General features: G+C 44.9%; 2 long non-coding RNA genes across 4 annotated transcripts; both read right to left on the bottom strand.

The window, feature by feature from the left end:
• Window positions 1–98,295: 98,295 nt before the first annotated feature.
• LOC148147034 (uncharacterized) lies at window positions 98,296–105,554 on the bottom strand. Its single transcript, XR_015760229.1, has 3 exons — window positions 103,819–105,554; window positions 103,590–103,661; window positions 98,296–99,197 (listed from the first exon to the last, which is right to left on the bottom strand). It is a non-coding gene; the product is annotated as an uncharacterized LOC148147034 (long non-coding RNA).
• Window positions 105,555–109,335: 3,781 nt separating this feature from the next.
• Window positions 109,336–130,027, bottom strand: LOC122552115 (uncharacterized). 3 transcript variants are annotated; one of them, XR_015760213.1, is made up of 5 exons: window positions 129,967–130,027; window positions 125,049–125,215; window positions 115,949–116,039; window positions 113,759–113,917; window positions 109,336–109,449 (listed from the first exon to the last, which is right to left on the bottom strand). It is a non-coding gene; the product is annotated as an uncharacterized LOC122552115 (long non-coding RNA). The 3 variants fall into 3 exon arrangements; XR_015760212.1 differs by lacking the exon at window positions 129,967–130,027 and having other exon boundaries at window positions 125,049–125,304; XR_015760211.1 differs by lacking the exons at window positions 125,049–125,215; window positions 129,967–130,027 and having other exon boundaries at window positions 115,949–116,579.
• Between the last annotated feature and the right edge of the window lie 14,152 nt (window positions 130,028–144,179).

Genomic DNA, 144,179 nt, shown 5'->3' with positions numbered 1-144,179 from the left:
TAGTGACAGGGATTGAATCTCAGTCAGTGACAGGGATTGAGCATCAGTCAGTGAAAGGGATTGAACCTTAGTTAGTGACAGGGATTGATCCTCAGTCAGTGACACGGATTGACCATCAGTCTTTGACAGGGATGAATCTCACTCAGTGACAGGGATTGACTCTCAGTCAGTGACAAGGATTGAATCTAAGTCAGTGACAGGGATTGAATCTCTGTCAGTGACAGGGATTGACCCTCAGTCAGTGACTGGGATTGAACCTGAATCAGTGTCAGGTATTGAGCTTCAGTCAGTGACAGGGATTGAATCTCAGTCAGTGAAAGGGATTGAAACTCAGTCAGTGACAGGGATTGACACTGAGACAGTGACAGGGATTTAATCTCAATCAGTGACAGGGATTGAGCTTCAGTCAGTGACAGGGATTGAATCTCAGTCAGTGACAGGGATTGCGACACAGTCAGAGACAGGGATTGAATCTCAGTCAGTGACAGGGATTGAGCATCAGTCAGTGACAGGGATTGAACCGCAGTCTGTGACAGGGAATGAATCTCAGTCAGTGACAGGGATTGAATTTCTGTCAGCGACAGGGATTGACCCTCAGTCAGTGACAGGGATTGACCCTCAGTCAGTGACAGTGATTGAACCTCAGTCAGTGACAGGGATTGCATCTCAGTCAGTGACAGGGATTGACCCTCAGCCAGTAACAGGGATTGAATCTCAATCAGTGACGGGGATTGACCTTAAGTCAGTGACAGGGATTGAATCTCAGTCAGTGACAGGGATTGAACCGCAGTCAGTGACACGGATTGACCCTCAGTCTGTGACAGGGATGATTCTCAGTCAGTGACAGGGATTGAATCTCAGTCAGTGACAGGGATTGACGTTCAGTCAGTGACAGGGATTGTATCTCAATCAGTGACAGGGATTGAACCTTAGTTAGTGACAGGGATTGAATCTCAGTCAGTGACAGGGATTGAGCATCAGTCAGTGAAAGGGATTGAAACTTAGTTAGTGACAGGGATTGATCCTCAGTCAGTGACACGGATTGACCATCAGTCTTTGACAGGGATGAATCTCACTCAGTGACAGGGATTGACTCTCAGTCAGTGACAAGGATTGAATCTAAGTCAGTGACAGGGATTGAATCTCTGTCAGTGACAGGGATTGACCCTCAGTCAGTGACTGGGATTGAACCTGAATCAGTGTCAGGTATTGAGCTTCAGTCAGTGACAGGGATTGAATCTCAGTCAGTGAAAGGGATTGAAACTCAGTCAGTGACAGGGATTGAGCATCAGTCAGTGACACGGATTGACCCTCAGTCTGTGACAGGGATTGAATCTCAATCAGTGACAGGGATAGAATCTCAGTCAGTGACAGGGATTGAGCATCAGTCAGTGACAGGGATTGAATCTCAATCAGTGACAGGGATTGAGTGTCAGTCAGTGACAGAGATTGAATCTCAGCCAGTGACAGGAATTGAATCTCAGTCAGTGAGAGGGATTGAGCATCAGTCAGTGACAGGGATTGAATCTTAGTTAGTGACAGGGATTGAATCTCAGTTAGTGACAGGGATTGAATCTCAGTCATTGAAAGGGATTGAATCTCAGTCAATGACAGGGATTGAATCTCAGTCAGTGACAGGGATTTAGCGTCAGTCAGTGACAGGGATTGAATCTCATCCAGTGACAGGGATTGAATCTCAGTCAGTGACACGGATTGAATCTCATCCAGTGACAGGGATTGAATCTCAGAAAGTGACAGGGATTGAGCATCAGTCAGTGACAGGGATTGAATCTCAATCAGTGACAGGGATTGAGTGTCAGTCAGTGACAGGGATTGAATCTCAGCCAGTGACAGGGATTGAATCTCAGTCAGTGACAGGGATTGAGCATCAGTCAGTGACAGGGATTGAACCTTAGTTAGTGACAGGGATTGAATCGCAGTTAGTGAAAGGGATTGAAACTCAGTCAGTGACAGGGATTGAGCATCAGTCAGTGACACGGATTGACCCTCAGTCAGTGACAGGGATTGAACCGCAGTCAGTGACACGGATTGACCCTCAGTCTGTGACAGGGATGAATCTCAGTCAGTGACAGGGATTGAATCTCAGTCAGTGACAGGGATTGACGTTCAGTCAGTGACAGGGATTGTATCTCAATCAGTGACAGGGATTGAACCTTAGTTAGTGACAGGGATTGAATCTCAGTCAGTGACAGGGATTGAGCATCAGTCAGTAAAAGGGATTGAACCTTAGTTAGTGACAGGGATTGATCCTCAGTCAGTGACACGGATTGACCATCAGTCTTTGACAGGGATGAATCTCACTCAGTGACAGGGATTGACTCTCAGTCAGTGACAAGGATTGAATCTAAGTCAGTGACAGGGATTGAATCTCTGTCAGTGACAGGGATTGACCCTCAGTCAGTGACTGGGATTGAACCTGAATCAGTGTCAGGTATTGAGCTTCAGTCAGTGACAGGGATTGAATCTCAGTCAGTGAAAGGGATTGAAACTCAGTCAGTGACAGGGATTGAGCATCAGTCAGTGACACGGATTGACCCTCAGTCTGTGACAGGGATTGAATCTCAATCAGTGACAGGGATAGAATCTCAGTCAGTGACAGGGATTGAGCATCAGTCAGTGACAGGGATTGAATCTCAATCAGTGACAGGGATTGAGTGTCAGTCAGTGACAGAGATTGAATCTCAGCCAGTGACAGGGATTGAATCTCAGTCAGTGAGAGGGATTGAGCATCAGTCAGTGACAGGGATTGAATCTTAGTTAGTGACAGGGATTGAATCTCAGTTAGTGACAGGGATTGAATCTCAGTCATTGAAAGGGATTGAATCTCAGTCAATGACAGGGATTGAATCTCAGTCAGTGACAGGGATTTAGCGTCAGTCAGTGACAGGGATTGAATCTCATCCAGTGACAGGGATTGAATCTCAGTCAGTGACACGGATTGAATCTCATCCAGTGACAGGGATTGAATCTCAGAAAGTGACAATGATTGAGCATCAGTCAGTGACAGGGATTGAATCTCAATCAGTGACAGGGATTGAGTGTCAGTCAGTGACAGGGATTGAATCTCAGCCAGTGACAGGGATTGAATCTCAGTCAGTGACAGGGATTGAGCATCAGTCAGTGACAGGGATTGAACCTTAGTTAGTGACAGGGATTGAATCGCAGTTAGTGACAGGGATTGAATCTCAGTCATTGACAGGGATTGAATCTCAGTCAATGACAGGGATTGAATCTCAGTCAGTGACAGGGATTGAGCTTCAGTCAGTGACATGGATTGACCCTCAATTTGTGAGAGGGATTTTTCTCAGTCGGTGACAAGGATTGAATCTCAGTCAGTGACAGGGATTGACACTGAGACAGTGACAGGGATTTAATCTCAATCAGTGACAGGGATTGATCTTAAGTCAGTGACAGGGATTGAATCTCAGTCAGTGACACGGATTGAACCTCACTCAGTGACAGGGATTGAGCATCAGTCAGTGACAGGGTTTGACCCTCTGTCAGTGACAGGGAATGAGCTTCATTCAGTGACAGGAATTGAATCTCAGTCAGTGACAGGGATTGAGCTTCAGTCAGTGACAGGGATTGAACCGCAGTCAGCGACAGGGACTGAACCTCAGTCAGTGACAGGGATTGACCCTCAGTCAGTGACAGGGATTGACCCTCAGTCAGTGACAGAGATTGAACATCAGTCAGTGACAGGGATTGATCCTCAGTCCGTCACAGGGATTGACCCTCAGTCAGTGACAGGGATTGAGCCTCATTCAGTGACAGGGATTGAATCTCAGTCAGTGACAGGGATTGACCCTCAGCCAGTGACAGGGATTGAGTCTCAATCAGTGACAGGGATTGAGTCTCAATCAGTGACAGGGATTGACCTTCAGTCAGTGACAGGGATTGAATCTCAGTCAGTGACAGAGATTGAATCTCAGTCAGTGACAGGGATTGAATCTCAGTCAGTGACAGGGATTGAATCTCCGTCAGTGACAGGGATTGAATCTCAGTATGTGACAGGGATTGAATCTCAGTCAATGACAGGGATTGAATCTCAGTCAGTGACAGGGATTGACCCTCAGTCAGTGACAGGGATTGAACCAAAATCAGTGACAGGGATTGAGTTTAAGACAGTGACAGGGATTGAATCTCAGTCAGTGACACAGATTGAACCTCAGTGTGTGACAGGGATTGAGCATCAGTCAGTGACAGGGATTGAGCTTCATTCAGTGACAGGGATTGAATCTCTGACAGTGACAGGGATTAATACACAGTCAGAGACATGGATTTAATCTCAGTCAGTGACAGGGATTGAGAGTCAGTCAGTGACAGGGATTGACCCTCAGTCAGTGTCAGGAATTGAGCTTCATTCAGTGACAGGGATTGAATCTCAGACAGTGACAGGGATTGAGACACAGTCAGAGACAGGGATTGAATCTCAGTCAGTGACAGGGATTGAGCATCAGTCAGTGACAGGGATTGACCCTCAGTCAGTGACAGGGATTGAGCTTCATTCAGTGACAGGGATTGAATCTCAGTCAGTGACAGGGATTGAGACACAGTCAGAGACAGGGATTGAATCTCAGTCAGTGACACGGATTGAACCTAAGTTAGTGACAGGGATTGAAACTCAGTCAGTGACAGGGATTGAATCTCAGTCAGTGACAGGGATTGACCCTCAATCAGTGACAGGGATTGAATCTCAGTCAGTGACAGGGATTGACCCTCAGTCAGTGACAGGGATTGAATCTCAGTCAGTGACAGGGATTGAGCATCAGTCAGTGACAGGGATTGACCTTCAGTCAGTGACAGGGATTGAGCTTCCTTCAGTGTCATGGATTGAATCTCAGTCAGTGACACGGATTGAACCTCAGTCAGTGACAGGGATTGAGCATCAGTCAGTGACAGGGATTGACCCTCAGTCAGTGACAGGGATTGAGCTTCATTCAGTGACAGGAATTGAGCTTCATTGAGTGACAGGGATTGAATCTCAGACAATGATAGGGATTGAGACATAGTCAGAGACAGGGATTGAATCTCAGTCAGTGACAGGGATTGAGCATCAGTCAGTGACAGGGATTGACCATCAGTCAGTGACAGGGATTGAGCTTCATTCAGTGACAGGGATTGAATCTCAGCCAGTGACAGGGATTGAGACACAGTCAGAGACAGGGATTGAATCTCAGTCAGTGACAGGGATTGAGCTTCAGTCAGTGACAGGGATTGAATCTCAGTCAGTGACACGGATTGAACCTAAATTAGTGACAGGGATTGAAACTCAGTCAGTAACAGGGATTGAATCTCAGTCAGTGACAGGGATTGACCCTCAGTCAGTGACAGGGATTGAATCTCAGTCAGTGACAGGGATTGAATCTCTGTCAGTGACAGGGATTGTCCCTCAGTCAGTGACAGGAATTGAATCTCAGTCAGTGACAGGGATTGACCCACAATCAGTGACAGGGATTGAATCTCAGTCAGTGACAGGGATTGAGACACAGTCAGGGACAGGGATTGAATCTCAGTCAGTGACAGGGATTGAGCTTCAGTCAGTGACAGGGATTGAACCGCAGTCAGTGACAGGGATTGAAACTTAGATAGTGACAGGGATTGAATCTCTGTCAGTGAAAGGGATTGAACCTAAATCAGTGACAGGGCTTGAGCTTCAGTCAGTGACAGGGATTGAATCTCAGTCAGTGACAGGGATTGACACTCAGCCAGTGACAGGGATTTAATCTCAATCAGTGACAGGGATTGAATCTCAATCAGTGACAGGGATTGAACCTCAGTCAGTGACAGGGATTGACCCTCAGTCAGTGACAGGGATTGACCCACAGTCAGTGACAGGGATTGAATCTCAGTCAGTGACAGGGATTGAATCTCAGTCAGTGACAGGGATTGACCCACAGTCAGTGACAGGGATTGAATCTCATTCAGTGACAGGGATTCATTCTCTGTCAGTGACGGGGATTGAGAGTCAGTCAGTGACAGGGATTGAATTTCAGCCATGACAGGGATTGAATCTCATTCAGTGACAGGGATTGACCCTCAGTCAATGGCAGGGATTGAATCTCAGTCAGTGACAGGGATTGAATCTCAGTCAGTGACAGGGATTGACCCTCAGTCAGTGACAGGGATTGAACCTCAGTCAATGATTGGGATTGATCCTCAGTCAGTGACAGGGATTGACCCACTCTCAGTGACAGGGATTGAGCCTCAGTCAGTGACAGGGATTGTTCCTCAGTCAGTGACACGGATTGACCCTCAGTCTGTGACAGGGATTGAATCTCAGTCAGTGACAGGGAGTGACCCTCAGCCAGTGACAGGGATTGAGTCTCAATCAGTGACAGGGATTTACCTTCAATCAGTGACAGTGATTGAATCTCAGTCAGTGACAGGGATAGAATCTCAGTCAATGACAGGATTCAGTCTCAGTCAGTGACAGGGATTGAATCTCCGTCAATGACAGGGATTGAATCTCAGTCAATGACAGGGATTGAATCTCAGTCAGTGACAGGGATTGAATCTCAGTCAGTGACAGGGATTGAATCTCAGTCAATGACAGGGATTGAATCTCAGTCAGTGACAGGGATTGACCCTCAGTCAGTGACAGAGATTGAACCAAAATCAGTGACAGGGATTGAGTTTAAGACAGTGACAGGGATTGAATCTCAGTCAGTGACACGGATTGAACCTCAGTCAATGACAGGGATTGAGCATCAGTCAGTGACAGGGATTGAGCTTCATTGAGTGACAGGGATTGAATCTCAGTCAGTGACAGGGATTGAGTCTCAATCAGTGACAGGGATTGAAACTCAGTCAGTGACAGGGATTGAACATCAGTCAGTGACAGGGATTGACCCTCAGCCAGTGACAGGGATTGAGTCTCAATCAGTGACAGGGATTGAGTCTCAATCAGTGACAGGGATTGAATCTCAGTCAGTGACACGGATTGAACCTCAGTGTGTGACAGGGATTGAGCATCAGTCAGTGACAGGGATTGAGCTTCATTCAGTGACAGGGATTGAATCTCTGACAGTGACAGGGATTAATACACAGTCAGAGACAGGGATTGAATCTCAGTCAGTGACAGGGATTGAGAGTCAGTCAGTGACACGGATTGACCCTCAGTCAGTGTCAGGAATTGAGCTTCATTCAGTGACAGGGATTGAATCTCAGACAGTGACAGGGATTGAGACACAGTCAGAGACAGGGATTGAATCTCAGTCAGTGACACGGATTGAACCTACGTTAGTGACAGGGATTGAAACTCAGTCAGTGACAGGGATTGAATCTCAGTCAGTGACAGGGATTGACCCTCAATCAGTGACAGGGATTGAATCTCAGTCAGTGACAGGGATTGAATCTCAGTCAGTGACAGGGATTGAGCATCAGTCAGTGACAGGGATTGACCCTCAGTCAGTGACAGGGATTGAGCTTCCTTCAGTGTCATGGATTGAATCTCAGTCAGTGACACGGATTGAACCTCAGTCAGTGACAGGGATTGAGCATCAGTCAGTGACAGGGATTGACCCTCAGTCAGTGACAGGAATTGAGCTTCATTGAGTGACATGGATTGAATCTCAGACAATGATAGGGATTGAGACATAGTCAGAGACAGGGATTGAATCTCAGTCAGTGACAGGGATTGAGCATCAGTCAGTGACAGGGATTGACCATCAGTCAGTGACAGGGATTGAGCTTCATTCAGTGACAGGGATTGAATCTCAGCCAGTGACAGGGATTGAGACACAGTCAGAGACAGGTATTGAATCTCAGTCAGTGACAGGGATTGAGCTTCAGTCAGTGACAGGGATTGAATCTCAGTCAGTGACACGGATTGAACCTAAATTAGTGACGGGGATTGAAACTCAGTCAGTAACAGGGATTGAATCTCAGTCAGTGACAGGGATTGACCCTCAGTCAGTGACAGGGATTGAATCTCAGTCAGTGACAGGGATTGAGCTTCAGTCAGTGACAGGGATTGAACCGCAGTCAGTGACAGGGATTGAAACTTAGATAGTGACAGGGATTGAATCTCAGTCAGTGTCAGGGATTGAATCTCTGTCAGTGACAGGGATTGACCCACAGTCAGAGACAGGAATTGAATCTCAGTCAGTGACAGGGATTGACCCACAATCAGTGACAGGGATTGAATCTCAGTCAGTGACAGGGATTGAGACACAGTCAGTGACAGGGATTGAACCGCAGTCAGTGACAGGGATTGAAACTTAGATAGTGACAGGGATTGAATCTCTGTCAGTGACAGGGATTGACCCTCAGTCAGTGAAAGGGATTGAACCTAAATCAGTGACAGGGCTTGAGTTTCAGTCAGTGACAGGGATTGACCCTCTCTCAGTGACAGGGATTGAATCTCAGTCAGTGACAGTGATTGAATCTCAGTCAGTGACAGGGATTGACCCTCAGTCAGTGACAGGGATTGAATCTCAGTCAGTGACAGGGATTGAGCATCAGTCAGTGACAGGGATTGACCTTCAGTCAGTGACAGGGATTGAGCTTCCTTCAGTGTCATGGATTGAATCTCAGTCAGTGACACGGATTGAACCTCAGTCAGTGACAGGGATTGAGCATCAGTCAGTGACAGGGATTGACCCTCAGTCAGTGACAGGGATTGCGCTTCATTCAGTGACAGGAATTGAGCTTCATTGAGTGACAGGGATTGAATCTCAGACAATGATAGGGATTGAGACATAGTCAGAGACAGGGATTGAATCTCTGTCAGTGACAGGGATTGAGCATCAGTCAGTGACAGGGATTGACCCTCAGTCAGTGACAGGGATTGAGCTTCATTCAGTGACAGGGATTGAATCTCAGTCAGTGACAGGGATTGAGTGTCAGTCAGTGACAGAGATTGAATCTCAGCCAGTGACAGGGATTGAATCTCAGTCAGTGAGAGGGATTGAGCATCAGTCAGTGACAGGGATTGAATCTTAGTTAGTGACAGGGATTGAATCTCAGTTAGTGACAGGGATTGAATCTCAGTCATTGAAAGGGATTGAATCTCAGTCAATGACAGGGATTGAATCTCAGTCAGTGACAGGGATTTAGCGTCAGTCAGTGACAGGGATTGAATCTCATCCAGTGACAGGGATTGAATCTCAGTCAGTGACACGGATTGAATCTCATCCAGTGACAGGGATTGAATCTCAGAAAGTGACAATGATTGAGCATCAGTCAGTGACAGGGATTGAATCTCAATCAGTGACAGGGATTGAGTGTCAGTCAGTGACAGGGATTGAATCTCAGCCAGTGACAGGGATTGAATCTCAGTCAGTGACAGGGATTGAGCATCAGTCAGTGACAGGGATTGAACCTTAGTTAGTGACAGGGATTGAATCGCAGTTAGTGACAGGGATTGAATCTCAGTCATTGACAGGGATTGAATCTCAGTCAATGACAGGGATTGAATCTCAGTCAGTGACAGGGATTGAGCTTCAGTCAGTGACATGGATTGACCCTCAATTTGTGAGAGGGATTTTTCTCAGTCGGTGACAAGGATTGAATCTCAGTCAGTGACAGGGATTGACACTGAGACAGTGACAGGGATTTAATCTCAATCAGTGACAGGGATTGATCTTAAGTCAGTGACAGGGATTGAATCTCAGTCAGTGACACGGATTGAACCTCACTCAGTGACAGGGATTGAGCATCAGTCAGTGACAGGGTTTGACCCTCTGTCAGTGACAGGGAATGAGCTTCATTCAGTGACAGGAATTGAATCTCAGTCAGTGACAGGGATTGAGCTTCAGTCAGTGACAGGGATTGAACCGCAGTCAGCGACAGGGACTGAACCTCAGTCAGTGAAAGGGATTGACCCTCAGTCAGTGACAGGGATTGACCCTCAGTCAGTGACAGAGATTGAACATCAGTCAGTGACAGGGATTGATCCTCAGTCCGTCACAGGGATTGACCCTCAGTCAGTGACAGGGATTGAGCCTCATTCAGTGGCAGGGATTGAATCTCAGTCAGTGACAGGGATTGACCCTCAGCCAGTGACAGGGATTGAGTCTCAATCAGTGACAGGGATTGAGTCTCAATCAGTGACAGGGATTGACCTTCAGTCAGTGACAGGGATTGAATCTCAGTCAGTGACAGAGATTGAATCTCAGTCAGTGACAGGGATTGAATCTCAGTCAGTGACAGGGATTGAATCTCCGTCAGTGACAGGGATTGAATCTCAGTATGTGACAGGGATTGAATCTCAGTCAATGACAGGGATTGAATCTCAGTCAGTGACAGGGATTGACCCTCAGTCAGTGACAGGGATTGAACCAAAATCAGTGACAGGGATTGAGTTTAAGACAGTGACAGGGATTGAATCTCAGTCAGTGACACAGATTGAACCTCAGTGTGTGACAGGGATTGAGCATCAGTCAGTGACAGGGATTGAGCTTCATTCAGTGACAGGGATTGAATCTCTGACAGTGACAGGGATTAATACACAGTCAGAGACAGGGATTTAATCTCAGTCAGTGACAGGGATTGAGAGTCAGTCAGTGACAGGGATTGACCCTCAGTCAGTGTCAGGAATTGAGCTTCATTCAGTGACAGGGATTGAATCTCAGACAGTGACAGGGATTGAGACACAGTCAGAGACAGGGATTGAATCTCAGTCAGTGACAGGGATTGAGCATCAGTCAGTGACAGGGATTGACCCTCAGTCAGTGACAGGGATTGAGCTTCATTCAGTGACAGGGATTGAATCTCAGTCAGTGACAGGGATTGAGACACAGTCAGAGACAGGGATTGAATCTCAGTCAGTGACACGGATTGAACCTAAGTTAGTGACAGGGATTGAAACTCAGTCAGTGACAGGGATTGAATCTCAGTCAGTGACAGGGATTGACCCTCAATCAGTGACAGGGATTGAATCTCAGTCAGTGACAGGGATTGACCCTCAGTCAGTGACAGGGATTGAATCTCAGTCAGTGACAGGGATTGAGCATCAGTCAGTGACAGGGATTGACCTTCAGTCAGTGACAGGGATTGAGCTTCCTTCAGTGTCATGGATTGAATCTCAGTCAGTGACACGGATTGAACCTCAGTCAGTGACAGGGATTGAGCATCAGTCAGTGACAGGGATTGACCCTCAGTCAGTGACAGGGATTGAGCTTCATTCAGTGACAGGAATTGAGCTTCATTGAGTGACAGGGATTGAATCTCAGACAATGATAGGGATTGAGACATAGTCAGAGACAGGGATTGAATCTCAGTCAGTGACAGGGATTGAGCATCAGTCAGTGACAGGGATTGACCATCAGTCAGTGACAGGGATTGAGCTTCATTCAGTGACAGGGATTGAATCTCAGCCAGTGACAGGGATTGAGACACAGTCAGAGACAGGGATTGAATCTCAGTCAGTGACAGGGATTGAGCTTCAGTCAGTGACAGGGATTGAATCTCAGTCAGTGACACGGATTGAACCTAAATTAGTGACAGGGATTGAAACTCAGTCAGTAACAGGGATTGAATCTCAGTCAGTGACAGGGATTGACCCTCAGTCAGTGACAGGGATTGAATCTCAGTCAGTGACAGGGATTGAATCTCTGTCAGTGACAGGGATTGTCCCTCAGTCAGTGACAGGAATTGAATCTCAGTCAGTGACAGGGATTGACCCACAATCAGTGACAGGGATTGAATCTCAGTCAGTGACAGGGATTGAGACACAGTCAGGGACAGGGATTGAATCTCAGTCAGTGACAGGGATTGAGCTTCAGTCAGTGACAGGGATTGAACCGCAGTCAGTGACAGGGATTGAAACTTAGATAGTGACAGGGATTGAATCTCTGTCAGTGACAGGGATTGACCCTCAGTCAGTGAAAGGGATTGAACCTAAATCAGTGACAGGGCTTGAGCTTCAGTCAGTGACAGGGATTGAGCATCAGTCAGTGACAGGGATTGAATCTCAGTCAGTGACAGGGATTGACACTCAGCCAGTGACAGGGATTTAATCTCAATCAGTGACAGGGATTGAATCTCAATCAGTGACAGGGATTGAACCTCAGTCAGTGACAGGGATTGACCCTCAGTCAGTGACAGGGATTGACCCACAGTCAGTGACAGGGATTGAATCTCAGTCAGTGACAGGGATTGAATCTCAGTCAGTGACAGGGATTGACCCACAGTCAGTGACAGGGATTGAATCTCATTCAGTGACAGGGATTCATTCTCTGTCAGTGACGGGGATTGAGAGTCAGTCAGTGACAGGGATTGAATTTCAGCCATGACAGGGATTCAATCTCAGTCAGTGACAGGGATTGACCCTCAGTCAATGGCAGGGATTGAATCTCAGTCAGTGACAGGGATTGAATCTCAGTCAGTGACAGGGATTGACCCTCAGTCAGTGACAGGGATTGAACCTCAGTCAATGATTGGGATTGATCCTCAGTCAGTGACAGGGATTGACCCACTCTCAGTGACAGGGATTGAGCCTCAGTCAGTGACAGGGATTGTTCCTCAGTCAGTGACACGGATTGACCCTCAGTCTGTGACAGGGATTGAATCTCAGTCAGTGACAGGGAGTGACCCTCAGCCAGTGACAGGGATTGAGTCTCAATCAGTGACAGGGATTTACCTTCAATCAGTGACAGTGATTGAATCTCAGTCAGTGACAGGGATAGAATCTCAGTCAATGACAGGATTCAGTCTCAGTCAGTGACAGGGATTGAATCTCCGTCAATGACAGGGATTGAATCTCAGTCAATGACAGGGATTGAATCTCAGTCAGTGACAGGGATTGAATCTCAGTCAGTGACAGGGATTGAATCTCAGTCAATGACAGGGATTGAATCTCAGTCAGTGACAGGGATTGACCCTCAGTCAGTGACAGAGATTGAACCAAAATCAGTGACAGGGATTGAGTTTAAGACAGTGACAGGGATTGAATCTCAGTCAGTGACACGGATTGAACCTCAGTCAATGACAGGGATTGAGCATCAGTCAGTGACAGGGATTGAGCTTCATTGAGTGACAGGGATTGAATCTCAGACAGTGACAGGGATTGAGACACAGTCAGAGACAGGGATTGAATCTCAGTCAGTGACACGGATTGAACCTAAGTTAGTGACAGGGATTGAAACTCAGTCAGTGACAGGGATTGAACATCAGTCAGTGACAGGGATTGACCCTCAGCCAGTGACAGGGATTGAGTCTCAATCAGTGACAGGGATTGAGTCTCAATCAGTGACAGGGATTGAATCTCAGTCAGTGACACGGATTGAACCTCAGTGTGTGACAGGGATTGAGCATCAGTCAGTGACAGGGATTGAGCTTCATTCAGTGACAGGGATTGAATCTCTGACAGTGACAGGGATTAATACACAGTCAGAGACAGGGATTGAATCTCAGTCAGTGACAGGGATTGAGAGTCAGTCAGTGACACGGATTGACCCTCAGTCAGTGTCAGGAATTGAGCTTCATTCAGTGACAGGGATTGAATCTCAGACAGTGACAGGGATTGAGACACAGTCAGAGACAGGGATTGAATCTCAGTCAGTGACACGGATTGAACCTACGTTAGTGACAGGGATTGAAACTCAGTCAGTGACAGGGACTGAATCTCAGTCAGTGACAGGGATTGACCCTCAATCAGTGACAGGGATTGAATCTCAGTCAGTGACAGGGATTGAATCTCAGTCAGTGACAGGGATTGAGCATCAGTCAGTGACAGGGATTGACCCTCAGTCAGTGACAGGGATTGAGCTTCCTTCAGTGTCATGGATTGAATCTCAGTCAGTGACACGGATTGAACCTCAGTCAGTGACAGGGATTGAGCATCAGTCAGTGACAGGGATTGACCCTCAGTCAGTGACAGGAATTGAGCTTCATTGAGTGACAGGGATTGAATCTCAGACAATGATAGGGATTGAGACATAGTCAGAGACAGGGATTGAATCTCAGTCAGTGACAGGGATTGAGCATCAGTCAGTGACAGGGATTGACCATCAGTCAGTGACAGGGATTGAGCTTCATTCAGTGACAGGGATTGAATCTCAGCCAGTGACAGGGATTGAGACACAGTCAGAGACAGGTATTGAATCTCAGTCAGTGACAGGGATTGAGCTTCAGTCAGTGACAGGGATTGAATCTCAGTCAGTGACACGGATTGAACCTAAATTAGTGACGGGGATTGAAACTCAGTCAGTAACAGGGATTGAATCTCAGTCAGTGACAGGGATTGACCCTCAGTCAGTGACAGGGATTGAATCTCAGTCAGTGACAGGGATTGAGCTTCAGTCAGTGACAGGGATTGAACCGCAGTCAGTGACAGGGATTGAAACTTAGATAGTGACAGGGATTGAATCTCAGTCAGTGTCAGGGATTGAATCTCTGTCAGTGACAGGGATTGACCCTCAGTCAGAGACAGGAATTGAATCTCAGTCAGTGACAGGGATTGACCCACAATCAGTGACAGGGATTGAATCTCAGTCAGTGACAGGGATTGAGACACAGTCAGTGACAGGGATTGAACCGCAGTCAGTGACAGGGATTGAAACTTAAATAGTGACAGGGATTGAATCTCTGTCAGTGACAGGGATTGACCCTCAGTCAGTGAAAGGGATTGAACCTAAATCAGTGACAGGGCTTGAGCTTCAGTCAGTGACAGGGATTGACCCTCTCTCAGTGACAGGGATTGAATCTCAGTCAGTGACAGGGATTGAATCTCTGTCAGTGACAGGGATTGACCCTCAGTCAGTGACAGGGATTGAATCTCAGTCAGTGACAGGGATTGAGCATCAGTCAGTGACAGGGATTGACCTTCAGTCAGTGACAGGGATTGAGCTTCCTTCAGTGTCATGGATTGAATCTCAGTCAGTGACACGGATTGAACCTCAGTCAGTGACAGGGATTGAGCATCAGTTAGTGACAGGAATTGAGCTTCATTGAGTGACAGGGATTGAATCTCAGACAATGATAGGGATTGAGACATAGTCAGAGACAGGGATTGAATCTCAGTCAGTGACAGGGATTGAGCATCAGTCAGTGACAGGGATTGACCCTCAGTCAGTGACAGGGATTGAGCTTCATTCAGTGACAGGGATTGAATCTCAGTCAGTGACAGGGATTGAGACACAGTCAGAGACAGGGATTGAATCTCAGTCAGTGACACGGATTGAACCGAAGTTAGTGACAGGGATTGAAACTCAGTCAGTGACAGGGATTGAATCTCAGTCAGTGACAGGGATTGACCCTCAATCAGTGACAGGGATTGACCCTCAGTCAGTGACAGGGATTGAATCTCAGTCAGTGACAGGGATTGAGCATCAGTCAGTGACAGGGATTGACCTTCAGTCAGTGACAGGGATTGAGCTTCCTTCAGTGTCATGGATTGAATCTCAGTCAGTGACACGGATTGAACCTCAGTCAGTGACAGGGATTGAGCATCAGTCAGTGACAGGGATTGACCCTCAGTCAGTGACAGGGATTGAGCTTCATTCAGTGACAGGAATTGAGCTTCATTGAGTGACAGGGATTGAATCTCAGACAATGATAGGGATTGAGACATAGTCAGAGACAGGGATTGAATCTCAGTCAGTGACAGGGATTGAGCATCAGTCAGTGACAGGGATTGACCATCAGTCAGTGACAGGGATTGAGCTTCATTCAGTGACAGGGATTGAATCTCAGCCAGTGACAGGGATTGAGACACAGTCAGAGACAGGGATTGAATCTCAGTCAGTGACAGGGATTGAGCTTCAGTCAGTGACAGGGATTGAATCTCAGTCAGTGACACGGATTGAACCTAAATTAGTGACAGGGATTGAATCTCAGTCAGTAACAGGGATTGAATCTCAGTCAGTGACAGGGATTGACCCTCAGTCAGTGACAGGGATTGAATCTCAGTCAGTGACAGGGATTGAATCTCTGTCAGTGACAGGGATTGTCCCTCAGTCAGTGACAGGAATTGAATCTCAGTCAGTGACAGGGATTGACCCACAATCAGTGACAGGGATTGAATCTCAGTCAGTGACAGGGGTTGAGACACAGTCAGGGACAGGGATTGAATCTCAGTCAGTGACAGGGATTGAACCGCAGTCAGTGACAGGGATTGAAACTTAGATAGTGACAGGGATTGAATCTCTGTCAGTGACAGGGATTGACCCTCAGTCAGTGAAAGGGATTGAACCTAAATCAGTGACAGGGCTTTAGCTTCAGTCAGTGACAGGGATTGAGCATCAGTCAGTGACAGGGATTGAATCTCAGTCAGTGACAGGGATTGACACTCAGCCAGTGACAGGGATTTAATCTCAATCAGTGACAGGGATTGAATCTCAATCAGTGACAGGGATTGAACCTCAGTCAGTGACAGGGATTGACCCTCAGTCAGTGACAGGGATTGACCCACAGTCAGTGACAGGGATTGCATCTCAGTCAGTGACACGGATTGACATTCAGCCAGTGACAGGGATTGAATCTCAATCAGTGACAGGGATTGACCTGCAGTCAGTGACAGGGATTGAATCTCAGTCAGTGACAGGGATTGAGCATCAGTCAGTGACAGGGATTGAACCTTAGTTAGTGACAGGGATTGAATCTCAGTTAGTGACAGGGATTGAATCTCAGTCATTGAAAGGGATTGAATCTCAGTCAATGACAGGGATTGAATCTCAGTCAGTGACAGGGATTGAGCGTCAGTCAGTGTCAGGGATTGAATCTCATCCAGTGACAGGGATTGAATCTCAGTCAGTGACAGGGATTGAGCATCAGTCAGTGACAGGGATTGAATCTCAATCAGTGACAGGGATTGAGTGTCAGTCAGTGACAGGGATTGAATCTCAGCCAGTGACAGGGATTGAATCTCAGTCAGTGACAGGGATTGAGCATCAGTCAGTGACAGGGATTGAACCATAGTTAGTGACAGGGATTGAATCTCAGTTAGTGACAGGGATTGAATCTCAGTCAGTGACAGGGATTGAATCTCAGTCAGTGACAGGGATTGAACCTCAGTCAGTGACAGGGATTGAGCATCAGTCAGTGACAGGGATTGAATCTCAGTCAGTGACACGGATTGACACTCAGCCAGTGACAGGGATTTGATCTCCATCAGTGACAGGGATTGAACCTTAGTTAGTGACAGGGATTGAATCTCTGTCAGTGACAAGGATTGAATCTCAGTCGGTGACAGGGATTGAACCTCAGTCAGTGACAGGGATTGAATCTCAGTCAGTGACAGGGATTGAGCTTTATTCAGTGACAGGGATTGAATCTCAGTCAGTGACAGGGTTTGAATCTCAGTCAGCGACAGGGATTCAATCTCTGTCAGTGACAGGGATTGAGAGTCAGTCAGTGACAGGGATTGAATTTCAGTCTGTGACAGGGATTGAATCTCAGCCATGACAGGGATTCAATCTCAGTCAGTGACAGGGATTGACCCTCAGTCAGTGAGAGGGATTGAACCTCAGGCAATGACAGGGATTGAATCTCAGTCAGTGACAGGGATTGAATCTCAGTCAGTGACAGGGATTGACCCTCAGTCAGGGACAGGGATTGAACCTCAGTCAGTGATTGGGATTGATCCTCAGTCAGTGACAGGGATTGACACTCAGTCAGTGACAGGAATTGATCCTCAGTCAGTGACACGGATTGAAGCTCAGTCTGTGACAGGGATGTATCTCAGTCAGTGACAGGGATTGAATCTCAGTCAGTGACAGGGATTGACACTGAGACAGTGACAGGGATTTAATCTCAATCAGTGACAGGGATTGAGCTTCAGTCAGTGACAGGGATTGAATCTCAGTCAGTGACAGGGATTGCGACACAGTCAGAGACAGGGATTGAATCTCAGTCAGTGACAGGGATTGAGCATCAGTCAGTGACAGGGATTGAACCGCAGTCAGTGACTGGGAATGAATCTCAGTCAGTGACAGGGATTGAATTTCTGTCAGTGACAGGGATTGAACCTTAGTTAGTGACAGGGATTGAATCTCTGTCAGTGACAAGGATTGAATCTCAGTCGGTGACAGGGATTGAACCTCAGTCAGTGACAGGGATTGAATCTCAGTCAGTGACAGGGATTGAGCTTTATTCAGTGACAGGGATTGAATCTCAGTCAGTGACAGGGTTTGAATCTCAGTCAGCGACAGGGATTCAATCTCTGTCAGTGACAGGGATTGAGAGTCAGTCAGTGACAGGGATTGAATTTCAGTCTGTGACAGGGATTGAATCTCAGCCATGACAGGGATTCAATCTCAGTCAGTGACAGGGATTGACCCTCAGTCAGTGAGAGGGATTGAACCTCAGGCAATGACAGGGATTGAATCTCAGTCAGTGACAGGGATTGAATCTCAGTCAGTGACAGGGATTGACCCTCAGTCAGGGACAGGGATTGAACCTCAGTCAGTGATTGGGATTGATCCTCAGTCAGTGACAGGGATTGACCCTCAGTCAGTGACACGGATTGAAGCTCAGTCTGTGACAGGGATGTATCTCAGTCAGTGACAGGGATTGAATCTCAGTCAGTGACAGGGATTGACACTGAGACAGTGACAGGGATTTAATCTCAATCAGTGACAGGGATTGAGCTTCAGTCAGTGACAGGGATTGAATCTCAGTCAGTGACAGGGATTGCGACACAGTCAGAGACAGGGATTGAATCTCAGTCAGTGACAGGGATTGAGCATCAGTCAGTGACAGGGATTGAACCGCAGTCAGTGACAGGGAATGAATCTCAGTCAGTGACAGGGATTGAATTTCTGTCAGTGACAGGGATTGACCCTCAGTCAGTGACAGGGATTGACCCTCAGTCAGTGACAGTGATTGAACCTCAGTCAGTGACAGGGATTGCATCTCAGTCAGTGACAGGGATTGACCCTCAGCCAGTAACAGGGATTGAATCTCAATCAGTGACGGGGATTGACCTTAAGTCAGTGACAGGGATTGAATCTCAGTCAGTGACAGGGATTGAACCGCAGTCAGTGACACGGATTGACCCTCAGTCTGTGACAGGGATGCATCTCAGTCAGTGACAGGGATTGAATCTCAGTCAGTGACAGGGATTGACGTTCAGTCAGTGACAGGGATTGTATCTCAATCAGTGACAGGGATTGAACCTTAGTTAGTGACAGGGATTGAATCTCAGTCAGTGACAGGGATTGAGCATCAGTCAGTGAAAGGGATTGAACCTTAGTTAGTGACAGGGATTGATCCTCAGTCAGTGACACGGATTGACCATCAGTCTTTGACAGGGATGAATCTCACTCAGTGACAGGGATTGACTCTCAGTCAGTGACAAGGATTGAATCTAAGTCAGTGACAGGGATTGAATCTCTGTCAGTGACAGGGATTGACCCTCAGTCAGTGACTGGGATTGAACCTGAATCAGTGTCAGGTATTGAGCTTCAGTCAGTGACAGGGATTGAGTGTCAGTCAGTGACAGGGATTGAATCTCAGCCAGTGACAGGGATTGAATCTCAGTCAGTGACAGGGATTGAGCATCAGTCAGTGACAGGGATTGAACCTTAGTTAGTGACAGGGATTGAATCGCAGTTAGTGACAGGGATTGAATCTCAGTCATTGACAGGGATTGAATCTCAGTCAATGACAGGGATTGAATCTCAGTCAGTGACAGGGATTGAGCTTCAGTCAGTGACATGGATTGACCCTCAATTTGTGAGAGGGATTTTTCTCAGTCGGTGACAGGGATTGAATCTCAGTCAGTGACAGGGATTGACACTGAGACAGTGACAGGGATTTAATCTCAATCAGTGACAGGGATTGATCTTAAGTCAGTGACAGGGATTGAATCGCAGTCAGTGACACGGATTGAACCTCACTCAGTGACAGGGATTGAGCATCAGTCAGTGACAGGGTTTGACCCTCTGTCAGTGACAGGGAATGAGCTTCATTCAGTGACAGGAATTGAATCTCAGTCAGTGACAGGGATTGAGCTTCAGTCAGTGACAGGGATTGAACCGCAGTCAGCGACAGGGACTGAACCTCAGTCAGTGACAGGGATTGACCCTCAGTCAGTGACAGGGATTGACCCTCAGTCAGTGACAGAGATTGAACATCAGTCAGTGACAGGGATTGATCCTCAGTCCGTCACAGGGATTGACCCTCAGTCAGTGACAGGGATTGAGCCTCATTCAGTGACAGGGATTGAATCTCAGTCAGTGACAGGGATTGACCCTCAGCCAGTGACAGGGATTGAATCTCAGTCAGTGACAGGGATTGAGCATCAGTCAGTGACAGGGATTGAACCTTAGTTAGTGACAGGGATTGAATCTCAGTTAGTGACAGGGATTGAATCTCAGTCATTGAAAGGGATTGAATCTCAGTCAATGACAGGGATTGAATCTCAGTCAGTGACAGGGATTGAGCGTCAGTCAGTGTCAGGGATTGAATCTCATCCAGTGACAGGGATTGAATCTCAGTCAGTGACAGGGATTGAGCATCAGTCAGTGACAGGGATTGAATCTCAATCAGTGACAGGGATTGAGTGTCAGTCAGTGACAGGGATTGAATCTCAGCCAGTGACAGGGATTGAATCTCAGTCAGTGACAGGGATTGAGCATCAGTCAGTGACAGGGATTGAACCTTAGTTAGTGACAGGGATTGAATCTCAGTTAGTGACAGGGATTGAATCTCAGTCAGTGACAGGGATTGAATCTCAGTCAGTGACAGGGATTGAACCTCAGTCAGTGACAGGGATTGAGCATCAGTCAGTGACAGGGATTGAATCTCAGTCAGTGACACGGATTGACACTCAGCCAGTGACAGGGATTTGATCTCCATCAGTGACAGGGATTGAACCTTAGTTAGTGACAGGGATTGAATCTCTGTCAGTGACAAGGATTGAATCTCAGTCGGTGACAGGGATTGAACCTCAGTCAGTGACAGGGATTGAATCTCAGTCAGTGACAGGGATTGAGCTTTATTCAGTGGCAGGGATTGAATCTCAGTCAGTGACAGGGTTTGAATCTCAGTCAGCGACAGGGATTCAATCTCTGTCAGTGACAGGGATTGAGAGTCAGTCAGTGACAGGGATTGAATTTCAGTCTGTGACAGGGATTGAATCTCAGCCATGACAGGGATTCAATCTCAGTCAGTGACAGGGATTGACCCTCAGTCAGTGAGAGGGATTGAACCTCAGGCAATGACAGGGATTGAATCTAAGTCAGTGACAGGGATTGAATCTCAGTCAGTGACAGGGATTGACCCTCAGTCAGGGACAGGGATTGAACCTCAGTCAGTGATTGGGATTGATCCTCAGTCAGTGACAGGGATTGACCCTCAGTCAGTGACAGGAATTGATCCTCAGTCAGTGACACGGATTGAAGCTCAGTCTGTGACAGGGATGTATCTCAGTCAGTGACAGGGATTGAATCTCAGTCAGTGACAGGGATTGAGCATAAGTCAGTGACAGGGATTGAACCGCAGTCAGTGACAGGGAATGAATCTCAGTCAGTGACAGGGATTGAATTTCTGTCAGTGACAGGGATTGACCCTCAGTCAGTGACAGGGATTGACCCTCAGTCAGTGACAGTGATTGAACCTCAGTCAGTGACAGGGATTGCATCTCAGTCAGTGACAGGGATTGACCCTCAGCCAGTAACAGGGATTGAATCTCAATCAGTGACGGGGATTGACCTTAAGTCAGTGACAGGGATTGAATCTCAGTCAGTGACAGGGATTGAACCACAGTCAGTGACACGGATTGACCCTCAGTCTGTGACAGGGATGAATCTCAGTCAGTGACAGGGATTGAACCGCAGTCAGTGACAGGGATTGACGTTCAGTCAGTGACAGGGATTGTATCTCAATCAGTGACAGGGATTGAACCTTAGTTAGTGACAGGGATTGAATCTCAGTCAGTGACAGGGATTGAGCATCAGTCAGTGAAAGGGATTGAACCTTAGTTAGTGACAGGGATTGATCCTCAGTCAGTGACACGGATTGACCATCAGTCTTTGACAGGGATGAATCTCACTCAGTGACAGGGATTGACTCTTAGTCAGTGACAAGGATTGAATCTAAGTCAGTGACAGGGATTGAATCTCTGTCAGTGACAGGGATTGACCCTCAGTCAGTGACTGGGATTGAACCTGAATCAGTGTCAGGTATTGAGCTTCAGTCAGTGACAGGGATTGAGTGTCAGTCAGTGACAGGGATTGAATCTCAGCCAGTGACAGGGATTGAATCTCAGTCAGTGACAGGGATTGAGCATCAGTCAGTGACAGGGATTGAACCTTAGTTAGTGACAGGGATTGAATCGCAGTTAGTGACAGGGATTGAATCTCAGTCATTGACAGGGATTGAATCTCAGTCAATGACAGGGATTGAATCTCAGTCAGTGACAGGGATTGAGCTTCAGTCAGTGACATGGATTGACCCTCAATTTGTGAGAGGGATTTTTCTCAGTCGGTGACAGGGATTGAATCTCAGTCAGTGACAGGGATTGACACTGAGACAGTGACAGGGATTTAATCTCAATCAGTGACAGGGATTGATCTTAAGTCAGTGACAGGGATTGAATCTCAGTCAGTGACACGGATTGAACCTCACTCAGTGACAGGGATTGAGCATCAGTCAGTGACAGGGTTTGACCCTCTGTCAGTGACAGGGAATGAGCTTCATTCAGTGACAGGAATTGAATCTCAGTCAGTGACAGGGATTGAGCTTCAGTCAGTGACAGGGATTGAACCGCAGTCAGCGACAGGGACTGAACCTCAGTCAGTGACAGGGATTGACCCTCAGTCAGTGACAGGGATTGACCCTCAGTCAGTGACAGAGATTGAACATCAGTCAGTGACAGGGATTGATCCTCAGTCCGTCACAGGGATTGACCCTCAGTCAGTGACAGGGATTGAGCCTCATTCAGTGACAGGGATTGAATCTCAGTCAGTGACAGGGATTGACCCTCAGCCAGTGACAGGGATTGAGTCTCAATCAGTGACAGGGATTGAGTCTCAATCAGTGACAGGGATTGACCTTCAGTCAGTGACAGGGATTGAATCTCAGTCAGTGACAGAGATTGAATCTCAGTCAGTGACAGGGATTGAATCTCAGTCAGTGACAGGGATTGAATCTCCGTCAGTGACAGGGATTGAATCTCAGTATGTGACAGGGATTGAATCTCAGTCAATGACAGGGATTGAATCTCAGTCAGTGACAGGGATTGACCCTCAGTCAGTGACAGGGATTGAACCAAAATCAGTGACAGGGATTGAGTTTAAGACAGTGACAGGGATTGAATCTCAGTCAGTGACACGGATTGACCCTCAGCCAGTGACAGGGATTGAGTCTCAATCAGTGACAGGGATTGAGTCTCAATCAGTGACAGGGATTGACCTTCAGTCAGTGACAGGGATTGAATCTCAGTCAGTGACAGAGATTGAATCTCAGTCAGTGACAGGGATTGAATCTCAGTCAGTGACAGGGATTGAATCTCCGTCAGTGACAGGGATTGAATCTCAGTATGTGACAGGGATTGAATCTCAGTCAATGACAGGGATTGAATCTCAGTCAGTGACAGGGATTGACCCTCAGTCAGTGACAGGGATTGAACCAAAATCAGTGACAGGGATTGAGTTTAAGACAGTGACAGGGATTGAATCTCAGTCAGTGACACGGATTGAACCTCAGTGTGTGACAGGGATTGAGCATCAGTCAGTGACAGGGATTGAGCTTCATTCAGTGACAGGGATTGAATCTCTGACAGTGACAGGGATTAATACACAGTCAGAGACAGGGATTTAATCTCAGTCAGTGACAGGGATTGAGAGTCAGTCAGTGACAGGGATTGACCCTCAGTCAGTGTCAGGAATTGAGCTTCATTCAGTGACAGGGATTGAATCTCAGACAGTGACAGGGATTGAGACACAGTCAGAGACAGGGATTGAATCTCAGTCAGTGACAGGGATTGAGCATCAGTCAGTGACAGGGATTGACCCTCAGTCAGTGACAGGGATTGAGCTTCATTCAGTGACAGGGATTGAATCTCAGTCAGTGACAGGGATTGAGACACAGTCAGAGACAGGGATTGAATCTCAGTCAGTGACACGGATTGAACCTAAGTTAGTGACAGGGATTGAAACTCAGTCAGTGACAGGGATTGAATCTCAGTCAGTGACTGGGATTGACCCTCAGTCAGTGACAGGGATTGAATCTCAGTCAGTGACAGGGATTGAGCATCAGTCAGTGACAGGGATTGACCTTCAGTCAGTGACAGGAATTGAGCTTCCTTCAGTGTCATGGATTGAATCTCAGTCAGTGACAGGGATTGAATCTCAGTCAGTGACAGGGATTGAGCATCAGTCAGTGACAGGGATTGACCCTCAGTCAGTGACAGGGATTGAGCTTCATTCAGTGACAGGAATTGAGCTTCATTGAGTGACAGGGATTGAATCTCAGACAATGATAGGGATTGAGACATAGTCAGAGACAGGGATTGAATCTCAGTCAGTGACAGGGATTGAGCATCAGTCAGTGACAGGGATTGACCATCAGTCAGTGACAGGGATTGAGCTTCATTCAGTGACAGGGATTGAATCTCAGCCAGTGACAGGGATTGAGACACAGTCAGAGACAGGGATTGAATCTCAGTCAGTGACAGGGATTGAGCTTCAGTCAGTGACAGGGATTGAATCTCAGTCAGTGACACGGATTGAACCTAAATTAGTGACAGGGATTGAAACTCAGTCAGTAACAGGGATTGAATCTCAGTCAGTGACAGGGATTGACCCTCAGTCAGTGACAGGGATTGAATCTCAGTCAGTGACAGGGATTGAATCTCTGTCAGTGACAGGGATTGTCCCTCAGTCAGTGACAGGAATTGAATCTCAGTCAGTGACAGGGATTGACCCACAATCAGTGACAGGGATTGAATCTCAGTCAGTGACAGGGATTGAGACACAGTCAGGGACAGGGATTGAATCTCAGTCAGTGACAGGGATTGAGCTTCAGTCAGTGACAGGGATTGAACCGCAGTCAGTGACAGGGATTGAAACTTAGATAGTGACAGGGATTGAATCTCTGTCAGTGACAGGGATTGACCCTCAGTCAGTGAAAGGGATTGAACCTAAATCAGTGACAGGGCATGAGCTTCAGTCAGTGACAGGGATTGAGCATCAGTCAGTGACAGGGATTGAATCTCAGTCAGTGACAGGGATTGACACTCAGCCAGTGACAGGGATTTAATCTCAATCAGTGACAGGGATTGAATCTCAATCAGTGACAGGGATTGAACCTCAGTCAGTGACAGGGATTGACCCTCAGTCAGTGACAGGGATTGACCTACAGTCAGTGACAGGGATTGAATCTCAGTCAGTGACAGGGATTGAATCTCAGTCAGTGACAGGGATTGACCCACAGTCAGTGACAGGGATTGCATCTCAGTCAGTGACACGGATTGACATTCAGCCAGTGACAGGGATTGAATCTCAATCAGTGACAGGGATTGACCTGCAGTCAGTGACAGGGATTGAATCTCAGTCAGTGACAGGGATTGAGCATCAGTCAGTGACAGGGATTGAACCTTAGTTAGTGACAGGGATTGAATCTCAGTTAGTGACAGGGATTGAATCTCAGTCATTGAAAGGGATTGAATCTCAGTCAATGACAGGGATTGAATCTCAGTCAGTGACAGGGTTTGAGCGTCAGTCAGTGTCAGGGATTGAATCTCATCCAGTGACAGGGATTGAATCTCAGTCAGTGACAGGGATTGAGCATCAGTCAGTGACAGGGATTGAATCTCAATCAGTGACAGGGATTGAGTGTCAGTCAGTGACAGGGATTGAATCTCAGCCAGTGACAGGGATTGAATCTCAGTCAGTGACAGGGATTGAGCATCAGTCAGTGACAGGGATTGAACCTTAGTTAGTGACAGGGATTGAATCTCAGTTAGTGACAGGGATTGAATCTCAGTCAGTGACAGGGATTGAATCTCAGTCAGTGACAGGGATTGAACGACAGTCAGTGACAGGGATTGAGCATCAGTCAGTGACAGGGATTGAATCTCAGTCAGTGACACGGATTGACACTCAGCCAGTGACAGGGATTTGATCTCCATCAGTGACAGGGATTGAACCTTAGTTAGTGACAGGGATTGAATCTCTGTCAGTGACAAGGATTGAATCTCAGTCGGTGACAGGGATTGAATCTCAGTCAGTGACAGGGATTGAGCTTTATTCAGTGACAGGGATTGAATCTCAGTCAGTGACAGGGTTTGAATCTCAGTCAGCGACAGGGATTCAATCTCTGTCAGTGACAGGGATTGAGAGTCAGTCAGTGACAGGGATTGAATTTCAGTCTGTGACAGGGATTGAATCTCAGCCATGACAGGGATTCAATCTCAGTCAGTGACAGGGATTGACCCTCAGTCAGTGAGAGGGATTGAACCTCAGGCAATGACAGGGATTGAGTCTCAGTCAGTGACAGGGATTGAATCTCAGTCAGTGACAGGGATTGACCCTCAGTCAGGGACAGGGATTGAACCTCAGTCAGTGATTGGGATTGATCCTCAGTCAGTGACAGGGATTGACCCTCAGTCAGTGACAGGGATTGATCCTCAGTAAGTGACACGGATTGAAGCTCAGTCTGTGACAGGGATGTATCTCAGTCAGTGACAGGGATTGAATCTCAGTCAGTGACAGGGATTGACACTGAGACAGTGACAGGGATTTAATCTCAATCAGTGACAGGGATTGAGCTTCAGTCAGTGACAGGGATTGAATCTCAGTCAGTGACAGGGATTGCGACACAGTCAGAGACAGGGATTGAATCTCAGTCAGTGACAGGGATTGAGCATCAGTCAGTGACAGGGATTGAACCGCAGTCAGTGACAGGGAATGAATCTCAGTCAGTGACAGGGATTGAATTTCTGTCAGTGACAGGGATTGACCCTCAGTCAGTGACAGGGATTGACCCTCAGTCAGTGACAGTGATTGAACCTCAGTCAGTGACAGGGATTGCATCTCAGTCAGTGACAGGGATTGACCCTCAGCCAGTAACAGGGATTGAATCTCAATCAGTGACGGGGATTGACCTTAAGTCAGTGACAGGGATTGAATCTCAGTCAATGACAGGGATTGAACCGCAGTCAGTGACACGGATTGACCCTCAGTCTGTGACAGGGATGAATCTCAGTCAGTGACAGGGATTGAATCTCAGTCAGTGACAGGGATTGACGTTCAGTCAGTGACAGGGATTGTATCTCAATCAGTGACAGGGATTGAACCTTAGTTAGTGACAGGGATTGAATCTCAGTCAGTGACAGGGATTGAGCATCAGTCAGTGAAAGGGATTGAACCTTAGTTAGTGACAGGGATTGATCCTCAGTCAGTGACACGGATTGACCATCAGTCTTTGACAGGGATGAATCTCACTCAGTGACAGGGATTGACTCTCAGTCAGTGACAAGGATTGAATCTAAGTCAGTGACAGGGATTGAATCTCTGTCAGTGACAGGGATTGACCCTCAGTCAGTGACTGGGATTGAACCTGAATCAGTGTCAGGTATTGAGCTTCAGTCAGTGACAGGGATTGAATCTCAGTCAGTGAAAGGGATTGAAACTCAGTCAGTGACAGGGATTGACACTGAGACAGTGACAGGGATTTAATCTCAATCAGTGACAGGGATTGAGCTTCAGTCAGTGACAGGGATTGAATCTCAGTCAGTGACAGGGATTGCGACACAGTCAGAGACAGGGATTGAATCTCAGTAAGTGACAGGGATTGAGCATCAGTCAGTGACAGGGATTGAACCGCAGTCTGTGACAGGGAATGAATCTCAGTCAGTGACAGGGATTGAATTTCTGTCAGCGACAGGGATTGACCCTCAGTCAGTGACAGGGATTGACCCTCAGTCAGTGACAGTGATTGAACCTCAGTCAGTGACAGGGATTGCATCTCAGTCAGTGACAGGGATTGACCCTCAGTCAGTAACAGGGATTGAATCTCAATCAGTGACGGGGATTGACCTTAAGTCAGTGACAGGGATTGAATCTCAGTCAGTGACAGGGATTGAACCGCAGTCAGTGACACGGATTGACCCTCAGTCTGTGACAGGGATGAATCTCAGTCAGTGACAGGGATTGAATCTCAGTCAGTGACAGGGATTGACGTTCAGTCAGTGACAGGGATTGTATCTCAATCAGTGACAGGGATTGAACCTTAGTTAGTGACAGGGATTGAATCTCAGTCAGTGACAGGGATTGAGCATCAGTCAGTGAAAGGGATTGAACCTTAGTTAGTGACAGGGATTGATCCTCAGTCAGTGACACGGATTGACCATCAGTCTTTGACAGGGATGAATCTCACTCAGTGACAGGGATTGACTCTCAGTCAGTGACAAGGATTGAATCTAAGTCAGTGACAGGGATTGAATCTCTGTCAGTGACAGGGATTGACCCTCAGTCAGTGACTGGGATTGAACCTGAATCAGTGTCAGGTATTGAGCTTCAGTCAGTGACAGGGATTGAATCTCAGTCAGTGAAAGGGATTGAAACTCAGTCAGTGACAGGGATTGAGCATCAGTCAGTGACACGGATTGACCCTCAGTCTGTGACAGGGATTGAATCTCAATCAGTGACAGGGATAGAATCTCAGTCAGTGACAGGGATTGAGCATCAGTCAGTGACAGGGATTGAATCTCAATCAGTGACAGGGATTGAGTGTCAGTCAGTGACAGAGATTGAATCTCAGCCAGTGACAGGGATTGAATCTCAGTCAGTGAGAGGATTGAGCATCCGTCAGTGACAGGGATTGAATCTTAGTTAGTGACAGGGATTGAATCTCAGTTAGTGACAGGGATTGAATCTCAGTCATTGAAAGGGATTGAATCTCAGTCAATGACAGGGATTGAATCTCAGTCAGTGACAGGGATTTAGCGTCAGTCAGTGACAGGGATTGAATCTCATCCAGTGACAGGGATTGAATCTCAGTCAGTGACACGGATTGAATCTCATCCAGTGACAGGGATTGAATCTCAGAAAGTGACAGGGATTGAGCATCAGTCAGTGACAGGGATTGAATCTCAATCAGTGACAGGGATTGAGTGTCAGTCAGTGACAGGGATTGAATCTCAGTCATAGACAGGGATTGAATCTCAGTCAGAGACAGGGAATGAATCTCTGTCAGTGACAGGGATTGAATCTCAGTCAGTGACAGGGATTGAATCGCAGTTAGTGAAAGGGATTGAAACTCAGTCAGTGACAGGGATTGAGCATCAGTCAGTGACACGGATTGACCCTCAGTCAGTGACAGGGATTGAACCGCAGTCAGTGACACGGATTGACCCTCAGTCTGTGACAGGGATGAATCTCAGTCAGTGACAGGGATTGAATCTCAGTCAGTGACAGGGATTGACGTTCAGTCAGTGACAGGGATTGTATCTCAATCAGTGACAGGGATTGAACCTTAGTTAGTGACAGGGATTGAATCTCAGTCAGTGACAGGGATTGAGCATCAGTCAGTGAAAGGGATTGAACCTTAGTTAGTGACAGGGATTGATCCTCAGTCAGTGACACGGATTGACCATCAGTCTTTGACAGGGATGAATCTCACTCAGTGACAGGGATTGACTCTCAGTCAGTGACAAGGATTGAATCTAAGTCAGTGACAGGGATTGAATCTCTGTCAGTGACAGGGATTGACCCTCAGTCAGTGACTGGGATTGAACCTGAATCAGTGTCAGGTATTGAGCTTCAGTCAGTGACAGGGATTGAATCTCAGTCAGTGAAAGGGATTGAAACCCAGTCAGTGACAGGGATTGAGCATCAGTCAGTGACACGGATTGACCCTCAGTCTGTGACAGGGATTGAATCTCAATCAGTGACAGGGATTGAATCTCAGTCAGTGACAGGGATTGAGCATCAGTCAGTGACAGGGATTGAATCTCAATCAGTGACAGGGATTGAGTGTCAGTCAGTGACAGAGATTGAATCTCAGCCAGTGACAGGGATTGAATCTCAGTCAGTGAGAGGGATTGAGCATCAGTCAGTGACAGGGATTGAATCTTAGTTAGTGACAGGGATTGAATCTCAGTTAGTGACAGGGATTGAATCTCAGTCATTGAAAGGGATTGAATCTCAGTCAATGACAGGGATTGAATCTCAGTCAGTGACAGGGATTTAGCGTCAGTCAGTGACAGGGATTGAATCTCATCCAGTGACAGGGATTGAATCTCAGTCAGTGACACGGATTGAATCTCATCCAGTGACAGGGATTGAATCTCAGAAAGTGACAGGGATTGAGCATCAGTCAGTGACAGGGATTGAATCTCAATCAGTGACAGGGATTGAGTGTCAGTCAGTGACAGGGATTGAATCTCAGCCAGTGACAGGGATTGAATCTCAGTCAGTGACAGGGATTGAGCATCAGTCAGTGACAGGGATTGAACCTTAGTTAGTGACAGGGATTGAATCGCAGTTAGTGACAGGGATTGAATCTCAGTCATTGACAGGGATTGAATCTGAGTCAATGACAGGGATTGAATCTCAGTCAGTGACAGGGATTGAGCTTCAGTCAGTGACATGGATTGACCCTCAATTTGTGAGAGGGATTTTTCTCAGTCGGTGACAGGGATTGAATCTCAGTCAGTGACAGGGATTGACACTGAGACAGTGACAGGGATTTAATCTCAATCAGTGACAGGGATTGATCTTAAGTCAGTGACAGGGATTGATTCTCAGTCAGTGACACGGATTGAACCTCACTCAGTGACAGGGATTGAGCATCAGTCAGTGACAGGTTTTGACCCTCTGTCAGTGACAGGGAATGAGCTTCATTCAGTGACAGGAATTGAATCTCAGTCAGTGACAGGGATTGAGCTTCAGTCAGTGACAGGGATTGAACCGCAGTCAGCGACAGGGACTGAACCTCAGTCAGTGACAGGGATTGACCCTCAGTCAGTGACAGGGATTGACCCTCAGTCAGTGACAGAGATTGAACATCAGTCAGTGACAGGGATTGATCCTCAGTCCGTCACAGGGATTGACCCTCAGTCAGTGACAGGGATTGAGCCTCATTCAGTGACAGGGATTGAATCTCAGTCAGTGACAGGGATTGACCCTCAGCCAGTGACAGGGATGTGTCTCAATCAGTGACAGGGATTGAGTCTCAATCAGTGACAGGGATTGACCTTCAGTCAGTGACAGGGATTGAATCTCAGTCAGTGACAGAGATTGAATCTCAGTCAGTGACAGGGATTGAATCTCAGTCAGTGACAGGGATTGAATCTCCGTCAGTGACAGGGATTGAATCTCAGTATGTGACAGGGATTGAATCTCAGTCAATGACAGGGATTGAATCTCAGTCAGTGACAGGGATTGACCCTCAGTCAGTGACAGGGATTGAACCAAAATCAGTGACAGGGATTGAGTTTAAGACAGTGACAGGGATTGAATCTCAGTCAGTGACACAGATTGAACCTCAGTGTGTGACAGGGATTGAGCATCAGTCAGTGACAGGGATTGAGCTTCATTCAGTGACAGGGATTGAATCTCTGACAGTGACAGGGATTAATACACAGTCAGAGACAGGGATTTAATCTCAGTCAGTGACAGGGATTGAGAGTCAGTCAGTGACAGGGATTGACCCTCAGTCAGTGTCAGGAATTGAGCTTCATTCAGTGACAGGGATTGAATCTCAGACAGTGACAGGGATTGAGACACAGTCAGAGACAGGGATTGAATCTCAGTCAGTGACAGGGATTGAGCATCAGTCAGTGACAGGGATTGACCCTCAGACAGTGACAGGGATTGAGCTTCATTCAGTGACAGGGATTGAATCTCAGTCAGTGACAGGGATTGAGACACAGTCAGAGACAGGGATTGAATCTCAGTCAGTGACACGGATTGAACCTAAGTTAGTGACAGGGATTGAAACTCAGTCAGTGACAGGGATTGAATCTCAGTCAGTGACAGGGATTGACCCTCAATCAGTGACAGGGATTGAATCTCAGTCAGTGACAGGGATTGACCCTCAGTCAGTGACAGGGATTGAATCTCAGTCAGTGACAGGGATTGAGCATCAGTCAGTGACAGGGATTGACCTTCAGTCAGTGACAGGGATTGAGCTTCCTTCAGTGTCATGGATTGAATCTCAGTCAGTGACACGGATTGAACCTCAGTCAGTGACAGGGATTGAGCATCAGTCAGTGACAGGGATTGACCCTCAGTCAGTGACAGGGATTGAGCTTCATTCAGTGACAGGAATTGAGCTTCATTGAGTGACAGGGATTGAATCTCAGACAATGATAGGGATTGAGACATAGTCAGAGACAGGGATTGAATCTCAGTCAGTGACAGGGATTGAGCATCAGTCAGTGACAGGGATTGACCATCAGTCAGTGACAGGGATTGAGCTTCATTCAGTGACAGGGATTGAATCTCAGCCAGTGACAGGGATTGAGACACAGTCAGAGACAGGGATTGAATCTCAGTCAGTGACAGGGATTGAGCTTCAGTCAGTGACAGGGATTGAATCTCAGTCAGTGACACGGATTGAACCTAAATTAGTGACAGGGATTGAAACTCAGTCAGTAACAGGGATTGAATCTCAGTCAGTGACAGGGATTGACCCTCAGTCAGTGACAGGGATTGAATCTCAGTCAGTGACAGGGATTGAATCTCTGTCAGTGACAGGGATTGTCCCTCAGTCAGTGACAGGAATTGAATCTCAGTCAGTGACAGGGATTGACCCACAATCAGTGACAGGGATTGAATCTCAGTCAGTGACAGGGATTGAGACACAGTCAGGGACAGGGATTGAATCTCAGTCAGTGACAGGGATTGAGCTTCAGTCAGTGACAGGGATTGAACCGCAGTCAGTGACAGGGATTGAAACTTAGATAGTGACAGGGATTGAATCTCTGTCAGTGACAGGGATTGACCCTCAGTCAGTGAAAGGGATTGAACCTAAATCAGTGACAGGGCTTGAGCTTCAGTCAGTGACAGGGATTGAGCATCAGTCAGTGACAGGGATTGAATCTCAGTCAGTGACAGGGATTGACACTCAGCCAGTGACAGGGATTTAATCTCAATCAGTGACAGGGATTGAATCTAAATCAGTGACAGGGATTGAACCTCAGTCAGTGACAGGGATTGACCCACAGTCAGTGACAGGGATTGAATCTCAGTCAGTGACAGGGTTTGAATCTCAGTCAGTGACAGGGATTGACCCACAGTCAGTGACAGGGATTGAATCTCATTCAGTGACAGGGATTCATTCTCTGTCAGTGACGGGGATTGAGAGTCAGTCAGTGACAGGGATTGAATTTCAGCCATGACAGGGATTGAATCTCAGTCAGTGACAGGGATTGAATCTCAGTCAATGATTGGGATTGATCCTCAGTCAGTGACAGGGATTGACCCACTCTCAGTGACAGGGATTGAGCCTCAGTCAGTGACAGGGATTGATCCTCAGTCAGTGACACGGATTGACCCTCAGTCTGTGACAGGGATTGAATCTCAGTCAGTGACAGGGAGTGACCCTCAGCCAGTGACAGGGATTGAGTCTCAATCAGTGACAGGGATTTACCTTCAATCAGTGACAGTGATTGACCCTCAGTCTGTGACAGGGATTGAATCTCAGTCAGTGACAGGGAGTGACCCTCAGCCAGTGACAGGGATTGAGTCTCAATCAGTGACAGGGATTTACCTTCAATCAGTGACAGTGATTGAATCTCAGTCAGTGACAGGGATAGAATCTCAGTCAATGACAGGATTCAGTCTCAGTCAGTGACAGGGATTGAATCTCCGTCAATGACAGGGATTGAACCTTAGTTTGTGACAGGGATTGAATCTCAGTCAGTGACAGGGATTGAATCTCAGTCAGTGACAGGGATTGAATCTCAGTCAATGACAGGGATTGAATCTCAGTCAGTGACAGGGATTGACCCTCAGTCAGTGACAGAGATTGAACCAAAATCAGTGACAGGGATTGAGTTTAAGACAGTGACAGGGATTGAATCTCAGTCAGTGACACGGATTGAACCTCAGTCAATGACAGGGATTGAGCATCAGTCAGTGACAGGGATTGAGCTTCATTGAGTGACAGGGATTGAATCTCTGACAGTGACAGGGATTGAGACACAGTCAGAGACAGGGATTGAATCTCAGTCAGTGACACGGATTGAACCTAAGTTAGTAACAGGGATTGAAACTCAGTCAGTGACAGGGATTGAACATCAGTCAGTGACAGGGATTGAATCTCATCCAGTGACAGGGATTGAACCTAAATCAGTGACAGGGATTGAGCTTCAGACAGTGACAGGGATTGAATCTCAGTCAGTGACACGGATTGAACCTCAGTGTGTGACAGGGATTGAGCATCAGTCAGTGACAGGGATTGAGCTTCATTCAGTGACAGGGATTGAATCTCTGACAGTGACAGGGATTAATACACAGTCAGAGACAGGGATTGAATCTCAGTCAGTGACAGGGATTGAGAGTCAGTCAGTGACACGGATTGACCCTCAGTCAGTGTCAGGAATTGAGCTTCATTCAGTGACAGGGATTGAATCTCAGACAGTGACAGGGATTGAGACACAGTCAGAGACAGGGATTGAATCTCAGTCAGTGACAGGGATTGAGCATCAGTCAGTGACAGGGATTGACCCTCAGTCAGTGACAGGGATTGCGCTTCATTCAGTGACAGGGATTGAATCTCAGTCAGTGACAGGGATTGAACCTAAATTAGTGACAGGGATTGAAACTCAGTCAGTAACAGGGATTGAATCTCAGTCAGTGACAGGAATTGGCCCTCAGTCAGTGACAGGGATTGAATCTCAGTCAGTGTCAGGGATTGAATCTCTGTCAGTGACAGGGATTGTCCCTCAGTCAGTGACAGGAATTGAATCTCAGTCAGTGACAGGGATTGACCCACAATCAGTGACAGGGATTGAATCTCAGTCAGTGACAGGGATTGAGACACAGTCAGGGACAGGGATTGAATCTCAGTCAGTGACAGGGATTGAGCTTCAGTCAGTGACAGGGATTGAACGGCAGTCAGTGACAGGGATTGAAACTTAGATAGTGACAGGGATTGAATCTCTGTCAGTGACAGGGATTGACCCTCAGTCAGTGAAAGGGATTGAACCTAAATCAGTGACAGGGCTTGAGCTTCAGTCAGTGACAGGGATTGAGCATCAGTCAGTGACAGGGATTGAATCTCAGTCAGTGACAGGGATTGACACTCAGCCAGTGACAGGGATTTAATCTCAATCAGTGACAGGGATTGAATCTCAATCAGTGACAGGGATTGAACCTCAGTCAGTGACAGGGATTGACCCTCAGTCAGTGACAGGGATTGACCCACAGTCAGTGACAGTAATTGAATCTCAGTCAGTGACAGGGATTGACCCACAGTCAGTTACAGGGATTGAATCTCAGTCAGTGACAGGGATTCATTCTATGTCAGTGACGGGGATTGAGAGTCAGTCAGTGACAGGGATTGAATTTCAGCCATGACAGGGATTCAATCTCAGTCAGTGACAGGGATTGACCCTCAGTCAGTGACAGGGATTGAACCTCAGTCAATGATTGGGATTGATCCTCAATCAGTGACAGGGATTGAATCTCAGTCAGTGACAGGGATTGAATCTCAGTCAGTGACAGGGATTGACCCTCAGTCAGTGACAGGGATTGAACCTCAGTCAATGATTGGGATTGATCCTCAGTCAGTGACAGGGATTGACCCACTCTCAGTGACAGGGATTGAGCCTCAGTCAGTGACAGGGATTGATCCTCAGTCAGTGACACGGATTGACCCTCAGTCTGTGACAGGGATTGAATCTCAGTCAGTGACAGGGAGTGACCCTCAGCCAGTGACAGGGATTGAGTCTCAATCAGTGACAGGGATTTACCTTCAATCAGTGACAGTGATTGAATCTCAGTCAGTGACAGGGATAGAATCTCAGTCAATGACAGGATTCAGTCTCAGTCAGTGACAGGGATTGAATCTCCGTCAATGACAGGGATTGAACCTTAGTTTGTGACAGGGATTGAATCACAGTCAGTGACAGGGATTGAATCTCAATCAGTGACAGGGATTGAATCTCAGTCAATGACAGGGATTGAATCTCAGTCAGTGACAGGGATTGACCCTCAGTCAGTGACAGAGATTGAACCAAAATCAGTGACAGGGATTGAGTTTAAGACAGTGACAGGGATTGAATCTCAGTCAGTGACACGGATTGAACCTCAGTCAATGACAGGGATTGAGCATCAGTCAGTGACAGGGATTGAGCTTCATTGAGTGACAGGGATTGAATCTCTGACAGTGACAGGGATTGAGACACAGTCAGAGACAGGGATTGAATCTCAGTCAGTGACACGGATTGAACCTAAGTTAGTGACAGGGATTGAAACTCAGTCAGTGACAGGGATTGAACATCAGTCAGTGACAGGGATTGAATCTCATCCAGTGACAGGGATTGAACCTAAATCAGTGACAGGGATTGAGCTTCAGACAGTGACAGGGATTGAATCTCAGTCAGTGACACGGATTGAACCTCAGTGTGTGACAGGGATTGAGCATCAGTCAGTGACAGGGATTGAGCTTCATTCAGTGACAGGGATTGAATCTCTGACAGTGACAGGGATTAATACACAGTCAGAGACAGGGATTGAATCTCAGTCAGTGACAGTGATTGAGAGTCAGTCAGTGACACGGATTGACCCTCAGTCAGTGTCAGGAATTGAGCTTCATTCAGTGACAGGGATTGAATCTCAGACAGTGACAGGGATTGAGACACAGTCAGAGACAGGGATTGAATCTCAGTCAGTGACAGGGATTGAGCATCAGTCAGTGACAGGGATTGACCCTCAGTCAGTGACAGGGATTGCGCTTCATTCAGTGACAGGGATTGAAACTCAGTCAGTGACAGGGATTGAATCTCAGTCAGTGACAGGGATTGACCCTCAATCAGTGACAGGGATTGAATCTCAGTCAGTGACAGGGATTGAATCTCAGTCAGTGACAGGGATTGAGCATCAGTCAGTGACAGGGATTGACCCTCAGTCAGTGACAGGGATTGAGCTTCCTTCAGTGTCATGGATTGAATCTCAGTCAGTGACACGGATTGAACCTCAGTCAGTGACAGGGATTGAGCATCAGTCAGTGACAGGGATTGACCCTCAGTCAGTGACAGGGATTGAGCTTCATTCAGTGACAGGAATTGAGCTTCATTGAGTGACAGGGATTGAATCTGAGACAATGATAGGGATTGAGACATAGTCAGAGACAGGGATTGAATCTCAGTCAGTGACAGGGATTGAGCATCAGTCAGTGACAGGGATTGACCATCAGTCAGTGACAGGGATTGAGCTTCATTCAGTGACAGGGATTGAATCTCAGCCAGTGACAGGGATTGAGACACAGTCAGAGACAGGGATTGAATCTCAGTCAGTGACAGGGATTGAGCTTCAGTCAGTGACAGGGATTGAATCTCAGTCAGTGACACGGATTGAACCTAAATTAGTGACAGGGATTGAAACTCAGTCAGTAACAGGGATTGAATCTCAGTCAGTGACAGGGATTGACCCTCAGTCAGTGACAGGGATTGAATCTCAGTCAGTGACAGGGATTGAATTTCAGCCATGACAGGGATTCAATCTCAGTCAGTGACAGGGATTGACCCTCAGTCAATGGCAGGGATTGAATCTCAGTCAGTGACAGGGATTGAATCTCAGTCAGTGACAGGGATTGACCCTCAGTCAGTGACAGGGATTGAACCTCAGTCAATGATTGGGATTGATCCTCAGTCAGTGACAGGGATTGACCCACTCTCAGTGACAGGGATTGAGCCTCAGTCAGTGACAGGGATTGATCCTCAGTCAGTGACACGGATTGACCCTCAGTCTGTGACAGGGATTGAATCTCAGTCAGTGACAGGGAGTGACCCTCAGCCAGTGACAGGGATTGAGTCTCAATCAGTGACAGGGATTTACCTTCAATCAGTGACAGTGATTGAATCTCAGTCAGTGACAGGGATAGAATCTCAGTCAATGACAGGATTCAGTCTCAGTCAGTGACAGGGATTGAATCTCCGTCAATGACAGGGATTGAACCTTAGTTTGTGACAGGGATTGAATCACAGTCAGTGACAGGGATTGAATCTCAGTCAGTGACAGGGATTGAATCTCAGTCAATGACAGGGATTGAATCTCAGTCAGTGACAGGGATTGACCCTCAGTCAGTGACAGAGATTGAACCAAAATCAGTGACAGGGATTGAGTTTAAGACAGTGACAGGGATTGAATCTCAGTCAGTGACACGGATTGAACCTCAGTCAATGACAGGGATTGAGCATCAGTCAGTGACAGGGATTGAGCTTCATTGAGTGACAGGGATTGAATCTCTGACAGTGACAGGGATTGAGACACAGTCAGAGACAGGGATTGAATCTCAGTCAGTGACACGGATTGAACCTAAGTTAGTGACAGGGATTGAAACTCAGTCAGTGACAGGGATTGAACATCAGTCAGTGACAGGGATTGAATCTCATCCAGTGACAGGGATTGAACCTAAATCAGTGACAGGGATTGAGCTTCAGACAGTGACAGGGATTGAATCTCAGTCAGTGACACGGATTGAACCTCAGTGTGTGACAGGGATTGAGCATCAGTCAGTGACAGGGATTGAGCTTCATTCAGTGACAGGGATTGAATCTCTGACAGTGACAGGGATTAATACACAGTCAGAGACAGGGATTGAATCTCAGTCAGTGACAGGGATTGAGAGTCAGTCAGTGACACGGATTGACCCTCAGTCAGTGTCAGGAATTGAGCTTCATTCAGTGACAGGGATTGAATCTCAGACAGTGACAGGGATTGAGACACAGTCAGAGACAGGGATTGAATCTCAGTCAGTGACAGGGATTGAGCATCAGTCAGTGACAGGGATTGACCCTCAGTCAGTGACAGGGATTGCGCTTCATTCAGTGACAGGGATTGAATCTCAGTCAGTGACACGGATTGAACCTACGTTAGTGACAGGGATTGAAACTCAGTCAGTGACAGGGATTGAATCTCAGTCAGTGACAGGGATTGACCCTCAATCAGTGACAGGGATTGAATCTCAGTCAGTGACAGGGATTGAATCTCAGTCAGTGACAGGGATTGAGCATCAGTCAGTGACAGGGATTGACCCTCAGTCAGTGACAGGGATTGAGCTTCCTTCAGTGTCATGGATTGAATCTCAGTCAGTGACACGGATTGAACCTCAGTCAGTGACAGGGATTGAGCATCAGTCAGTGACAGGGATTGACCCTCAGTCAGTGACAGGGATTGAGCTTCATTCAGTGACAGGAATTGAGCTTCATTGAGTGACAGGGATTGAATCTCAGACAATGATAGGGATTGAGACATAGTCAGAGACAGGGATTGAATCTCAGTCAGTGACAGGGATTGAGCATCAGTCAGTGACAGGGATTGACCATCAGTCAGTGACAGGGATTGAGCTTCATTCAGTGACAGGGATTGAATCTCAGCCAGTGACAGGGATTGAGACACAGTCAGAGACAGGGATTGAATCTCAGTCAGTGACAGGGATTGAGCTTCAGTCAGTGACAGGGATTGAATCTCAGTCAGTGACACGGATTGAACCTAAATTAGTGACAGGGATTGAAACTCAGTCAGTAACAGGGATTGAATCTCAGTCAGTGACAGGGATTGACCCTCAGTCAGTGACAGGGATTGAATCTCAGTCAGTGACAGGGATTGAATCTCTGTCAGTGACAGGGATTGACCCTCAGTCAGTGACAGGAATTGAATCTCAGTCAGTGACAGGGATTGACCCACAATCAGTGACAGGGATTGAATCTCAGTCAGTGACAGGGATTGAGACACAGTCAGGGACAGGGATTGAATCTCAGTCAGTGACAGGGATTGAGCTTCAGTCAGTGACAGGGATTGAACCGCAGTCAGTGACAGGGATTGAAACTTAGATAGTGACAGGGATTGAATCTCTGTCAGTGACAGGGATTGACCCTCAGTCAGTGAAAGGGATTGAACCTAAATCAGTGACAGGGCTTGAGCTTCAGTCAGTGACAGGGATTGAGCATCAGTCAGTGACAGGGATTGAATCTCAGTCAGTGACAGGGATTGACACTCAGCCAGTGACAGGGATTTAATCTCAATCAGTGACAGGGATTGAATCTCAATCAGTGACAGGGATTGAACCTCAGTCAGTGACAGGGATTGACCCTCAGTCAGTGACAGGGATTGACCCACAGTCAGTGACAGGGATTGAATCTCAGTCAGTGACAGGGATTGAATCTCAGTCAGTGACAGGGATTGACCCACAGTCAGTGACAGGGATTGAATCTCAGTCAGTGACAGGGATTCATTCTCTGTCAGTGACGGGGATTGAGAGTCAGTCAGTGACAGGGATTGAATTTCAGCCATGACAGGGATTCAATCTCAGTCAGTGACAGGGATTGACCCTCAGTCAATGGCAGGGATTGAATCTCAGTCAGTGACAGGGATTGAATCTCAGTCAGTGACAGGGATTGACCCTCAGTCAGTGACAGGGATTGAACCTCAGTCAGTGATTGGGATTGATCCTCAGTCAGTGACAGGGATTGACCCACTCTCAGTGACAGGGATTGAGCCTCAGTCAGTGACAGGGATTGATCCTCAGTCAGTGACACGGATTGACCCTCAGTCTGTGACAGGGATTGAATCTCAGTCAGTGACAGGGAGTGACCCTCAGCCAGTGACAGGGATTGAGTCTCAATCAGTGACAGGGATTTACCTTCAATCAGTGACAGTGATTGAATCTCAGTCAGTGACAGAGATTGAATCTCAGTCAGTGACAGGGATAGAATCTCAGTCAATGACAGGATTCAGTCTCAGTCAGTGACAGGGATTGAATCTCCGTCAATGACAGGGATTGAACCTTAGTTTGTGACAGGGATTGAATCACAGTCAGTGACAGGGATTGAATCTCAGTCAGTGACAGGGATTGAATCTCAGTCAATGACAGGGATTGAACCAAAATCAGTGACAGGGATTGAGTTTAAGACAGTGACAGGGATTGAATCTCAGTCAGTGACACGGATTGAACCTCAGTCAATGACAGGGATTGAGCATCAGTCAGTGACAGGGATTGAGCTTCATTGAGTGACAGGGATTGAATCTCTGACAGTGACAGGGATTGAGACACAGTCAGAGACAGGGATTGAATCTCAGTCAGTGACAGGGATTGAGAGTCAGTCAGTGACAGGGATTGACCCTCAATCAGTGTCAGGAATTGAGCTTCATTCAGTGACAGGGATTGAATCTCAGACAGTGACAGGGATTGAGACACAGTCAGAGACAGGGATTGAATCTCAGTCAGTGACAGGGATTGAGCATCAGTCAGTGACAGGGATTGACCCTCAGTCAGTGACAGGGATTGAGCTTCATTCAGTGACAGGGATTGAATCTCAGTCAGTGACAGGGATTGAGACACAGTCAGAGACAGGGATTGAATCACAGTCAGTGACAGGGATTGAGCTTCAGTCAGTGACAGAGATTGAATCTCAGTCAGTGACACGGATTGAACCTAAGTTAGTGACAGGGATTGAAACTCAGTCAGTGACAGGGATTGAACATCAGTCAGTGACAGGGATTGAATCTCAGTCAGTGACAGGGATTGAATCTCAGTCAGTGACAGGGATTGAATCTCTGTCAGTGACAGGGATTGACCCTCAGTCAGTGACAGGGATTGAATCTCAGTCAGTGACAGGGATTGACCCACAGTCAGTGACAGGGATTGAATCTCAGTCAGTGACAGGGATTGAGCTTCAGTCGGTGACAGGGATTGAACCGCAGTCAGTGACAGGGATTGAACCTTAGATAGTGACAGGGATTGAATCTCTGTCAGTGACAGGGATTGACCCTCAGTCAGTGAAAGGGATTGAACCTAAATCAGTGACAGGGCTTGAGCTTCAGTGAGAGGGCTTGAGCTTCAGTCAGTGACAGGGATTGAATCTCAGTCAGTGACAGGGATTGAACCTCAGTCAGTGACAGGGATTGAGCATCAGTCAGTGACAGTGATTGAATCTCAGTCAGTGACACGGATTGACACTCAGCCAGTGACAGGGATTGAATGTCAATCAGTGACATGGTTTGAATCTCAGTCAGTGATAGGGATTCAATCTCTGTCAGTGACGGGGATTGAGAGTCAGTCAGTGACAGGGATTGAATTTCAGTCTGTGACAGGGATTGAATCTCAGCCATGACAGGGATTCAATCTCAGTCAGTGACAGGGATTGAACCTCAGTCAATGACAGGGATTGAATCTCAATCAGTGACAGGGATTGAATCTCAGTCAGTGACAGGGATTGAATCTCAGTCAGTGACAGGGATTGACCCACAGTCAGTGACAGGGATTGAATCTCAGTCAGTGACAGGGATTGAGACACAGTCAGAGACAGGGATTGAATCTCAGTCAGTGACAGGGATTGAACCGCTGTCAGTGACAGGGATTGAACCTTAGATAGTGACAGGGATTGAATCTCTGTCAGTGACAGGGATTGACCCTCAGTCAGTGACACGGATTGACCCTCAGTCTGTGACAGGGATTAAATCTCAGTCAGTGACAGGGATTGACCCTCTCTCAGTGACAGGGATTGAGCCTCAGTCAGTGACAGGGATTGATCCTCAGTCTGTGACACGGATTGACCCTCAGTCTGTGACAGGGATTGAATCTCAGTCATAGACAGGGATTGAATCTCAGTCAGAGACAGGGAATGAATCTCTGTCAGTGACAGGGATTGAATCTCAGTCAGTGACAGGGATTGACCCTCAGTCAGTGAGAGGGATTGAACCTCAGTCAATAACAGGGATTGAATCTCAGTCAGTGACAGGGATTGAACCTCAGTCAATGACAGGGATTGAATCTCAATCAGTGACAGGGATTGAATCTCAGTCAGTGACAGGGATTGAATCTCAGTCAGTGACAGGGATTGACCCACAGTCAGTGACAGGGATTGAATCTCAGTCAGTGACAGGGATTGAGACACAGTCAGAGACAGGGATTGAATCTCAGTCAGTGACAGGGATTGAACCGCAGTCAGTGACAGGGATTGAACCTTAGATAGTGACAGGGATTGAATCTCTGTCAGTGACAGGGATTGACCCTCAGTCAGTGACACGGATTGACCCTCAGTCTGTGACAGGGATTAAATCTCAGTCAGTGACAGGGATTGACCCTCTCTCAGTGACAGGGATTGAGCCTCAGTCAGTGACAGGGATTGATCCTCAGTCAGTGACACGGATTGACCCTCAGTCTGTGACAGGGATTGAATCTCAGTCATAGACAGGGATTGAATCTCAGTCAGTGACAGGGAATGAATCTCTGTCAGTGACAGGGATTGAATCTCAGTCAGTGACAGGGATTGAATCTCAGTCAGTGACAGGGATTGAATCTCAGTCAGTGACAGGGATTGAGACACAGTCAGTGACAGGGATTGAGACACAGTCAGAGACAGGGATTGAATCTCAGTAAGTGACAGGGATTGAGCTTCAGTCAGTGACAGGGATTGAACCGCAGTCAGCGACAGGGACTGAACCTCAGTCAGTGACAGGGAATGAATCTAAGTCAGTGACAGGGATTGAATTTCTGTCAGTGACAGGGATTGAACCTCAGTCAGTGACAGGGATTGATCCTCAGTCAGTCACAGGGATTGACCCTCAGTCAGTGACAGGGATTGAACCTCAGTCAGTGACAGGGATTGATCCTCAGTCAGTCACAGGGGTTGACCCTCAGTCAGTGACAGGGATTGACCCTCAGCCAGTAACAGGGATTGAATCTCAATCAGTGACAGGGATTGACCTTCAGTCAGTGACAGGGATTGAATCTCAGTCAGTGACAGAGATTGAATCTCAGTCAGTGACAGGGATTGAGACACAGTCAGAGACAGGGATTGAATCTCAGTCAGTGACAGGGATTGAGCTTCAGTCAGTGACAGGGATTGAACCGCAGTCAGTGACAGGGATTGAACCTTAGATAGTGACAGGGATTGAATCTCTGTCAGTGACAGGTATTGACCCTCAGTCAGTGAAAGGGATTGAACCTAAATCAGTGACAGGGCTTGAGCTTCAGTGAGAGGGCTTGAGCTTCAGTCAGTGACAGGGATTGAATCTCAGTCAGTGACAGGGATTGAATCTCAGTCAGTGACAGGGATTGAGCATCAGTCAGTGACAGTGATTGAATCTCAGTCAGTGACACGGATTGACACTCAGCCAGTGACAGGGATTGAATGTCAATCAGTGACATGGTTTGAATCTCAGTCAGTGATAGGGATTCAATCTCTGTCAGTGACGGGGATTGAGAGTCAGTCAGTGACAGGGATTGAATTTCAGTCTGTGACAGGGATTGAATCTCAGCCATGACAGGGATTCAATCTCAGTCAGTGACAGGGATTGACCCTCAGTCAGTGAGAGGGATTGAACCTCAGTCAATAACAGGGATTGAATCTCAGTCAGTGACAGGGATTGAACCTCAGTCAATGACAGGGATTGAATCTCAATCAGTGACAGGGATTGAATCTCAGTCAGTGACAGGGATTGAATCTCAGTCAGTGACAGGGATTGACCCACAGTCAGTGACAGGGATTGAATCTCAGTCAGTGACAGGGATTGAGACACAGTCAGAGACAGGGATTGAATCTCAGTCAGTGACAGGGATTGAACCGCAGTCAGTGACAGGGATTGAACCTTAGATAGTGACAGGGATTGAATCTCTGTCAGTGACAGGGATTGACCCTCAGTCAGTGACACGGATTGACCCTCAGTCTGTGACAGGGATTAAATCTCAGTCAGTGACAGGGATTGACCCTCTCTCAGTGACAGGGATTGAGCCTCAGTCAGTGACAGGGATTGATTCTCAGTCTGTAACACGGATTGACCCTCAGTCTGTGACAGGGATTGAATCTCAGTCATAGACAGGGATTGAATCTCAGTCAGTGACAGGGAATGAATCTCTGTCAGTGACAGGGATTGAATCTCAGTCAGTGACAGGGATTGACCCTCAGTCAGTGAGAGGGATTGAACCTCAGTCAATAACAGGGATTGAATCTCAGTCAGTGACAGGGATTGAACCTCAGTCAATGACAGGGATTGAATCTCAATCAGTGACAGGGATTGAATCTCAGTCAGTGACAGGGATTGAATCTCAGTCAGTGACAGGGATTGACCCACAGTCAGTGACAGGGATTGAATCTCAGTCAGTGACAGGGATTGAGACACAGTCAGAGACAGGGATTGAATCTCAGTCAGTGACAGGGATTGAACCGCAGTCAGTGACAGGGATTGAACCTTAGATAGTGACAGGGATTGAATCTCTGTCAGTGACAGGGATTGACCCTCAGTCAGTGACACGGATTGACCCTCAGTCTGTGACAGGGATTAAATCTCAGTCAGTGACAGGGATTGACCCTCTCTCAGTGACAGGGATTGAGCCTCAGTCAGTGACAGGGATTGATCCTCAGTCAGTGACACGGATTGACCCTCAGTCTGTGACAGGGATTGAATCTCAGTCATAGACAGGGATTGAATCTCAGTCAGTGACAGGGAATGAATCTCTGTCAGTGACAGGGATTGAATCTCAGTCAGTGACAGGGATAGAATCTCAGTCAGTGACATGGATTGAATCTCAGTCAGTGACAGGGATTGAGACACAGTCAGAGACAGGGATTGAATCTCAGTAAGTGACAGGGATTGAGCTTCAGTCAGTGACAGGGATTGAACCGCAGTCAGCGACAGGGACTGAACCTCAGTCAGTGACAGGGAATGAATCTAAGTCAGTGACAGGGATTGAATTTCTGTCAGTGACAGGGATTGAACCTCAGTCAGTGACAGGGATTGATCCTCAGTCAGTCACAGGGATTGACCCTCAGTCAGTGACAGGGATTGAACCTCAGTCAGTGACAGGGATTGATCCTCAGTCAGTCACAGGGGTTGACCCTCAGTCAGTGACAGGGATTGACCCTCAGCCAGTAACAGGGATTGAATCTCAATCAGTGACAGGGATTGACCTTCAGTCAGTGACAGGGATTGAATCTCAGTCAGTGACAGAGATTGAATCTCAGTCAGTGACAGGGATTGAATCTCAGTCAATGACAGGATTGAGTCTCAGTCAGTGACAGGGATTGAATCTCAGTCAGTGACAGGGATTGAACCTTAGTTAGTGACAGGGATTGAATCACAGTCAGTGACAGGGATTGAATCTCAGTCAGTGACAGGGATTGAATCTCAGTCAATGACAGGGATTGAATCACAGTCAGTGACAGGGATTGACCCTCAGTCAGTGACAGGGATTGAACCTAAATCAGTGACAGGGATTGAATCTCAGTCAGTGACACGGATTGAACCTCAGTCAGTGACAGGGATTGAGCTTTATTCAGTGACAGGGATTGAATCTCACTCAGTGATAGGGATTCAATCTCTGTCAGTGACGGGGATTGAGAGTCAGTCAGTGACAGGGATTGAATTTCAGTCTGTGACAGGGATTGAATCTCAGTCAGTGACAGGGATTGAACCTCAGTCAATGACAGGGATTGAATCTCAATCAGTGACAGGGATTGAAGCTCAGTCAGTGACAGGGATTGACCCTCAGTCAGTGACAGGGATTGAATCTCAGTCAGTGACAGGGATTGACCCACAGTCAGTGACAGGGGGTGATCCTCAGCCAGTGACAGGGAGTGAATCTCAATCAGTGACAGGGATTTACCTTCAGTCAGTGACAGGGATTGAATCTCAGTCAGTGACAGAGATTGAATCTCAGTCAGTGACAGGGATAGAATCTCAGTCAATGACAGGATTGTGTCTCAGTCAGTGACAGGGATTGAATCTCCGTCAGTGACAGGGATTGAACCTTAGTTAGTGACAGGGATTGAATCACAGTCAGTGACAGGGAGTGAATCTCAATCAGTGACAGGGATTTACCTTCAGTCAGTGACAGGGATTGAATCTCAGTCAGTGACAGAGATTGAATCTCAGTCAGTGACAGGGATAGAATCTCAGTCAATGACAGGATTGTGTCTCAGTCAGTGACAGGGATTGAATCTCCGTCAGTGACAGGGATTGAACCTTAGTTAGTGACAGGGATTGAATCACAGTCAGTGACAGGGATTGAATCACAGTCAGTGACAGGGATTGAATCTCAATCAGTGACAGGGATTGAATCTCAGTCAGTGACACGGATTGAACCTAAGTTAGTGACAGGGATTGAAACTCAGTCAGTGACAGGGATTGAATCTCAGTCAGTGACAGGGATTGACCCTCAGTCAGTGACAGGGATTGAATCACAGTCAGTGATAGGGATTGAATCTCAGTCAATGACAGGGATTGAATCTCAGTCAGTGACAGGGATTGACCCTCAGTCAGTGACAGGGATTGAACCTAAATCAGTGACAGGGATTGAGCTTCAGACAGTGACAGGGATTGAATCTCATTCAGTGACACGGATTGAACCTCAGTCAGTGACAGGGATTGAGCTTCATTCAGTGACAGGGTTTGAATGTCTGACAGTGACAGGGATTGAGACACAGTCAGAGACAGGGATTGAATCTCAGTCAGTGACAGGGATTGAGAGTCAGTCAGTGACAGGGATTGACCCTCAGTCAGTGTCAGGAATTGAGCTTCATTCAGTGACAGGGATTGAATCTCAGACAGTGACAGGGATTGAGACACAGTCAGAGACAGGGATTGAATCTCAGTCAATGACAGGGATTGAGCATCAGTCAGTGACAGGGATTGACCCTCAGTCAGTGACAGGGATTGAGCTTCATTCAGTGACAGGGATTGAATCTCAGTCAGTGACAGGGATTGAACGTCAGTCAGTGACAGGGATTGAATCACAGTCAGTGACAGGGATTGAGCTTCAGTCAGTGACAGGGATTGAATCTCAGTCAGTGACACGGATTGAACCTAAATTAGTGACAGGGATTGAAACTCAGTCAGTGACAGGGATTGAATCTCAGTCAGTGACAGGGATTGACCCTCAGTCAGTGACAGGGATTGAATCTCAGTCAGTGACAGGGATTGAATCTCTGTCAGTGACAGGGATTGACCCTCAGTCAGTGACAGGGATTGAATCTACGTCAGTGACAGGGATTGTGCATCAGTCAGTGACAGGGATTGACCCTCAGTCAGTGACAGGGATTGAGCTTCCTTCAGTGACAGGAATTGAGCTTCATCAGTGACAGGGATTGAATCCCAGACAATGATAGGGATTGAGACATAGTCAGAGACAGGGATTGAATCTCAGTCAGTGACAGGGATTGAGCATCAGTCAGTGACAGGGATTGAGCTTCATTTAGTGACAGGGATTGAATCTCTGTCAGTGACAGGGATTGAGACACAGTCAGAGACAGGGATTGAATCTCAGTAAGTGACAGGGATTGAGCTTCAGTCAGTGACAGGGATTGAACCGCAGTCAGCGACAGGGACTGAACCTCAGTCAGTGACAGGGAATGAATCTAAGTCAGTGACAGGGATTGAATTTCTGTCAGTGACAGGGATTGAACCTCAGTCAGTGACAGGGATTGATCCTCAGTCAGTCACAGGGATTGACCCTCAGTCAGTGACAGGGATTGAACCTCAGTCAGTGACAGGGATTGATCCTCAGTCAGTCACAGGGGTTGACCCTCAGTCAGTGACAGGGATTGACCCTCAGCCAGTAACAGGGATTGAATCTCAATCAGTGACAGGGATTGACCTTCAGTCAGTGACAGGGATTGAATCTCAGTCAGTGACAGAGATTGAATCTCAGTCAGTGACAGGGATTGAGACACAGTCAGAGACAGGGATTGAATCTCAGTCAGTGACAGGGATTGAGCTTCAGTCAGTGACAGGGATTGAACCGCAGTCAGTGACAGGGATTGAACCTTAGATAGTGACAGGGATTGAATCTCTGTCAGTGACAGGTATTGACCCTCAGTCAGTGAAAGGGATTGAACCTAAATCAGTGACAGGGCTTGAGCTTCAGTGAGAGGGCTTGAGCTTCAGTCAGTGACAGGGATTGAATCTCAGTCAGTGACAGGGATTGAATCTCAGTCAGTGACAGGGATTGAGCATCAGTCAGTGACAGTGATTGAATCTCAGTCAGTGACACGGATTGACACTCAGCCAGTGACAGGGATTGAATGTCAATCAGTGACATGGTTTGAATCTCAGTCAGTGATAGGGATTCAATCTCTGTCAGTGACGGGGATTGAGAGTCAGTCAGTGACAGGGATTGAATTTCAGTCTGTGACAGGGATTGAATCTCAGCCATGACAGGGATTCAATCTCAGTCAGTGACAGGGATTGACCCTCAGTCAGTGAGAGGGATTGAACCTCAGTCAATAACAGGGATTGAATCTCAGTCAGTGACAGGGATTGAACCTCAGTCAATGACAGGGATTGAATCTCAATCAGTGACAGGGATTGAATCTCAGTCAGTGACAGGGATTGAATCTCAGTCAGTGACAGGGATTGACCCACAGTCAGTGACAGGGATTGAATCTCAGTCAGTGACAGGGATTGAGACACAGTCAGAGACAGGGATTGAATCTCAGTCAGTGACAGGGATTGAACCGCAGTCAGTGACAGGGATTGAACCTTAGATAGTGACAGGGATTGAATCTCTGTCAGTGACAGGGATTGACCCTCAGTCAGTGACACGGATTGACCCTCAGTCTGTGACAGGGATTAAATCTCAGTCAGTGACAGGGATTGACCCTCTCTCAGTGACAGGGATTGAGCCTCAGTCAGTGACAGGGATTGATTCTCAGTCTGTAACACGGATTGACCCTCAGTCTGTGACAGGGATTGAATCTCAGTCATAGACAGGGATTGAATCTCAGTCAGTGACAGGGAATGAATCTCTGTCAGTGACAGGGATTGAATCTCAGTCAGTGACAGGGATTGACCCTCAGTCAGTGAGAGGGATTGAACCTCAGTCAATAACAGGGATTGAATCTCAGTCAGTGACAGGGATTGAACCTCAGTCAATGACAGGGATTGAATCTCAATCAGTGACAGGGATTGAATCTCAGTCAGTGACAGGGATTGAATCTCAGTCAGTGACAGGGATTGACCCACAGTCAGTGACAGGGATTGAATCTCAGTCAGTGACAGGGATTGAGACACAGTCAGAGACAGGGATTGAATCTCAGTCAGTGACAGGGATTGAACCGCAGTCAGTGACAGGGATTGAACCTTAGATAGTGACAGGGATTGAATCTCTGTCAGTGACAGGGATTGACCCTCAGTCAGTGACACGGATTGACCCTCAGTCTGTGACAGGGATTAAATCTCAGTCAGTGACAGGGATTGACCCTCTCTCAGTGACAGGGATTGAGCCTCAGTCAGTGACAGGGATTGATCCTCAGTCAGTGACACGGATTGACCCTCAGTCTGTGACAGGGATTGAATCTCAGTCATAGACAGGGATTGAATCTCAGTCAGTGACAGGGAATGAATCTCTGTCAGTGACAGGGATTGAATCTCAGTCAGTGACAGGGATAGAATCTCAGTCAGTGACAGGGATTGAATCTCAGTCAGTGACAGGGATTGAGACACAGTCAGAGACAGGGATTGAATCTCAGTAAGTGACAGGGATTGAGCTTCAGTCAGTGACAGGGATTGAACCGCAGTCAGCGACAGGGACTGAACCTCAGTCAGTGACAGGGAATGAATCTAAGTCAGTGACAGGGATTGAATTTCTGTCAGTGACAGGGATTGAACCTCAGTCAGTGACAGGGATTGATCCTCAGTCAGTCACAGGGATTGACCCTCAGTCAGTGACAGGGATTGAACCTCAGTCAGTGACAGGGATTGATCCTCAGTCAGTCACAGGGGTTGACCCTCAGTCAGTGACAGGGATTGACCCTCAGCCAGTAACAGGGATTGAATCTCAATCAGTGACAGGGATTGACCTTCAGTCAGTGACAGGGATTGAATCTCAGTCAGTGACAGAGATTGAATCTCAGTCAGTGACAGGGATTGAATCTCAGTCAATGACAGGATTGAGTCTCAGTCAGTGACAGGGATTGAATCTCAGTCAGTGACAGGGATTGAACCTTAGTTAGTGACAGGGATTGAATCACAGTCAGTGACAGGGATTGAATCTCAGTCAGTGACAGGGATTGAATCTCAGTCAATGACAGGGATTGAATCACAGTCAGTGACAGGGATTGACCCTCAGTCAGTGACAGGGATTGAACCTAAATCAGTGACAGGGATTGAATCTCAGTCAGTGACACGGATTGAACCTCAGTCAGTGACAGGGATTGAGCTTTATTCAGTGACAGGGATTGAATCTCACTCAGTGATAGGGATTCAATCTCTGTCAGTGACGGGGATTGAGAGTCAGTCAGTGACAGGGATTGAATTTCAGTCTGTGACAGGGATTGAATCTCAGTCAGTGACAGGGATTGAACCTCAGTCAATGACAGGGATTGAATCTCAATCAGTGACAGGGATTGAAGCTCAGTCAGTGACAGGGATTGACCCTCAGTCAGTGACAGGGATTGAATCTCAGTCAGTGACAGGGATTGACCCACAGTCAGTGACAGGGGGTGATCCTCAGCCAGTGACAGGGAGTGAATCTCAATCAGTGACAGGGATTTACCTTCAGTCAGTGACAGGGATTGAATCTCAGTCAGTGACAGAGATTGAATCTCAGTCAGTGACAGGGATAGAATCTCAGTCAATGACAGGATTGTGTCTCAGTCAGTGACAGGGATTGAATCTCCGTCAGTGACAGGGATTGAACCTTAGTTAGTGACAGGGATTGAATCACAGTCAGTGACAGGGAGTGAATCTCAATCAGTGACAGGGATTTACCTTCAGTCAGTGACAGGGATTGAATCTCAGTCAGTGACAGAGATTGAATCTCAGTCAGTGACAGGGATAGAATCTCAGTCAATGACAGGATTGTGTCTCAGTCAGTGACAGGGATTGAATCTCCGTCAGTGACAGGGATTGAACCTTAGTTAGTGACAGGGATTGAATCACAGTCAGTGACAGGGATTGAATCACAGTCAGTGACAGGGATTGAATCTCAATCAGTGACAGGGATTGAATCTCAGTCAGTGACACGGATTGAACCTAAGTTAGTGACAGGGATTGAAACTCAGTCAGTGACAGGGATTGAATCTCAGTCAGTGACAGGGATTGACCCTCAGTCAGTGACAGGGATTGAATCACAGTCAGTGATAGGGATTGAATCTCAGTCAATGACAGGGATTGAATCTCAGTCAGTGACAGGGATTGACCCTCAGTCAGTGACAGGGATTGAACCTAAATCAGTGACAGGGATTGAGCTTCAGACAGTGACAGGGATTGAATCTCATTCAGTGACACGGATTGAACCTCAGTCAGTGACAGGGATTGAGCTTCATTCAGTGACAGGGTTTGAATGTCTGACAGTGACAGGGATTGAGACACAGTCAGAGACAGGGATTGAATCTCAGTCAGTGACAGGGATTGAGAGTCAGTCAGTGACAGGGATTGACCCTCAGTCAGTGTCAGGAATTGAGCTTCATTCAGTGACAGGGATTGAATCTCAGACAGTGACAGGGATTGAGACACAGTCAGAGACAGGGATTGAATCTCAGTCAATGACAGGGATTGAGCATCAGTCAGTGACAGGGATTGACCCTCAGTCAGTGACAGGGATTGAGCTTCATTCAGTGACAGGGATTGAATCTCAGTCAGTGACAGGGATTGAACGTCAGTCAGTGACAGGGATTGAATCACAGTCAGTGACAGGGATTGAGCTTCAGTCAGTGACAGGGATTGAATCTCAGTCAGTGACACGGATTGAACCTAAATTAGTGACAGGGATTGAAACTCAGTCAGTGACAGGGATTGAATCTCAGTCAGTGACAGGGATTGACCCTCAGTCAGTGACAGGGATTGAATCTCAGTCAGTGACAGGGATTGAATCTCTGTCAGTGACAGGGATTGACCCTCAGTCAGTGACAGGGATTGAATCTACGTCAGTGACAGGGATTGTGCATCAGTCAGTGACAGGGATTGACCCTCAGTCAGTGACAGGGATTGAGCTTCCTTCAGTGACAGGAATTGAGCTTCATCAGTGACAGGGATTGAATCCCAGACAATGATAGGGATTGAGACATAGTCAGAGACAGGGATTGAATCTCAGTCAGTGACAGGGATTGAGCATCAGTCAGTGACAGGGATTGAGCTTCATTTAGTGACAGGGATTGAATCTCTGTCAGTGACAGGGATTGAGACACAGTCAGAGACAGGGATTGAATCTCAGTCAGTGACAGGGATTGAGCTTCAGTCAGTGACAGGGATTGAATCTCAGTCAGTGACACGGATTGAACCTAAGTTAGTGACAGGGATTGAGCATCAGTCAGTGACAGGGATTGAACCTCAGTCAGTGACAGGGATTGAGCTTCATTCAGTGACAGGAATTGAGCTTCATTCAGTGACAGGGATTGAATCTCAGACAATGATAGGGATTGAGACATAGTCAGAGACAGGGATTGAATCTCAGTCAGTGACAGGGATTGAGCATCAGTCAGTGACAGGGATTGACCATCAGTCAGTGACAGGGATTGAGCTTCATTCAGTGACAGGGATTGAATCTCAGTCAGTGACAGGGATTGAGACACAGTCAGAGACAGGGATTGAATGTCAGTCAGTGACAGGGATTGAGCTTCAGTCAGTGACAGGGATTGAATCTCAGTCAGTGACACGGATTGAATCTCAGTCAGTGACTGGGATTGACCCTCAGTCAGTGACAGGGATTGAATCTCAGTCAGTGACAGGGATTGAATCTATGTCAGTGACAGGGATTGACCCTCAGTCAGTGACAGGGATTGAATCTCAGTCAGTGACAGGGATTGACCCACAGTCAGTGACAGGGATTGAATCTCAGTCAGTGACAGGGATTGAGCTTCATACAGTGACAGGGATTGAACCGCAGTCAGTGACAGGGATTGAACCTTAGATAGTGACAGGGATTGAATCTCTGTCAGTGACAGTGATTGACCCTCAGTCAGTGAAAGGGATTGAACCTAAATCAGTGACAGGGCTTGAGCTTCAGTCAGTGACAGGGATTGAATCTCATTCAGTTACAGGGATTGAATCTCAGTCAGTGACACGGATTGACACTCAGCCAGTGACAGGGATTTAATCTCAATCAGTGACAGGGATTGAACCTTAGTTAGTGACAGGGATTGACTCTCTGTCAGTGAGTAGGATTGAATCTCAGTCTGTGACAGGGATTGAACCTCAGTCAGTGACAGGGATTGAATCTCAGTCATTGACACGGATTGACACTCAGCCAGTGACAGGGATTGAATGTCAATCAGTGACAGGGATTGAGCTTTATTCAGTGACAGGGATTGAATCTCACTCATTACAGGGTTTGAATCTCAGTCAGTGACAGGGATTCAATCTCTGTCAGTGACGGGGATTGAGAGTCAGTCAGTGACAGGGATTGAATTTCAGTCTGTGACAGGGATTGAATCTCAGCCATGACAGGGATTCAATCTCAGTCAGTGACAGGGATTGACCCTCAGTCAGTGAGACGGATTGAACCTCAGTCAATGACAGGTATTGAATCTCAGTCAGTGACAGGGATTGAATCTCAGTCAGTGACAGGGATTGACCCTCAGTCAGTGACAGGGATTGATCCTCAGTCAGTGATTGGGATCGATCCTCAGTCAGTGACAGAGATTGACCCTCTCTCAGTGACAGGGATTGAGCCTCAGTCAGTGACAGGGATTGATCCTCAGTCAGTGACACGGATTGACCCTCAGTCTGTGACAGGGATGTATCTCAGTCAGTGACAGGGATTGACACTGAGACAGTGACAGGGATTTAATCTCAATCAGTGACAGGGATTGAGCTTCAGTCAGTGACAGGGGTTGAATGTCAGTCAGTGACACGGATTGAGCCTCAGTCAGTGACAGGGATTGACCCACAGTCAGTGACAGGGATTGAGCATCAGTCAGTGACAGGGATTGACCCACAGTCAGAGACAGGGATTGAGCTTCATTCAGTGACAGGGATTGAATCTCAGTCAGTGACAGGGATTGAGACACAGTCAGAGACAGGGATTGAATCTCAGTAAGTGACAGGGATTGAGCTTCAGTCAGTGACAGGGATTGAACCGCAGTCAGCGACAGGGACTGAACCTCAGTCAGTGACAGGGAATGAATCTAAGTCAGTGACAGGGATTGAATTTCTGTCAGTGACAGGGATTGATCCTCAGTCAGTGACAGGGATTGACCGTCAGTCAGTGATAGGGATTGAACCTCAGTCAGTGACAGGGATTGATCCTCAGTCAGTCACAGGGATTGACCCTCAGTCAGTGACAGGGATTGACCCTCAGTCAGTAACAGGGATTGAATCTCAATCAGTGACAGGGATTGACCTTCAGTCAGTGACAGGGATTGAATCTCAGTCAGTGACAGAGATTGAATCTCAGTCAGTGACAGGGATTGAATCTCAGTCAATGACAGGATTGAGTCTCAGTCAGTGACAGGGATTGAATCTCAGTCAGTGGCAGGGATTGAGCTTCAGTCAGTGACAGGGATTGAACCTAAATTAGTGACAGGGATTGAGCTTCAGACAGTGACAGGGATTGAATCTCACTCAGTGACACGGATTGAACCTCAGTCAGTGACAGGGATTGAGCATCAGTCAGTGACTGGGATTGACCCTCAGTCAGTGACAGGGATTGAGCTTCATTCAGTGACAGGGATTGACTTTCAGACAGTGACAGGGATTGAGACTCAGTCAGAGACAGGGATTGAATCTCAGTCAGTGACAGGGATTGAGAGTCAGTCAGTGACAGGGATTGACCCTCAGTCAGTGTCAGGAATTGAGCTTCATTCAGTGACAGGGATTGAATCTCAGACAGTGACAGGGATTGAGACACAGTCAGAGACAGGGATTGAATCTCAGGCAGTGACAGGGATTGAGCATCAGTCAGTGACAGGGATTGACCCTCATTCAGTGACAGGGATTGAGCTTCATTCAGTGACAGGGATTGAATCTCAGTCAGTGACAGGGATTGAGACACAGTCAGAGACAGGGATTGAATCTCAGTCAGTGACAGGGATTGACCTTCAGTCAGTGACAGGGATAGAATCTCAGTCAGTGACACGGATTGAACCTAAAGTAGTGACAGGGATTGAAACTCAGTCAGTGACAGGAATTGAATCTCAGTCGTTGACAGGGATTGAATCTCTGTCAGTGACAGGGATTGACCCTCAGTCAGTGACAGGGATTGAATCTCAGTCAGTGACAGGGATTGACCCTCAGTTAGTGACAGGGATTGAATCTCAGTCAGTGACAGGGATTGAGCTTCAGTCAGTGACAGGGATTGAATCTCAGTCAGTGACAGGGATTGTGCATCAGTCAGTGACAGGGATTGACCCTCAGTCAGTGACAGGGATTGAGCTTCCTTCAGTGACAGAAATTGAGCTTCATTCAGTGACAGGGATTGAATCCCAGACAATGATAGGGATTGAGACATAGTCAGAGACAGGGATTGAATCTCAGTCAGTGACAGGGATTGAGCATCAGTCAGTGACAGGGATTGACCATCAGTCAGTGACAGGGATTGAGCTTCATTCAGTGACAGGGATTGAATCTCAGTCAGTGACAGGGATTGAGACACAGTCAGAGACAGGGATTGAATCTCAGTCAGTGACAGGGATTGAGCTTCAGTCAGTGACAGGGATTGAATCTCAGTCAGTGACACGGATTGAACCTAAGTTAGTGACAGGGATTGAGCATCAGTCAGTGACAGGGATTGACCCTCAATCAGTGACAGGGATTGAGCTTCATTCAGTGACAGGAATTGAGCTTCATTCAGTGACAGGGATTGAATCTCAGACAATGATTGGGATTGAGACATAGTCAGAGACAGGGATTGAATCTCAGTCAGTGACAGGGATTGAGCATCAGTCAGTGACAGGAATTGACCATCAGTCAGTGACAGGGATTGAGCTTCATTCAGTGACAGGGATTGAATCTCAGTCAGTGACAGGGATTGAGACACAGTCAGAGACAGGGATTGAATCTCAGTCAGTGACAGGGATTGAGCTTCAGTCAGTGACAGGGATTGAATCTCAGTCAGTGACACGGATTGATACTCAGTCAGTGACTGGGATTGACCCTCAGTCAGTGACAGGGATTGAATCTCAGTCAGTGACAGGGATTGAATCTCTGTCAGTGACAGGGATTGACCCTCAGTCAGTGACAGGGATTGACCATCAGTCAGTGACAGGGATTGACCCACAGTCAGTAACAGGGATTGAATCTCAGTCAGTGACAGGGATTGAGACACAGTCAGAGACAGGGATTGAATCTCAGTCAGTGACAGGGATTGAGCTTCAGTCAGTGACAGGGATTGAATCTCAGTCAGTGACACGGATTGAACCTAAGTTAGTGACAGGGATTGAGCATCAGTCAGTGACAGGGATTGACCCTCAGTCAGTGACAGGGATTGAGCTTCATTCAGTGACAGGAATTGAGCTTCATTCAGTGACAGGGATTGAATCACAGACAATGATAGGGATTGAGACATAGTCAGAGACAGGGATTGAATCTCAGTCAGTGACAGGGATTGAGCATCAGTCAGTGACAGGGATTGACCATCAGTCAGTGACAGGGATTGAGCTTCATTCAGTGACAGGGATTGAATCTCAGTCAGTGACAGGGATTGAGACACAGTCAGAGACAGGGATTGAATCTCAGTCAGTGACAGGGATTGAGCTTCAGTCAGTGACAGGGATTGAATCTCAGTCAGTGACACGGATTGAATCTCAGTCAGTGACTGGGATTGACCCTCAGTCAGTGACAGGGATTGAATCTCAGTCAGTGACAGGGATTGAATCTCTGTCAGTGACAGGGATTGACCCTCAGTCAGTGACAGGGATTGAATCTTAGTCAGTGACAGGGATTGACCCACAGTCAGTGACAGGGATTGAATCTCAGTCAGTGACAGGGATTGAGCTTCCTTCAGTGACAGGGATTGAACCGCAGTCCGTGACAGGGATTGAACCTTAGATAGTGACAGGGATTGAATCTCTGTCAGTGACAGGGATTGAATCTCTGTCAGTGACAGGGATTGACCCTCAGTCAGTGACAGGGATTGAATCTCAGTCAGTGACAGGGATTGACCCACAGTCAGTGACACGGATTGAATCTCCGTCAGTGACAGGGATTGAGACACAGTCAGAGACAGGGAATGAATCTCAGTCAGTGACAGGGATTGAGCTTCAGTCAGTGACAGGGATTGACCCTCAGTCAGTGAAAGGGCTTGAACCTAAATCAGTGACAGGGCTTGAGCTTCAGTCAGTGACAGGGATTGAATCTCAGTCAGTTACAGGGATTGAATCTCAGTCAGTGACACGGATTGACACTCAGCCAGTGACAGGGATTTAATCTCAATCAGTGACAGGGATTGAACCTTAGTTAGTGACAGGGATTGACTCTCTGTCAGTGAGAAGGATTGAATCTCAGTCTGAGACAGGGATTGAACCTCAGTCAGTGACAGGGATTGAATCGCAGTCATTGACACGGATTGACACTCAGCCAGTGACAGGGATTGAATGTCAATCAGTCACAGGGATTGAGCATTATTCAGTGACAGGGATTGAATCTCACTCATTACAGGGTTTGAATCTCACTCAGTGACAGGGATTCAATCTCTGTCAGTGACGGGGATTGAGAGTCAGTCAGTGACAGGGATTGAATTTCAGTCTGTGACAGGGATTGAATCTCAGCCATGACAGGGATTCAATCTCAGTCAGTGACAGGGATTGACCCTCAGTCAGTGAGAGGGATTGAACCTCAGTCAATGACAGGCATTGAATCTCAGTCAGTGACAGGGATTGAATCTCAGTCAGTGACAGGGATTGACCCTCAGTCAGTGACAGGGATTGATCCTCAGTCAGTGATTGGGATCGATCCTCAGTCAGTGACAGGGATTGACCCTCTCTCAGTGACAGGGATTGAGCCTCAGTCAGTGACAGGGATTGATCCTCAGTCAGTGACACGGATTGACCCTCAGTCTGTGACAGGGATGTATCTCAGTCAGTGACAGGGATTGAATCTCAGTCAGTGACAGGGATTGACACTGAGACAGTGACAGGGATTTAATCTCAATCAGTGACAGGGATTGAGCTTCAGTCAGTGACAGGGATTGAATGTCAGTCAGTGACACGGATTGAGCCTCAGTCAGTGACAGGGATTGACCCACAGTCAGAGACAGGGATTGAGCTTCATTCAGTGACAGGGATTGAATCTCAGTCAGTGACAGGGATTGAGACACAGTCAGAGACAGGGATTGAATCTCAGTAAGTGACAGGGATTGAGCTTCAGTCAGTGACAGGGATTGAACCGCAGTCAGTGACAGGGACTGAACCTCAGTCAGTGACAGGGAATGAATCTAAGTCAGTGACAGGGATTGAATTTCTGTCAGTGACAGGGATTGAACCTCAGTCAGTGACAGGGATTGATCCTCAGTCAGTGACAGGGATTGACCGTCAGTCAGTGATAGGGATTGAACCTCAGTCAGTGACAGGGATTGATCCTCAGTCAGTCACAGGGATTGACCCTCAGTCAGTGACAGGGATTGACCCTCAGTCAGTGACAGGGATTGAATCTCTGTCAGTGACAGGGATTGACCCTCAGTCAGTGATAGGGATTGAACATCAGTCAGTGACAGGGATTGATCCTCAGTCAGTCACAGGGATTGACCCTCAGTCAGTGACAGGGATTGACCCTCAGTCAGTAACAGGGATTGAATCTCAATCAGTGACAGGGATTGACCTTCAGTCAGTGACAGGGATTGAATCTCAGTCAGTGACAGAGATTGAATCTCAGTCAGTGACAGGGATTGAATCTCAGTCAATGACAGGATTGAGTCTCAGTCAGTGACAGGGATTGAATCTCAGTCAGTGACAGGGATTGAACCTTAGTTAGTGACAGTGATTGAATCTCAGTCAGTGACAGGGATTGAATCTCAGTCAATGACAGGGATTGAACCTCAGTCAGTGACAGGGATTGAGCATCAGTCAGTGACTGGGATTGACCCTCAGTCAGTGACAGGGATTGAGCTTCATTCAGTGACAGGGATTGACTTTCAGACAGTGACAGGGATTGAGACTCAGTCAGAGACAGGGATTGAATCTCAGTCAGTGACAGGGATTGACAGTCAGTCAGTGACAGGGATTGACCCTCAGTCAGTGTCAGGAATTGAGCTTCATTCAGTGACAGGGATTGAATCTCAGACAGTGACAGGGATTGAGACACAGTCAGAGACAGGGATTGAATCTCAGTCAGTGACAGGGATTGAGCATCAGTCAGTGACAGGGATTGACCCTCAGTCAGTGACAGGGATTGAGCTTCATTCAGTGACAGGGATTGAATCTCAGTCAGTGACAGGGATTGAGACACAGTCAGAGACAGGGATTGAATCTCAGTCAGTGACAGGGATTGACCTTCAGTCAGTGACAGGGATTGAATCTCAGTCAGTGACACGGATTGAACCTAAAGTAGTGACAGGGATTGAAACTCAGTCAGTGACAGGAATTGAATCTCAGTCGTTGACAGGGATTGAATCTCTGTCAGTGACAGGGATTGACCCTCAGTCAGTGACAGGGATTGAATCTCAGTCAGTGACAGGGATTGACCCTCAGTTAGTGACAGGGATTGAATCTCAATCAGTGACAGGGATTGAGCTTCAGTCAGTGACAGGGATTGAATCTCAGTCAGTGACAGGGATTGAATCTCAGTCAATGACAGTGATTGAATCTCAGTCAGTGACAGGGATTGAATCTCAGTCAGTGACAGGGATTGAATCTCAGTCAGTGACAGGGATTGAATCTCAGTCAGTGACACGGATTGACCCTCAGTCAGTGACAGGGATTGATCCTCAGTCAGTGACAGGGATTGACCCTCAGTCAGTGATAGGGATTGAACCTCAGTCAGTGACAGGGATTGATCCTCAGACAGTGACAGGGATTGACCCTCAGCCAGGAACAAGGATTGAATCTCAATCAGTGACAGGGATTGACCTTCAGTCAGTGACAGGGATTGAATCTCAGTCAGTGACAGAGATTGAATCTCAGTCAGTGACAGGGATTGAATCTCAGTCAATGACAGGATTGAGTCTCAGTCAGTGACAGGGATTGAATCTCAGTCAGTGACAGGGATTGAACCTTAGTTCGTGACAGGGATTGAATCACAGTCAGTAACAGGGATTGAATCTCAGTCAGTGACAGGGATTGAATCTCAATCAATGACAGCGATTGAATCTCAGTCAGTTGCAGGGATTGACCCTCAGTCAGTGACAGGAATTGAACCTAAATTAGTGACAGGGATTGAGCTTCAGACAGCGACAGGGATTGAATCTCAGTCAGTGACACGGATTGAACCTCAGTCAGTGACAGGGATTGAGCATCAGTCAGTGACAGGGATTGACCCTCAGTCAGTGACAGGGATTGAGCTTCATTCAGTGACAGGGATTGACTTTCAGACAGTGACAGGGATTGAGACTCAGTCAGAGACAGGGATTGAATCTCAGTCAGTGACAGGGATTGAGACACAGTCTGAGACAGGGATTGAATCTCAGTCAGTGACAGGGATTGAGCATCAGTCAGTGACAGGGATTGATCCTCAGTCAGTGACAGGGATTGAGCTTCATTCAGTGACAGGGATTGAATCTCAGTCAGTGACAGGGATTGAGACACAGTCAGAGACAGGGATTGAATCTCAGTCAGTGACAGGGATTGAGCTTCAGTCAGTGACAGGGATTGAATCTCAGTCAGTGACACGGATTGAACCTAAATTAGTGACAGGGATTGAAACTCAGTCAGTGACAGGAATTGAATCTCAGTCAGTGACAGGAATTGAATCTCAGTCAGTGACAGGGATTGACCCTCAGTCAGTGACAGGGATTGAATCTCAGTCAGTGACAGGGATTGACCCTCAGTTCGTGACAGGGATTGAATCTCAATCAGTGACAGGGATTGAGCTTCAGTCAGTGACAGGGATTGAATCTCAGTCAATGACAGGGATTGAATCTCAGTCAGTGACAGGGATTGAATCTCAGTCAGTGACAGGGATTTAATCTCAGTCAGTGACAGGGATTGAATCTCAGTCAAAGACAGGGATTGAATCTCAGTCAGTGACAGGGATTGAATCTCAGAGAGTGACAGGGATTGAATCTCAGTCAGTGACAGGGATTGAACCTTAGATAGTGACAGGGATTGAACCGCAGTCAGTGACACGGATTGACCCTCAGTCAGTGACAGGGATGAATCTCAGTCAGTGACAGGGATTGAATCTCAGTCAGTGACAGGGATTGACCTTCAGTCAGTGACCGGGATTGTATCTCAGTCAGTGACAGTGAATGAACCTTAGTTAGTGACAGGGATTGAATCTCAGTCAGTGACAGGGATTGACACTCAGCCAGTGACAGGGATTGAATGTCAATCAGTGACAGGGATTGAGCTTTATTCAGTGACAGGGTTTGAATCTCAGTCAGTGACAGGGATTCAATCTCTGTCAGTGACGGGGTTTGAGAGTCAGTCAGTGACAGGGATTGAATTTCAGTCTGTGACAGGGATTGACACTCAGCCAGTGACAGGGATTGAATGTCAATCAGTGACAGGGATTGAGTTTTATTCAGTGACAGGGATTGAATCTCACTCAGTGACAGGGTTTGAATCTCAGTCAGTGACAGGGATTCAATCTCTGTCAGTGACGGGGATTGAGAGTCAGTCAGTGACAGGGATTGAATTTCAGTCTGTGACAGGGATTGAATCTCAGCCATGACAGGGATTCAATCTCAGTCAGTGACAGGGATTGACCCTCAGTCAGTGAGAGGGATTGAACCTCAGTCAATGACAGGGATTGAATCTCAGTCAGTGACAGGGATTGAATCTCAGTCAGTGACAGGGATTGAACCTAAATCAGTGACAGGGATTGAGCTTCAGACAGTGACAGGGATTGAATCTCAGTCAGTCACAGGGATTGAGCTTCATTCAGTGACAGGAATTGAGCTTCATTCAGTGACAGGGATTGAATCACAGACAATGATAGGGATTGAGACATAGTCAGAGACAGGGATTGAATCTCAGTCAGTGACAGGGATTGAGCATCAGTCAGTGACAGGGATTGACCCTCATTCAGTGACAGGGATTGAGCTTCATTCAGTGACAGGGATTGAATCTCAGTCAGTGACAGGGATTGAGACACAGTCAGAGACAGGGATTGAATCTCAGTCAGTGACAGGGATTGACCTTCAGTCAGTGACAGGGATAGAATCTCAGTCAGTGACACGGATTGAATCTCAGTCAGTGACTGGGATTGACCCTCAGTCAGTGACAGGGATTGAATCTCAGTCAGTGACAGGGATTGAATCTCTGTCAGTGACAGGGATTGACCCTCAGTCAGTGACAGGGATTGAATCTTAGTCAGTGACAGGGATTGACCCACAGTCAGTGACAGGGATTGAATCTCAGTCAGTGACAGGGATTGAGCTTCCTTCAGTGACAGGGATTGAACCGCAGTCCGTGACAGGGATTGACCCTCAGTCAGTGACAGGGATTGAATCTCAGTCAGTGACAGGGATTGACCCACAGTCAGTGACACGGATTGAATCTCCGTCAGTGACAGGGATTGAGACACAGTCAGAGACAGGGAATGAATCTCAGTCAGTGACAGGGATTGAGCTTCAGTCAGTGACAGGGATTGACCCTCAGTCAGTGAAAGGGCTTGAACCTAAATCAGTGACAGGGCTTGAGCTTCAGTCAGTGACAGGGATTGAATCTCAGTCAGTTACAGGGATTGAATCTCAGTCAGTGACACGGATTGACACTCAGCCAGTGACAGGGATTTAATCTCAATCAGTGACAGGGATTGAACCTTAGTTAGTGACAGGGATTGACTCTCTGTCAGTGAGAAGGATTGAATCTCAGTCTGAGACAGGGATTGAACCTCAGTCAGTGACAGGGATTGAATCGCAGTCATTGACACGGATTGACACTCAGCCAGTGACAGGGATTGAATGTCAATCAGTCACAGGGATTGAGCATTATTCAGTGACAGGGATTGAATCTCACTCATTACAGGGTTTGAATCTCACTCAGTGACAGGGATTCAATCTCTGTCAGTGACGGGGATTGAGAGTCAGTCAGTGACAGGGATTGAATTTCAGTCTGTGACAGGGATTGAATCTCAGCCATGACAGGGATTCAATCTCAGTCAGTGACAGGGATTGACCCTCAGTCAGTGAGAGGGATTGAACCTCAGTCAATGACAGGCATTGAATCTCAGTCAGTGACAGGGATTGAATCTCAGTCAGTGACAGGGATTGACCCTCAGTCAGTGACAGGGATTGATCCTCAGTCAGTGATTGGGATCGATCCTCAGTCAGTGACAGGGATTGACCCTCTCTCAGTGACAGGGATTGAGCCTCAGTCAGTGACAGGGATTGATCCTCAGTCAGTGACACGGATTGACCCTCAGTCTGTGACAGGGATGTATCTCAGTCAGTGACAGGGATTGAATCTCAGTCAGTGACAGGGATTGACACTGAGACAGTGACAGGGATTTAATCTCAATCAGTGACAGGGATTGAGCTTCAGTCAGTGACAGGGATTGAATGTCAGTCAGTGACACGGATTGAGCCTCAGTCAGTGACAGGGATTGACCCACAGTCAGAGACAGGGATTGAGCTTCATTCAGTGACAGGGATTGAATCTCAGTCAGTGACAGGGATTGAGACACAGTCAGAGACAGGGATTGAATCTCAGTAAGTGACAGGGATTGAGCTTCAGTCAGTGACAGGGATTGAACCGCAGTCAGTGACAGGGACTGAACCTCAGTCAGTGACAGGGAATGAATCTAAGTCAGTGACAGGGATTGAATTTCTGTCAGTGACAGGGATTGAACCTCAGTCAGTGACAGGGATTGATCCTCAGTCAGTGACAGGGATTGACCGTCAGTCAGTGATAGGGATTGAACCTCAGTCAGTGACAGGGATTGATCCTCAGTCAGTCACAGGGATTGACCCTCAGTCAGTGACAGGGATTGACCCTCAGTCAGTGACAGGGATTGAATCTCTGTCAGTGACAGGGATTGACCCTCAGTCAGTGATAGGGATTGAACATCAGTCAGTGACAGGGATTGATCCTCAGTCAGTCACAGGGATTGACCCTCAGTCAGTGACAGGGATTGACCCTCAGTCAGTAACAGGGATTGAATCTCAATCAGTGACAGGGATTGACCTTCAGTCAGTGACAGGGATTGAATCTCAGTCAGTGACAGAGATTGAATCTCAGTCAGTGACAGGGATTGAATCTCAGTCAATGACAGGATTGAGTCTCAGTCAGTGACAGGGATTGAATCTCAGTCAGTGACAGGGATTGAACCTTAGTTAGTGACAGTGATTGAATCTCAGTCAGTGACAGGGATTGAATCTCAGTCAATGACAGGGTTGAACCTCAGTCAGTGACAGGGATTGAGCATCAGTCAGTGACTGGGATTGACCCTCAGTCAGTGACAGGGATTGAGCTTCATTCAGTGACAGGGATTGACTTTCAGACAGTGACAGGGATTGAGACTCAGTCAGAGACAGGGATTGAATCTCAGTCAGTGACAGGGATTGACAGTCAGTCAGTGACAGGGATTGACCCTCAGTCAGTGTCAGGAATTGAGCTTCATTCAGTGACAGGGATTGAATCTCAGACAGTGACAGGGATTGAGACACAGTCAGAGACAGGGATTGAATCTCAGTCAGTGACAGGGATTGAGCATCAGTCAGTGACAGGGATTGACCCTCAGTCAGTGACAGGGATTGAGCTTCATTCAGTGACAGGGATTGAATCTCAGTCAGTGACAGGGATTGAGACACAGTCAGAGACAGGGATTGAATCTCAGTCAGTGACAGGGATTGACCTTCAGTCAGTGACAGGGATTGAATCTCAGTCAGTGACACGGATTGAACCTAAAGTAGTGACAGGGATTGAAACTCAGTCAGTGACAGGAATTGAATCTCAGTCGTTGACAGGGATTGAATCTCTGTCAGTGACAGGGATTGACCCTCAGTCAGTGACAGGGATTGAATCTCAGTCAGTGACAGGGATTGACCCTCAGTTAGTGACAGGGATTGAATCTCAATCAGTGACAGGGATTGAGCTTCAGTCAGTGACAGGGATTGAATCTCAGTCAGTGACAGGGATTGAATCTCAGTCAATGACAGTGATTGAATCTCAGTCAGTGACAGGGATTGAATCTCAGTCAGTGACAGGGATTGAATCTCAGTCAGTGACAGGGATTGAATCTCAGTCAGTGACACGGATTGACCCTCAGTCAGTGACAGGGATTGATCCTCAGTCAGTGACAGGGATTGACCCTCAGTCAGTGATAGGGATTGAACCTCAGTCAGTGACAGGGATTGATCCTCAGACAGTGACAGGGATTGACCCTCAGCCAGGAACAAGGATTGAATCTCAATCAGTGACAGGGATTGACCTTCAGTCAGTGACAGGGATTGAATCTCAGTCAGTGACAGAGATTGAATCTCAGTCAGTGACAGGGATTGAATCTCAGTCAATGACAGGATTGAGTCTCAGTCAGTGACAGGGATTGAATCTCAGTCAGTGACAGGGATTGAACCTTAGTTCGTGACAGGGATTGAATCACAGTCAGTAACAGGGATTGAATCTCAGTCAGTGACAGGGATTGAATCTCAATCAATGACAGCGATTGAATCTCAGTCAGTTGCAGGGATTGACCCTCAGTCAGTGACAGGAATTGAACCTAAATTAGTGACAGGGATTGAGCTTCAGACAGCGACAGGGATTGAATCTCAGTCAGTGACACGGATTGAACCTCAGTCAGTGACAGGGATTGAGCATCAGTCAGTGACAGGGATTGACCCTCAGTCAGTGACAGGGATTGAGCTTCATTCAGTGACAGGGATTGACTTTCAGACAGTGACAGGGATTGAGACTCAGTCAGAGACAGGGATTGAATCTCAGTCAGTGACAGGGATTGAGACACAGTCTGAGACAGGGATTGAATCTCAGTCAGTGACAGGGATTGAGCATCAGTCAGTGACAGGGATTGATCCTCAGTCAGTGACAGGGATTGAGCTTCATTCAGTGACAGGGATTGAATCTCAGTCAGTGACAGGGATTGAGACACAGTCAGAGACAGGGATTGAATCTCAGTCAGTGACAGGGATTGAGCTTCAGTCAGTGACAGGGATTGAATCTCAGTCAGTGACACGGATTGAACCTAAATTAGTGACAGGGATTGAAACTCAGTCAGTGACAGGAATTGAATCTCAGTCAGTGACAGGAATTGAATCTCAGTCAGTGACAGGGATTGACCCTCAGTCAGTGACAGGGATTGAATCTCAGTCAGTGACAGGGATTGACCCTCAGTTCGTGACAGGGATTGAATCTCAATCAGTGACAGGGATTGAGCTTCAGTCAGTGACAGGGATTGAATCTCAGTCAATGACAGGGATTGAATCTCAGTCAGTGACAGGGATTGAATCTTACTCGGTGACAGGGATTTAATCTCAGTCAGTGACAGGGATTGAATCTCAGTCAAAGACAGGGATTGAATCTCAGTCAGCGACAGGGATTGAATCTCAGAGAGTGACAGGGATTGAATCTCAGTCAGTGACAGGGATTGAACCTTAGATAGTGACAGGGATTGAACCGCAGTCAGTGACACGGATTGACCCTCAGTCAGTGACAGGGATGAATCTCAGTCAGTGACAGGGATTGAATCTCAGTCAGTGACAGGGATTGACCTTCAGTCAGTGACCGGGATTGTATCTCAGTCAGTGACAGTGAATGAACCTTAGTTAGTGACAGGGATTGAATCTCAGTCAGTGACAGGGATTGACACTCAGCCAGTGACAGGGATTGAATGTCAATCAGTGACAGGGATTGAGCTTTATTCAGTGACAGGGTTTGAATCTCAGTCAGTGACAGGGATTCAATCTCTGTCAGTGACGGGGTTTGAGAGTCAGTCAGTGACAGGGATTGAATTTCAGTCTGTGACAGGGATTGACACTCAGCCAGTGACAGGGATTGAATGTCAATCAGTGACAGGGATTGAGTTTTATTCAGTGACAGGGATTGAATCTCACTCAGTGACAGGGTTTGAATCTCAGTCAGTGACAGGGATTCAATCTCTGTCAGTGACGGGGATTGAGAGTCAGTCAGTGACAGGGATTGAATTTCAGTCTGTGACAGGGATTGAATCTCAGCCATGACAGGGATTCAATCTCAGTCAGTGACAGGGATTGACCCTCAGTCAGTGAGAGGGATTGAACCTCAGTCAATGACAGGGATTGAATCTCAGTCAGTGACAGGGATTGAATCTCAGTCAGTGACAGGGATTGACCCTCAGTCAGTGACAGGGATTGAACCTCAATCAGTGATTGGGATTGATCCTCAGTCAGTGACAGGGATTGACCCTCTCTCAGTGACAGGGATTGAGCCTCAGTCAGTGACAGGGATTGATCCGCAGTCAGTGACACGGATTGACCCTCAGTCTGTGACAGGGATGTATCTCAGTCAGTGACAGGGATTGAATCTCAGTCAGTGACAGGGGTTGACACTGAGACAGTGACAGGGATTTAATCTCAATCAGTGACAGGGATTGAGCTTCAGTCAGTGACAGGGATTGAATGTCAGTCAGTGACACGGATTGAGCCTCAGTCAGTGACAGGGATTGAGCATCAGTCAGTGACAGGGATTGACCCTCAGTCAGAGACAGGGATTGAGCTTCATTCAGTGACAGGGTTTGAATCTCAGTCAGTGACAGGGATTGAGACACAGTCAGAGACAGGGATTGAATCTCAGTAAGTGACAGGGATTGAGCTTCATTCAGTGACAGGGATTGAACCGCAGTCAGCGACAGGGACTGAACCTCAGTCAGTGACAGGGAATGAATCTCAGTCAGTGACAGGGATTGAGCATCAGTCAGTGACAGGGATTGAACCTCAGTCAGTGACAGGAATTGAGCTTCAGTCAGTGACAGGGATTGAATCTCAGTCAGTGACAGGGATTGAATCTCAGTCAATGACAGGGATTGAATCTCAGTCAGTGACAGGGATTGAATCTCAGTCAGTGACAGGGATTGAATTTCAGCCAATGACAGGAATTGAATCTATAACAGTGACAGGGATTGAGCATCAGTCAGTGACAGGGATTGAACCTTAGTTAGTGACAGGGATTGATTCTCAGTTAGTGACAGGGATTGAACCTTAGTTAGTGACAGGGATTGAATCTCAGTCATGAAGAAGATTGAAGGTTAGGAAGGTGGTGCTGAGTTCAAGGGATTTGACTGAAACAAGGTGGGGAGAGGGGAAATGAGGAAACTGGAGAAATCGGAGTTCATCCCTTGTGGTTGGAGGGTTCCTAGGCGGAAGATGAGGCGCTCTACTCCAACCGTCGTGTTGCTATGGTCTGGCGATGGAGGAGTCCAAGGACCTGCATGTCCTTGGTTGAGTGGGAGGGGGAGTTGAAGTGATGGGCCACAGGGTGGTTGGGTTGGTTGGTCAGCTATACACTAACCTTCAACAAGGAGCAAATTTACAGTCTGGCGACCTGCTTAAAGTGTTTTGAGGGGTCGGGACAGGTCTATAAAAGATTAGGGGGGCTTTGCGGAAATTAGAGAGCGAGTGGCAGGTGTTATTGTCTCTTATTTCGTGTGTTGATTTGGTGAGTAAACAGAGCTTCAGATCGCAATGGTTCTTGTAGGAACCAAACTTGTTTTGGAGGTGGAGAAAATGACCTTGGGGGTATTATAAAATGCACATAAACCGCGGGAATTAGATTACAAAGGGAGTTAAAGCTACTGTTTAATGTGAGGAAAGATGAGATGATTGCAGCAGTAACTCAGAATTCCAATTTTCTGGAAACTCCATCAGGATCTGTGAAGATGACTAAACTTCAATCGCAAAAGAAGCAGCTTGAGTTAGAAGCAGAGGTGAAGCAGTTTGAGCTACGACTAAACTCAGAAGAGGAAGCAAGATAACGAATAGTTTTAACAGAGGAAAGAGAAAAATAATAATAAATAGCTTCAGCAGGAGCGAAAGAGAAAGAGGGAGCATTTGAACTTCAGAGATGGACACTTAGAATGGAAAGTCAGCTTAAAAGGATGAGGATGAAAGCTGAAGGTCAGCTTAGTGAGGAACAGACTGAAGATGGGTAAACCCACGGTCGTCCAAGCCTGGTGACAAACGTGTTACAGTATATTCACAGCTTGCCTGAATTTGATGAGTAGGAAAGTGGCTAAATAATTTCAGTGGCCAGTGACCATGTAGGTTTTGTTGACCCAAACAAAACTTGTAGGTAGAGCTCGTGAGGTTTGTGTAACACTATCAGAGGAGGGATCTGGGGAGTATGAGGAGAGGAAAATAAACATATGAGCATGTGCCAAAAGCCTACAGACAACGTGAGGAATTTAAGGAAGGATCCTGGTCGAACCCATATTGAGTTTGAAAGAATCAAACAAAGTAATTTTGATAGATGGATTAGAGCTTTAAAAAGAGAGCAAACCTATAATGTTCTGAGATAGACAATTACTTTGGAGGAGTTTATGCATTCACACAGTGCAAACCCATTTGGAAGATCATAAATTTATAAAGGCAAGACTGGCAGCTGAAAAGGCTGATGATTATGACTAGTGATTATTGTTATCAAAATTGTTTTGGCTTCCAGAATCAATTTCAGTCCATGATGGATAGAAATTGAGGCAAAGGGAAATCCCCACATAGAAAGGGAGACGTAGATCTCGGTGAAGGCAATACTTGAAGGATGCAAAGAAGATTAAAAATAACTCCGGTGTTGTCATTGCAACAAATTAGGGCACATTAAATCACTGTTTTGGTGGGTTCAGAAAAACAACATAGACGCAGGAAAAAGGAATAAATCTGGGAGTTTTGATGGAGCGGTAACAGAATGCACAGTGAAAACTAGAAAGCTGCATCAGAGTGTACAATCTGATTGGAGGTTTGTTATGGAGGGAGTGCCAGATCTGCTTAGAAAATATACCTGCAAAAGGAAAGTATATTCACATAGGGCAGGTAAAGAGAATGCAGTATTAAGAGAAACAGGATCCTCTGTGAATAGATAAGGAGATATGTACTCCTGAAGGAATATTTCCAGAAAAGGTACTGTGAAAGGCAATTCACCATGAGACAAAAGCTGCAAAATCATGTAAAATGAGCATAGCGTGTCCAGAAAAGTGTGGGGAAATTGTGGTAGGGGTATTGGACAAACTCTCAGCTCCAGGAATACTGTCATTGCGGAATATATAGCTGATTCAGTGGTAGGATTACTGCTACTCTCGTTGAAAAGCCAGTGGATACGCAGGCAACTGAATCAATGTAGGAGTCTTATCCTTGAAATTTTCCTGATTGTGGGTAACAAAGTCCCAACGTCACGAGTTGAAACAGAAAATACCAAAAATGTAAAGATAAGGAAGCTTAAGTGCCATGAGCAGAATCTTTGTTCCATCAGAAAGTTGAGACCAAACAGGAGTAAATAGGTGATCATGTGAATATTGTTTGCTCAACTAAACTAATTGAGTCACGGCAGAAAGATAAAAGTTTAAAGCAGTTGTATCAAAAAGCACATACGTTAGGAATTTTGAATGTATCCCTGAGCGTTATTACCTTAAAACTTATGTCCAAATGAGGAAATAGAGACTATCATATATATTCAAGGAGATGAGAAATGGGAAGAGATTCATCAAATCATATTGCCAATGGTGTACAGAAAGGAGGTGATGTGAATGGTGCATGAGTTACCACTTAGAAGTCAGTTAGGAGTGAGGAAAAAAACACACTGAATACAGAGACATTTTACTGGCCTGGACTGCAACAGGATGTAGTTGAATTTTGCCAGATGCATCGTACATGTCAGGTAATTGGAAAAACACAAGCAATAATAAAACCTGAACTATTCCGGCATTTGCGGAACTTTTTACAGGAGTCTTAATTGATTGGCTAGGTCCCAGACCACAATCAAAAGAGTGGGCATCAGTATTTTTAAAAAAATAATGGATCCATCGATGAGATTTCCAGACGCCATCCCAAGGTGCAGTATCACAGCTAAAAGAATTGCAAAGGAATTACTCTTTTAAAAAAAAAATAGATACGGACTACCAATGAAGATACAGTGATATCAAGGTTCAAATTTCACATCTAATTAATCACTATAATGTCTGAAGAATGAAGCAATTCAAATCTACTGCAAACCATCCACAATTGCAGGGAGCGCTAGAAAGATGACATTAAACATTAAAGACCATGCTGAGGGATAATAATCAGGATTATCCAGATGATTTGGGTCGGGGAATTCCATTTGCACTTTTTGTGATCAGGGATGCCCCAAATTAACAGAGCAAATTCGTTCCATTGGAATTATTTTGGGGGCATTAAGTGAGGGGACCATTAAAATCGATTCAGGAGAAAATAGTAAATCAGAGTTCAAAGGCCACACATTTGGACTAGGTCTCAAAATTTAAGGAACGATTAATAACACTGGGGAGTTGGCTAGACAGCATTTAAAAGAAATGCAACATGCAATAAAACAGGAAGCGGACAGGAAATTTTAAAAAATTGCAATTTTGCAATCGGGGATAAGATATTACTGTTACTTCCAGTTATAGGTGAACCTTGAAAAGCAAGGTTTAGTAGACATTATCAAATGCAACAGATATTGAGTGAGGATAACTACTTGATAGGGACTCCAGAATATACCCCTACTTTTTCCTCCGCTACATTGATGACTGTACCGGCGCTATCTCGGGCTCCCATGAGGAGGTTGAACAGTTCATCCACTTTACGAACACCTTCCACCCTGACCTCAAATTTACCTGGACAGTCTCAGACACCTCCCTCCACTTCCTAGACCTCTCCATCTCTATCTCGGACGACCGACTAAACACGGATGTAAAATATAAACCGATCGACTCTCACAGCTACCTAGATTACACATCATCCCACCCTGCCCCTGTAAAAACGCCATCCCATATTCCCAATTCCTTCGCCTTCACCGCATCTGCTCCCAGGAAGACCATTACCAATACCGAACAACCCCGATGGCCTCCTTCTTCAAAGACCACAATTTCCCCTCAGACGTGATTGATGATGCAGTCCTCCGCATCTCCTCCACTTCCCACTCCTCCGCCCTTGAACCTCGCCCCTTAAATCGCTACCAGGACAGAACCCCACTAGTCCTTCCTTATCATCCTACCAACCTCCTGATACATCGGATCATCCTTCGTCATGTCCACCACCTCGAAACGGACCACACCACCAAGGATATATTTCCCTCCCCACCCCTATCAGCATTCCGGAAAGACCACTCCATCTGCGACTCCCTTGTCAGATCCACAACCCCCCACCAACCCAACCTCCACTCCTGGCACCTTCTCCTGCAACCGTAAAAAACGCAAAACTTGCGCCCACACCTCCCCCTCATTTCCCTCCAAGGCCGCAAGGGATCCTTCAATATCCATCAGAAATTCACCTGCACCTCGACACACATCATTTACTACATCCGCTGCACCAGATGTGGCCTCCTCTTCATTGGGGAGACAGGCCGCCTACTGGCAGAACGTTTCAGAGAATACCTCTGGGACACCCACACCAACCAACACAACCGCCCCGTGGCTGAACACTTTTACTCCCCCTTCTACTCCACCAAGGACATACAGGTCCTTGGCCTCCTCATTGCCAGACCATGGCAACACGACGTTTGGAGGAAGAGCGACTCATCTTCCGCCTCGGAACCCTCCAACCACAAGGGATGAATGCAGATTTCTCCAGCTTCCTCATTTCCCCTCCCCCCACCTTTTCTCAGTACCATCCCTGAGACTCAGCACCGCTTTCTTGACCTGCAATCTTCATCTCGACCTCTCCGCCCCCACACGCTCTCCGGCCTATCACCCTCACCTTAACCTCCTTCCACCTATCGCATTCCCAATGCCCCTCCCCCAAGTCTCTCCTCCCTACCTTTTATCTTAGCCTGCTTGGCACACGCTCCTCATTCCTGAACAAGGGCTTATGTCTTAAACGTCGATTCTCCTTCTCTTTTGATACTGCCCGACCTGCTGCGCTTTTCCAGCAACTCATTTTAAGCTCTGATCCTCAGCATCTGCAGTGCTCACTTTCTCCTAATGAGGTAGCTGCCCAAAATTGGATAAATGATTGAGTTACCTTTCTGAGAAAAATCGAAATGACCAGAAAGAGTTATTACTATCTCATGGGGAGATATGCAGACATTAACTTGGAAGGACTCACCTAATTGTGCATAATGTAGCTATAAGAGGTACCGTTACGATTAAGCAACATCCTTACAGGCATCATCCTCTAAAGTTGGCACAGGTTCAGAAGGAGATTGAATGCCTGCTCTAAGATGACATAATCAGCATGTGTTACAATGACTGGAAATCAACCATAGTCATGGTGCCAAAGCCAAATGGTACCCAACGATTATGTGTGGACTAACGTAACGTCAATGCAGTTAAAAACATTGATGCATACCCAATTCCATCTGTGGAAGACTGCGTTGAAAATGTGGAACAAGCAACTTACATTTGGTATGAAAAATGTGCCGGCCACATTTCAGGGACGAATCAATATATTGTCGGATTATCCAACTTGTGGTTTACATTGATGACCTTGTGATTTTTAGTGAGTCGTGGAAGGAACACTTCCAGCATCTATCGGAATTGTTTGATCGACTTCGGAAGGCAGGCTTGGTGATAAACTTAGCGAAAAGTGAATTTGCCAAAGCAAAAGTCATCTTCCTTCGTCATGATATTGGACATAGATAAATGGTGCCATGACATTTAAAAGTGAAGGTAATTGGGGAATTTCCTATACCGTTGACAAAAGAAACAGTTCCTGGGACTAAGTGGATTTTATTTAATGTTTGTGCCTCATTTTCGCAGTGTTATTGTTCCAAACACTGAATTGTTAAAGAAAGGCAAGAAGTTTCATTGGACAGAGGACTGTCAGAAGGCATTTGACAGAATTTGAAATATGTGTTAACCACTGCCCCACGATCAGACATATCAAAATATGCAAAACCATTCAAGGTGGATTTAAATGCGAATGATGTGGATTTCGGTGCTGGGCTCCTGCAGGAAATCGACAAGAAGACACAAAGACCTATTGGGTATTTCTCCAAGAAGTTGAATGTTCATTAGTAGAAATATTCAACAGTTGATAAAGAGACTGTGAGCTTTGTGTTGGCACGACAACATTTCAATGTTTACGTTGCCAGCAACGTATCAGAGACAACCATTTACACTGATCATAACCCAATGAAGTCTTTCTGGAGAAATTTAAGGACAAAAATGCGAGACTATTCAGCTGGGGCCTGTTGTTACAGTTATTCAGTTTGAAAATTGTGCACGTGGAGGTCTTGAAAACGTGATTGCCAATGCAAATGGAGACACTCAATGATGTAAGTACCACACACTGAATCTGGATGTAGTTATGCCTATTTGCATGTTTATTGTAAACAAATGTATATGCACACTTCAGAGTATGAACCACTATTTTTGGTGGTTTTGAAAACTGAAGCCATCTTTGGATATTGAAGATTCGCTTTTATATTGGGGAAGTTGTCACACAGGGGGTCTCTTTATAAGGTTATGTTGTCCTTGATGTTTTTTCAGAGAGGCTCTAAACATCCCAAGATTCCAACATGTCTCAATATTGAATGCTTCGTTGGGGTCCTTTGTTTTTTTTTTTGCCTAACAGATAATGCCCCGGATAGAGGACTTTCAAGCCTTTAAAAACACTGGCGCATTCAAGGGGATGTGGCCAGCTCTCCAGCTGTACAGGTCAGTACAGTTCGAGGGTTCGTTGAGTCAGGTTCAGTGTTGAAACTGGATGCTCTACCCCCATTTCAGCCCTCTGACTTTTTAACCTATAAGGTTATTTTGGTGTAAGGTTTACTCTTTGTGCTCAGGGGTTTGTTTATTAGGATTTTTGAAAGTAATTTGGATCAGCATCATTAATTGGAGATAGCCTGTCAGTTTTGGAAAGGATGAATTATTCAGGTACGGTATTTTCGGTTCGTTGTGTTTCATTCCTTATTTTTGCAAACGCATTCTGTTGGTTTAAAAGTCGGCTGTCAGACCAACTAATTCACTCTGGAAGTATCCACTATACACTTACCTTCAACAAATGGCAACATTGCGGTTGGGCTATGGGCTTAAGAATGTTGTGACTGGTCAGGCCTGGTCCATAACAATGTATAATAACCTTGTTTATTAAAAGTCATGAATTAACGAGTAAGGGATGGAATGAATATGATAATGGCTATGAGACAGAAAGGGCTGCGGCCAGTGGCTGAAGTGACCTGAGCGGAGTGCAGCAATATCTCCTAGTCACTAGTATTCAGCCATCACTGTTTCTGACAAATGGAATGAAATGCAATGCAGAGCAAGATAACAGATGACCCCTGGTATATGGAATGTTGAACAACAATGCGAATGGAATAGGGCAATTTTAAATGTGAAGTACATAGTTATATTTTATATATCGAAATTTTAAACACAAGTTATACAGGTTGTTAAAATTGTTTTTATCTGGACGGGATATTCAGAAATAAAACAGACATAGATAACAAAAAGTATTTCATTATTGTGAGTTACAGCAGAGTAAGAGTGAGAATACAGCTCATACCGAGCTGGTACAGAGATCATGGGCTGCATGACAACCACCTTTATTGTACTTATTCAGAGAAATATATTGAAAATGTTCAGAGACTGAGGAGAAAAGTTTCGTCATGAAACGCACAGACAATGTCATAATTAATAAACTATTCCTATTTTTCATCAAGTGAAGCTGTGTCTAAAAGGCCTTTTAAATCAAAATCAGATGAGATCCGCGCATTTATTTTCAGAACTTAAAGAAGAAACAGACTCCAGTGCAATGCATGTGTCACTGACACAAGTGATGGGAACAGGAATGGAGGATGTTGTCCAAATATAATCGGTTTCAACATCCAGAGCAACCAAGAAAAAGCAAAATATTAGAGAAAGTGGAAATCTGAAATACAAATGCAATATGAAGCAGGAATGCAACAGATGATGCAGGATCTGGGCAGAGAAGCAGAGTTAACATATCGAGTCTTATATGAACCTATTCTGAACAAGTTATGTTGGACTCAAAAAGAGTTAATTCCATTTTTCTCTGCTCTGATACTGCGAGAAGTGTGGGGTTTCTCTCCAGCACTTTCAATTGGTGCAATGACAGGAGACAGACAGTAATGTTGGGTGGATGCTTTTCGGACAAAAGACTTGTGCCCAGCAGTGTTCCACAGAGGTTGGTTCTGGGTTTTCATTGTTTGTCATTTATGTAAGTTATTTGCGTGAAAATATCGAAGGCATGGTTCATAAGTTTGCGGATGACACCAAAACTGGTGGCACCATGGACAGTGAAGAAGGATTTCTAAGAATACAAAATGATCTTGAGCAAATGGGTCAAGAGATTGACAAATATCAGATAGAGTTCAAGCTAGATGAATGTGAGGTGCAGGCAATAGTGTGTGTTTGTTGCTGTCTAGTGAACCGGGAACGGGATGATTTTATTCCCCATTTTATTGGTTCAAAACATTGATATCCTTCATGATCTTTGAGAGGCCTTACCCTCTCTGTGGTTACTCTCTTGCTGTTAATGTAGTTTCACAATATCTTTGGATTATCCTTAAACTTATCTGCCCATGCTATCTCATATCTCCTTTTTGCTTTCATTATTTCTCTCGAAATAATGCCCCACACTCTCTATATTGACTAAGGGATGAAATTGAATAAAGTTGTCTATATCTTAATTTTAGGTTTTATTTGATTCTTGAATAAAATCTCAATACCTGTCGTTGTTCATTGTTCTTTAAGCTTACCAGCATTACCCTTCACTCTAACACGGACATAATGACTCTCAATTCCCTTCGTCACACTGTTGAATGCCTCCCACTTGTCAGACATCGTTTTATCTGCTAACAGTCTACTCCAATTAAACTTGGTAAGTCTTGTCCCATGCCATTAAAATTTATGGTACTCCAATTAAAACAAACAGTAATGAAAGGCTTATTATTTTCCAGAACCATTATGAAACTAATAGAGTTATGATTGCAAAACCCAAAATATTCCCTCACGTTTACTTCAGTCACTTGCTCTGCCTATTGCACAAAAGATGGCCTAGTTTTGCTCTTTCTTTGTTAGAATCAACCGCATATTGATGAAGAAAATTTTCGTGAACACATTTGACAAATTCTTCACCATCCAACCCGTTAACACTGTGGTATTCCCAATCAATTTTTAGAAAATTAAAATCCCCCATTATTAAACCTTATTAAGCATATTTCCGAGATCTCCCTACATGTCTGTATCTCAATTTCTTTCTTACCGTTGGAGAGCATATGGAACAATACAATCAACGTGTTCTTTCCTTTCTTATTTTTAATTTCGACCAATATTGTGAGCATTTAATGCAGTCTGTTCAAAGTGAACTTTATTTTCTTATTTTTAATAATTACATGCATATTTTAACTGGATGATTTTTCAGAAATATCTTCCCCAGTTACAGCAATAATTTATTCCTTAATCAAAATGGTTAGACCTCCCCCTCCCTGCTCTCCGCATGTCTGTTTCCATCCTTTCTATGACCCTTAACACCTGGAATATTGAATTGCCAGTCTTGAACATCTTTCAGGCAAAAGTGAGGACTGCAGATGCTGGAGATTAGAGTCGAGAATGTGATGCTGGAAAAGCACGCAGGTCAGGCAGCATCCGAGGAGCAGGAAAATCGATGCTTCAAGCAAAAGCCCTTCATCAGCCCATTCCTGATGAGGGGTATTTGCCCAAAACATTGACTTTCCTGCTCCTCACATGCTGCCTGACTTGCTGTGCTTTCCCAGGACTAGAATCTCGACTTGGACATCTCTCAACCAATTTTCTGTAATACATATGATGTCCCAATCCCATGTTCTTAAACATGCCTTGAGTTCACCAGCCTTCCCTGTAAGACCCCTTACATTGAAATAAATGCAATCTTCGTGCTTCAGAATTACTATATACTCTTGACTTTCTCGTTTTTCTTTTCTAATTGACGTGCTCTCCTCACATTCATAAACGTCTCTAACCATCCTGCCATTTGTACTGCTACTTGGAATATCCCCCTTGCCGTCTCTATCAATATAAAGTTTCCCTGCAGAGAATGAGCAAATCTCCCTGCTAAGATATTCGTAACTTTCGAGTTTAGATTAGACAAATCTTTTCTAAACAGGTCATTTTTACTTTAAAATAGATTCCAATTTCCTAAACATCTAAATCCCTAAATAACACAATAGCTCTTCAGCCGTTGATTTTTCTCCTTTAACCCTTTGTTCCTTCCCAATTGAGTTTGGCATTGGGTGTAAACAAGAAAGTATTGCTTTAACGGTTTTATTTTTGATACTCTACCTCGTCTCTTAAGTTCACTCTGTACTGTTTTAATCTTTCCCTAAAAAATGTCAGTCCTGCCATTATCTCCAATAATGTTTGGCTACTCAATCTCACCTTTACCAACGTGCTTGAAATGTTTCTAAACGTTCTTAATCCTCGCACAGGGAAAGCAACACACCATCCTAAATTAATGGTCACTGCCCCAGAATCTCCTGTTGATGCTTCTGATAGAAAAGTCCACTGAAGCAATAATTCTATTAACTCTTCGCAAACGCTGCTGAACATAAGAATCATTCCAATTGTCCAATAATTGATTGCTTTTCCGTTTTCCTCTTAGAGACAATCCCCTTCAGCTGTTCGAAAAGCTGAAAAGCATTTTGATAGAGGAATAGCCATCTGAGACATTTGAACTGCCTTCTTATCTTTCCTGACAGTCACTCAACTATCTAACTGATTCCAAATGTTCAGTTATTTCCTACTTTATGATTGACTGAAGAAACTTCCCCACTACAGAGTTAAAACTCATTGGTATAAAGTTTCCCACTATTTCTATCTCTTTTTTTGAATACAAGTGTCACATTATTAATCTTCCAATAGTTCAGCACAGTTCCAGAATCATAGGATTTTTTGAATATCGTAAATAATACATTAGGCACCTCTGCTGTTACCTTTTTTAATGCGATAGACTGCAGGCCGAGGGCCTGAACTCTCTCTAATCCCATTAATGTGTTTAATACCTTTTCTCTCAGCATCGTACTTCCATCAAGATCCTTTGCAGTTGTTGTAAATTTTGGGAAGAAATTATCTTCCACTGTGAAAACAGGAAGTATTTGCTTCACCCCTGCCACTTCTGAGTTTCCTATTACCACCCCGTCGTTTTCATTCTCTAAAAGGCCAACATTTACGTTCAGCATTTTCTTTTACTTTTTATCTACTCGGAGAAGTGTTCTCGATCAATTCTTATGTTTTCTACTCATTTTCCTTCGTAGCTATTTTGATTTTGTTTTCAGAAAAAGTTTGTGAACAATTAAAGCTTTTTTCTTTATTCCATTCATAGGATGATGGTGTCGCTGGTTAGCCAGCACTCATTATCCTTCCCTAATTGCCCAGAGGGCACTTAAGCGTCAACCAAATATGTGTGGGTTTGAAGTCACGTGTAGGTCAGACCAGGTAAGGATGGTGGTTTTCCATTCTAAAGGATATTCGTGAAACATACAGATGTTTCAAACAATAAGCCATAGATTCACTATTATCAATAGACTTTTAATTCCAAATGCATATTGAATTTCGATTCCATCATCTGCAATGGCGGCATTTGAAACTGAGTCCCAAGAACATTAGCTGGCTCAGCAGTCGGTGATCATGCCACCAGGCCATCACCTTCATGCTAGTATTGATTTCCTTGTTAAGTCCACTCAGGCCAAGCCCTTCCTCAGGCCAGTAAAATTATCATTGTCCAACACTACACCTCACATCTGTGACTCTTTCTTCACTGTTCTGAATGTGAAACTGCAGTATGTTGTGGTCACTCTTTCTCAGATTATCTCGTACTACAATATGATTTATCACTCCTTCTTGATTATATTATAGCAAAGCAGTTCTCTGGTTCCTTGCGTTGTTACTCGAAGAAATAATCCCTCATACGTTCGATGATCATTCTTTGAGGCTCCCCTTGCCAATTGATTAATCCAGTCAAACCTAGCAGACTGTAACCCCAACCACACCCAGGGGACTCTAATCCCAATTCCTGTACAGCTGGTGATTTGCTTTGAATGCACATTTGTTTGTTGGTGACGGAGTGTTTGTGCTTTGTTCCCTGGAGCTTGAGATCCGGGACGGTTTTGAATCTGATTTCTATTATAGAAATTTAACATGATTTATTTTAAGGTTAAGGATTTTACAGTGATTATGAAATAAAATGTTAACTCCTGTTCTTTTACAGGTCATGACTGCCTCACTATCAGTTTCTAACTAATCTTTTGTCCTTACATATAAGAGATTTATGGATGGCAATTGACGTTTCAGTTCAACATTAGATTGTAATTTTAAAATTCCTATGGTTAATATCTGTGACCTTAGATTCGGCCATTATTCATGCATTAGAAGTTTTTTTTTTAAACTTGAATAGACAAATCTTTTTAAGGCACCTCCGGTTATTTCACGACCGATGGCATTGTAATTGAGCAATGACTGGTTAAGACTACTTAAGAAAACTAATTTTAGTATTAAATTAAAACTAAATTAAATTAATTTAGTATTAAAACAGGGTAATTGTAGTGGATTTCAAAGTTGGGAGCTGTATGCATTTTACATTTTAAGTATTAAATTCTGAATAAATGAATTTATAATGTATAAATATATATTTACAAGTAATGTACCAAAACGTATAGTTAGGAACAGGCTTTAAAGTTAGACAAGCATAAATTGATGAATTGGTATTTGAAGTTAAAGGGAGCAAACAAACATCTGGCAACGTAACATAAGAAGCAGAAACAAAAGGCAAACGTAATGGTAGCCCACGGTTGATGGGTTAATAAAAATTACGTCAAAACTAAAAAGAGAAAGAAACGAGAATGGTGGTTGGCAGCATGTTGAAAATAAAGGGAGGAGATGTTAAGGTGTTTGGTTGACAGGGACGGGGATCGAGGTTGAAATCCCCACAGGCGGGATGTTATTACTGTGGTAAAGCAGGTCACTTTAAATGGGAGTGTCCAGATCTGAAAAGGGAAAAGATGGCGATATTGCTTATGAATTTCGATGAAGAATAGGGGTGTCAGGGGTTCCTGATCCCTGGGGACTACCAGGAACACTTGATAAATTTAAAGGTGATTTTATAATAAGGACGTCATTTTCCTAGTCGATACAGGGGCAGCAAGGTCATCCTTAAATTTTACCCCAAGGGAGCAGGAACGAAAGAGTTAATTGGATTATGGTGACAGTTTTGTGATGAGAGGCACAAAAAATCAGTTTTGCGCTCATGATAAAATACTGCCACAAAATTGGGGATTGGATTAACTGCAAATGGTGCTATGAAATCTGTCGAGGTTCTTAAAAATGAATGAGCTCGAGCAAAAAAAATTACAGAAACGGAATGAGAAATCGCAAGTGACGGGTAAACAAACAGAACTGCTCAATTACAGTTTAAAAAAAATGTTTTGGTCACTTGTTGAGTTTCCACGCTGAATTACAGATAATGATTACTTTATTTATATAATATATAATTAATAATTAATAATTAATATTTTTAATAAATATTAGCCTGAAACAATATTAATATTAATTCTCAGTGACCTGTCATATTGATTCACGGTTAATTTAAAACATGACTGCATTAATTAATTGTTAGTTAAAGAATGGAAAGCTACATTACTGACCGATGAGTTAACTGACGAAGCTACCCCGAACCCACAAGAAGAGGTGATTTAGATTAGATTAGATTACAGTGTGGAAACAGGCCCTTCGGCCCAACAAGTCCACACTGACCCGCTGAGGCGCAACCCACCCATACCCCTACATTTACCCCTTACCTAACACTATAGGCAATTTAGCATGGCCAATTCACCTGAATTGCACATTTTTGGACTGTGGGAGGAAACCGGAGCACCCGGAGGAAACCCACGCAGTCACGGGGAGAACGTGCAAACTCCGCACTGTCAGTCGCCTGAGGCGGGAATTGAACCCAGGTCTTAGGCGCTGTGAGGCAGCAGTGCTCATCACTGTGCTACTGTGCCACCGTGCCGCCCACATTCTGTCATAGAATCGACTACATATTGTATCCCTGTACAAGTCCACTGTGCCACCGTGCCGCCCACATATTTATTCCCTAATACCTACTGTCCCAGGTCCCTGAGAAACTCTAATATTCACTGAAAGAGAGGAAAAAGAATTGAAAGATTTAGGGGGTGTAAAAACACCAGACGGACATTGGATGTTACCTGATGGAAGAGAAATGTTAAACAAAATGATGATGCGAGACATTATGGCTGTCTGACATCAGGGGAGCCACTGGGGAGTGCAATCAATGTGTGATTTAGTCTGAAGGAAATACGGATGCAACGGAATACATACGATAGCCAAACAGATATGTGAGGGATGCATAACACTTTAAAAAGTAAACAAGAAAATGTTAAGGAAACAAGTTCCAGGAGGGAGAGAACACGGGCTAAAACTATTCAAGAGCATCCAGGTACATTATACCGAATTACCCGAGTGGGAAGACTGAGATATATGTCGGTAATATTTGTTCATTTATCAGGATGGGTGGAAGCATATCCTCTGGCACTGTCAAACGCAGAAACTAGATATTTGTTTTTAAATAAATATATACTGAGTTTGTCCTCCTCTTTGTCTTTCCTCAGGAAACAGGATTTATTGGCACAGACTCCACCCCTTGAATTCGCTGTTCATCCGATTCGACCGGGAGATTGGGTCTTAGTAAAATCATTGACAGGAACTAAATTGCAACCGGACTGGGAAGGGCCGCACTAGGCTCTTTTGACAGGAACGGCAATAAGGATGGTGGAGAAAGGCTGGACTCACTACACTCGGATCAAAGGGCCAGTGGACCCTCCAGTTGAGGAAGACTTGTGGACAGCCGAATCAACGCAAGACCCGCTGAAACTCAGGCTAAAGAGTCTTTGAGTAACTGATTATACAGTGACGACGTGAGCGCGGGATTATTTCCATAGGATTGTATATTAAGTCTTTTGGTGCTTCAGCATGAGTTTTAGAATGCTGGGGATGCTTAGAGTTATGATACTAGCTTTCTTAGTATTGGGATTTTGTCAAACGTCATTTTCAGATGTGTTATTAATGGTTCCTGAGTCTGATAATCCACAAGTAATAGACGCTGATGCATGCAGCTCTGTAAATTGTGGGGATATAGCTAATCAGAGACAGCACCGCACGTCAGCGAGACATCTTACATCCTATGAGGATGGCCTTGGGGATGGTATTTGGTATAATGGTCTCGTCACAGTACACCGGGCACCCTTCCGACCAGCTTATAATTGTCCTGAAAAAGAGTGTAAAAGAGTGTAAGCCAATATACCTCACGATAAAGAAAACCACATGGCACGAAGGAAATCACGGGGTGGGGGGTGGCACCTATCAGGTACAATTAAATGAAACATTTTGGATAGATATGACAACAAACGGGAAGGATTTCTCGGGCTGCTGTTTTCGAATTAGCGTAGGAAAGGCAAAACGGGCAGAACTACTGGATAATAAGATACAACCTTACACCTCTCCCGATGACCGTAAAGTAGGAAAAAATATAGAGGTACAGGACTTGAAACAGACCATCGAAATAGAAACTGGATACGGGGATGCAAATGTCTGGGATGAACGGGTAAAGTATACTATAAAAAGTCTGAATAAGAGCAATTGCTTTGCATGTGCCTCCGGTAGACCAGTGGCCCAGGTGGTTCCCTTTCTGCTCGGGTGGAAGCGAGAAAGGAAGGGCATAAGAAATGTATGATAGCACTGTATCAGGATACGACAGCATGGAATGATAGGAACTTCACCTCGCTATCTCTGACATTCCCTCCCTTGGAGATGAAAGACTTAAAATCATTCCCCCCTCCACCCCCGCCGCCAAGTTTTCAGCGGCAGTCAGAAATCACACATCATATGTGCATAGACGAGGTACAAAATGGTCCAGAGATTTGGGGAAGCTGAAATTATGTACAGAGATTACGAATTTCGCCGATACAGACGATGGAGGGAACTTCTCAGCACTAAGGTTCCCCGAGCGGATCTGTGGATCCGGATCCGGATTGGAGAGAGATATGTGCAAGTGTACAATTGGCAATTCCATTTACCCTGGCATTTGAGAAGGAAACTGATACTAGGGTAAAAGTGAAGGAGTAAGAGATCACTCTTAGATTCTTCTTTCGATGACAGGATTGATCTCAATTCTATAGGAGTCCCGGGAGGAGGGGGGTGGGGGGGGGGCTACCTGATTTTCAAGGCTCGCAAATAGATTGCAGCAGGCTTTGAGTCAACTCTCTTTTGGTGGGTAACAGTTAATAAAAATGTAGATTGGATAATTTACATTTTCTATAATCAACAGCGATTTATAAATTATACAAGAGATGCTGTTAAAAGAATATCAGAACAGCTTGATGCGACAAGTAGGATGGCATGGGAAAACAGAATGGCCCTTGATATGATTCTAGTGGCAAATAAGAGGTGTGTGTGTGATGTTCGGAGGAAGCTGTTGTACCTTGATTCCTAATAACACTGCATCTGATGATTTAATTACTCGGCTCTTAAGGGGATTGACTACCTTACCAGAAGAACTGGCTGATAATTCAGGAGAAGACACATCTCTCACGAGATAGCTTGAATCGTGGTTTGGAAAAAGGAAGTGGGTGGTGGTTTCCATCCTTACTTCCCTGATAGAAGTAGCTGGGGTATTGGTAACCATTGGCAGTTGCATCATACACTGTAAACGAGGGCTCACCCAAAGACTGATTGAGACAGCCTTAATGAAACAGATGCCCGTAAAAGGGAATCAGGCAGAAGGACCTTTTTCTATTAAATAATGAGGGGGATGAGAGAGACCAAGATGGATGAAGTCTCAGGAATTATGCTTGCGAATTTTGGGGGCGAGGCTTAAATGAAAAATTGCAGAAACAACAATTGAATGTAAAAACAAAAAGGGGGAATTGTGAGGAGTAATTATACATGTTGTTAAGTGCATCGATCACAAGGTTGAATCCTGAAAGAGGAAGAGGGGTGTAGGTTAAGCGAGATATGCTTGTATAAACCGTTATAAGTATCTGTTTCCCACTTCTGCTAAACAAAAAACACAATCAAGAGGTCATATGACTCATTATGGGCAAAGAATGGAAGGAAATGTTGCTTTAGCAGTCAAGGAAGCAGATGGCTGTCAAGGAGGATATATAACAATAGGCCACGGAGGCATGTGGTGAAACAGCCAAGCAGGAAATGCATTTTTGTCACGAACAAGGCCAGATGAGGCAAGAGATAAACAGCCGTGTTTCGAGAAGTGAAATGTAAACAGCAGAGATGTAAACAGTGGAGAAGCAATGGAATAAGCGGGGGAGGAGTAAAACAGGAATGAATTGTATAAAAAGTTGTGTACTTGTTAAACTCGGTGTGCCTAACTTATAGGCACCACTCTTGCAAGAGTATAATAAACGATATTGCTGCTTCAGATCTTGTCTCGGAAGGAAATTATTGAAGTCAGTGGGTTCTATTTCCCATACAATCATGGAGATCCTGCTTTTAAACTCAGGCCTCGCTTCCTAAACATTCCTTGCTGGACCTTTCACTCCTCTTACGGATGTCATTCTTATCAATGTGTACCACACCCGCCGGTTGTTCATCCTCACCCTTCAGTGTGTCCTGAACACGCTCGGTGACACCCCTGATCCTCGCACCAATCGCCCTTTGTGTGAAGAATTCATAGAATCAAGGTTTCACTGCGGTGGGGAAACAGGCCATTTGACACAACACGTCAACGCTGACCCTCCGTAGTGTAACACATTCTGACCGATTCCCCTACTCTATTACTCTGCATTTGCCCCTGAGTAATGCACTAACCGGCACATCTCTGAACACTATTGGAATAAAGTAAACAACCTAGACGAATTCTATTACCCTATGTCGAATCTGCTTTCTCACAACAGATACTTCCAGAAATACTGAGCATTTCCAGCAACTTCTGGTTTTGTCACCGATGATATTTACATATTGATAAAATTATACGCAACTAAGACTTGAAATAAAGCAGAATTTGAACTCTCAGGAGAAAACTAAATATTTGGTCATTCAATGATTCCAGTAAAGTTTTATTGAATTGCTCCTGTTCTGTCCGTGAACGTCATTTCTTCACTTTCCCAATCCTGAACAAAGGAGGTTTTTGCATATCTTTTAATATCAGAAAGCTCTGAAAAGTTGCACATTTACTTCTTCATATGGGAATGTGATTGCATCTCATTCTTTCATCTCAGTTCAATTACAGAGGATTATTCACAAAACAGACACAATGTATTACTTTGTCGAAGAATACCAGTAACATTGTAAGTAATTGGAATCATAACTGGAAAAAAGGATTTAGACAAAGGAAGGATGAGAGAAAACGGGACTTTTTTTTTAACAGAAAAGACTATTATGCGAACTTAGGTGATCAAATTTATGGAAAACTATGTAGGGCTGACAAACGATATTATTATGAAGGTGTAGAAGTGTACATTGTTCTGAAAAAAGTTAAAATGTAACATTTGACTGTGAAACAAATAGCGAGTATGATTTGCCATGGTAAAAAAAAAACCCTCAAATTTGGCCAGTCAGTTTAACTATGCCCCAACACTCCGAAATCCAATGGAGTTTGAAATATAATGGATTTGATGGCAACAAAATCAATGAAATAATCCAATGTTTTGAGGTGTAAAAGCGGACAGTTTGAACATTTAGGGGGAGAACTGCCAAGGGCATCCCCAAATATAGACTGCTAGCTGAAGAGCTTTCTGAAAGATACCTGAACTGTAAGACGCTTGCACAGCAGAACATCGAAGCCAACCAACATAAAAATCTACAGAGAAAAGTCTACAAAGGAGAATTGACAAAGGTAACTGGTTTTGAATTGTGATTATGTTTTTTTTTAAATCTTACGCATGGTGTTTTGTTTTATTGGACCAGTATTGTAGAGTTGGAGGTAAAAGATAGTTTTAACGAAATGAGTTCTAAATAGTGGTTCATTTTAATATTCCCTGTTGGACTTAAATAACAAAATTGTTAATTTTACTTTAAATACTAACCTCTGTAAATGAATCTTTGCCTTTCGAAATTTAACAGATTCCAGCATGAGGCGAACTTTTTTCTCTGTAGCTGGTTCAGATTAGGAGAGGGGTTTCCCCTGTCATAACAGTTTGGGGCGTTTTGTCTGCGATTTGAGCAAGTTTAGACAGATCCAGTCTGATATTTGGGCAGAATTAAATAGGTTTGAGGTATGAAAATGCACAGTACATTTAACCATTTACACGTTATTGTCAGAGAGCTTTAAATAAAAAGTCGTTGAGACACTTTGTTTAATTTCGGTGACTTGTGGTTGGTCAAATTTAAAGTGAGAGAAATGGCTCTGTAAAAATGTTAAAGAGGTTCTGGGATTTGAACATGTTTCTCACGTTTGCCGAGGGTGTTTAGAAGGAAAGATAAACGCCAAACGTTTAGAATGAGCAAAGAATGTAGATTTGGGTTTAACCAAGAACAAGAGTAAAGCTGAAATGGTTACGAAATTAGTCAAACTCTAAGGTGTGTCAGAGAAACAGACAAGTGCAGGAGATTTAGAAATAAAACTTAAATTACAATAGAAGAAAATGCAGTTTAAAAATAAACAAAGGGAGAGAGAAAGAGAAAGAAGAAAGAGAAAGCAAGAGGAAAGAGAGGGAGAGGAATAAAAAGAGAGGAGAAAAGTTCTTAGCTGTGCAAAGAGAGAGCGAATTTGAACTTGAGAAGTTGCGATTTAGTCAGCAAAGTCAAGTGAACAGGCTGCAGAGTAAAAGGGACATTAGTGGAATATACAACTATCTCAAAACTCTGCCACATTTTGATGAGAAAGATGTTGAAGTCTTCTTTATTTCATTTGAAAAATTGGCTAGGCAGGTAGAGTGGTGCAAGGATTTATGGGTAATGCTAGTTCAGAATAAATTGGTAGGTAGGGTTAGTGAGGTATTTGCTGCGCTGTCAGATGAGGGTTTAAGAGCTTATGAAGACGTGAAACGACGCATTTTATGTGCTTACGAATTGGTACTGGAAGTAAAGAGATAGCAGTTCGGAAACATAAAGAAGGAACCAGGTCAGCCTAATGTTGAGTTCGAAAGAATTAAACATAGGCATTTTGATAGATGGGTGCAGGCTTTAAGGATAGATAAGACCTATGAGACTCTAAGGGAGATTATTCTGCTAGAGGAGTTTAAAACCTCACTTCCAGAAATGATAATAATTCACGTGGAGGAAAAGAAAGTTCAGAAATTGAGAAGTGCAGGAGAATTAGCAGATGAATACATTTCGCTGCGTAAGACAAGCTTCCAGCCAAAATTTCGTCCTGTGGGGGATAGAATTTGGGAGAAGGGGAGATGCTACACTATAAAAGAAAGAGTAGAACATATGAGTTTACCGCAGGTTAAAAAAGCTGCACAAGAGAGTGGAAAGGAGTGAAAGGCCTCAGGTGTTTTCAATGTAATGGAGTGGGACACAGAAAATTACTGTGCTGGTGGTTTCAGAAGGGCATTGGGAAAAGGTGATTTCACTGACAGAAGGAGGGATATGTATGGTCACAGTGCTGATTGTTAAGAAAGGGATTGTGGGAAAAGGTGTGGTAAAAGAAGCTAAGCCAGTTAAAGGAAACCCAACAAGAGCCGAGGAGCCGCAGGAAAGTGCACAGCCTCGGCAGGATCTGCCTCTAGAGTTAGTACCTGATCTCTATAAGGAATTCGCCTCTGTGAGTAAAGTTTGCTCAGAAATAACAGTGGTAGAAAGACAAGAAGTCATAATTTTGAGAGGTACATGAACTAACCAGTCGCTAATTGTAAGAGATGAATGAATTTGCAGTCTTTCTGATCTTTTATCCCAGAGTGTATTAATTTATGGGAAACATGGACAGAAATTTAGCATTTCCCTATGTAAGATCAAGTTGGAGTGCCTACTCAAGACTGGGGCAGTTATAGTGGGAATGATTGACAGAGTGTCAGATCCAGTTTGTTCTTGGGAAGGGTTTAGCAGGGTCCAAGTTGGGAGTGACATTGCTTGTTGCGGAGAAGCCCAAGAAAGACAAAGAAACTGAAGTGTTAAATCGGAAATATCCTGGTATTTTCCCAGGCTGTGCAGTAACCATATTCCACTATTTTAAGTCACAGCACGAAGGACAAACTATAGACAAAGATGAAGGAGTTGAGGTTCAGTTAATGGACACCCTGTTTGCCGTAATGGTGTAGGGAAAACCTGAACAGACAGTAGGTCAGACAGAGGTGTTTTGGCCTGAAAGGCTAAGGGACTTGCAACAGACAGACAAGACGATAAAAGATATATATGTGGATGTGTACTCTGAAAGGGAGGCAAGAGGGTTATTATCTGAAAGATAGATGTTAAGACAGAAATGGAGACCACATCAGGTTAGTGCAGAGGAGAAATGTGCTGAGGTGCACCAGATTGTATTGCTGGTAGCATAGAGACAGGAAGTTTTACAGGTAGCATATGAACTACATGTAGGAGGTCACCTAGGGGTACGAAAGACTCGGGATAAGGGACAAAAACATTGTTATTGACCTGGAATGCACAAAGATGTGGTTAACGTTTGGCGTACATTTCATTCATGCCAAATGGTAGGTAGGCCACGGACGGTAATGAAACTAGCACCTCTGTTACTAATTCCCACATTCGAAGACCCCGATATGTGTGTTATAAATGAGTGTTTAGGTGCCCACCTGAAAAGTAGAGGAGAGAAAGAATTGGAGAAACAGGTGTAAGTTACTGCCCTATAGAGTGAGAAATCAAATCCAAATATCGTGGATTTTGATGTAACTCAAAATATGTCAAAAATGTAGAAGTCCTTCAGCAGTGGGATAGATTAGTAAACTATCTGTCTCAGGAGCATAGAACACAGTTGAAATGTTTGTTATTGCAATATGAGGACATATGTTAGAATCATATGTTTGGGGCGAGAACTAATGCTATTGTTAATGAAGTAGATGTAGGGAATACTGTTCCGATAAGACAATCCACATCGGCGTTATCCTCTCAAAGCTAGACAGGTCCAAAAGGAGGTGGAGGCTATGCTCAATGAGGACATCATCGAACCAAGCCCAAGCGAGTGGAGCTCGCCGATCATCTTAGTTCCCAAACCAGATGGGACTCAATGATTTTGTTTGGATTATTGGAAGATCGACACGGTTACAAAATCAGACTTATATCCAATACCGACGTTGAAGGACTGTATCGAGAACGTTGGACAAATTAGTAACAACATAATTCGGTGATTTTTACTCTCGTGATGGAGAGGGATAAGTGTGTACTACAGGGCAAGAGTTATAGCTGGGGTCAGGGAAATTATGATGCGGTGAGGCATGACTTAGGATGTGTGGCTTGGAAAAGTAGACTCCAAGGCAAGAGTGTAAATGATATGTGGAGCTTGTTCAAGGAGCAACTATTGAGTGTCCTTGATAATTATGTACCTGTCAGGCAGGGAGGAAAGGGTCGTGCGAGGGAGCCGTGGTTTAATAAGGAATTGGAATCCCTTGTTAAATGGAAGAGGGCGGCCTATCTCAAGATGAGACGTGAAGGTTCAATTGGGGCGATTGAGAGTTATAGGGTAGCCAGGAAGGACCTGAAGAGAGAGCTAAGAGCAGCAAGGAGGGAACATGAAAGGTCCTTAGTCGGTAGGATTAGGGAAAACCCTAAGGCTTTCTATAGGTATGTTAGGAATAAAAGAATGACTAGGGTAGGAATAGGTCCAGTCAAGGATAGTAGTGGGAAGTTGCGTGTGGAGGCGGAAGAGATTGGGGAGACACTGAATGAATACTTTTCTTCAGTATTTACTCAGGAACAGGGCAGTGTCGTCGATGTGAATACTGAGTCACAAATAAGTAGAATGGATGGCTTTGAGGTATGTAGAGAAGAGGTGTTGGAAATCCTGGAAAAGGTGAAAATAGATAAGTCCCCTGGGCCTGATGGCATTTATCCTAGGATTCTCTGGGAAGCAAGGGAGGAGATTGCAGAGCCATTGGCCTTGATTTTTATGTCCTCTTTGTCTACTGGAGTAGTGCCAGAAGACTGGAGGATAGCAAATGTGGTTCCCTTGTTCAAAAAGGGGAGTAGGGATAACCCTAGTAACTATAGGCCGGTGAGTCTCACTTCTGTTGTGGGCAAAGTCTTAGAGAGAATTGTAAGGGATAGGATTTATGCACATCTGGAAACGAATAATGTGATCAAGGATAGTCAGCATGGTTTTGTGAAGGGCAGGTCGTGCCTCACAAACCTTATTGAATTCTTTGAAAAGGTGACGAAGGAGGTTGATGAGGGGAAAGCGGTAGATGTGGTATATATGGATTTTAGTAAGGCGTTTGATAAGGTTCCCCATGGTAGGCTACTGCAGAAAATACGGAGATATGGCATTGAGGGTGAGTTGGAGGTTTGGATTAGGAATTGGCTGGATGGAAGAAGACAGAGGGTAGTAGTTGATGGCAAAGTTTCTTCATGGAGTGCCGTCACTTGCGGTGTTCCGCAAGGATCTGTTTTGGGACCATTGCTGTTTGTCATTTTTATAAATGACCTGGAAGAGGGGTTAGAAGGTTGGGTGAGCAAGTTTGCGGATGATACGAAAGTCGGAGGAGTTGTTGACAGTGAGGAAGGATGTGGCAGGTTACAGCGGGATATAGATAAGCTGCAGAACTGGGCAGAAAGGTGGCAGATGGAATTCAATGTAGCTAAGTGCGAGGTGATTCACTTTGGGAAGAATAACAAAAAGATGGGGTACTGGGCTAATGGTCGGATACTTGGTAGTGTGGATGAGCAGAGGGATCTTGGTGTCCATGTACACAGATCTCTGAAAGTTGCCACCCAGGTAAATAGTGCGGTGAGGAAGGCATATGGCGTACTGGCTTTTATTGGTAGAGGAATTGAGTTCCGGAGTCCTGAGGTCATGATGCAGTTGTATAAGACTCTGGTGCGGCCGCATCTGGAATATTGTGTGCAGTTTTGGTCGCCATACTATAGGAAGGATGTGGAGGCACTGGAACGGGTGCAGAGGAGGTTTACCAGGATGTTGCCTGGTATGGAAGGAAGATCGTATGAGGAAAGACTGAGACACTTGGGGCTGTTTTCATTAGAGAAAAGAAGGTTTAGGGGTGACTTGATTGAGGTGTACAAGATGATTAGGGGGTTAGATAGGGTTGACAGTGTGAACCTTTTCCCGCGTATGGAGTCGGGTATTACAAGGGGGCATAGCTTTAAATTAAGGGGGGGTAGATATAGGACTGAAGTTAGGGGTAGGTTCTTCACTCAGTGAGTCGTAAGTTCATGGAATGCCCTGCCAGTAGCAGTGGTGGACTCTCCCTCTTTATGGGCATTTAAGCGGGCATTGGATAGGTATATGGAGGATAGTGGGTTAGTATAGGTTAGGTGGGCTTGGATCGGCGCAACATCGAGGGCCAAAGGGCCTGTACTGCGCTGTATTCTTCTATGTTCTATGTTCTAACACGAAGTTGGAGTTAATGCATGGATTCTGGCAGTTACCTTTATCAGAGACAGTGAAAGAAATTTCTGAATTGTAACGCCAAATGGTCTGCATCATTTCAAAGTGATGCCCTTTGGAATGACGAACACACCCAAAACATTCCAAAGACCCATGAACAGAGCTGTGGCCTGATTACTAAACTGTACCGTCCGTTTAGACGAAGTAGTGATTTTTCCTAAATCCTGGAAAGGTCACTTGGTACAGTCAGCAGAGCTTTTTGAACGAATACGAGAAACAAAACTGGTGATAAAATTAAACAAAATAGAATTCTTGAAAGCAGACATGATGTTCTGGGGACAAAATATCGGTCATGGAACGCAAAGACAAAAGCAACCGAGGAATTTCGACGACCAACCTCGAAGAAAAAGGTGCTTCGCTCCTTCGGAGTCAGCGAATTATATCAGATGTCTGTTCCAAACATTAGCAGTGTAGTGACAGCATTATCCGACTTGCTGAAGAAGAGCACAAAGTTTTGGTTGAAAGAACAATGCCAGGAGGCATTCGACCATTAAAAAGAAATATTGACCACCAAACTAGTTTCAGCTATACCAAATGCTTGAAAACCTTTCAAAGTTGCCGTCGACACGAGTGATATTGGAGCTGTACTGCTACAGGACAATGAGATGGGATCGTACTTTTCAAAGAAACTCAACATCCACCAGAGCAAATATTCCACGATTGAGAAAGAACTATTGAGTTTGGTACTAGCCTTATAACATTTTAATGTGTATTCACAAACAGCATGTTGGAGACGGTTGTGTACACGGAGCGCAATCTGCTTACATTCTTGAACGCTTTAAAGACTATTTCATTGGAGGATTATGTTGCAGACATTTAATTTAAAAATCGTGCATGTAGCTTGTCGTAAGAATGTAATCGCAGATGCGTTCTCACCAATTTAACTGATAAAGTTTAGACGAGATTTGTATTTATCCAATGTTATATATAGGTATATGGGCAGGAGTTAAGGTGAACTTAGATTTCAGTTTTCTGTATGTTATAGTAATGTGTTTAAAGAACAGAAAGACAAATGAGACGTGTTTTCATTACGATGGTTCTTTTTTGAGAGAGAAGGTGCTATGAACGTGTGAAGGGTACTGTACCTTTAAGAGAGTTGAAGGATTTACAAGCACAGTGAGTTCTGGAAAATTTACAATGTGACATTTGGTTCAGCAGCTGGCAGTACCTGGGTTGCTATGAGACAAAAAATAAAATAAAATTTCATCAATCCGTTTAAATTATTTCCAAGAAGCTAAACTACAATCGAATTTAAATTTGGCATTTGGCAATATTTTAAAAAAAGTTACCCAATGCTTTGGGGTAGAAAGTTGAAAAACATTTGACCAGTTAGGGGAGAACTGCCTCGCCACCAACATCTGCAGACTGCCCGGAGAATAGCTCTCCGAAATGTACCTTTATTTATCAATGACCTGTGAAGCAAAAGGAGAAGAAACGAAGACAGAGGAAGATACAAAGAGAAGATTCGACAGCTGGCTGGTTCTGAAATTTGAATGTTTTGGTATATCTTAATTTCGTACCAGTGATCGTACCAGTATTGTCGAAGGGAAAGTAAAAGATTGGTCACAGAAAGGAGTTGCAAATAGGTGTTAGTTAATTATTCTCTGTTAGCCTTTAAAAAAAAAGTTGTCAATTTTTACTATAACCTTTAGGATGGTTATTGGCCTTCCGAATTTTTACAGATTACAAAACAGTTTAAATCTTTTCTGTGTTGCAAGTTTAAATTAGCGCATGGTGGTGGTGGAGGGCCTGGGTTCCCCCGTGTTGCAACACATTAACTCGGATTTCTCTGCACAGATGCTGCCAGACCTGCAAAGCTTTTCCAGCACATTCCTGTCTTAGTTTCTGGTTTACGAAATCTGCAGTTCTCTTGACTTTCTTATGTGTATCATTGACAGCCACGGTTGCGGTCCTGGAGGACAGGAAGACAGCTAATGTTGTTATATTATCTGTAATTTGGCTGCAAAGAAAACCCAGGGAACTACAGACCAGTGAGTTTGATGTCAAGGGTGAAGAAGTGTTTATAGGAAACTCTGAGAGGCAGGATTTACATGCATTTGGAAAGGCAAGGACTGATTAGGGATATTCAGCACAGCTTTATGTCTAGGAATCCATATCTCACAAACGAGATTGCAGTTTTTGAAGAGGTGATTGGAAAGATAGATGAAGGTAAAGCAGCAGTCGTTGTCTTCGTGGACCTTAGTGAGGCCCAACAAGGTTCCACGTGGTAGCCTGGTTAATAAGGTTAGATCACATGAGATCAGGGAGAGCTATCCAATTCGATGCAAAACTGGCTTGACTGTAGGAGACAGAGGGAGTTGGAAGAGATTTGCTGTTCCAATTGGAGGCCTGATTCCAGCATTGTGCCGCAATGACCAGGCTGTTGTTTTTGTAAATGATTTGGTTGAGAATATTGGAACCATGGATATTAATTTGGAGAAAATATCCCCAAAATTGGAGTTATGGTGGACAGTGAAGAAGGCTGTCTTAGAAAATAAAGATATCTTGATCTACTTGGAAAGTGGGTTGAGCATTGGCTGATGGAGCTTCATGCAGATAAATGTGATATATTGCACTTTGTTAGGCAACGAGTGTAGGATTTATTTTAGTAAATGGTAGCATGCTAGGGAGTGTTGCCAAATAGAGATCCCGGGACCAGGTATATAGTTCAGTGAAAGTGGAGTCGCAGGTTGACAGGACAGTGAATAAGGCATAAGGCAAGCTGACTTTCATCGGTCAGAGCATTGATTACAGGAACCAGAGCATCATGTCGTGGTTCTACAAGAGAATAGTAAGGCCACATTTGGTGTACTGAGTACAATTCTTTTCGCCCTGCTATAGGAAGAATATAAACTGGGACGGGGGCAAAAGTATTTAAAATGATGTGACGGAGACCGGAGGTTTTGAGATATAAGGCTGGGATTTTGTTCCTTTTGCGTTGGAGGCTAAGAGGCGACCTTTATTTCCTCATGAGAGGCATGGATAGGATGAATAGACAAGATCCTTTCCCACTGGTGGGTATGTCCAGAACCAGAGAGGATAGTTTTAAGGTGAGAGGGAAGACATTTAAACGATATCATAAGGACACTGGTTTCTCACAGAGGGTGGTGTGTATAGGTAGCGCGCTGTCAGAGGAAGTTGCATTGGGAAGTACAAATACAACATTTGAAAGACAATTGGATGTGTGAATGGATAGCAAATGTTTGGAGGGCGTCTGTGGTAAAAGAAGAAAAATAGAAATAATCCAATTTCGGAAACCAGGTGAGCATGGACGTTTTAAGCCGAAAGGTCTGTTTGCATATTGTATGATTCTAAGAGTCTATGACGCTTTCACTCCTCCTTCATCACTAGTCCTTCATTGCACTCAATTCATTTCCAAGTCAAAACTCATCTGTAAATACTTGAAATGATCTAACTCTCCAAACTTTCTTAAATAGAGAATTGCTGGCAGATATGTTGTTCCGTAGAGCACAGCAGCAGCAGAAGCAGAATTATATTCAAGCACCATCTGTAAGGTTTTTTTCCTGGGATGATCCCTCGGTCTACCATTCCAACCATGTTGATCTATTGTTCAGTGATATATTGGTGAACGTGCCACTATCCGAATCATGTGTACCTAAACCTGATGACAACTCGTTAAAGCTACCAAAATTGACTGCGTGCATTCCAAACAGCAGAACTAACATCTGATAGAGAGGGTGCAATGATCCCAACACCAACAAAGCAACAATCCTGTCACATCCAGCCATAAAAGGTGATGGACAGATAAACAACTTCATGGAGAAGAGGGCTCCACTTCCTAAATAATGGAACAGCCCTGTACATCAGTGTAATAGTTAAGAATGTAGTTTTGGTACGATACTATACCAGAAGTGTTGAGTGGATAATTAACCTCACCCTCGCCATGATGTCCACAGAATCACAGATGCCCGTCTACAATCAATTTGATTTGCTGCACGTGACTTGAAGACACAGGTGAACAAAGCAGATAGGATAAAGGCAATGAGCCCTGACACCATTCCTTCAAGACGACTGAAGACGTGTGCTGCACAACAAGCCGTGTCCCTGGGGAAGCTGTTTCATTCCAGTTCCAAATCTGACATCTCCATAGAAATGCGGAAAATTACTCAGCTATGTCCAGTTCGCTAAGAGGAGAATAATTAAAATCTGACCCATTACTACCCCCTCAGTCCCATCACAATCGTTAAACTAGTAGAAGTTCTTTTCACCAGATCTGTCAAACAGCACTGATATGTCCTGCTCAGTATGGTTCCAGTTAGCTACCCATGTGGATATGGTACTGTGTTGTGGAAATGTCACTGGATTACCAGTCCAGACCAGGCTAATGCTCTGGCAGCTGATGGAAGTTAATAACAGTTAATAAAATATCAAGATCTAAAATCTGGTGTCAGTAACCATGACGCTGAAATCAATGTCAATTGCAAACTCCAATTTGCTTCACCAATGTACTTTCAGGAAGTGAATTCTGGTCTAGTGAATTCCATGCATTCCTGTTCTGGCCTAAACGTGACTCTAGACACACACTCACGTGATAAACTTTTTAATAGTCTTTAAAATGGTAAAGCAAGACTCTAAATTGTATCAAACTGCTCCGATGTTTGGAAGGATAAAACTGACAGAACACCCAGCACCAGCCTCGGTATCAGAAAAGGGAACGGGAAACACAGTCTTGTTAACCCTGCAGAGGCCTCCTCCTTAACATCTGAGAACTTGTGACAGCTGTTCTCCAGATGCCTCCCGATCGGTTTAGTGTCGAGAAATCCTTATTTATATTCAGTGCCTTGTGTTCCACAGCTTATGTGGGAGAGAAATCCGCAGAGTCACCAGTCACTGAGTGCAGTCATTTATTTTCATCTCAATGCAGAGTGCCCCGCCTAACCTAATACTGTGGCGTCTTGTTTTAGATGTCCAATCCAGGGGAATTATCAACTCTGCTTCCAATCAGTTTCACCCTGTCAGAGTTTTATATGTTTCACGGAGATCTCCATTCATTTTCCTAAATCCCATGGAATACAGTCGAAGTCGCCCCAAACGCTGCTCTCACAACAAGCCTGTCATCCCAGAGATCAGTCGGGTCATCCTTCACTGCTCTTCCTCAATGTCACGTTTGTCCTTTATTAGGTTAGGAGAGTAAAACTACGCACAATACTGCACAATGTTCAAGACGGGCTCTCATGAAGACCCTGTACACCTGCGGTAGGACACCCTTGCTCCTGTAAGTCAAGCCCCTAGAAATGAAGGTCAACACACCATTTATCTTCCTGCCTGCTTTCTGCTCCTGCAATATTGCTTTCAGTGACTGGTGTGGAAGGAGATCCAGATCCTTTTCAATGTTACAGTTCCCCACTTGGATCTGTGTACACTGGTCAGCGTGCCGATGCCATTCCAAGTATTGACGTCTGCCTTCAGAACTCACTGCCCTTCACTGACCTCGGAGGTCACAGCTGGAAAATAAAAAGAACATATATCCCTTTAAAGACCAATATGTTTCATCCAATCCCTTATCAAATGATAGGTTGCTGTTCTATTGTTCCCAATCAAAAGTACACACCGTCACATCTTCATCTGCCACGTATTTGCCCATTCACTCCAATTGTCTAAGTCACCTGGGAGCTTTTTTACATCCTCCTCATCCACTAACAATCCAACATCGTTTCATGCTGTCAGCAGACTAAGAAATATTGCATTTGATTCCCTCAGCTAAATGCTTGACATGATCCTTCCACTTCAAAATTGTTCAGTGCTTCGTGTCAATTCTCCTCATCTAAAACCATGTTCGTATTTTAGACCCAATCCTATAACGTTTGAGTTTGCTCACTAGGCCATAGATTTTTTTATCAAAATCTTTCAGGAAATCTAAATGCATTGCATCCATTTTTTCTCTGAATGTATTGACCTGTCAATTTCTCAAATATGATTCCCACTTCATGTTTACCCATTACATAAGAACGTACAAACTAGGAGTAGGAGTAGGCCATTTGGCCCTTCAAGCCTTCGCCACCATTCAATAAGATAATGGCTGATAATTTCATGGCCTCAGCTCCACTTACCCGCCCAATCATTATCCTTAATTCCTTTACTGTTCAAAAATTATCTGAGTTCAAACATATTCATTGACGAATCCTGAACTATTTCACTGGGCGAAGAATTCCACAGATTCACAATCTTCTTGGTCAAGAAGTTCCTTCTCAATTCTGTCCTAAATCTGCTCCATCTAATATTGAGGCGTTGCCATGTTGTCCTGGTTACACGTGCTTCTGGAAACATCCTTTATATTTCTATCTTATCTACTCCCTTCGCAAATATATATGTTTCTATTCTTTCCTCCCTCATTCTTTCAAATTACAATCAATGTATAATTCCAATCTATTCAATCTCTCCTCATAACCACCCCCGTCACCTCTGGAACCAACCTAGCGAGCCTCCTCTGCATCCATTGTAGTGCCAGTTTTTCTTTTCTCAAGTAGGGAGACCAAAACTACACGTACTGCAGGTGTGGTCTCCCAGCACCCTGTACAGCTGCAACATAATCTCCTTGCTTTTACACTCAATCCCTTTCACAATGAAGGACAAATTCAATTTGCCTTGTTAATGTCCTGTTGCCCCAGCAGACTAACCTCTGTGATTCATGCACCAGGCCACCCAGGCCCCTCTGCACAAAAGCATGCTGTTTTTTTAAACAATTCAAGTAAGAGTCCTTTTTACTATTTTTTCGTACCAAAATGGACGATTTCACATTTATTATAATTGAACTCCATCTGCCAGACCATGGTCCACTAACTTCAACTATTTATGTCCCTTTATAAAGTTTAACAGTGCTCTGCACACTTTCCTCTGCCACTCATTTAATATCATCTCTAATCTTTGAGACACTACACGTGGCCCCCTATTCCAAATCACTTATGCAAGCTGTAAATAATTGCGGTCCCAGCACCGATCCCTGAGGCACTCCACTAGTCACTGATCAGCAACCAGAAAAACAATCATGTATTCCCACTCGTTGCTTCATGTTAGTTAACCAAGCCTCTATCCATACTAACACATTACTCGTAATGCCACACATTACGCAGCAGCCTTTTTGGCGTCATTGTATCGAATGTCTTTTGGAAATCTCAGTACACCACACCTACTGGGTCCCTGCAGTTGTAATGTCTTCATAGAATTCCAGTAGGTTAGTCACACGTGGCCTGCCTTTCATGAACCATCACTGTTTCTGCCCAACGGTACAATTTCTATTAAGATACATAGCCATTTATTCCTTGATTACAGATTGAAATATTTTCCTCTACAGCTGTTATGCTAACCGGTGTATAATTCCCCACTTTTTGTCTACCTCCTTTTTTAAACAGTGATGTGTGAACTCCTGCTTTCCAATTTGCTGGAATTGCATCAGAGTCCAGTGAATTCAGAAAAATGTCCACAAGTGCAATTGCTATTTCTCTCATCACCTCTGTTATTACCTTGGGATACATTCTATCAGGGCCAGGAGACTTATCTAAGTTTGGATCCATTAGCTTGCCCAACACTATCTCTGTCTTGGGAATGGTTGTTTCCAGGTACTCACTTACCGTCCTCTCTGACAATTTCTGATATGTTATTAGTGTCCTTCATTGTGTAGACGGACTAAATAACTCTTCACCTCCTCATCCATTTCCTCATATCCCTTTACTGGATACCCCTTCTCTAAAGGACCATTGCTTACCTTAGCCATTCATTTCGTTTTGTATATTTATAGACTATTTTGCTATCTGTCTTTATATTCTGAGGTAGTCTACTCTCATAACCTATCTGATGAGTCTTGATACCATTTTTGTTGCTTATTTTGACATTTGAAGTTTTCCCAATCTTCTACATTCCCACTCGTCTTTGCCATTATTTATGCCATTTATTTTAATTTGATAGCCTCCCTTATTTCCTGAGACATTCCCAGCAGATTACCCTTTTCCTACAGTCCTTCCATTTCACTATTATATGCTGTTGCTGAGAACGTTGAAAGATTGCTTTGAAAGCCTTCCACTGTTCATAAACTGTTCCAGCATAAAGTCTTCACTTCCAACCATCTTTACCCAACTCCTCTCTCATCCTATTGCCATCTGCTTTGGTTAAACACAGGACCTTGATATAGGCTTTTACGTTCTCACCTTCTATCTGTATTCTAAATTCAACCATACTTTCAATCCAATAATTTCTCCCAAATCATTTTATTTACTAATTTCATTCTTTTTTTTCTGACGAGTGTTAGTCTTTCTAGTCTTGCTGGGAAGATTTAATTTGTTTCGTTTGTGTCCTTCTGTGAAGACAGAACTGAAGTAGTTGCTTAATAGTTCTGCCATTTCCCTGTTCTCATTTTCTATTCTCTGGATTGAGAGTGTAACGAAGCTGCACTTGTTTTCTCTTATCTTTTCCATTGACAGTTCACCTTATAACTCTTATTAATGTTGTCTTCAGAAACCCAGCAATTCATGTCCACACCATATAATCACAGGATCATAGTCTCTGCACCGTCAGAAATACAGCACAATCTACATTAGTCCCACTCTCCTACTCCAGGCCCATAGCCGGGAATGTTATGACACTTTAAGAGCTCGCCTAAGTAGGTATTTAGCAGTCATGAAGTTACCACGATAACTCCCGTCTCAGGAAGTACATTCCAGACCCCAACACGTTCTGGGTGAAAAGCAATCAGCAAATTATCTCAACATCTCAAATCCTTCGCTTTAAAAGTGTGCTCCCTTGTTCTTAGCCCACTGACGAAAAGGAACAGCTGCTGAATATCCACCTGGTCCATGCTCCTCATAATCGTATCCTTCTGAATCACATTCCGATCAGGATTCTCTGCTCCAATGTAAACAATCCGAGCTTACCCAGCCTCTCTCCATAGCTGATATGCTCCATCCCAGGGAACATCCTGGTGAATCTCCTCTGCACCCCGTCCAGTACAATCACATCCTTCCTGTAATTTGGCTCCCCGAACACCACACAGTATTACATCTTGGCTTAACCAAAGTCCTGTATTAGTCTTGTAATCTATGTCTCGATGTGTAAAGGTTACATTTACTATTCCAAACGCCTTGTTAACTCCACTATTACCCTGTACAGTCCCAATCAGGGATGTGTGGAGAAGCACGCTCTGAGCTTCCTAGTGTGCTGCCGTTCAATGAGTACTCCCCTGTATGGTTCTATTCTTACAAATTGCACCACCTCACCGTGGGCGGCACGGTGGCACAGTGGTTAGCACTGCTGCCTCACAGCGCCCGAGACCCGGGTTCAATTCCCGCCTCAGGCGACTGACTGTGTGGAGTTTGCACGTTCTCCCCGTGGCTGCGTGGGTTTCCTCCGGGTGCTCCGGTTTCCTCCCACATCACAAAGATGTGCAGGGTCAGGTGAATTGGCCATACTAAATTGCCCGTAGTGTTAGGTAAGGGGTAAATGTAGGGGTATGGGTGGGTTTCGCTTCGGCGGGTCGGTGTGGACTTGTTGGGCCGAAGGGCCTGTTTCCACACTGTAATCTAATCTAATCTAATCTAATATTTATATGGGTAACATTCCATCTGCCGTTGATCTGCTTATCTGGCCATTCCATCTGTATTTTTCTGTAACATAAGACCTAGCCCTCACTGCCAACCACCCGTGCAATCTTTGTGATAAATGCAAACTAACGTACCACACTTGCCCACGCCCTCCACTTTTATTTCTACATTATTTATAAGTATCACAAATAATAAGGGTAACACCATTGACCCATATACAACACCACTGGACACTGATGTCGATTCATACAGTTTCCAGAATCACTCTCTTTGTCCTGCCATAAAGACATTGTGAATGTCACTTACCAATTACCCTTGATACCATGAGATTTTACTCTCTTTATCAGTCTCCCATGTAGGGCTTTGTCAAAGGCCTTGCTGAAAAAAAAAACATATTATCAACCTTCTTGAAAAAAGATCAATAAAATTCGTTCGGCATGACTCCCCTCTGAAGACTATCCCTCTCAAAATGAGGATCCATTTTCTCCCACCCTATTTTCCCCAATAGTTTCACTGGCACTGTTCTGATACTCACTGATCTATAGTTCCCTTGTCGACCTGCACCAACCGTTCCTGTAAAAGATGTTCTGCGTTCCTCTGGCCCCAGCCCTGTGACCAGAATTTACTTAAACATTCGGGTCAGGGCCTTGCTCCGACAGCAGTTTGTGATACAACACAGCCAGACCTGTGGACTTGTCCAATTGAATACCAGCCAAAACTAGCTATCCTTGCTCGCATTTCAAATCAATCTGCTCACGAGTTTCCCAGTCGATCTTCTTGAACCATGCCTCCTCCTTCTCCTGCATAAAACAGATGTGAATCTCTTATGTCACAATCTATCAATGTTCTCCAGTTTCATACACTGATTATCCTCTTGGTTTCTAATGGGCTCTAATTATTCCCTGGTTATTCTGTCCTACTTGAAGTCCTTGTGGAATATCTTAGGGTGCTCACTAATCCTGCTCGCACTTTTCAATGCCCCTATGTTCTTCATTCCTCTCTGTGTGAATTTTGTAAAGCTTCATTTCGATCACCTCTCAGTCTCTGCAAATCTACAGAATACAGGCGGAGTTCCATCATCGGACAATCTTGCCATCCAAGGGGTTAATCTAGAGAATGTACATTCAGTATATGTGATCAGTATGTTTTACTTAGATCAGAAAATCAAAACTGTACACAATACTCCAGGTACAGTCTCACCAACACGATGTGTCACTGGTGCAGAACTTCACTTCTACTCGGAGCGAATTACTACAGAAGCTGGGATCTGTACTGAACCAATGCTAGAAATCACAGCGAGTTAGACATCATCCGTGGAAAGAGAGAGAGCACAGAGCTCTTCATTGCCTATAATCTGATTCCCTTCAAACAAAGGGAAACTTAACTTTACCTTCCTCCATTTGCATATGTTCTTACCAATACAATTTGCTTTATTGTTTTAGGTCTAACTTACCGTATGAATTCTTTAAAAATCCTCCTGATATCCAACTATACCATATCCACTGGTTCTCCATTGTTTATATCGACAAGCGACATCTTCAAGCAAAATTTTTGTAAATGTTACCTTCCCTTTCAGAAATCTAGCATAATTCTCTAGACGTTTGCTATAACTTTCCAAGTGTCCAATATCACATTCTTTACAATAAATTCAAACAGATTCCCCACTGTGAGCAATAAATTAACTTGTCTGTAGTTCACCATTCTCCATCTTCTTCCCTTTGTAAATCCTTGGAATGCATTTATAACTTTCCACCTGAATACGGAAAAATACAGTGATTCCCAATGCAATTATTATGTCCATTTCAGCTATCTCTGAAACTCTGATATGAAGTACTTTTGGTCTGTCAGACTTGTCAATACAATTATATTTTCAAATGCTACCTGGTCACTGATATGAATGATTTTAGTCTTCAGTTACACAAGTCCCATGGTCACTTGGTATTTCTGGGAGATTTTCTGGCCCTTCCTCCGTGAAGACAGACATAAAGTAACTGGTTAGTTTTCCCCTGTCATTGTTTCTGTTCTCCACAATAAATTATCCTGTCCACACATTCACTCTTCCATATTTGACCTTGCTTTTATTTTCCTTTCAAATATTCATGGCAGTTTTTCATCAGTTTTTTTTTGCTTCTGGTTAGTTTGTATTCCTGTTCTCTTTATACTTTACTTATCAGTTTATCAGTCCTTTTTTGTTGCGTCCAAAATTTCAATGAATGCACAATATATGACCCTTTTCTAAAGCACTTTCTTCGATCTAATGTAATTATTAACTTGTTTTGTACACCATCGTTGAGTCACCTTTGACTTTTGCGATTTAGGCCTTGGAGGGATATATGTATATAACAGACCTTACAGTAAATAACATATATTGCCTGTCTTTCATTAAGTCAGTTTAATGTATTTTCCAAATTCTCTAAAGCCAACTTTACTCTCGTAACTTAATGTCTTGCACAACTTAGGTATATACCCGTAATATTTTAAAAAACTGCTTGTATTCAGACGTCATGTAAAATTCAATATATTAAAATCACTATTCCCCAATGATCCTCAAGAGCAAAGCATTCGATTTGCTCTTCTGATCACACAACACCAATTCCAAAATTGCCTGATCAACAGCTCGGTGCTCAACATACTACTAAAGCCACCCGTCTCATACACGCTCATGAAATCCATTTTCCCAACATTAACATTCACTGGTTAGATTTAACTTGAAGCTGCCCATTGTTACTGCAGTACCCACAAACCCTGTATGTCTTATTTCCTGTTTTAAAACATAACCAACAATTGTATTGCAGCTTTCACTTCGATACATAACTCTCATGAAAGTTTGCTTCTCCTTGCTGTTTCTAAGATCCACTTTACCAGATTCTGTGGAATCTGAGTGACGTGGGCTCTGGCGAGGTTAATGGTAGATTCAGACGAGATGTTTGGCGAGGCATATCTCAACATGGATATTATCTCACCACATCTTACCCGTTCTTCTCAAGCGGCATTGTGAGATTTTCTCCAGATCCTCCGTTATGCTGGTGTAGTAGAGAAGGACAATGATCTTTCAGCAATGTTGCGTATTCCCCAGAGAGCTGGGACTGCTGTAACCTGGGTGGGAACCTTACAGGAGGCTGGTAAAATGCTGCTGCTGCTGTATAGGATCTCAGTGAGATCACATCCGAAGTAGTGCACACAGCTTTAATCTCCTCACTGTGGAAAGGAAGTTGTAATGAACTCAAAGATTGTTCCCTCAACGGAATTCTGCAACAAAGGTGTTAATCATCGAATCTCTCCAGTGTGAAAGCAGGACGTTTGACCCATCGACAACACACTGATTCTCCGAAGACTAACTCATCCAATCCCCACCACCTACCCCACTTGGTCTTTATAACCTGCCGTTTTCCACGACTGATTCGCCTAGCCTCCACATCCCGGACATTATGTGTAATTTAGCTTGTCCAATCCACCTCTCCTGCACATCTTGGGACTGTGGGAGGAACCTGGAGACTGAAATTGAATTAGGATCGCTGGTACAGTGAGGCAGCAGTGCTAACCATTGAGCTACCAGCGTGGGCAACAAAACGTGCCTCCATAGTTCAGCCCTTGAAAAGTGACATTTGAGAAGGGAAATTCCATAGGTCCCCAAAACTCTCATTGAGCGACAGGAGGAGGACATTGAGATATTGAACGGCTTGGTCAGGAACAGGAGCAGGACATGCAAGTCCATTGAGACGATAATGTATGAACACCAGGAGGACATTCAGCCCAGCGAGTGTGTAAAGCAGGAACAGAGTGAGTCCAATCAGCCACTCATGCCTCTTACACAGCAATTCGAGCAGATATTTTACAGCCTTGTGCCTGTTACACAGGAATTATGAAAGGGAACATAATCGTTATAGAAAGGGAAGGACTTCAAATAACCAGCTTCACTCGGAAATGAAAAGTGTTGAGAAAATTATTGGGATTGAAGACAAATTGTTAGGATGCGTTATGAAGGAATTAATAACAGGAGATTTCCAAAGTCAAGCCACAATCCAGCATATTCAACATAGTTTTATGAAGGATAAATCATGTTTTAATGATTTGAGTAACTTTTTTTAAAGAAGCGTAACAAGCAAAGTGGATAATGGGGGTCCTATAGATGTATTATATCTGGGCTTCCAGACATTAGTGCGTAACGTGTCTTGAAAAAGGTTAATATACAAGACAAGAACACATGGGATTAGAAACAATTTACTTGCTAGGAGAGAGGATTAGCTAACGAGTAAAAGCCATGATATGGAGCCACTGCTTTTGGACTGGATTGGACAAGGTCAAAAATCAAACGACACCAGGTTAGAGTCCAATGGGTTTATTTGTAACCACAAGGTTTCCTTGCGCTGCTATTTCATCAGGTGTAAGAGGGAGAGGAAGACCTAACACAGAAGTTATAAGGAAAAGATCAAAGTGCTGTACAACTCATGAATTATACACACCGAAGATGGCTCTTAAATACTTAATCAGTTGGAATGGAGGCGCGAGTTTGATTGGTTAATATGCAAATTGCAGAATTTATTTCAAGTCACTTCCTGGAGATACCTTCAGGTATTATCGATATAACTGAAGTAACACATGCGGTCAGACAATGTATTCTAAGCATGAGGCGTTGTTTGGACTCTGTCTGTGTCTTGACCTGGAGTTAGACTGGTTTCATTTACAAAGTACGATTTGTAAAATAACACATTGACTGAATGTCTACAAATTGTATGTTTTAGAAAAAAATAAAATGCATCTGCAAATACAAATGGGAAAATGCAAATTCAACCCACAGGTTTATATGTGCATTCGTGTGTGTGCGTGTGCATATGTGTGAGGGGCGTGTCTGTGTGAAGAGGAGAGAGAGAGACATTGTGTGTATGTGAGACAGAGTGAGGTGGAGTGTGGGTGTGAGTGTGGGAGGGAGAGAGAGTGGTTGTGTGTGCATGTGTGTGTGACAGAGTGGAGTACGTGTGTGAAATGTGAGAGGGGGTAGTGCGAGTGTGTGTGAGTGGCAGAGAGGGAGAATGTGTATCAGTGTATGTAACGGGGAGAGTGAGAGTGTGTGCTTGTCCAGCCTAAGACACAAACAGATATGGCAATCCTCTGTCTCTGACCTTTGAGCTAATTTTGTATCCAAATGATTTTCATATGAACCAACCTTGTTAAACAGATGACCATGCACAATGTTATTCAACGTCTTACTGATGTCCATATCGACAATATACACCACTACATCTCAATTAATCTTTTTAGTCGCTTCTTCAAAGAAATCCCAGTCAAGTCAGTGAGACACAATATTGCTTGCACAAAGCCATGTTTACTATTCTTAATCAATCGTTACCTTTCAAAATGTGTGAAAATCTAATGACTCATAATCCTCTTCAACAACTTACCCACCACTGACGTCAGGCTCACTATCTTTTCCTTATTAACCTTCTTAAATATTTTAAGTAATGGCACCACATAGCCAACCTTCAGTCATCCGGCACTTTACCTGTGGCTATTAATAATAGCAAGGGGCCCAGCAATCACTTCCCTAGCTTCTCAGAGTTCTAGCGTACATCAATAAAAGCCAGGACATTTTCCTTCTTTTGCATGTTTTAAGACCTCCAGCAACTCCTCTGTAATACAGACACTTTCCAAGATGTCACTACTATTTTCCCAAGTTCTCTAATTTCCATATCCTCCTGCACAGTAAATACTGATACAAAATATTCGTTCAGTACCTCCCCCATTTCCTGTGGCTCTGCACATGGGCAGCCTTGCTGATCTTTAAGGATGTCCTATTCTCTCCACAGTTACTCCTTTGTCCTTGACGTATTTGTAGAATTCCTTTGAATTCTCCTTAACTCTGTTTGCCAAAGCTATCACATGTCCTCTTTTTATGCTCCGAATTTCCCTATTAACTATACTCTTGTTGCCTTCAGACTCTTCTAGTGATTCACTTTAAATCAAGAATTAAGAGGCTAATAATGACCATTCCGATTGGCGGAAAAGTCCATCTGGTTCACTGACACGTTTTAAGGAAACAAACTGCCATTCTTATCTGGTCAGGCCTACAAGTGACTCCAGACTCACAGCAATGTGGTTGACTGTTAACTGCCCTCTGGGCAATTAGGGATGGGTAATAGAGGCTTGTCTAGCCTGGGACACCTTCATCCTGTGAATGAATTAAGAAAAACTCCTCAATTCCTGCTGTCTATACCTGACATATGCTTCCCGTTTATTCGTGACCAGAGCCTCAATTTTTACAATGCTCCACCATTCCTTACACGCACCACCCTAATAGTGCCATAATGTCTCTGTATTCCTGACATCTCATTTCTGAAGCTTTCCTCCTTCCCAACTGACCCATTTTCTGAGAATATCTGTCCCAATCGAATTTGGAAAATTATTGGTTAAATCATCAAACTTGGTTTTCAACAATTTAGAACTTTAAGTTTTAGACGTGGTTCATCCTTTTCCATCTCTATTTTAAAACTAATAGAATTATGATGACTTGCCATAAAGTGCTCTGCCACTTATACCTCAACCACCCACTCCCCACTGCCTTATGTCCCAAGGGTAAGGTGACGTTTAGCTCCTTCTCTGTGATGGAGAGCATTGGTCAAGCTGCTGCAGCTTTGTAACTGGGATTGGGGTCAGCAGAGTCTTCGACTCATTGGGTTGAATCTAATAATAATTTGTCTCAGTGACATTTTCATTGAGTGTGACAGAGGAATGTTCTGCACGAATCTGAGCTAGTTTCCTGGTGCTATCTTATCTAACTCAACTAATCATCTACCCACCTCACCCCATGGCATCCCTCTCATTCAATGCCAGCCTGATTCTCCCACCTATCATGGCTGTAGGTACTCAGCATCGCCCGTATATCCCTGGATGTTCTGTGATCCCTGGCACTGGTGCCATCTTTAAAAGGCCAATGGACACACGATTGGGCATTCTCTGTTTGGAGCTGCCCTGCACAGGTTACCTGAGCATGGCAGATAAGTGGCAATTACACCACGGTTTGTCGACAGGGGCACAGAGGTCCTGGTGGATGGACTAGTACAGACAAGGACCATTCTCTTCCCAGTGCGGGCCACACCATCAGACCCACCAAGCATGGTCTGAGCTCAGTGCAGTGGTCTGAAGGAATGTCCAGTAATACAGGACAAGCATCAATAACCTTCCCCTCTCTGTCAGGATAAAGCTCACCTTATACTGCCTGCTCCCTCACACTCACTGTATATCTGTTATAGCACCAAATCCCGATCAGGGTTCATGCTCCACACTCTCACTGCTGCATGTAGCACCATCCCTCTCGCTTTCCCCTCTACTATATCTCCCTCACTAATAGCGCTGCATGGATAAAACACTGTTGACTGACTCCCTCTGGACACACCACCATCTCCCACCTGCACACCTCACCCCCCACACCTACTCCATCGCTTTCAGCACGGTCACCCAATCCCACCCTCACTCCATCCTTCCCCGTCTCCTATTCCAGGATAAACAGCTTGGAATAGGACAGAAAGGGCCAAGCCGGGTGGTGGAGTGTCCGATATCCATCTATTCCCCCAACACTCCGTACCTGTGTGTCTGTATTTCCCTCTGTGAGTATCTATACGTGGGTGCAGGTCTGACAGTCTCTGTGGTGTTTAAAAGGACACAATCTCTCCCTCAGCTGGCCTCCCCAACCTACTGCAGTGTTAATGACAGAGGGTGATAAACTTCACGTATTCAATCTGGGAGGGAGATAGGGCAGCCGCTCACAGCACCATCCAAACTTACAGCACCATCAACACACACACACACACACATAAAACACACACACACACAATGCTGGTAGGTCGAGGGTTGTAAATATACTTCGGCCTTTCAGAATGAAAATGCTCACCTCTGAGTAAACCATTTTATCAGGAGATTAGATTAATTTATTTCTCGTTCTGTGACTTGCAATGCTTAAAAGGTACGTGAGAAAGTATTGAGAAGTCCTGAAAAAGGCCCAGTTGTGGTGGTAATGACGCAGGAAAAACATCGCTTAGTATCAAACAAAACTGCTCTGTGATTCCAAAGATGTTATTTGAAAAATCAAACGGTCATGCAATTTGACAGATTCACAACAAAGGATTTATTATCTTCTCAGAGTTAAAAACTGTGCCACTGATGCAGTGGTGTGGGTAGTCCAGCAGAGGGAGGTATTGTATGAATCTAATCTCAAAACTCCGAGGCGAGCACTGCTGCCTCCCAGCACCAGGGCTCGTGTCCACCCTCAGGCGACTGTCTGTGTGGAGTTTCACATTCTCACTGTGTCTGCGTGGGTTTACACCGGATTCTTCTGCTTCCACCCACAGTCCAACTTCGTGGATGTTAGGTGAATTTGACATGCTAAATTGTCAATAGTGCTGAGGGATGTGTAGGTTAGGGGCATTATTCATCGGTAAGCATAGCATAACATTTGAACAGGTCTCTTTGGGTTACTCTTCGAAGGGTCAGTGTGGACCTGTTGGGTAGAAGGGCCTGTTTCCAATCTGTAGCGATTCTATGAACTCCATGAACAACAGGGACAGACGGAGAGAGAGGAGGAGGAGGAAGATTTTGATTCCAAGTTCAATATATTTATTTCAAAAACAAATTTGCACAGAGATGCAGACAAAGGTACACACAAACTGAGATACTGACACTAACACACATAACACATGCTCGCAGAGATACGCAGGTAGATATGGACATTTCCACACAAACATAACCCCATATACAGGCACACACGATCTTTAACACAGAGACATATACATTTTTAAATGAATAAGCTATCATTGGTTCATCGGAGAAGGCAGGAGAATGGTGTTCAGAAATATTTTAGCCATGGTCAAATATCATGGCAGAAATGATGGGCTGAATGGCCTTATTCTGTTCCAGTGTTCATTGCTTATATGATCTTTCCTGGAATTGACTTTCCGTGAGGTCAGTGGAAACTGAATTTGATAAGTATTTGGTTTAGGAGAGTTAATGGGAATGCGGACAGGTTTGAGGGGCTGAGTGGTCGATATCTGTTTCTAATTGTCGACTCCTTATATATCAAAAGAGTGGTGATTGGTTTGAGGGGGACACATTTTGAGAATAAGGACCTTTCCATTTCAGACTTAGATAGGGATGCTCCCTTCTCTTTAGGATTGTGTAATCTGTGGTGTTCTCATCCCTCGGGAGCAGTGAAGACTGGGTTACAGAAAACGCTCAAGGTTGAGTTCCATAGAACTCTGATGAACTGGAGACTCCATGTTTATTGGGAATAGACATGAAAGTGATGTTTAGTTACAATCACATCAACAATACACATTCTGAATGGTGCAGCAGGCTCAAGGGGCTGAATGGCCAGCTGCTGCTCCTAACCATGTGTTGTTCTCTCAAGCACTCTGTAATGTTACAGAGGTAAAGAAAGATCCCATTCAGCCAGTCAGCATCGTTATAATGAGACAGGAGGAGACCATTCTGCCCTCTAAGGATTTGCACATGAATAGATTGAAGTCATTCAGCTCACTAAGTACATTACACAGTGTAGGATGAGGCCATCCAACCTTTCTAGCTTGCTACCCAACAACAGGGGAAACCCAGTTAACTATCAGGGAATAACTATTCGGGATGGTCAGGTTGTAAAGTTGTAACTGTGTAGAGTTCCTTGGGATCAGTGTGAGATTATCAAGTATTTAGAATCTATGCCAATGACATGGATGAGAGGACTGATTGGCTTGGACCTCAGTTAGCCCATTCACCAAGAGATTCATTTAACTGGACATGGAGACTCTGCAATGGGATACAGACAGGGGAGGTTAGTGATCAAAACCTTGGCAGAAAACAGTATAATGTAGGTTAAGAGAAGTCAGTGTTGTGTTGAACAGAGAAAATAACAGTAACATACTTAAATGGGGAGAAAATTGCAGAACTCATTGGTACAGAAGGATTCCAGTACATGAACCACATAAACCTAGTCATCAGATTCAGCCAATAATTGGAAAAGGGTATCGAATCTTGCTGTTTTATGTAAAGTCTATTGGGTATAATCATTAGGATGTATTACTGCATTTGAACATGACAATGCTGAGACTACATCTAATGTATTGTGTCTAGTAATGAACTCCTAAACTGAAAGAAAAATACGTAATGGTTTTAGAAGCTTTTCACTGATGTTTCACTTTATGCTTTGCTAGATGAAGGCCTGATGGAATCATAGTGTCATACAGCACGGAAACAGACCCTTCAGTCCAGCTTATCTGCACCAACCAGATATTTCAATCTGATGTAGTAATCTTTGCCAGCATTAGACCCATAATCCTCTAAATGGTTCTTATTCACATACCCATCCATTGCCTCTTAAATGCTGTAATTGTGCCAACCTCCATCACTTGCGTTGCCATCTTATTCCGTACACACACTACCCTCTGTGTAAAAAAGTTACCCCTTCAGGTATCTTTTTAATCTTGCCCCCTCACCTTAAATCTATGCCCGCTGGTTTGGACTCCTCCGACCTTGGGAAATAATCATATTCATGCCCCTCAAGGCCTTTACAAGGTCAGGGCACTTCAGGCCTGAGAATACGAGATGTTCACATTGAACCATAAAAGGCCCTGAGGAGAGTGTACTGGGCGTAGCTAAAGAATGAGAGAATAAAACTAAGGATTTAATTTAATAAAACAATATATTCATTTTAGCACAGTACTTTGAAGACTTGCATTCATTGTACAATAATTATGAAACCACATATAAAATGCTTTCAAATGATAAATTACAAATCACTCCTAAATGGAGCAGGTAACAGGGATGGAGTATGAAATCAGCGGAATGTTTAACCAGTCATTACATGGTTCAATTTGGTGTTCAGGTAACATTATTATATGTTTCAGCTCAGAGAGGAAGAAAATATAACTTGTCTGAACAGCCACAGCCATTGATCCATCACTTTACTTGTTCATCTCGACAATAACATATAGAACATAGAACATGGAACAATAAAGCGCATAACAGGCCCTTCGGCCCTCAATGTTGTTCCGACTTGTGAACTATTGTCAGCTCGTCCCCCTACACTATCCTAAAATCACCCATGTGCTTATCTAAGGATTTAAATTTCCCTAATGTGGCTGAGCTGACTACATTAGCAGGTAGGGCATTCCATGCCCTTACCACTCTCTGCGTAAAGAACCTGCATCTGACATCTGTCTTAAATCTATCACCCCTAAAAGTGTAATTATGCCCCCTCGTACAAGCTGATATCTTCATCCTAGGAAAAAGACTTTCACTGTCTACTCTATCTAATCCTCTGATCATATTGTATGCCTCTATCAAACCCCCTCTCAGCCTATCCACATAAGACCTTCCCTCCAGACCAGGCAACATCCTGATAAATCTCCTCTGCACCTTTTCCAATGATTCCACATCCTTCCTGTAATATGGGGACCAGAACTGTACACAGTATTCCAAATGTGGTTGCACCAGCGTTTTGTATAGTTGCAACATGACATTGCGGCTCCCAAACTTAATCGCTCGACAAATGAAACCTAACACGCCGTATGCCTTTTTAACAGAGAGCAGAAAATCTATCAGGCATCATTCCCACTGATGGAGGGTTCCTTTTAAGGATTTATTGGAATCTCCCCACTGCCAGCTGAGAAGGGAATTCAGCCAAGTCCAAATATTCCAGGAAGAAACCCTATTGCCATCAGCATCTGTGAGGCAGAATAACAATTAAGAACACTTCAATTTTCCTTTTGCCATGAAATTAACTATTATCTGGACAAAAGTCTTCCAAACTAATATTCTGCAGAGTTTGTATTTTTTCTTCTGTTTACTTTCTGACGTATGTGTGTGTTTCAGATTTATAGGAAAATAAAGAATGATACACATATCGTCAATGTCCAAACTATATGCCATTTATCTCTCCATCGTTTTTTGAGTAACTTTGCTTTTGTTTTAAATTAATTATTTTTACAAATTTAAGAAACATGTCTGACATGTTCCTAACACTGTACCTAACACAGTCTGAGACTGATATCATTTGCCATATCACACACTTGGTTACACTGATAATTTGTCATGACCTATGGAAGGGTGGGGCTAGAAAAAGATACAATGACTCTCTAACCTCGGCAGGAACAGGGATAAAGACAAATTCTCTCAGGACCGTTTGAGTTAGAATTCTCTTCCCCACAGGTCTGTGGTACCTGTGTGTTTGCATTTATTCAAAATTGTGTTCGATGGGCAATTTAGCATGGTCAATCCACTGAAAGTCTTTAGACTGTGGGAGGAATCTGGCGCACCTGGAGGAAACACTTGCAGACAGGGGAGAATGTGAAAACTCAATACAAATAGTCTTGAGTATGGAAGCAAAACAGGCCCCTGCTACTGTGAGACAGTCGTGCTAACCAATGATACACCATGCAACTCCCACCCTGCTCCCCCCAATGAATCACTGTGCTAGGGAATACTGGGGAAAATGCAAATCTGTAATATAAACAGAAAACAGTGGCAAAACACTGCAGATGAGCCAGTATCTGGAGAGAGAAACAGAGTTAGAATATTAAGCCTGATATTACCCTATTTGGGAAAAACTCATATTCGACTCAATAAGTTAAATCTGTTTCTCTCTGCTCAGAACCTGTTAAGGTTTTACAACACTTTCAACTTACTTAGTCTTTTGGACTGTGGATATTCATCTGATCTGAAAGGGAACAGTGAAGCTGCCATTTCTGTTGGCTCTCGAGTATTTGATTATGGCTTCTGAATGAAAAAATTAAAAATATGAGAATGACTACCATTACACATAATGAAAATGTTGAACTCCATGGCACTGACATCACACAATCAATCATCTGTAAGTAACTAACTGAATTAACAATTCCAATTGTTATCAATGTCTTGTCATGCTCCTGATGTCACTGGCATCATATTCATACAGCAAGATCTTACTTTTCCGAAACTTTAGATAAGAGTGTGCAAACATAAAATTGCCTGTTTTTTTTTCTTTAACAGGACATATTCATCCAGGGTTTTGGAAGGCATTAGCAAGGGCAGAGTTTATCTGTCGTCACCAGTAGCTCTGGAAAAGTCACCAGAGAGCTGCCTACTTGAATCTCTTCAATACAAGTAATGCAAATCCACACAGAGCTGTTGTAGGGACATTCTAAGATTTTTAACAAATACTTGTGAAGGAAGAGCAAATTAGTTCCTCGTCAATATGAAATGCAACTTGGAAGATAACTTGCAGAGACTGCTTTTCCCATTGTTCCCATTACCACAGCAGAATGTTCTCTAATTCCCATTAATCACAGTTTTGCTCAAGGTCCTTGATTTCACCCTCAGTCAAGTCCTGCTTCGATTGAAAGGGAAGTCACTCTGATCTCACCTCAAATTACATGGGCAGATCACTTGAAAGAATAAAGAGCAAAAGACACAAACACTGTTTGTTAGAACAAGGTCCTCACAATATTCAAAAGAAAATTGCTACCTGGCCTTCCGATTCTGACAGAAGGTGTTTGTCCTGTTGGTGATGAGGCTGTTTTGTTAAACATTGTGACAGACGGACAGGAAGAAGCTCCAGTTTGTACCAACAGTGAACAAAACTATCCTGTTCACGGTGCATCAAACAGTGGCAAACATCTTATTGTCTGTTGTTATTGACATTGATCATTACAAGCTCATTATTCACTGATGACCAGTAGTAGCACATAAATCAGCAGATTCCAGCAACTAGTGTGAGAGCAAAAAGGGAAATGGAGGGTCAGGGGAAGTGGTGTGACATACAGTGCAAGAAGTGTAAAGGGGAATGGTCAGTGGAAGGGTATGTAGTATCAGAATGGGCAATGCAAGGAAATTAGAAGGGTAAGGAACGAGTAGGAAGGGAGGATGATGTGTGCCAGAAGGCGCATCAGTAGCAGGAAAAGCATATAGTTGGAAAAGTGAGATTGATGGACAATCAAACATCACTGTTCAGGAAAATTGGGATCTGGTTTCGTTTGAAAATTAAGAAAAGATTTCTCATACTTTTTTATTAACACTTGATTCTTGTTCATATTGTACATTCACTCTGCATTTCTGTATCTCCATCAAATGCAGACAACATTTTCTTTGTCCGCAATGCATTATTGCAACATGATGTCACTTTTTAAAACAATATTCAGAACGATGGGTCCTTGTTCTTATAATTTGCTTCCAATCCAACGTAGAAATGAGAATATGAATTGATCTTCTATAGTGTTTTTGATGTAGAAATTAATTTTATCTTTATCCTCATCCCTCCAGCTCTTTCAAACAAACTTAATCAACAAGCCTGTGTCCATCCGCAGATGAAAAGAAAAATCTTCAGCTCTGACTATTGCAGTAAATTTATTACAGAATAAGCTGCAGGCCCATATCAAATTGAACTGTCGCAGTGCACGGTGCCAAAACCTATTCCAAAATTAATGATATACAAGTCTTATGAATAATACATGCAGAGGGGTGGAGTGTATAAGCAGAATTCAGCTCCATGTCCAAAATATTATTTCTGACTTCCTCATAAAAAGACCTCAACTGCATCACGCTGTAAATTCACCAAAATATGAAAAACATGAGACTGGAATTCCCAATTCTTCCTCTGCAACAGATCTGTAGAACAGGTAGAAAATCAAGGTTTATATTTGATATTCATAAATAGAACATAGAACATAGAACATTACAGCGCAGTACAGGCCCTTCGGCCCTCGATTTTGCGCTACCCTGTCATACTAATCTGAAGCCCATCCCATCTACACTATTCCATGTACGTCCATATGCCTGTCCAATGACGGATTAAATGCACTTAAAATGGCGAATCTATCACGGTTACAGGCAAAACATTCCATACCCTTACTACTCTCTGAGTAAAGAAACTACCTCTGACATTTGTCTTATACCTATCTCCCCTTACTTTAAAGTTGTGTCCCTCATGTTTGCCGTTCCCATCCTTGGACAAAGGCTCTCCCTGTCCACCCTATCTTACCCTCTGATTATCTTGTATGTCTCTATTAAGTCACCTCTCAACCTTCTTCTCTCGAACGAGAACAGCCTCAAGGCCCTCAGCCTTTTCTCTTAAGACATTCCTTCCATACCAGGCAACATCCTAGTAAATCTCCTCTGCACCCTTTCCAAAGCTTCTACATCCTTCTTATAATGTGGTGACCACAATTGTTCACAATACTCCAAGTATGGGCGTACCAGAGCTTTGTACAGCTGCAGCATAACCTCCTGGTTCCGGAGCTCAATCCCTCTATTAATAAAGGCCAAAACACTGTATGCCTTCTTAACAACCCTGTCAATCTGGGTGGCAATTTTCAGGGATCTGGCTACATGGACATCCAGATCTCCCTGCTCATCTGCACTCCCAAGAATCTTACCATTAGCCCAGTACTTTGCATTCTGATTACTCCGTCCAAAGTGTATCACCTCACACTTGTCCACATTAAACTCCATTTGCCACCTCTCAGCCCAGCTCTGCATCCTAACTCTCTGCAAACTACTACATCCTTCATCACTATCCACAAACCCACCGACCTTAGTGTCGTCCACAAATTTACGAACGCACCTTTCTAAGCCCTCATCCAGGTCATTTATAAAAATGACGAACAGCAGTGGACCCAAAACTGACCCTTACGGTACGCCGCTAGTAACTGGACACCAAGATGAACATGTTCCATCAATGACAACCCTCTGTTTTCTTTCAGCAAGCCAATTACTGATCCAAACTGCTATGTCTCCGATAATCCCATTCCTCTGCATTTTGTATAATAGCCTACTGTGGGAACGCTTATCGAACGCCTTGCTGAAATCCATTTCCACCATATCAATCAGTTTACTCTCATCTACTTGTTTGGTCGCTTTGTCAAAAAGTCAGTAAGATTCGTTAGCCATGACCTACCCTTCACAAAACCGTACTGACTGTCCCTGACCAGTTTATTCTTTTCTGGATGGTTATAAATCCTATCTCTTATAACTTTTTCTAACACTTTACCAACAACTGAAGTGAGACTCACTGGTCTGTAATTACCAGGGTTGTCTCAAATACCCTTTTTGAACAAGGGAACCACATTTGCTATCCTCCAGTCCTCAAGCACTATTCCTGTCGATAATGATGATTTCTAGATCAATGCCACAGGCTCGGCAATCTCTTCCCTTGCTTCCCAGAGGATCCTAGGATAGACCAATCCAGCCCAGTGGACGTGTCTATTTTCACACACTGCAGTATTTCTAATACCTCTTCCTTGTGAACCTCAATCTCTTCTAGTCTAGATGCAAGTATCTCTGTATCTTCCTCGCCAACATTTTCATTTTCTATAGTGAACACTGTCGAAAAATATTTATTTAGTGCTTCCCCTATCTTCTTTGACTCCACACATAACTTCCCACTATTATCCTTGATTGGCCCTAATTTAACTCTCGTCATTCTTTTATTCCTGACATACCTATGGAAAGCTTTAGGGTTAACCCTGATCCTATCCGCCAACAAATTCTCATGTCTCCTCCTGGCTTTTCTGAGCTCTCTTTTTAGGTCTTTCCTGATTTCCTTGTAACCCTCAAGCGCCCTGAGTTTTCACATTTTGTTCTAACATAAGCCTTCTTCTTCTTCTTGACCAGGGATTCCACTTCCTTAGAAAACCACAGCTCACGCGTTCTATATCTTGCCCCCTGCCTGACAGGTACATACTTACCTAGGACACACAGGAGCTTTTCCTTGAATGAGATCCACATTTTTAATGTGCTCATCCCCAGCAGTTTCCTTCCCCATTCTATGCTTCCTAAATCTTTCCTAATTGCATCGTAATTTCCCTTCCCCCAGCTGTAACTCTTGCTCGGTGGACTACACCTATCCTTTCCATCACTAAAGTAAACCTGACAGAATTGTGATCGCTGACTGCAAAGTGCTCACCGACTTCCAAATCTAACACCTGGCCAGGCTCATTACCCAGTACTAAATCTAAAGTGGCTTCGCCCCCTTGTAGGCCTGTCTACATACTGTGTCAGGAAGCCCTCCTGCACACACTGGACAAAAACTGACCCATCTATAGTTCTCGTAGAGTAGTAATCCCAGTCAATATTTGGATAGTTGAAGTCCCCCATGACAACTACCCTGTCTCTCTCACTCCTATCGAGAATCATCTTTGCTATCCTTTCCTCTACATCTCTGGGACTATTTGGAGGCCTATGGAAAACTCCCAGCATGGTGACTTCTCCTTTCCTGTTTCTCACTTCAGCCCATACTACCTCAGTTAATGAGTCCCCAAACATCCTTTCTACAACTGTAATATTGTCCCTGATCAACAATGCCACACCTCCCCCTCTTTTACCATCTTCTCTGATCTTACGGAAACATCTGAATCCCGGAACCTGCAACAACCATTCCTGTCCCTGCTCTATCCATGTCTCCGTAATGGCCACAACATCGAAGTCCCAGGTACCAACCCACGCTGCAGTTCACCCACTTTATTTCGGATGCTCCTCGCGTTGAAGTACACACACTTCAAATCAGGTTCTCGCTTGCCAGTGTCAGATACTTGATTTTGGAACTCCCTACTCTCATTCTCTTCTGTACCTGTCCTACAATTTTGGTTCCCATCCCCCTGCTGTATTAATTTAAGTCCACCTTAATAGCTTTAGTGAATTTCCCACTCAGGATATTTGTACCCCTCTGGTTGAGATGAAAACCATCCTGCTTGTAGAGGTCCCACCTACCCCAGAAAGAACTCTAATTATCCAAAAACCCGAAACCCTCCCTCCTGCACTATCCCTGTAGCCACGTGTTCAACTCCTTTCTCTCCCTATTCTTCACCTCACTAGCATGTGGCACGGGCAGCAAACCAAAGAAAACAACTCTGTTTGTCCTAGCTCTAAGTTTCCATCCTAGCTCCCTGAATTTCTGCCTCAAGTCCCCATCCTATGTCGTTAATGCCAATGTGGACTACGACTCAGGGCTGCTCTCACTCTCCCCAAAGTAACCGAAAAACATGATCAGAGACATCACGAACCCTGGCACCCGGGAGGCAACATACCAACCGTGAGTCTCTCTCGCCCCCACAGAACATCCTATCCCCTAACTATCGAGTCCCCAATGAGTACTGCTCTGCTCCTCTTCCTCCTTCCCTTCTGAGCAGCAGGTGCCCCATTGCTTTCCCCTGGTAAGTCATTCTCCCCCCCCCCCCAAACAGTATCCAAAACGGTATACTTATGTTGAGGGCAATGGCCACAGGGGATCCCTGCACTGCCTGCAAGTTCCCTTTCTGTCCCCTAACTGTCACCCATCTGTCTTTTTCTTTTATCTGGGGAGTGACTACCTCTCTGTAAGTCCTGCCAATAACTCCCTCAGGCTCCTGAATGATCGGAAGTTCATCCAACACCAGCTCCAGTTCCCTAACGCGGTTTTCGCGTTGGGTGCACTTCCCACAGATGTAATCAGCAGGGACACTAGTGGTGACCCTTACTTCCCACATTCTGAAAGAGGAACATTCCACTGCCCTAAACTCCATTGCCACTATTGTAACTCCCAAAGTGACTACTTAAAAAAAGGATTAGGAAATAAACTAGTTACCGAGTAGTGTCTCTGGTAACGCAACCGTGCAAATATCAATTGTTCTACTTACCCTTCCCAGAAGTCCCTGGCTCGCTTCTCTCTCGCTGGCCTGAAGGTAACAAGTTTAAATGTACTTACTGGCCATCCCAACCATCACCTTGCACCAACATCACCTCCTCCCGGCTCCCCCCTCTCGCTGCTCCGAAATGTTGATGATATTGATGTGGGAGATGGGAGGGTGGGGTGGCGGGGGGGGGGTGTTGGAGAATGATAAACAATGTTGTGGATGACACAACGACAGGCTGGGTGGGTCATGGTGAGGAGGAACGTGTTAGGTTACAAGAGGGTACAAACTGATTGTTCAGATGGCCAGATCAATGACCGATAAAAATTAGCACTGAAAAATATGAGATGCTGCACTTTGGAAGAAGTAACAAGACAAAAGAGAACTCAAACCAAGAAGATAGGTTAGTCTTGCTTTTGGAGCAGAGAAGGGTGAGGGGTGAACCTGACAGAGGTGTATAAGAGCATGAGAGGTATGGGCAGAGTGAACAGACAGCAGCTGTTCCCCTTAGTCAAAGGGTCTAAAACAAGGGACACATGTTTGAAGCGAGAGAGAAGATATTGAGAGAGGATTTGGGGAATCCGTTTTGAACCCAGAGAACGATTTGTGTCTAGAATGCATTGCCTGGGAGGGTGGTTCAGGAAGGTAACCTCACAAACTGTATAAAACACTAGCATCAGCACTGGATGGTGCAGATTCGATTAGCCTTGTCTTTATACATGATTCCATGTGGTGGCAGCCAAGAAAGCTCTGATACATTCTGAAACACCAACCAACGGTACTTGTTGGTTTGTTCTGGCGAACTGTGCTCAGTAAGTGGCGAGTTTACAAATCAACATCATCCCATGGAATATCAGCACTTACTCAACCTAGGACAGCTCAGCCATCTGTTAATATATCCAGGATAAATCACGTGCTCAGTGCAAGCATCGTCCCTCCAAAGTAATAACATAATTCCAACTGTTTGACACCATTATTTTAAGGACACCAACAACATAGACACAGACTTCCCTTCATTACTATAGAGATTTGTATCTGTAAGGTTGCTATTTCTCAGAAAAATAATAAACTCCATCCTATATGTTCGCTTTGACAATGAGTCAGTTTTCCTGTTTGCCTGCGAGCTGTTCACCACAGCATGACAGCTTGTGTGACACTCCATCCACCACCAGTAATGTTTACTCCCAGCTAACCCAGCACATGAGATGCGCTGCTGGCACTCCCTCCCACCAGCCACTTGGACAGACCAACATAAACTGGACTGGAACTCTCAAGGTCAATTAATGCTGGTCGAGCTCCATTAAAATTCCAAATGAATTGAAACGACAATTGGATTTTCTAGAATTATTGAAAAATGCAGAGTCTGATTTTTATTCATCTGATGAGTTTGACACTGTCTTTATCGTTGTGTTATCTATGTCCATGAAACCATTTTGTACATAAAAGAACAAAAAATGGTCAGGTCACAAATAGAGTCATAGAGATGTACAGCATGGAAACAGACCCTTCGGTCCAACCCGTCCATGTCGGCCAGATATCCCAACCAATCTAGTCCCACCTGCCAGCACTCAGCCCATATCCCTCAAAACCCTTCCTATCGTATACACATCCTAATGCTTCTTAAATGATGCAATTGTACCAGCCTCCACCACATCCTCTGGCAGCTCATTCTATACCCGTACCACCCCCTGCGTGAAAAAGTTGCCCCTGACGTCTCTTTTATATCTTTCCCCTCTCACCCTAAACGTATGCCCTCTAGCTCTGGACTCCACGACCGCAGGGAAAAAGACTTTGTCTATTTATCCTATCCATGCCCCTCATAATTTTATAAACCTCTACAAGGTCACCCCTCAGCCTCTGACGCTCCAGGGAAAATAGCCCCAGCCTGTTCAGCCTTTCCCTGTAGCTCAGATCCTCCAACCTTGGCAACATCCTTATAAATCTTTTCTGAACCCTTTCAAGTTTCACAACGTCTTTCCGATAGGAAGGCGACCAGAATTACATGCAATATTCCAACAGTGGCCTAACCAATGTCCTGTACAGCCGCAACATGACCTCGCAACTCCTGTACTCAATACTCTGACCAATAAAGGAAAGCATACCAAATGCCTTCTTCACTATCCTATCGACCTGCGACTCCACTTTCAAGGAGCTATGAACCTGCACTCCAAGGTTTCTTTGTTCAGCAACACTCCCTAGGACCTTACCATTAAGTGTATAGGAAGACAATGCAGCATTTAAGCAAAATCGGCCAGGGCATTGTAGGCTATAGGTCTTCAGGTAACTGGCAATAATGTACATTGGTGTTTTCTGGCTGCCGTAGATGTATTGGCCTGAAGGGCTTGTTTATATGCTGTATGACTATCACTTTAATTGTTGTCTCACTATTTCCATAGATTGTGAGCATCAAGTGGTGAGGAATGCAATCTCCAAGGTCACACAGCACACCAACCTGAAGCTATATCATTCTGCCTTCTCTATCAAATGGATCAGAATCCCGTTTCTTTCTTCGTAACATACCTGTTAGTGTTCCTGCACCACAAGAATCCCTGGGTTTATCACCATATTCTGAATAGAAATTACACATCGGCAACAGAATGCTGGCCTTGCTAATGAAACTCACCTCACAACAAGAACTGAAAGGAATGAGCAAAATTAAAGTTATCCATTCGACCCAATGTGATTTCTAAAGCAGATTCAAGGCAGGCTTTCACTTTGCCCTATGCTCCTGACATTTCTCCAATAACATGAAACTTCCCTGAGTAATTTTGAGTGTTGTTTAAAAGTCACATATGGAAACCTGCGCCCAATAATCTGAAAGGAAATGTCTCTGTGTTCATGAGAATCATCTCATAATTTTTTTCAGTACCTAAAGTCATCAGAAATGCAGAGACTAACATCAGGGGTAAGTCACCAATACAGCTCAGTCATGTGATAAGATCGTGGATGATCTGATTGTGACATCAATCACACATCCCTCCTATGCCTTTACAATGTTAGTGCTTCATTGTTAGTCAAGAATCTGCCTGCTTCTGCCTTAGGAATATTCAATGTTTTATCCTCCATTACTATCTGGGAAGAGAGTTCACAAATACACGACACTTTGAAGGATTAAAACATGCAACATCTTCTTAAGTGAGATAACCTTCAGTTTCATAGTCCATTCATTCCTGGTAATCTCTCACACAAGCTGAAATATGGTTTCAGAATTCAACATGGAAAGACGACTTGGAATATCCTGGTGTCACCATGATCACATGTTGTTCACCTAAACTCCAGCAGATCCACAGTCAGTCAGTTCAAGATTTCCACCTGAAATAAACGTCCAACACAGGAGTCAGTTGAGTGAATCTTCTCTGGACTGACCTGCGTGTCAGTGTGACCATTATTCTCGCGATGTAGTCTCGCCACTACTCTGTAGAAAATCTTCCCTAATTCTAAATGTATTCTATTTCAGAAAATGTCTACATTTATCTTACCTCCCTCAAATCTTTATGCACATATAAAGTTTTTATTTTGCAACCCAGGTGCCCGGTTCTTCTGCGCCTCAAGCCAAATCTGTCCATTGAAATAATATACTGCCTTTCGATACAACCTGCCAACATCGTTGAGCGCACAGAAAATACATCCTACAATGCTCCATACAACAATATTTTCTGTTCAGTTGACGCACCTTAATCTAATTATAAACTCAAGTTTCACAGAGATAGGAAAGCAGGGCTGGAGATATTAAAGAGATAGAAAAGCAAGGCTGGAGATGTTACAGAGACAGGAAAGCAAGGCAGGAGATGTTACAGAGAGAGGAAAGCAAGGCTGGAGATGTTACAGAGACAGGAAAGCAAGGCAGGAGATGTTACAGAGAGGAAAGCAAGGCTGGAGACTTTACAGAGAGGGAGGAAAGCAAGGCTGGAGACTTTACAGAGAGGGAGGAAAGCAAGGCTGGAGATGTTATAGAGAGAGAGCAAAGCAAGGCTGGAGTTATTACAGATAGTGAGGAAAGCAAGGCTGTAGATGTTACAGATAGAGAGGAAAGCAAGGCTGGAGATGTTATAGATAGAGAGGAAAGCAAGGCTGGAGATGTCAGAGAGAGAGAAAAGCAAGCCTGGAGATGTTACAGAGAGAGAGAAAAGCAAGGCAGGAGATATTACAGAGAGAAAGGAAAGCAAGGCTGGAGATGTTACAGATAGAGAGGAAAGCAAGGCTGGAGATGTTACAGAGATAGGAGAGCAAGGCTGAAGATGTTACAGAGACAGGAAAGGAAGGCTGGAGATGTTATAGAGAGACAGAAAAGCAAGGCTGGAGATGTCAGAGAGAGAAAGAAAAGCAAGGCTGGAGATGTCAGAGAGAGAAAGAAAAGCAAGGCTGGAGATGTTAGAGAGAGAGAGGAAAGCAAGGCTGGAGATGTGACAGAGACAGGAGAGCACAGCTGGAGATGTCACAGATAGACAGGAAAGCAAGGCTGGAGATGTTTCAAAGAGAGAAAAGCAAATATGGAGATGTTACAGAGATAGAAAAGCAAGGCTGGAGATGTTACAGAGAGACAGAAAAGCAAGGCTGGAGATGTTACAGAGAGACAGAAAAGCAAGGCTGGAGATGTTACAGAGATAGGAAAGCAAGGCTGGAGATGTTACAGAGAGAGGAAAGCAAGGCTGGAGATGTTACAGAGAGACAGAAAAGCAAGGCCGGAGATGACACATAGAGAGGAAAACAAGGCTGAAGCTATTACAGAGATGGGAAAACAAGGCTGAAGATGTTACAGAGAGAGAGAAAAGCAAGGCTGGAGATGTTTCACAGAGATAGGAAAGCAAGGCTGGAGATATTAAAGAGAGAGAAAAGCAAGGCTGGAGATGTTACAGAGATAGGAAAGCAAGGCTGGAGATATTAAAGAGAGAGAAAAGCAAGGCTGGAGATGTTAGAGAGATGCGAAGGCAAGGCTGGAGATGTTACAGAGAGAGAAAAGCAAGGCTAGAGATGTTACAGAGATAGGAAAGCAAGGCTGGAGATGTTAGAGAGAGAGAAGCGCAAGGCTGGAGATGTTACAGAGAGAAAGGAAAGCAATGCTGGAGATGTTACAGAGAGGGGAAAGCAAGGCTGGAGATGGTACAGAGAGGGGACAGCAAGGCTGGAGATGTTACAGAGAGAGGAGAGCACAGCTGGAGATGTCACAGAGACAGAAAAGCAAGGCTGGAGATGTTTCAGAGAGTGAAAAGCAAATATGGAGATGTTACAGAGATAGAAAAGCAAGGCAGGAGATATTACACAGAGAGTGGAAAGCAAGGCTGGAGATGTTACAGAGATAGGAGAGCACAGCTGGAGATGTCACAGACAGAGAGGAAAGCAAGGCTGAAGATGTTTCAGAGAGAGAAAAGCAAATATGGAGATGTTACAGAGATAGAAAAGCAAGGCAGGAGATGTTACAGAGAGAGAGAAGAGCAAGGCTGGAGATGTTACTGAGATAGGAAAGCAAGGCTGGAGATGTTACAGTGAGACAGAAAAGCATGGCCGGTGATGACACAGAGAGAGGAAAACAAGGCTGAATATATTACAGAGGTGGGAAAACAAGGCTGAAGATGTTACAGAGAGAGAGAAAAGCAAGGCTGGAGGTGTTACACAGAGATAGGAAAGCAAGGCTGGAGATATTAAAGAGAGAGAAAAGCAAGGCTAGAGATGTTACAGAGATAGGAAAGCAAGGCTGGAGATGTTGGAGAGAGAGAAGAGCAAGGCTAGAGATGTTACACAGAGAGAGGAAAGCAAGGCTGGAGATGTTACAGAGAAAGGAAAGCAAGGCTGGAGATGTTACAGAGATAGGAGAGCAAGGCTGGAGATGTTACAGAGATAGGAGAGCAAGGCTGGAGATGTTACAGAGAAAGGAGTGCACAGCTGGAGATGTCACAGAGATAGAAAAGCAAGGCTGGAGATGTGACAGGGAGAAAGGAAAGCAAGGCTGGAGATGTTTCAGAGAGAGAAAAGCAAGGCTGGAGATGTGACAGGGAGAAAGGAAAGCAAGGCTGGAGATGTTACAGATCGAGAGAAAAGCAAGGCTAGCGATTTTACAGAGATAGGAAAACAAGGCTGGAGATGTTACAGAGATAATGTGACCTGTGCGTGCTAGAATAGGTTAGCGAGATATTTTTAAATTCATTTACAGAATATGGGGAATGATGAAGCAGCTGAATATTAGAGAGATAGGGACAGGTGTAGGGGCTGGCTGAATTTACAGCGATAGATGGGACTCGAGTAAGAGATAAAGATTGTTGTGACACGGAGGGTTACTGAGTTACAAATGAATGTTGCAACTGGAGCAGATGACAGGGAAAGAAACAGAAATACACGGAGATAGTTTAAAAACGGAATTATGCAATGTCTTTATGGAGAAAATATCGTAGAAATCTATGGAATAGACAAGGCACTTGGAGGAACTGAAGGAGTGAGACCTTGGACTGTCAAATCACAAGAGTCATAGAGTGGGTGTCATACAGCACAGAAGAGGCCCTTCGATTGATCGTGACAAAAAATTAAAAGCCCTGCAGACTCTGGAAATCCTTCCTTCCTAACATCTGGGGGCTAGGGCCAAATGTGGGAGAGGCGTCCTACAGACTCCTCAAGCAACAATGTGTCATAACGAAATCTCATTGTGTCAGATCCAACACTGACACGGAAACCTGCTGACTCCCTTCCCTCAGCTGATGGATCAGTGTCCCTCTGATGGAAGCCCTGAGCGAGTGACAAAGCTGGAGAAGGTATACTGGGTGGGCCATTTCAAAACCAACACCGAGTGGGGCTCAGCAGCAGCATTGCTCATCGAGATGGTCGGGTCCAAACGGACATAGCTGCAAGACAGGGACTGCACTGAGTGGGAAGGGAACGAGTGAGAGGGAGAAACAGTCTTGACCTTATCTTCACCAACCTACCGGCTGCAGGCACATTGATCGATGACCGTATTGGGAAAGGTGACTACCATACACAGTGTTTCTATAGACAAAGTCCCGATTTTACATTGTGAATTTTGAGAGTGTGAGAGAGTGATTGAGTGAGTAAGTAAGTGAGAAAGTGAGTGAGTGAGTGAGTGAGTGAGTGACAGAGAGAGAGTGAGTGAGTGAGAGAGAGAGTGAGTGAGACAGTGAGAGTCAGAGTGAAAGAGTCAGAGTGAGAGAGTGAGAGAATGTGAGAGTGAGAGTGAGTGAGTGTGATTGTGTTTGTGATTGTGAGAGTGAATGTGAGAGTGAGAATGACAGTGACAGTAAGTGTGAGAGTGAGTGTGAGAGTGTGTATACACATGAGCACACATGTGAGAGATACTATCAACATGTTCAACAGAACAAACTTCAAAGAGATCTAGAACTCAGCACTGGCGTGTGTGAGGTGATTCTGGTCATTACCAACAGCAGCAGAATTGTACTCCTGCACAATGTTCACTGTAACTGCCTGGCATGTGCTCCACAATACCCTGACCATCAGGCCAGGGTATAAACCCTTGTTCAATGAAGAACACAGGATGGCCGGTCAAGAGCAGCACTAGATACACCTACCAAACAGGACCACTTACTCACCAAATGGCATAAAAAGCCAGTAACAGACAGATCTAACTAACAAATCAGACCTAGCTTCTGCAATCCTGTCACATGCAATCAGTGTGAATTGCGTGGTCAATTAAACAACTCACTGGAAGAGTAGGATACACAAATATCACCTTCCTCAACTATGGAACGGCCCAGCACAACAATGGAAAAGCTAAGGATGAAACATTCACAACAATGTTGAGACTGAAGTGTCGATGGGATGATCTATTTTAGTCTTCTCCAGATGGGAGTCATCAGCTAATTTGATTCACTGTGTGTGCTAAATCGAAACGGCTGGAGGGATGGGATAATGCAAAGGATATGGGCTCTGATAACATTCCATTCAAATTGTTCCAGCAGGGATATTGCACTGGGACCTACCTGACAATGTGGAAAACTATCCGCGCGGATCCTGTACTCACACAGACAAAACATCAGACAATCAATGACTGCCCCATTGCTCTAATCCCTATCATTAATAAAGTGATGGAAGGTGTCACTCACAGTGGGATCAAGCAGCACTTCCTCAGCACCAACCTGCTCATGAAGCTCAGTTTGGGCTCTCATACCTTGTGCTCATTGAAGCCTTGGTTTAACAATGTACAACAAGAAAACACACTGCTGAATTCTAGAGATGAGGCGACAAGGACTGCACTTAACATCATCATAACCGCATTTGATCAAGTGTCGTATCCAGGATTGACGGCAAAACTGGAGCAAATAGGAATCGTCTGCACTGGCTGAAGTGATACCTGGTACAAAGGAAGGTGGCTGGGGTCGGTGGGAGCAGCCATCTCAGCTCCAGTTCTCCAGGGGAGGGGTTTCTGGGTAAGCCTGTAGATCAGAAATGGAAGAGTAAGCCACCATACTCCTACAGAATAATAGGGATGCTCTCTTGTTAGACAGAGACGACTGGTGGCAATTTAACTGGACAGTCATCATGCCTCAAGTAAGGGAGAGATTGAGTAGGACAGTCCGTTAGTCACCCCAGTCAGTGCAGGAATTGAACCCATATTGTTGGCATTAATAACTAACCGTCCAACCGATTGAGCTAACCAAGTCCCCACTCAGCTTCTTGGAATAAATATTGTAACATTAATCCGTTCAGATATGTTGTCAGAAACCTCTGGAGCAGGTCGAACTCGAAGCCAGCTTCCTCGCTCAGAGAGAGGGGCAGCATCTGTGAGCTCTCAGACTGCTCTCTGCCCTAAGCCTAATCATAAATGACCATCCCTAAGCTCTAAAATCACAAGTGGAGATGCTTGCTAATGATTGGACAATGTTCAACACTATTTGTGATTTACTCCAGGTACTGAAGCAATCCTTATCCAAATGCAACAAGGACCAGGAAATATGCGGGTTTGTGCTTAATATTGACAAGTACCATTTCCATTACACATGTGCCAGACAACGATTACCTCTAACAATAGAAAATTGAACCATATTCTCTAACGTTCAATGCCACCACCATCACTGAACTCCCACCTAGCAATATCCCGGGGATTGCCGTTAACCAGAACTGGACTGACCATATAATTTCATTACCCATTCCTGTGAAGGGCTAATGCTAAAACGTCAAGTTTCCTGTACCTCAGGTGCTGCCTGACCTGTTGTGCTTGTCCAGTGTTACACTTTGATGCATATAAATTAATCGGCTACAATAATATGCCAGGGGCTAGGAATCCTGCAGAAATAACTTACCTCATGATTTCCAAAAGCCTGTCACCCATCCAGAAGACACACACTGAATGTGTGTGTGATGAAATACCCACCGTTTGCCTGTGTTAGTGCAGCTTCACCCCTCATCCACTGACACTCAGTAGCAGCAATACCTGCCATCTACACGGTGCTCTGCAGAAATTTACCAAGGCTCCTTACAATGTACCTTTGAAGCCCGACCATCAACAAGGACAAAGGAAACAGATACATGGGACCCCCACCATGTTCACGTTCCGATCCCAGCTGTCCACCATCCTGATTTAGGAAGTATATTGCTGTTCCTTCAGTGCCACTGTTTCAAAGACCCTCGCTAATGCACATCTACATCACATGAACTGCAACGGGTCAATGTGAAAGCTCAACACCATCTTCTCAAGGGCAACGCGAAACAGGCAAGAAATACCGTCCCAATCATATTCCATGAAGAAATTAAAATGAAAAATATTGTCCAAACATTCCAAATGCTGGACCCTGACTATTGGACTTTGTGAGCTCAGGCTGGTTGTGTCTAGGCAGTATCTTGCTTGTTCTGAACAGCTGAAGGGATATGTTGTTTGAAATAATCTGTCAGTCTTTCAGACCCATGGCCTACATACCGAGCGTCACACATACACTGACATTCACATCCCACATTACTAAGCTCTAAGATAGGCAGAAGCAATTGAAAATATATCCATATCTGACTGTAACATGTTTAAATACACAGTGATATTGTTGCCACAAAAATGATTATGAATGGATATTAGCAGGGAGAAAGTGAGGACTGCAGATGTTGCAGATCAGAGTCGAAAAGTGTGGTTCTGGAAAAGCACAGCCATTCAGGCAGCATCTGAGGAACAGGAGGGTCAACTATTAGTTCACAATAGTAGTACAAAGGGAAATAATTGCATATTTTCAAAGTCCGTGCATTTAATAATAATTTGGTCTTGGGTGTGGTAATGAGACTCAACGTTTCAATGCTCGTGAGTTGGGCACTGTTTTCATCATATCGTTGTTATAAAAGTGAACGGAATAAATGGGAGGATTTTGGGCTTATTGGACAATCTAAAAGTTGGTATTATGAAAGGCTGTCATACCTTCAGTAAAGAGACTTTGCTGTTAACGGTTAAAACAACGCTGTAAACATTTACACAGAAATTTCCAGCTCAAGTCACACACAAGGTTGTTGGGCTTGGATCATTCTGGCCATCAATGGAGCTGCACAATTCTGTTTGGATATTGGATATTATAACACTGGATATCTTTTATGAGGGATTCAATGTATGATGCCATGTGCTGCAGGAGCCCATCACCTTTATAACACCTTCATTCAGGATCGGGTACAAGGTGCAGAATTACAGAGTTTAAGGGCCATATCAGAAGAGATATACTTGCAAGACATGGTTGTTCATAGGTCATTGTTACAAATGTTGAACTGGGTCTAGACCAGCACCATGTGCTAGTCCATTGACCAGTTTCCCCACTCACATCTCCCTGCTGTTCAGGTATGTCTCTAACCAGTCTATTGTGAGGGATTGTGTGAGTAACTGCCCAGCTCCAGTTTGGAAGCTCTCTGGACAGATTTTGGAGATGGCCAGTGTTTTGGAGGTCATGGTGAGGCCCAGTAACACTGTGTCTGAATTCAGGTTTTTTCTGAAAGTCTTTTTCAACAGCTTTGCTTCCTGCGAGATGGTGTGTTCATTCATCTGAACATCAATGAGCTGTTTACTACAGTCACTGAATTGTGTAATAGTTAGGTATGTGCTCTGGTATTTCAATTATTGTTCACTTCAATTCTTTTCAACTGAAAAATAATGATGTTTGGTTTCTTTTAAATATGTAAGGGATGTTAACTCTTCATTATACAAAAAGGAAAAGTGACCTGTTGTATATTTCCCAAGGACTAATCAAGCAACAGTCAGATATTGTCTGTAAAGCAGGATTCTGTGAACAGGACTATATCCCAGGCAACATTACCACCCTCTCTGGTGGGGTCTGCCCCACTGGAAGCACATAGCAAGGCTGAGGGGGCAGCTCCTTGGTATATAGTCAGTATAGTGCTCGGTATTGATGCTGGATCCTATGGCTGCTAGACTGCTCTGTGGCTGGTTATGGGGGAATCAATAAAAGGGAAACCTATAATTGACCACATCATCACTGATCTGCCTGCTGCAGGTACACCACTCCATTTCATACATCGGTAAGAATAGGTCACTGCACAGTCCTTAAGGGGAGCAAGGGCTATCTTTACATTTTGCAGACCCACCTCACCATGATATGTAGCCCCTTGGGCAGTGAATGGCACAGTATTTAAATAGATTGAGAAACTAATAATGATGCATCCATGAAGTGTAGAGGGCCATCGGCAGGAGCAGAATCATATTCTGCACAACTCATACAGTCTGCAACCACACAGCCCAACATAACCCCCACTGTACAGTAACCATCGCGGCCCAACCTACCTCCCACTGTACAGTAACCATCAGGGCCTGACATACCTCCCACTGTACAGTAACCATCACGGCCCGACATACCTCCCACTGTACAGTAACCATCACGGCCCAACCGACCTCCCACTGTACAGTAACCATCACGGCCCGACATACCTCCCACTGTACAGTAACCATCACGGCCTGACATACCTCCCACTGTACAGTAAACATCACCGCCTGAGATACCTCCCACTGTACAGTAACCATTACGGCCCGACATACCTCCCACTATACAGTAGCCATCACGGCCTGACATACCTCCCACTGTACAGTAACCATCACAGCCTGAGATACCTCCCACTGTACAGTAACCATCACACCCTGACATACCTCCCACTGTACAGTAACCATCACGGCCTGACATACCCCCCACTGTACAGTCACCATCACGGCCCGACATACCCCCCACTGTACAGTAACCATCACGGCCCGACATACCCCCCACTGTACAGTAACCATCACGGCCCGACATACCTCCCACTGTACAGTCACCATCACGGCCCGACATACCCCCCACTGTACAGTAACCATCACGGCCCGACATACCTCCCACTGTACAGTAACCATCATGGCCCGCCATACCTCCCACTGTACAGTAACCATCATGGCCCGCCATACCCCTCACTGTACAGTAACCATCAAGGCCTGACATACCTCCCATTGTACAGTAACCATCACAGCCCGACATACTCCCCACTGTACAGTAACCATCATGGCCCGACATATCTCCCACTGTACAGTAACCATCACGGTCCAACATGCCTCCTTCTCTACGGTAACCATCAAGAGCGGCATGGTGGTTCAGTCGTTAGCTCTGCTGCCTCACAGCACCACGGACCTGGGGTGAATGTGTGGAGTTTGCACGTTCCCCCGCCCCCCCCCTCCCCCGTGTCTTTGTGGGTTTCCTCCCAAAGGCAAAAGATGTGTAGGTCAGGTGAATTGGCCATGCTAAATTGCCCATAGTGTTAGGTGCTTTAGTCAGAGGGAAATGGGTCTGGGTGGGTTACTCTTTGGAAGGTTGGTGTGGACTGGTTGGGCCGCTGGTCCTGTTTCCACACTGTAGGGAATCTAATCTACTCTCCAAGGTTCAAGTCGGGAATATGATGGAATAATCAATTATCTGAATGAGTGCAGCTCCAACAGTACTCTAGTATGGACTTACTCGCAACAGGCAACACAGTTGTGTGGGGAAGATTCTGTCTCACAAACGTGATTGATTATTTTGAGGAAGTGAGAAAATTGATTGATGAAAGCATGGATGCTAGCCGTTTGGACCTTAGCATGGCCTTTGATAAAGTTCCTTATGGCAGGCTCATACAGAAGGTGAAGTGAAATAGGATCAGCGGTCAGTTAGTAAGGTGCATAGAGAACTGCTTGGTCATAGAAGACAGAGTAGTGGTGGAACAGTGTTTGTGTGACTGGAGATCTGTAAATAGATGGTGGAGTTGCAGATTGTGAGGATGATTGCCAGAGAATACAGCAGGATATAGGTCAGCTGCAGACTTGGACAGAGAAAACACAGGTGTAACTTTATTTGGACAACTGTGACGTGATGCGTTTTAGAATGTCTAATGCAGGAGAGAAGTGGATGGAAAAACTACTGGCCGCATCAACATCCAAAGAGATCTAGGTGTATAGCTCCACAGTTCCCTGAAAGTGGCAACACGGGTGGATAGGGTGATCAAGAAGACTGATGGCAAACTTGCAGACATGCATCGGAGCATGCAGTATGAAAATTAGCAGGCCATATTGCAGCTGTAGAGAAACTTAGTTTGGGCACATTGGAATATTCTGTCGAGTACTGTTTGCCACACGATGTGGAAGTGTTGAGAGGATATGGAAAAGGTTTACCAGAGTGTTGTCTGGTTTGGAGGGTATTAGCCAGAAGGAGAAATTGAACACACGTGGTTTGTTTGCACCTGGGCATCATTGACTATGGGGCTACCTGATAGATATTTACAAAACTGTCAGAGATATAGATACAAGGACAGTTAGAGGCTTTTTCCCAGAGGAGAAATATCAATTACTAGGGGGAACCATAGGTTTTAGTTAAAATGGAGAAAGTTCAAGAGATATGATTGGTAAGTTTTTTTTTGCTTTTTCAGACAGAATGTGCAAGTGATTGGGATGCACTGATAGAGGGGAAGGAGCTAATATAGCAAGAATTAAGAGGTATCTTGGCACAGAGAAGAGAAAGCACCGAAAATAATGAGATAGAATGTGTAGAAGCAAAAACTTTCATTTAAACTTTCGAAGGGTATCATGTGTCAGTGTGGGCTTGCTGGGCGGGATGGCCTGTTCCTGTGCTGGACTGTTCTTTAAGTCAAGATTTAAGTGCAGCAGTGACGAGGTGCTGACTGAATGATGACTGATGATCAACAGCCACATTATTGTAGATCTCTCCTCATCAATTTTCACCTTCATATCCTCCCTCCGACTGTGGGGAAGCTCAATATGGAGAATTTGACATGAATGCCAGAGTTGGTAACTGGTGACTCCATCTTGCACCTTGCTCCTGCGGCCTTCTCTCTTGGACACCAACGTCTCGGGTGACAATGCACAAACAAAAACTACATGTACTCCACACCCACCAATGCTGGCATCTGTCACATGCTAGCCTCACCCTGTATTCCCACCACATCTCCGACCCACTGACAGTACACTTCTGTACTTCAATGCTGCAGCTCGGGGTGCACTGACAACTCTAATTATAAGGACACTGCTCAGGGATACACACACTGGTGCAAGGACACTGTGCTCAGGGACACACACCCAGATCATGGTCTGTCCTGCTGGGCTGCTCACTCCGTGTTTGTACACACTCAATGCTGCCGCAAGGACACTGTGCTCAGGGACACACACCCAGATCATGGTCTGTCCTGCTGGGCTGCTCACTCCGTGTTTGTACACACTCAATGCTGCCGCAAGGACACTGTGCTCAGGGACATACGCTCAGCTCATGGACTGTCCCGCTGGTGTGCTCACTCCGTGTTTGCACACTCACTTTGAGCAGACTTGAATACTTACAGAATTATTGCCTTGCCATGCCCTGCCTTTAGCGGTGTTTCCCCTCAGCCAGAGCTACCAGACTCATCCGCCTGCTGTATTGTCTTGGTATTTAGCACAGACACAAACACAGGATACTTGATATCATTGTCCACAGTCAGTCACGGTGCCCAGCACAGTCAGTCAACGGGAGTCTCAGGTCCAAATCCGGGAGCTTGGACACGGTCAGTCAGCTTATCGTGGTTGTTAGGGTCAGGATCCCTCCCCTGTGAGGGGGTGAGGAGCTGAATGTTGGGAAACGCCTATCTCTCTTGGCTCTTTCTCTCCTATTGTGGGATGGTTCCTTCTGGAATGTAACAATTAGCAAGAGGTATTAAGGGAGATGGAAAAGGTTGGTGCAGCTGTTAGTGCTGGTACAGCTGGGGGTAAGCTGGTGAGGTGTCCTGAATGAGTGATTAAGCAGCACAGACACCAGGCAGAGTTGTGAAGAGGGGCAGTGATGAGATTGGAGTGACTGACAGAAGGTGCTGCATTCAGTGACATTGGGAGAACATGAGCCTTGGTGGGAGTTGGGTGCAGTAACAGAGATAGAGTGAGGGCAAGGTCACAAAATGCAGATGGTGGCACTTCCGCTGGTGGAGTGGGAAAGGTCACTGACCTACTTCCTACTCTGCTGGGCATTCACCCAGAAGGCTGGCACCTCACTGACCCAGGGGTCAGCCTCATACCAAGCTGGCATAGTCTGGTGTCATAGCCTTCCCTGCCAGTCCTGGAGGAAGATAATGTCCCTCTCCTACGCCATGTCATTCAACAGAACCTCAGGGGCTTGTCCACAAAGTGAAGCCCCAGTTCTACCCCTCTTCCATGTCCAGGGCAGTTTCAGACGGACAATCTAAGAGTGTAATGTCATTTTACAAATGCCACCTGGAACAGGGAGGCCACTGCATTCTGGGATATCCAGGCAGTGGGCAGCTGTTATGATGATGGGGAAAAATCATTGCGTTAGTATCAGATGAGAAGACAACCACGTGGTCAGGGAGGGTAGTTAATGAGGCAGATTGGGGATGGTATCATGAGAAAATGCACTTCACTTTGTGGAGAGAAACCCCCTCCATAAAACCTGACTAAAATGAGACTTGACCACATCATAAGTTGGTTTCGGCCTCTGTCTGTCTGAATCAAAATAGGGATGCAGTGTGAAATATTGGGAGCAACAAACTTGGAATGGATTCTAGATTAGTGGTGCTGGAAAAGCACAGCAGTTCAGGCAGCATCCTCGGAGCATTAAAATCGACGTTTCGGGCAAAAGCCTTTCATTAGGAATACAGGCACAGTGCCTGAAGGGTGGATAGATAAATGACAGGAGGGCAGGGTGTGGAGAAAGTAGCATAGAGTACAATAGGTGAGTGGGGGAGGGGATGACGGTGACAGGTCAGGGAGGAGGTGGAGTGGATAGGCGGAAAAGAAGATAGGCAGGTAGGATAAGTGCTGAGCAGGAAGTTTGGAAATAGGGTGAGGTGGGGGAAGGGGAAATGAGTATTTCTTTTCCACCTCAACACTCCATCCTCCTCCCCGACCTATCACCTTCATCCCTACCCCCATTCACCTATTGAACTCTATGTTACTTTCTCCCCACCCCACACTCCTCTCATTTATCTCTCCACCCTTCAGGCACAGTGCCTGTATTCCTGATGAAGGGCTTTTGCCCGAAACGTCGATTTTACTATTCCTCGGATGCTACCTGAACTGCTGTGCTTTTCCAGCATCACTAATCCAGAATCTTGTTTCCAGCATCTGCAGTCATCTTTTTTACCTAAACTTGGAGCGGTGAATTATAAAGGAGATTCAAATCCTTAAAAAGGGGTAACACAATGTGCCAGACTTTTAAAAGGAGGCGGGGAAAATCCCCTGCGTTACAGTTACCTACATTATCCAATCCTCCCTGGATGCAGGGATGATGCCGGAGGCCTGGAGAATGGCTAACCCTGCAGCTTTGTTTAGTGTGGAGCAAGGGACTGACTGAATAGGTCGCGGCTGGAATTCTGAGACAGTGGATAAACGGTCACTAAGGAAGTCCCTGGCACTCCAGGAAAGTCGGTCTGGATTTGTTCAAGGAAGATCGTGTGTAATTGATCTGACTGTGTCGGTTTGTGGCAGTAACGTGTAACTGCATGTGACTGACTTGGATTTGATGAGAGATCCCATGGCAGGCTGTTTAAAAAAAGAAACTATAGGATCCAGGTGAATGGAGCAAACAACTCAGAAGTACAAGGCAAGGCATTTGGGGACATCCACAATAGAGAGGAATGTACAATAAATGAGAGCATAGTCAGTGTGGGCAGATAAATGAAGGTAGCTGGAAACACCAATAATCTCGTTAATGTAGCAAATGGCACCATTTCCTCTATCAGCCAAAGTGCAGAAAGTCAGAGCAGGAAGCTTATGCAGGAACTGTATAAAGAATGAGCTCAGTCACAGCTTGGGGACTGTGTGCAGTTCTGGTCACCCATCACATGGAAAGCTGGAATTCGACTGGAGAGGGGAGAGAGGAGATTCTTCACCCTGTGACAGTGGAAGTGCAGTTATGAGGAAAGATTGGAACGGAGGATGCTGAGAGGAGATTTGATTGGAGTGCATATATTGTCAGGAGCCTGGGTAGAGAGGGAGCGAACACCTTGTTCCTGTTGGAGAGCTCAGTTACCGGTGGCGAATATTTAATATAATTGGTTGAAGTATTAGAGAAGTGGTGAGGAAAGTTGTTATTTCACCCAGAGTATGGTCGGGATCTGGGAGGCACACATGGAAGCCGAGTATAGGCAGAAACACTCAAACCATTTTAAAAAGGTGCCGGGATCTGCACCCGAAGACCAATAGTGTCCGGGGAGACAGAACTAGGGCTTTACAAAACATTACACCTTGACCAGTACAGACAGTGGACAGAGTCATCCCCTCTATACTGCTGTTTTCTGAAGTTTTCAAAAGGTTACCAATATCTGATGGGATCAATATCTCATAGGACACAGGAATGAGGGATGAGGGCCGAGAGGAGCAGTATGTAAAATGAATAGCATCACAATAATACTGATCCCATCCTTTACACACAATGCTATTTCACTGTGTAGGTCTATTAATCCTTCCTGTCGAAATGGGGAAAACCTTTAATTATCCAGTTCCCAGTCATGGTCACACTGCAGCCCCATCTCCATAATCCCAGTTCCATCTGATTTGGTTCACACTATTTAAAGCTAACCTTTCACTGGCCTCGTTGAAAAGTTCCCAGCTTCATTCTTGCTCCATTGAAGGCTGCTCTCAGTCAACTAATGTTTCTCACTCTCAATTATTGCATAGCATTCTCTATCATCATCCTGAACGTTACAATAAAATGATCGCTGACCCCCAAAACGTTCCCCTACTGACAATGGATCCACTTACCCCACCTCTTCCCCAAGGACCAGGTCCAACAATACATGCTCTCTTGGGCTGGACACATACTCATGCAGTGAGCTCTCCTCCATGTAATCCAGGAACACTCGCCCTTCAGGACGCTGCACCACCAGTAACCCAGTCAATATCTGAATAAATTAAGTTTCTCATTATAACTAATCTGTAATACTCCAGCTCACACTCTACTCTGCTCCCTCACAGGGTCGCCGTCTCTGTGACTCCCCAGATACGTGTAATCCTCCAGCTCCCACTCCACTCTGCTCCCTTACAGGGTCACCGTCTCTGTGATTTCCAAGTATGACTAGGCCTCGATCCTCAGTGCTGATTTATATCCTCCCACTTTGGTGCTTCTGTAACTCCCAGGTGTGAGTGAGCCTCATGTTCCTGCTTCTAATTACTCCCTCACATGGTCACTCCCTCTGTGACTCGGTGCTGATTTCGCCCCTCCTGCTCTGCTGTTTCTCCAAATCCAAGTCCCAGTCGGCCTCGATCCTGGCTGCTGATTAATATTCTCCCGCTCTGTGGTGCTCACTCTCAGGTTCTCTCTCTTTGTGACTTCCAGGTAATGGTAGGCCTCAAGCCTCAGCTGAGATGTTTAACATCCCATTGCACACTGGTCCCTCACAGGATCACCACTGTGCCTGGAAGACAGTGGGAAAGAGAAGGATTAGACAGAGCAGAGGGTGTTACAGTGATTGAGGGAGCTGTTGGGAATGGAACAGGTTATCTGGAGAGGTAGGCAGACCTGCAGTGTCTAAAGCAGGTTTCTGGAAGATACATGGAGGGTTGTAGGCACTGAGGGAAGCAAAAGAAGTAGAGAGATGGCGGCTTGTTGGTGATGGAGCCTTGTAGAGTCTAAAGGGATTTTTGTGAGCTCCTTACTGAGATGTGAAGACTTCAACAAATTCAAAATGATAGCCAGGGAGTGTTATGTGGCACTGGAGACTGTTGGATGTTACAGAGTTAGAAGACTCGCAGTAACTGGGGGGAGGGGGGGTGGTTACAGATGTTTGAAGCACTCGTGGTGTTCAAGGACCCTCAGAACATAAGGAGGTACAGAGAATGGGAGCATTCTAAATAGTGGGATTGCAGGGGCTGGAAGAGCCAAGATGGATGAGGAGGATGAAAAGTACCAATGCAGCACAACCAGCCACTGTAATTCACAGAGATTTAAGGAAGGGAATCTGTGCTGTCATTGAATACAGTTATATGGCGAGTTACAGATACTGAGGGGTTACAAATTTAGAAAGGAAGACGTTATAGGTGATCAGAAGTTTAAACAAAATAAAGAAATTTGAGAGGTCACTAGCACAGATGGGAATGGAGGTGGTGAGACATTCTGATGAACAATAAGAGTTGTCGGCAGAGGAGGATGTCACATATACAGGAAGAGCTGCATTGGCTGTATGCAGTTATAGATGTGAGGAGTGATGTAGCGCCTGCTGGAGGGTACACAGATAACAACAGTTCCAACGACTGGTGCAGTGGTTCAGGAAGGCAGCTCACCACCACCTTCTCAGGGACAATTCCAAATCAACAATACATCCAGCAATGCTCATGACCACGAGTGAATAAATAAATAAATAAAGTATCTACAAAAAGCACTGAGGTCACTCAGGAAGGTCCCTTCAGCAGCACTTCACAAACCCGGAGCAACTATTCCCTGGAAGGACAGGAGCTCCAGGTGCACGGTAACATCAGCATTTCCAAGGTGCCCTACAAACCACGCTCCATCCTCCCAGCACTGTGTCTGTCCCTACACCTAAAGGATTGCAGTGGGTGAGGAAGGCAGCTCCCCACCACCTTCTCCAGGGAATTACAAATGGAAAGATAATGATGGCCAAGCAAGTGATGGCCACATCCCATCAATGTATTTGTACAAGGGAAACTCATCGACTGTTCATCGCCCCTTTGCTTCCTCCACACAACCCACATTCCCATCTCGTTCTGTGTCAGTAACAAACATGGAAGCAGTAGATTTTGTCCATCCATCAAATGCATCGAATCTCTTTGTGCATAGTTGGGGGGTCAAGCACTAATCCATTTATTCCCACTTAGTTTTCTGTTAAAGAATTCCCAATCCATGCCAGTACACTCCCTCCAATCCCACATTTGCCAATTTTGCTTGTCCACATCGTCAGTGGGACCTTGTTGAAAGGTTTCTGTCAACCCCGACAAACCATTCCTCCCTTTTATCTACTCTGCTTATTCACAGCCAGACAGGAAAACAAACCCAGCAGGGTTTGTGAAATGAAATTTCAGTTTCAGAACAACATGCTTGGCATGGGTAGAGGATTGGCTGATTAGCAGAAGACAGAGTAGGTGTAAAGGGGTCGTTTTCACGATGGGAACTGGTGACGAGGGGAACTCCGCAGAGGTCAGTGTTGGGACCACGCTGTTCATGTTACACATTAACAGTCTGGACAAAGGATGTGAAGGGGTACAAGAACTAGTTTTACAAGAAAGAGCCCACAATGAAATGTTTGTCATATGAGAAGCAGGTGAAGTCTCTGAGTCTGTACTTGATGAATTTTCAGAGGCTGCGGTGGCAGGATCTCACTCAAACTTACAGAATACTGAGGGGCCTAGATGGAGTGGACGGGGGTGGGGAGATCTTTTCACTGCTGGAGAGACCAGGGCTCAAGAGCACGGCTTCAGAGGGAAGGAACAACCCTTTAGAATGGAGATCTGGGGGAATTTATTCAACCAGAGGGTGATGAATCTGTGGAACGGTTCCTACCGTAGGGAGGGTTATAGATGAGGGTGACATTTACTAGATAGGGTACAAGAGCTGGAGAAGGTTATGGAGATGATTAGATGGATGGAGATACTAGAGGAGCTTACATTGACAGGGTGAGTGATAGTGACGGGAGACTGTTACACAGATAGTGAGTCTTGCAGGAACTGGATTGGGAAAGTCACAGGCATTGGATTGGGTTCTACAGATCGGGACCTGTTGGATTACACAGATAGGGTGGATTGTGGGGTCTCCACATGTTGAGAGGTTTTCAGGAAGAGGTTACACCGATAAGGAGGGATGTTGGAGCTGTCGTAATTTACAGAGTTTGGGATGTTTGGAGCTGTTTAATTGTTAGAGGAATATTTTTAGGGTCATTAATATGGAATGCAGATGGAGAGTTTAGATTTTATTAGATTCCCTACAATATGGAAATGGCACTTCGGCCCATCACGTCCACACCAACTCTCCAAAGAGTAATCCACCCAGACCCACTTCCCTCTGAATGATGCACCTAACGCTCGGTCAGTTTAGAATGGCCAATTTATCTGACCTGCACATCTTTGGACTGTGGGAGGAAACCCATGAAGACACGGAGACAATGAGCCAACTCCATACAGACAGTCACGCGAGGCTGGAATTGAACCTGCATCTCTGGCGCTGTGAGGCAGCAGTGCTCACCAATGAACCACCCCAAACTGCAGAGCTACACAAAGAGAGAGTATTTGTGGGGCAGGGAGGAGCACACAGAGATGCGAAGTGTTGTTGCAGCTGGAAAAGGGTCTGGAGGTGTTTACACAGATAAGGGGTCCAGTCAGGATGGGAGATGGTTACAGAGGTCATGTGGTGCTATAGGCCAGGAGGCAGGAATGTGATCTGGCCTGCAGAAGGTTACAGTGAGATCATGTTCTCTTGGGGCTTGGGGAAAGTACACAGGTGGGTATTTTGGTCCAGGCTGGAGGATTTTACAGAGACAGGGTGGACTGTAGTTATTGCGGAAAACTACAGAAATAGAGATTATTGTATTAAGTGCAGGATGAGGTTACTGAGATTGGGCACGTTACCAAGTTTGGAGCAAATTATACATAGGGAGCGTCGTCAGCATTGGAGTAGGTTTCAAATAAATTATGGGAGGAGTGGAGGTTACAGAAATTGGAACTTTTCTGGGAATTACAAGCATTCAAGACACTGGCACAGATGCGTTGGCCCAAAAAGTATGTCTCCTTGCCGTATGACTCTATCAAACGACAAGAGACAGTGTGACAGGGGAAATATAGAACAGAAAGACCCCAGGTTTCAATACCACCTTCTTAAGGGAGGCCTGCTTTCCCCTCTGTTGT

Source organism: Chiloscyllium plagiosum, unplaced genomic scaffold (genome assembly GCF_037043375.1).
Source record: "Chiloscyllium plagiosum isolate Xiang-an unplaced genomic scaffold, Cpla_swu_hap1 HiC_scaffold_18, whole genome shotgun sequence".
Lineage (NCBI taxonomy): Eukaryota > Metazoa > Chordata > Chondrichthyes > Orectolobiformes > Hemiscylliidae > Chiloscyllium > Chiloscyllium plagiosum.
The sequence above is the reverse complement of the archived record's forward strand: the minus strand, read 5'-3'. Positions and strand labels throughout refer to the sequence as shown.